This window comes from Carya illinoinensis, chromosome 2 (assembly GCF_018687715.1).
Source record: "Carya illinoinensis cultivar Pawnee chromosome 2, C.illinoinensisPawnee_v1, whole genome shotgun sequence".
NCBI classification, from domain to species: Eukaryota; Viridiplantae; Streptophyta; class Magnoliopsida; order Fagales; family Juglandaceae; genus Carya; species Carya illinoinensis.
This window is the reverse complement of record NC_056753.1, coordinates 35,253,494-35,375,429: the sequence shown is the minus strand read 5'-3', so window position 1 is coordinate 35,375,429 and position 121,936 is coordinate 35,253,494. Positions and strand designations below refer to the sequence as shown.

The 121,936-nt window shown below is 35.1% G+C and overlaps 12 protein-coding genes, 1 long non-coding RNA gene and 1 pseudogene across 19 annotated transcripts; 9 read left to right on the top strand and 5 right to left on the bottom strand.

Moving 5' to 3' along the window:
- Nucleotides 1–3,315: 3,315 nt before the first annotated feature.
- Nucleotides 3,316–7,145, top strand: LOC122301347 (probable protein phosphatase 2C 38). Of its 2 annotated transcripts, none has more exons than XM_043112626.1 (6): nucleotides 3,316–3,580; nucleotides 3,946–4,028; nucleotides 4,125–4,616; nucleotides 5,045–5,412; nucleotides 6,184–6,420; nucleotides 6,801–7,145. In XM_043112626.1, the coding sequence occupies exons 3-6, from the start codon at nucleotides 4,292–4,294 to the stop codon at nucleotides 7,023–7,025; spliced, it is 1,155 nt and encodes a 384-aa protein (XP_042968560.1). In that variant the 5' UTR covers nucleotides 3,316–3,580; nucleotides 3,946–4,028; nucleotides 4,125–4,291; the 3' UTR covers nucleotides 7,026–7,145. The 2 variants fall into 2 exon arrangements, with proteins under 2 accessions (XP_042968560.1, XP_042968559.1); XM_043112625.1 differs by having other exon boundaries at nucleotides 3,317–3,580; nucleotides 5,030–5,412.
- A 1,028-nt stretch (nucleotides 7,146–8,173) lies between these two features.
- Nucleotides 8,174–12,244, bottom strand: LOC122301348 (CDP-diacylglycerol--glycerol-3-phosphate 3-phosphatidyltransferase 2-like). The gene is made up of 7 exons (XM_043112627.1): nucleotides 11,470–12,244; nucleotides 10,632–10,729; nucleotides 10,459–10,509; nucleotides 9,883–9,996; nucleotides 9,076–9,132; nucleotides 8,899–8,984; nucleotides 8,174–8,734 (listed from the first exon to the last, which is right to left on the bottom strand). Exons 1-7 carry the CDS (start codon nucleotides 12,035–12,037, stop codon nucleotides 8,614–8,616), a joined length of 1,095 nt encoding a protein of 364 aa, XP_042968561.1. The 5' UTR covers nucleotides 12,038–12,244; the 3' UTR covers nucleotides 8,174–8,613.
- A 2,072-nt stretch (nucleotides 12,245–14,316) lies between these two features.
- Nucleotides 14,317–23,167, top strand: LOC122301343 (ecotropic viral integration site 5 protein homolog). Of its 2 annotated transcripts, XM_043112619.1 has the most exons (19): nucleotides 14,317–14,597; nucleotides 15,338–15,407; nucleotides 15,674–16,300; nucleotides 16,390–16,575; nucleotides 16,695–16,808; nucleotides 17,491–17,549; nucleotides 17,742–17,808; nucleotides 17,925–17,976; nucleotides 18,074–18,166; nucleotides 18,361–18,444; nucleotides 18,532–18,956; nucleotides 19,197–19,258; nucleotides 20,047–20,116; nucleotides 20,229–20,309; nucleotides 20,394–20,495; nucleotides 21,246–21,323; nucleotides 22,008–22,132; nucleotides 22,465–22,585; nucleotides 22,785–23,167. In XM_043112619.1, the coding sequence occupies exons 1-19, from the start codon at nucleotides 14,545–14,547 to the stop codon at nucleotides 22,872–22,874; spliced, it is 2,559 nt and encodes an 852-aa protein (XP_042968553.1). In that variant the 5' UTR covers nucleotides 14,317–14,544; the 3' UTR covers nucleotides 22,875–23,167. The 2 variants fall into 2 exon arrangements, with proteins under 2 accessions (XP_042968553.1, XP_042968554.1); XM_043112620.1 differs by lacking the exon at nucleotides 21,246–21,323.
- Nucleotides 23,168–24,085: 918 nt separating this feature from the next.
- On the bottom strand, nucleotides 24,086–27,838 carry LOC122301344 (probable serine/threonine-protein kinase PBL7). The gene is made up of 5 exons (XM_043112621.1): nucleotides 27,631–27,838; nucleotides 26,928–27,118; nucleotides 25,774–25,963; nucleotides 24,941–25,332; nucleotides 24,086–24,792 (listed from the first exon to the last, which is right to left on the bottom strand). The coding sequence occupies exons 1-5, from the start codon at nucleotides 27,707–27,709 to the stop codon at nucleotides 24,529–24,531; spliced, it is 1,116 nt and encodes a 371-aa protein (XP_042968555.1). The 5' UTR covers nucleotides 27,710–27,838; the 3' UTR covers nucleotides 24,086–24,528.
- Nucleotides 27,839–28,189: 351 nt separating this feature from the next.
- Nucleotides 28,190–31,188, top strand: LOC122301346 (elongator complex protein 6). Its single transcript, XM_043112624.1, has 5 exons — nucleotides 28,190–28,523; nucleotides 29,172–29,244; nucleotides 29,756–29,946; nucleotides 30,024–30,170; nucleotides 30,908–31,188. Exons 1-5 carry the CDS (start codon nucleotides 28,287–28,289, stop codon nucleotides 31,028–31,030), a joined length of 771 nt encoding a protein of 256 aa, XP_042968558.1. The 5' UTR covers nucleotides 28,190–28,286; the 3' UTR covers nucleotides 31,031–31,188.
- Nucleotides 31,189–31,800: 612 nt separating this feature from the next.
- On the bottom strand, nucleotides 31,801–35,807 carry LOC122301345 (probable adenylate kinase 6, chloroplastic). The gene is made up of 4 exons (XM_043112623.1): nucleotides 35,265–35,807; nucleotides 34,297–34,437; nucleotides 33,245–33,517; nucleotides 31,801–32,216 (listed from the first exon to the last, which is right to left on the bottom strand). The coding sequence occupies exons 1-4, from the start codon at nucleotides 35,583–35,585 to the stop codon at nucleotides 32,076–32,078; spliced, it is 876 nt and encodes a 291-aa protein (XP_042968557.1). The 5' UTR covers nucleotides 35,586–35,807; the 3' UTR covers nucleotides 31,801–32,075.
- Nucleotides 35,808–49,265: 13,458 nt separating this feature from the next.
- Nucleotides 49,266–52,751, bottom strand: LOC122301341 (protein TONNEAU 1a-like). The gene is made up of 8 exons (XM_043112618.1): nucleotides 52,555–52,751; nucleotides 51,749–51,881; nucleotides 51,081–51,169; nucleotides 50,845–50,967; nucleotides 50,342–50,475; nucleotides 50,205–50,230; nucleotides 49,964–50,123; nucleotides 49,266–49,486 (listed from the first exon to the last, which is right to left on the bottom strand). Exons 1-8 carry the CDS (start codon nucleotides 52,639–52,641, stop codon nucleotides 49,435–49,437), a joined length of 804 nt encoding a protein of 267 aa, XP_042968552.1. The 5' UTR covers nucleotides 52,642–52,751; the 3' UTR covers nucleotides 49,266–49,434.
- Nucleotides 52,752–55,521: 2,770 nt separating this feature from the next.
- LOC122301340 (50S ribosomal protein L10, chloroplastic) lies at nucleotides 55,522–56,389 on the bottom strand. The gene has a single exon (XM_043112617.1). It carries the CDS (start codon nucleotides 56,320–56,322, stop codon nucleotides 55,633–55,635), a length of 690 nt encoding a protein of 229 aa, XP_042968551.1. The 5' UTR covers nucleotides 56,323–56,389; the 3' UTR covers nucleotides 55,522–55,632.
- Nucleotides 56,390–56,516: 127 nt separating this feature from the next.
- Nucleotides 56,517–64,565, top strand: LOC122301339 (zinc finger CCCH domain-containing protein 11-like). Of its 5 annotated transcripts, XR_006240173.1 has the most exons (10): nucleotides 56,801–56,942; nucleotides 57,030–57,124; nucleotides 57,402–57,486; nucleotides 57,639–57,741; nucleotides 57,875–57,963; nucleotides 58,723–58,911; nucleotides 59,125–59,255; nucleotides 59,332–59,434; nucleotides 60,823–62,696; nucleotides 64,244–64,298. XR_006240173.1 is itself a non-coding variant. In XM_043112616.1 (8 exons), exons 1-8 carry the CDS (start codon nucleotides 56,772–56,774, stop codon nucleotides 64,400–64,402), a joined length of 1,068 nt encoding a protein of 355 aa, XP_042968550.1. In that variant the 5' UTR covers nucleotides 56,517–56,771; the 3' UTR covers nucleotides 64,403–64,565. The 5 variants fall into 5 exon arrangements, 1 of the variants encoding a protein (XP_042968550.1); XR_006240171.1 differs by lacking the exon at nucleotides 57,030–57,124 and having other exon boundaries at nucleotides 56,517–56,942; nucleotides 57,601–57,741; XR_006240172.1 differs by lacking the exon at nucleotides 57,030–57,124 and having other exon boundaries at nucleotides 56,803–56,942.
- Nucleotides 64,566–92,403: 27,838 nt separating this feature from the next.
- Nucleotides 92,404–95,949, top strand: LOC122301338 (AP2-like ethylene-responsive transcription factor TOE3). Its single transcript, XM_043112615.1, has 8 exons — nucleotides 92,404–93,520; nucleotides 93,708–93,733; nucleotides 93,836–93,866; nucleotides 93,950–94,037; nucleotides 94,128–94,273; nucleotides 94,577–94,683; nucleotides 94,795–94,901; nucleotides 95,537–95,949. Exons 1-8 carry the CDS (start codon nucleotides 92,982–92,984, stop codon nucleotides 95,783–95,785), a joined length of 1,293 nt encoding a protein of 430 aa, XP_042968549.1. The 5' UTR covers nucleotides 92,404–92,981; the 3' UTR covers nucleotides 95,786–95,949.
- Nucleotides 95,950–98,757: 2,808 nt separating this feature from the next.
- On the top strand, nucleotides 98,758–104,380 carry LOC122301337. Its single transcript, XR_006240170.1, has 3 exons — nucleotides 98,758–99,262; nucleotides 99,628–99,884; nucleotides 103,883–104,380. It is a non-coding gene; the product is annotated as an uncharacterized LOC122301337 (long non-coding RNA).
- Nucleotides 104,381–104,529: 149 nt separating this feature from the next.
- Nucleotides 104,530–108,346, top strand: LOC122301336 (annotated as a pseudogene).
- A 2,735-nt stretch (nucleotides 108,347–111,081) lies between these two features.
- On the top strand, nucleotides 111,082–115,086 carry LOC122301335 (protein NRT1/ PTR FAMILY 2.3-like). The gene is made up of 4 exons (XM_043112613.1): nucleotides 111,082–111,261; nucleotides 111,460–111,572; nucleotides 111,666–112,213; nucleotides 114,141–115,086. Exons 3-4 carry the CDS (start codon nucleotides 111,669–111,671, stop codon nucleotides 114,337–114,339), a joined length of 744 nt encoding a protein of 247 aa, XP_042968547.1. The 5' UTR covers nucleotides 111,082–111,261; nucleotides 111,460–111,572; nucleotides 111,666–111,668; the 3' UTR covers nucleotides 114,340–115,086.
- On the top strand, nucleotides 114,342–114,977 carry LOC122301919 (protein NRT1/ PTR FAMILY 2.6-like). The gene has a single exon (XM_043113270.1). The coding sequence runs from the start codon at nucleotides 114,342–114,344 to the stop codon at nucleotides 114,975–114,977; it is 636 nt and encodes a 211-aa protein (XP_042969204.1).
- Nucleotides 115,087–121,936: the final 6,850 nt, after the last annotated feature.

The window sequence follows — 121,936 nt, the reverse complement described above, 5'->3', positions numbered from 1 at the left end:
ATTCTCTGAAGATGTAAAGAAGAGACTATTGAAGAAAGTTGTGTGGATACCGTAATCTGAAAAAATAAATGCGACTTTGAGACTTGTAGAACATTATCTTTAAGGTGATAATTGCCCTCACTAGAAAGAATTTGTTATCGGGTTACAAGCAATTCACCTCCAGGATACAACAAAGTCACGAACTGCAAATAGTAATTCTGAAGTCTTTTTTTCAGAGTTTCTCTACAAAATTGTGTAAGTGACTGAAAAAATAATAGAATGGAATTAATAAATGGGTAATGCTACATACAGTCGTGTAATTGCAAACGTCGCGCAATTGCTTTGAAAAAGAGTAGGGTCCACGATTAAAAAATTAATTAATTTTTTTCATGTGGGTCCTATATTAATTCATTTTTTTCAAAGCGACTGCACGCCACTTGCACAACCACGACTGCAAATATCATTTCTCTTCGACCCATGCATGGTGCCTCTTCGGCCCGCCCCAAACATTGTTTTTGTTCGGCTCATGCATGGTACTTCTTCGGCCCAATCAGTTCAGCCCATACGTGGTGTCTCTTTAGCCCAAGCAATATGTCTCTTCAGCCTAAGCTGTTCAGCCAAGCATTGTGCCTATCCAATACTTCACTTATTCCACAAAATAAATAAAAGTGCACTTGTAAAGATTTGAACTCTTACTCTTTCATTTGAAACAATACATTACTACCACTAAACCAATACATTTCTTTGAGAGAATGGTTTACTAAAATATATAATAACCCACATTAAATAAATTCACATATTTAATATCACAATCTATAATAAATATAACAATCCCCCAGTTAGATTGCGATATTAAATTTTCAATCAAATACTGATATAGTCATGCATACAAGAAGGTATCTCTCGACTTAAACCTTCAATTAGTGTAAGTATCTCAAATTCTTAACAAAGTCAATGGTGGCCTAAGCTTAAACCAAGACTTTATACGTTAAGAACGGAAATACCACACACATGATTCCATCCAATTTTAACGAGATAACTCACCAATTATTTGCACTAATACACGTGCTCCAAGCTGGTATTCATGAACATTTACAGAAGTAAACCTTAAACTCTTGCTAGAAGTTATCCCTACCTCTTATGTTCACATAGGTAAAGTTTCTTTCACGTCTCTGTTACTTTAGACACTAAATCAAGTATTAAACTTTATTAAGAGCATAATACTCATCCTACATTTAGCGTAACAGCTAGTACTGACCATCCTGGAAGGGTTTCTTACATTAAATTAAATTTTAATGCTATTCCAGCTACTTAACTGTAACTTGTTATTACCCATTAAACCTTAGACTATTTATTAATAGTGTAAGGTTGGGTTCCTATTACATGTGACTTTTTAAAAAAAAAGGTTTCAAACTCATTCCACTAAATGTACTATTCATCAAATCTCTCGATAGTACAGAACATGAAGATGCAACAGTACTGCTGAAATAGACCAATATGCATAATTGGATTTAATTTTTTTTTTACATTAGATGGAGAGGATGTTTCGAACTCCATACCTCCATTTAGAAGCTCGGGTAATCCCAATCAAGACAAGGGATATAGCATACGTAATTGGATTTTCAAGACAGTCTTCTAATGTAAAAATTAAACCCCGTCTGGAGACTCCTCCAGATTATTGCGCTTATCTTTGGGTCTCTCAGACTATTGAATTGTTTCCGGCAGTCTTTGCAGCAGCTTACAAGCACGTGGATTTCCATTACTGCTTACCACTAACTTCGGCACCCCATGTGAGTTTGAGCTTTTATCTGAGGGTAATATATCCTTACGTGCGTGGGTAAGACATCGAAGATAAACTCAAATGCTTGAGGGCGAAAAGGAAGACGTAAAAGGTGGGGCTGGAGATTAAAGGCAACACTAACGACATCAGAAGGCACTGACCAATCCTTCTTTTTTCCTCCAAGCAATCATGCTTAGTATTATAATAAAAAGGTCTGAAATACATCAAATGTTGAAGGTTGATAATTTCCACTATCAATATACAAAATGCATATATAAAGATTATTTAAGGATATGCAGCAAAATTCTAAATTGACTGCTGCCTATTGCGTCAGCGAGTGCGCACATCCTTATCAATTCACTTGCAAAAATATTCTCCTGTAGCCGGAAATAAATGTTGAACTCAATTCTCATAAAAATATATTGGCATTATTAATAAGATCAAAATAATAATAAAATAGTAGAAAGAAACTTGCTCTGTTTGGCTCCCATGATACAACCAACCAAATTGAACTCAATAATTATTTAAAAGGTGATTAAGAAAAATAACAGACCTTATCAATCAATTGTGATTGTGACACCTAATTCAAAAACTGTTAAGATTTCCTTGATTTGAGTATTGCAATTCTACCCAATTATTTCCAAATTTGTAAAACAGTCGTACGTCTATCAAAGCAAGAAGTCTTAATTCCTACTTTTTATTTGATTTTTGTTAGGAATGTTGGATCACTCCCTAGAGTGGAAATTAAGTGAGACTGATGCTCTCTTAGAATAGGAATTAAACATCATCTTATATTATGGTAGATGCAGAATAGGGTGACGTTGAAGCCATGACTGGCTAATCAGATATAGAACCTCTTTAATTAATTTACGAAAACTTCTACGTGGAAGTCTTAATCTACACCCATCCACTTATTAATGTGATTTATCGTTTTTATTTTTATATCTTAATACTTAAATACACGTATATTTAAATAGAATAACAAGAATGATAAATCACATAACTGACAATAATGAAGTGTGTTATGTAAAACTTCATTGTAGCATTTCTTTTAATCCAAACTCGTGATAAGTAGATTGCGAGTCACACTCATCATGTTGCTAGAACCATATAGCAACTTGATAAGTGTTGTTGAATGGATTGGTTTCACAAATCTTTTTACCTATTTCATCTTATATCAACATTCATACAATATTTTAATATAGATACTTTTAAATTTTTTATTTAATTATTATATAATTATTACAACTTTTCTAAACTTCTAAATAAATCATAAAAAATAATTTAACATTTTAAAATTGTAAAACAAAAAGAATATTATAAAATTATAATTTTGTTATTTTCAAACAAAATTGTTCATAAAAGGGAGATTTTTCTATTTAAAGGAGAAAGGGCAGATGAGCAAAGGTTGCCCTGGTTTATTGCACGTCAAAGTCAAAAGTCAAATCATAATTAGATAATAAAAAGAAAAAAGTTAATTAAAAAAAAAAAAAGAGGAAAAAAATTAAACCGTGCTGTATAAAGAAAGAAAAATAAATAAAAATAAATGAGAAACAAGCGCCAACGACAACTCCATAACATCTCTCCTTCCCTTCCCCCACCCCCCTTCTCTCTCTCTCTCTCTCTCTATCTCTCGCTCTCTCTCCAGATCTACCCCTTCAAACGTTCTGGCAAATCGTTTTTATTTTGTCAGAACGTTCCAATCTCCGATATTGATGATCTGTTTAATCCATCGGCTACATGGGTTATTTCCAGCTAAGGTTATAATTCCGAAACTGTACACTCTCAGGGGTAGAATATTTGTCATAACATAGATTCAAGGTACGTTCAGAGGTTCCTGTATTGTTAATTATGTGCCATAATTGTTCTATTTTCTCTTGTAATTTATTTGATTTAATCTCATCATATACCCATAAATTTGTATGATCGTTAATCGCTGGCAAATCAGTGGTGCACGTTTCGATCTTGTGTTATGCTCCAATAATTTCGTAGAATACCCATTTCTTTGTTTGATCTTGAATAGATGCCATACTGATGTCAGTTATATTTGGTTTTCTCTTGTAAATTTATGCTTTACATTTTCTATTCGTACCCATCAAAAACGTTTTCGGGATATTCTACTGCACGCGTATATATTTACGATTCCTGTATTTATTTTTTATTATTGTTCTTTCACAACCGTGCAGGCTGTTGGTGTCCGCAATTTGGTCTTTGTCTCAAAATCGTGTCGTGCACCCATAAAATTCTTGTTATCTTGAATACGTGCGCGGTATGATGTTGTCTACTATTCTTGTCTTTTTTTCTTTCCTTTTTTTCACTTTCTGCATATATCCATTAACGTATATGATGTTTTACACGTTTACAGATTAATGGTGTCTGTATTCATCAATGAGTATTGATTTCCGGGATAGATTACTTATCTTTTGGTAATTGAGGATAAATTAGTGCAGAAACTAGGGTTTGATCTTGGTATTCATAAACATTTGATGAATAATTTGATTGCCGGGTCATTTGGGTGAGAACATGTAAGGTATGGTATCAGCTGCATTATTGAGGATTGTGTCGCCCTGTTGGAAACCTTCTGTTGAGGGTGAAAATTCCAGGGATCGCAGTGATGTAAGTGGTCGGGTTGATGGATTGTTGTGGTCCAAGGATTCAGGACAGCATGTGAATGGAGAATTTTCGATGGCAATAATTCAAGCAAACAATCTGTTGGAAGACCATAGCCAACTTGAATCAGGGTCAATGAGTTTGCTTGAATCAGGTCCCCATGGAACATTTGTTGGAATTTATGATGGGCATGGAGGACCTGAAGCTGCCCAATTCATAAATGATCACCTGTTTAACAATATCAAGAGTAAGTTGTTCTTCCACCAATATCAAGAGAAGTGAATTCATTTGCATTTGTGAAATTAGTTAATATATTTGTGTGATGGCTTCTCATTTTTGGGCTCCTCTATTCTCAAAGTGGCTAATTATTTGTTGAATTGTCGTTTTCACTATTTGCACTTCGAAAATTCCTTCAATTGAGAGTTGACACGAAGTTATCTTACTATTTAGTGATAATGCGAGTGACTATTAGAAATAATATTTCATGGATGATATCGCCTGGAAAATGATACTTTTTTTACATGTTAAGATTTGGAAAATAATTTAATTTTGAGATCCTTACTTTCTCTCTCTGATTTTTCTATTTATTTATTTATTGGTTTTTACCCCATCTTAAGATCTTTTTAATTAAAGCTAATGCATATTTTACTGACTTGACAGCTATTGGTGCTGCAGAGTTCACGTCAGAGAATCAGGGAATGTCAGCAGATATTATCAACAAAGCATTTTTGGCAACTGAAGAGGAATTCCTCTCTCTAGTAAAGAATCAGTGGCTAAGCAAGCCACAAATTGCTTCTGTTGGTTCATGTTGTTTGGTAGGCATAATATGTAGCGGATTGCTTTACATTGCCAATGCAGGAGATTCTCGGGTGGTGTTAGCAAGACAGGAGAAGGCTGTTAAAGTGTTTAAAGCTGTTCAATTATCATGTGAGCACAATGCAAGTATGGAATCTGTGAGGGAGGAGTTGCATTCGCTGCATCCCAATGATCCACAGATTGTCGTTTTAAAGCACGAGGTGTGGCGTGTGAAGGGTATTATACAGGTGATTTCTTGGGAGCTTTGTTTTCTATAAGTTTTTTCTTTCAGTTTCCTTCTTTATCTTTTACTAAATTGTCTTTTGTTTTACCTATCAAATAAAAACTAAACAGTCTGTCATTTTATATCCTTTGTTAAGTAATTGCATCAAAGCCCTCTGATTGTACGTGACTCTATTAATCAAGGATACGCTGTTGGGTTGAACAGAAGATATGAATTAGTTATAATGGATAGTTTTGAGATTTCTGTTTATATCCTTGGTCAGGGCAAACTTGAACCTGTAGGGTTTGGTTTGGGATGCCATGTCTGAAACCTGCTCCTCTGGCCATCCATAGTCTCAACTCTATCATTTTCCCCTTATTTAACTAATATAAATTTTTACCGAGGGCTGAACCAGTAGATGCTTCCTATTTGTTTCTCGAATGGCTCTCTATATTCAATGGCCTCTCCACATGGACGCATACAGTACACCCATTATCTAATCCTCAATTATAGCTTGCTCCAGGTTTCTATCAGAATTTTCCTTCTGTCTCACCAAGCAAGTTTAGGCATTGAATTTTAAGAATTTATTTTTATTGGTATTAGTTTGAAATACTTCAAGTTTTTGGGTTTTTAAGAGAATGCACTATTAGCATTTTGCATATCCAAAATCAGAAAGCTGAGCATGGTTCATGACTTATGGAAGATTTCTCCTCGGGAAATCAGCATGGTGCTTACACAAGGATGAAATGACTGGATAGACAATCACTCTGTTGACGGATCTTTGGTACTCTTGCAGGTTTCAAGATCCATAGGCGATGCCTATTTGAAGAAGGCAGAGTTCAACAGAGAGCCTTTATTGTCGAAGTTTAGACTGCCTAAACCCTTCCATGAGCCAATTCTTAAAGCTGAGCCAACGATATTGGTGCAGAAACTCTACCCTGGAGATCAATTTCTTATATTTGCATCGGATGGCCTATGGGAGAACCTAAGCAATCAGGAGGCAGTTGACATTGTTCAGAGCTGTCCACGGAGTGTAGGATTCCTATTTCTAGTTTTGAGTTTCGTTCATATTTATGCTGGATATTGTTGCCATGCGTTTATTTCTGACTGTCTTTGGGAAAAGGATGATATCAATGCTGCCTTAGTGGTACCTTAATTCCTTCATTAACTTAAGACTAGAAGCCTGTTGCCTTTTTTCCCCCTCCTTTCAGTAAGTTGAAGGTGATAGCATAATCTTCTTCATGTGGGAAAGGTAGATACTTTCTGTGAAAATCACAAATAACTAGAGATTCTCTTGTAACCCACTAGAAAATGGTTTGTTCTGTGAAGCAGGTGCTAACATGAGTTCCTTGTAAGTCATTATTCGTTGATTTTTGCTGCAGGAGGTATTTAAATATTTCCTATATTTTGCAGGGCATTGCACGAAAACTTGTCAAAGCTGCGCTTTGTGAAGCAGCCAAAAAAAGAGAAATGAGGTACTCAGACTTGAAAAAGATTGACAGAGGGGTGAGAAGACATTTTCATGACGATATTACAGTTATTGTTTTGTTTCTCGACTCCCATCTGATCAGTCGCAGCTCCTGGCATGGACCCTTAATTTCAATCAGAGGAGGTGGCGGTATCTTTCCCAACACCTAGTTTAAGAGGTTATGAATGTCTATCCTTGAATCTTACTTTCTTCAATTTGTATTGAGAAACATTATTTTTTCTTTCACCCTCAGAGGGAGAAGTTAAAGTAACATCTTTTCTATTTTCAAACACTTTTTTTTTTTTCTTTTGAATGTGTAGTGCCGATTCTTGGAAACATTTTTCCCACATAGTCATGGTAGGGTCAAATGGGATTTTAGTCGGGACTTTGTCTGGACACGCCGTGCCAATAAATAAATAAATAAATGATAGGATCAAACAGCTAGACAGGGAAATGTATTTTTTTATTTTTATTTTAAAGTTTTGTGAGGGTAGATAGGATTACACTGTTTTGCTTACAAAATAAAAAATGTTACCGTGGACATGTGGATAATAGTCAGTTTCACTTTGACTTGTTGCCTTTATATGGTAGCTGTTGACAGGTTCTCAGTAATATTCGAAGGCAACGCAACAAGGTCAACGTGTTTATTGTTGTTGTGATTCCATTATATTCGAAGCAATACTATATTTATTGTATATGAAAATGAAATATGATTTAACCCTTTAAGTCCTGACTTGTTCACGATTTTAACTCAGTGAGCGCAAAGTTGTAACTGAATTAAACAGGTTCCAAAAAAAAAAAAAATTTGAAATGATATTATTATTTTTTTCACAAGATTTTTTTACTCGAATAAATAAAACTCATTAATCATTATAATTATTCTCCACGAACTTTAAATATTAATAATGTTTCAATATCAGGTGCCCAATCTCTGGATCCCATTCGAATAAGAGAATCCAGGAATAACCTTCAATTTGCTCATGTAAGCACTGAGCATTATTTCATGCTTTGTTAAGTAGTTGATCTACACCAAGAAAGAAACCTATTAATTCAATGGCAGGGGTCCTGTTTTTAGGACTGTTCAACCGGTTCTGGATCGGGTATCTGGGTATACTTAGATGCTGTCTTCGGCTTGTAACAATCTATTGAACTTGCAATTACCTACAATCCGCGTTGAACCTTTTTAAACTTTTTTGGGCATAATCGCGACACTGCAGTTTACCATAATGTAAACAGTTGATACAGCATGGGACCTCTGTAAAATACCAAAAGCTGTATACCTTTTAACGGTTTGTAATTCATGTTCTACACTTCAAAATAGGACAAGAAAACTATTTCGACTTCAAGAAATTAATAACAACCAAATTACTTATAAATCCTCCAATCTATCCACCATTTTCCAAGCCAAAACAAGCATGGCTCCAACAAAAAATAATGAAGATTGAAGATGGAGAAAAAATTGTTCAAACATCTACATCAAACTATTTCCCTGCAGATATGCCAACATGGTAATTTTGTGATCTTTAAGACCTTGGATACAGCCATAAACAAAGTGATACTGACCCCTTTAAAACAATTCAACCTAAATTCACTTTAAAAAGTGGGAAGCTTTTATGAAAAATCTTTGCTCTTCGTCTACTTGAAGATAATCATCTTAAGGGGTTGTGTGTGAAGAACTTCAAGTACTGTTCCCGCATCCAAACAATCCCTCAGTGAGGAGTATATATATTAGTATCACCACCGGCAAAGCTGGCAAATCTACTTTGGCAGTGCTTTCCAAATCTTCCTCATATACACAACTAATGACCATACAGAGAGTCCAGCTGAGATGTACAACAACCCAACTCCAGAAGCTACAAAAACCCCCGGCCCTCCAAGACTACACAATGAGGGGACAAATCGAAAGAGAAAAAAATAAGACAAACAGTCAGATACTTCCAAAAATATTCACCGAGTTTTATTTCAAGGAAACATATAATCATTCTGAATCCTGATTAACCAAGAACAACAATAACCCAATAGGCAAGAGAAATAAGAATGAACCTGCTATCTCTGGTAGCCAAAAGGATGGTTAGTGCGGTCATCTGTGTGGCTGTTTTCCACTTCCCCAAGTTATTTACAGCAACAGCCTAAAAAATTCGTTCTTACAATGTATTTCCATGAAAAAGTTCCAATGTCTTTGGAAACAAAAGTATAAGTGTAGGAAAGAGAAAAACAAACCTCTAAAAGCTTACTATTCTGGGAAGCAGCCCATTCTCTAACTGCAGACATAGTTATCTAAATAAAAGTTGCAGAATAATCTGTAAGAGATCTGCTATCAACTCTAACTTCTTTTTTTTGATGAATAATCAACTCAAACATAAACCAATATTAGCAAACAAGATATAAGCATAATACTTTTTACTGGGGGTTAACACAAATATGCACGCACACCGTTCACGCATGCAGGAACAAAAGATCCTGCTCAACCAAAGTAACAAGGATTCCATTGAATTATCCTAAAGCTTTGCTACTGGTGGTGATCCAAGGAAGTGGTGCACTAGACACTAGTGGCAAAGGGAAGAAGGAAAATTTTTGAGGAAGATAAACAAAAAGATGTAAGAAATGCCAAATGCAAGGACAACTGGGTTCACCATGATGGGCTCCACCTGTGCTCAAAGACAACACCAAAATATTGTAAAAATGAATGAAGGCCACAATGGAGTGAATTTTTCTAAACTGTGAACTGTGAAGTAGTATACCATAGCCATGAGAGAAAAACCCACCCAAACAGTGCTTTAATGCTGGACCATAAAGCCCTGAAGGTAGAGGAGCTGTAAATATAGAAAATATTTCACCTAAAAAAAAGCATGTTTTGTCCCGATCTTGTAGCCAAAATTGAAATGAATTACTTTTGGGAGCTCATTTGCAACTTGTGTATAGCATCCAAAGCTTACATGCCAACAATCCCCACATGAGTGTGGGTGCATATGTGTATAAATATAATGGCTAAGAAGGATTAAAACAATTAATGGTAAAACATATTACCTCCCTACCAATTATGGCAATTGAAGGTACAGCGAATAGCCATGGTACTTGTCCAAACATGGCAACTTCCACTGGTTGGGTACACAACAAGACCAATGTGGCAGCAACCATAAGCTGCATTTGGTAGGCATGACAATAAAAAGATAACTCGTCAATGTTTCTTGGTAGTTTTTTTATCAATAAAGAAGAACTTAATTAATGAGAAAAGTCGACATAGACCAAGTACACGAGAAAACCTACAAGTCTTGCCAGTTAATTAAAGCACATTTATGGTATCAACTAACTAAAAGCAAAAGGCTGTAAAGTTCCAATCAAAAACCCCTAGGGGTTGGCTCAAGTGGTAAAGACCTTGGTCTTGATGGTATGCTCACTTCCGGTCTAAGGTTCAAATTCTCTTGGGCGCAAACAAATTTTAGGGGTCATCGGACTAGACCTCCCCTTGAATTACCCGAGGTGCACAGGCCTTCGCAAGGAGTTTCCCACAAGTGCACCCCGGATTAGTTGGGACTTTGTTCTCAGACACCCAGTGCAAATAAATAAATAAAAAGAGTTCCGATCAAAGATGAAAGACTATACCTTGTCAGCTACTGGGTCTAGAAATGCACCAAATGCAGATCCTAGTCTCATCTGAAATTATTCAAGGATTTAGCCCATATAAGATGTCATAAAATTAAAAACATTTTCAGAACAATTGTTTTATTTTATTTTGTTTGCTCCCAATACAGTTTGAAAGAAAAGTACTAGAATACCTTCCGAGCAAGATAGCCGTCAAGCCAATCAGTAACTGCAGCAGAGATGAAAATACTTGTCGTAGCAGTTGGTCCCCACCAACTATCTACGTAGAAGGCTGATGAATGATATGATAATGTTAATCTCGTGAAATGCAAGGATTTCATGCTATGACCACTAAAACATATAACCAACTCAATAATCCTCTGCAATTCCAAACTAAGCAATCTCTACAGGAACACATATAAGAAATGACAAGGGCAATCTCCATAGCAGCTCAGAATACCAGGGCACACCACCATAATAAAAATCAGGAAATCGATCAACCATATATATCATCAACACATATTTCAATCGACCAAATTTCCTTCATATCTTGCAGGCATGAATTACACAAACAAAAATCTGAAATTCAAAGGTTTACTGGATTGATTAAAAGATAAACTCAATTCGCAATCTAACCAAAGTCGAGATGAACAAAAATACAGAAATTTGACGAACAAAAAAACCCGAAATCCCAACATCATAAAGATCCAAACAGAGATCGAATTCACAAAAAAAAAAACAATTTATTATCTAAAGCTTTAGGAATAAACAATCTATATTTGTTCTCGCTGCCAAACTCAATCATTACCGAAAGTTCAATCCATAATTGTCAGCGAAAAAAAATCGCATACATTTCAAAATTCACAAAAGAAAAAAAAAATTCGCACCCGGGACATCCAATTACAATAAGTTTCAAACTTTTCAACCAAATTGCGACTGGATCATGAAAACTAACACGCCCCATTCCTCAAACAACGCATTGGTTTCGTAAAAAAGATTAACAGGAAAAAAGAAGCAAAAATATGGATATACCGCTTACGAGAAGCGGTACAGAGGCGACGCGACCGAGCGTTAAGATGGTGGGTAATGTGAGCAATTTCGAAGTATGTTGCTGTTGTTCTTTCTGTTGCTGCTGGTTCTGCATTGACGGCGGCGATTGGAATAAATCGTGGCGGTCCTGGCTTTCTGTACCCATATCTGCCACGAGACCTGACTCGGAAGACCCAGAGCCAGAGGCGGAAAATCCTCCTTTCTCTTCGGAGCTATTGCTGCGTAAAGAGAGAGCGGGGGAGTGCTTTTGGTGGACGCCACGAAACCCTATTGCTTTAGGGGCAAGTTTATCGTGCGCCGAGGGTGTGAATGGTGCGCACGGGGCTATCCTCCACCCACATTTATAAATAGCGGGTATTTGCTCCCTGTTCCTGTTGCAATACAGGGCTTCGAAGGGTATGGGTTTGAGCTTTAGTTTGGCGACAGAGTTGTTGCCCGCGGCCGCGGCCGCAGCTGTAGTGCGGACCCATTGGGTGAGGTTGAGGTGGCAGCCGCAGGGCTTGTGGGTGTAAAAGGAAGCTGCTGCCGTGGGCAATTTCAGGCATGACATGGGGTTCGCGGTATTAATTTACGACGCGGTAGTTGCACTGACTCTGTTGGGTTCGACTTTTGGTTCAGAAGTCCAGAGATTCTCTCTTATTAGAAAAAGAAACAAATGCGTATCCTTATTTTTTGCGCAATCTCCAGCTCTACTAGCTTCCCCGATGGATTCGTGAATCGTTTCCCTTTTGCTTGCAACGTTCTTCAGCTTTTCGCCTAGTCTATGTAAATTGAAATATTTTAAATATTATACGAAAATAAATTATAAATTGAGATGATTTAATATATAAGTTAAATTCTAAAATTATATTTATTATAAAATATATCAAACAAATCTATAATATTATGTCAATTGTCAGTTTATTTTTATGTATTTTCTTAATATTTTATAAATATAAATTGAGAAATAGTCGCCGCGATAGCCAATTTGTGGGGAGGTTTTATTTCAATTATTATTTGACGCTTCTCGACGTGTTAAGCCGACGATGTAATTCATATTCCTTGATTTGTGCGCCCACCTCGCCATTTTTCGTAAGGTTGGTCCCAAAATTTTGACTTGTCAAAATGATCTCTCGACGATGTCGACGTGATAGCTAATTCCTATGCGAAATGCATTCGGTGTTACCAAAATAACTAATTGTAAATACATACAATGCGCGAAAAAAAAAAGAATTTAAAACTCATTAATTTATATTTATATGTAAATAAAATATGAACCTATGATTTTATCCACGATTACAAATGGATGTTATAAGTACGTGTAGTCAGAAACGATACTTGTTTGATTTTAAGAACTTCAAAGTTTTCAGAATTGTGTATGAATGGAGTTTTGCAAGGGACCCTACCATTCCCCAAGTCCAGCTCTAGTAATTCGGACCAATGGGGTTCTGTTTGGGAGCCGTACCATGCAAAGAAATAACATGGCTTTTGCATTTGGATCCATTATTTTGACTCTCTAATCCCGGAGCAAGCGCCCTGGTGAGATGAGAAATTCTACATTAAATTTTTACACCACGCACCTCTATTTAATTTACGATTTATTATTTTTATTCTTATATTTTAATACTTAAATATATGTATATATAAATAAAATGACAAAAATGATTAATTACGTTTCGACTAGATAAAGACGCAGGTATAATAATTATTTGTAGCATTTATCTAATAGAAATTGATTTTGAGTAACCTTTTTAAAATAAATTATATACATTATATTATCGTTTTATTTTTATTTCATTATATAAGATGCGTCGCATTTGTTATTATTAAATAATAAAAAATTATTTAATAATAAATATGTCACATCTTATATAATAAGATAAAAATAAAATAAAAATATGATATATAACATTACCTTTTTTTTTTTTTTTTTTAAAGAAACATTACCCAATTTTTAATCACATGCATAGGGCGCTCGGCTTGGGGTCGCACATATTAGCCATTTCATGCGCTCCAAAGGTGCAAAAACATACGTGCATCATGACTCTGAGTCGCCCATGCTTTTCCTAATTTATCTAAATAAAATCGACTTATTGCAATGTCCACCTCAAGACAATCTTGACAAGCTCTTTTAGTTAACAATTTTTATTTTTAACATGTTAATTATAAATAAAATTAATAATTCGGATACAAATTAAAATAATATTAAAAATTAATAATTTGGATATTGAGAATTTAGAATGAAAATCATTTTTATTGATTGGTTGATAGGTAAGAAAGATTTAGAAATTGTCTGAATAGAGAGATAAGATAAGATGTTTTAGATAAAAATAAATAAAATATTATTAAAATATTATTTTTTAATATTATTATTATTTTAAGATTTGAAAAAATTGAATTAAAATTTTAAAAAATTAAATTATTTATTATATCTCATGGAAAAATATAGTTGCAAGCATAATTGTGTACTAATATGTGCATCAATATGATGTGATTGATCAAAAAGTAGATTTTATTGAAAACAGTGTTAATTTAAATTTTAAGTATGAATAAATCAATATTGATACACAGATTAATGCGCGACTATGTTTATATATAGTAAAACTAATATTTTATATAAAAATTTAATAAAATTATAATAATAAAATAAGATTAGAGTATTACTCATCTAAATGTCTCTTAGCAAAAGATAATTTAAAAAATACCAGAAATGGACCGAAAAGGCTAAATAATATCCAAGGGGCCAAAAGCAAAAAATGAGTCTTTTTTCTACTCCTGCGTTAAAAAATAAGAAACCAGTGGGGCCCAGCACATATAATTAATAATATTAACGTGAGCGGTAATAGCGCACAATCGGCCGGCCTTTTGCATCTCTGTCTCTCTCTCTCTCTCTCAGACACAGCTTGGAAGTTTCCACCTCCGCCATATCGATACGGGAGACGCTCTCTCTCTCTCGATGTTCAGTTGGAGAAAAACAAAAAAATCAAGAAGCAGGACTCCGAGATTTCCCACAAAATCCAACGAAGAACTGAATCACAGCCTCTCCAGTCACCACTCAAACCGATCAAGTTCTCGTTAATGAAGGCCACCAAAGCCCTCAACCCCTCTGTCATCACCTTCGACCACAAGAGGTACGATTCCTTCTTTCCCCCTTCATCTCTTCTGTCTCCACGTGTCCTTCCCTTCCCCGCCTCCGTGGCATTTAACTCTCACTTCCTTGGGTTTCCCCAGTCTCTATCTGATCCAACAAGTTCCGGTTTATATAGTTATATACTTCTTTTTTGGCAGGTTCCCCCTGGTTTTTATAGTTATATAATTGTCGATGTTTCGCGGAAAATTTATCCGATCGGATTCGATTCTGATGAGTGAGACTTGCATTTTAGTTTTCATACTTTTACATATTCATATGTATTTCAATACCGAAAGTTCTTTATAGATTAGTGGTTTATCAGTGATCTTGCTTTCAATTGTGTGAAAAGTTGCATGGATTTAGTTTAGGATTTACTTAGTGTGTGTTCCACGATGCGATGTTAGACGGAGTGTGTGAAATGCGTTGTTTTCAAGTTAGTATGGGTTGCGCCGAGGCAATGCCGACCGCCATGGGAAGTATAATCGAGTTTTCAAGTGGAATATGGAACTCTTTAGTCTGAGCTGCAAACTCTTGAGGCCGATTCAACATTCCAGATAATTTGAGTTGCGGTCGTGCTCAGAATTTAATTGACCCTTGTTTGTGACCGAGTATACTGCAATGGACTTGGTTTTGGGCCATTTGGCTTTGGCTGTGACCTAGAATTTGCCTGGTGTTTGATAATGGAGTGTAATCAATGAAAGATTTATTGAATTTGGAAGCTAATAGTATCGGTGTGAACAGGGACGCCTATGGGTTTGCTGTGAGACCTCAGCATGTACAAAGATACCGTGAATATGCTAGTATCTACAAGGTTTAATTCTCTTTTAGTTCTTCTTCCTAGTATTAAGTATTCACACTCTTTGTTTGGTTGCTGAGAAAAACAATGAGCAAAATAAAAAAATACAGAGAAGAAATATGGCATAGTCAAGTTTTAACTTTTGGCTGGTCTAAGTTAATGAAAAACTCAAGATTTAGTTTTTATTCTTCCTCTCACATCTTTCAGCAACCAAATGGAGATTGAAGAGAGGCAATAGCAGAGAATGGTGTGCTTTTATTTAATCAAATTAATTGTTTCAGGAGGAAGAGGAAGAAAGATCAGATAGGTGGAGGTCTTTTCTGGAAAGGCAAGCAGAGGCAGCTCAACTACCTGAAAATGGATTATCAACCGAAGAAGACAAAAAAACCAAAGATGCTGGAGCGTCAGAACAAGAAGCAGACACCAGCTCGGGGAAGGTAGTTGAAGGAGATGACTTAAGTAGCCAGAAGCTTGGTTCAAATGATTTGGCTGAAAATGGTGCCAGAAAGGAGGAGTTGCCTTCAGCTAAGGAGACAAAAATTCACAAGGCCCATATTTGGACTGAGATTAGACCCTCTCTTTGTGCCATTGAAGACATGATGAGCATTCGTGTAAAGAAGAAAACCAATTTATTAAAATATGAACAATGCACTGGAAGTGGAAAGCCACTTGCTTCTCCCATTGAGGAGGCTAGATCCTCTAAAGGAGCATCTGAGGAGGATTCTGAGGATGAGTTTTATGACGCAGAGAGGTCTGATCCTATTCAAGATGTTCCTCAGAGTGATACTGTCAGTGCTCCTGCTACTGTTGCTGCTACTGATGTGATCCCTCCAGACTTATTGTTTCCTTGGAAAGAAGAGTTAGAAGTTCTTGTTCGCGGTGGAGTGCCTATGGCTCTCAGGGGGGAGGTACAAAAATGCTATAAGGGTGTTTTTTATGTAGTTAAGTATATTTCTTGGTGAATGAGCTTAGCAATTGCATATGCTCAAAATCTCAGCTTTGGCAAGCTTTTGCGGGTGTGAAGTCACGTCATGTCGAGAAGTATTACCAGGATCTTCTAGCTCCAGAAAGTTATTCTGGCAATAGCACGGAACACAATGGCAAGCAGTTGGACAATAACAGTGAAGGATTAACTACAGATGCTGTATGCATTCCAGAGAAATGGAAAGGGCAAATTGAGAAGGTCATTATATCCCATTATCATTCAACTTTAATGTCCAATAGCTTCATTTTGTGGTGCTAATTTTATTGTGTGTAATTAATTCTAGTTTCTTAACTTGTTGATAGTGGTTTTATGTGCAGGATTTGCCTCGAACATTCCCGGGCCATCCTGCTCTTGATGTGAATGGTAGAAATGCTTTGAGGCGCTTACTTACAGCATATGCTAGACATAATCCCTCTGTTGGGTACTGCCAGGTATTTGTACTTAAAACACTCAGTCCAAAATTCATACAGTTCTGTACGCAAGGCAGCAACCAACAACTAACATGGTTCTGTGACTTCTAGACCCTTGATTCTAGAGTTCATGCAACTGCTTCTTGACTAAAAAGATGTGGTTAGGTAGTTTGTGTCTTAATCAAAGAGAAGTACAAGAGCAAAGTGGTCAACCTCCAAAAATAAAACACCAATAACATGGAAAGAAACTCGGTTGAGCTGAGATAACATAACTAGTACTACCCTCAAGCTTAAATACAATAAGAAACAGAAAAAGAAGAGGCAAACCTTTTACTAACCATTTCTACTTTTGAAACACGAGCGAAGCGCCCAAAACCTCTGTAGCCACAATTTCTGATCAATTCTGGGAAAATTCCAAATAAGGAATGGCAATAATGAGAAAGTAGATTCATCTATTAAATGTTGAGAAATTCTAGCTCCCTTTACACTAGATTTCATGGCAAATTGGAGCTGGATTTATTGAGCTGGATTTTTCCCAACTTAGCTTCAAAGATTTATGGTGGATTGCTGGGTGACGAGTCTTTTGCATGCTGCTCCTTACAGAAATTCTGTTTTGGTTCTGCTGCTAAATTCATTCTGTGTTATAGAACTCAAGATAACTATCTTGCTGACTTTTAGTTTATTGGATACAATCTGCATGCAGGCCATGAATTTCTTTGCTGGCTTATTACTTCTTTTGATGCCTGAAGAAAATGCTTTTTGGTAGGTCGGAAATATCTAACACAATCCTTCCCAGAATATATACTTCCTGACTTGCATGGAGGAAAGTTTATAGATGCATTCTTTCCTGGAAGAATACATGAATAAATATATTATGTTTGTGCAGCATATTTGTGTTGCATTGTTTCCTTTTTCAACTCAAATGACCTTATTAATAGAGGTTAAAAAAATCAGGACCTTGCTGGCACTAATTGATGACTATTTTGATGGCTATTACTCAGAGGAAATGATAGAGTCTCAGGTATGCTATTCCTCCCCCCTTCTCTTGGTTTGTGTGGTTTTGCTCCTCACACTATCTATAGTATAACCGTACAGATTGGTGGTGCTTTTTACTGATAGTCGGTTGCGTCTTTTCAGGTTGACCAACTTGTTTTTGAGGAGTTGGTGCGAGAGAGATTTCCAAAATTGGGTTAGTATATCATTGGTATATGCTATTATCTTTGCAGTTTGCAATTTGTACAAAGCTTTTTGGGTAGTTTTTTATGCCACCTTTACATCTGTTGCAGTCAATCATCTAGATTACCAGGGAGTGCAGGTGGCTTGGGTTACTGGACCGTGGTTCCTTTCCATTTTTATGAACATGCTTCCATGGGAAAGTGGTCAGGTTTTATTGATATTATTATTTTTTTTATTAAAGATAGCTTATCTGTGTCTGAGTGCATCTTAAATTTATCGGCATATTTTCTAACACTCGGGTATCATACCGACCTTTGCGTTCTCATTGTCAGAATTAGCATTGGATAGATTCTTTTTGCAGCTGACAAATAATCTAATGGATTTCTCCTTACTCCAGTTCTTCGAATCTGGGATGTGCTTCTTTTTGAAGGAAACCGGGTCATGCTATTTAGGACGGCACTTGCTTTGATGGAGTTATATGGTAATGGTTAATAGATTGGGTCTTTTTTTTTAAAAAAAAAAATTCTGTTTTATGATATGAAACTTAATTTAGCTCTGTTTCATGCAGGCCCTTCTTTAGTTGCAACGAAGGATGCTGGAGATGCAGTTAGTTTGCTGCAATCACTGGCTGGCTCAACATTTGATAGCAGTCAACTTGTGCTGACTGCTTGCATGGGTTACCAAAATGTAAATGAAACTCGATTGCAAGTCTTGAGAAATAAACATCGACCAGCAGTAACAACTGCACTTGCAGAAAGATCAAAGGGGCTTCAAGTTTGGAGGAATTCTCAGGGTTTGGCATCTAAGTTGTATGGGTTTAAGCATGATCCTAAATCAATGATAATAGAAGCCAATAAAACAGAAAAATCGCTTGATGCACAAACAAATGGTAGTTTATCTCGTTCAGAGTCTGGGTCCACTAATGCAGATGAAATCATTATTAGCCTTACTGGGGGTGAAGAGATCGATTCTGCCAAAGACCTTCAAGAGCAGGTATTTGTGTCTTCTTTTTGCATAATGATTTGGGTAACCTTGAAACAATGAAGTTAATTGATCATTTTGTGTCTGGATGCTCATGTATGGTTGTTCAGCCAATAAAATACCCAATTACCGAACGTATTAATTCTTTTATTTCATAATATAGACAGTAGTTGAAGTGATTTGACCTTTTTGAATTGTTAGCAGAGGGTACATTAGAGTTATTTTTCTCACAAGTATATGAACTTCATGCAGGTGGGGTGGTTGAAGGTTGAATTGTGTAAGTTGCTGGACGAGAAAAGATCAGCTGTACTCAGGTTAATGTTTTATTTGGATGTACAGTTTCTAACTGATATCAGGACTCTTTTTTCTTTTCCTTTCTGGGTTGCCAACTTCATGGTGCATGTTCTCCCATGTCTCTGCTTTGTGATGATAGTGACTTGATTACCTATGAAACCTGCATACTGCATACCCATGCATACTTTAAGCATGAAAAGTCAAGGTTACTTGGAATAGAGTCGACAATTGCTTATTTAGTCATTGATTTTAGGCTCCGGTGGTGCATATTCCCCATTGAATTCCTAACAGTCATCTCAAATTAAACGTTGATGGTTTCCATTTTTTTGTGTGGGCTGGGGTTTTTGTCATTGTAGTACTTCTTGGTCTTGTTCATTTGTTTGTCTCCCATTGTGCTGCAGTTGTTTTATAATTGTTTCTTCTTCTTCCTGGACCTTATTCTATCCCCATTCAATCCATCAGACAGTCTGTGCCACTCCCTGTGGTTACATGAAATCCTCGTTGAGATTGAGTGGGGGATTCCTCCATGTATATGTAATATAATTTGCTATTTCAAGGCCACAACCCTTTTCGGGCTATCTTTTCTTTATATTTTTGCCTTTTATTTTTTCCCTTTATCCTCCAAGTTCCACATTGGTGGCAGTCTTATAGAAACGTGGCAAGTTCCTTGATGCAATCTAGTCTGCAAAGTATGATTTAGCAGTTACCACAAATTCAGTCGTGCAATACTTTAGTTCTTTAGTGAGCCATATTTTCTGCTTTTCATTAATTCAGAATTGATATTCTGGCTTCTTCCTACTTTTTCCAGAGCCGAGGAATTGGAGACGGCTTTGATGGAAATGGTCAAGCAGGACAATCGGCGGCAATTGAGTGCCAGGGTATACGGGATGTAAAATATTTCTGTTTAGAGAGATGCTTAGTTGTGTAGCTGAGTTTCTATTCATTCTTTGAAAACTTTAGTTAGAAGGGAATTCCACATTCAATTTGCAGGTTGAGCAGTTAGAGCATGAGGTTTCTGAACTTCGCAGTTCCCTTGCAGATAAGCAGGAACAAGAAAATGCTATGCTTCAGGTTTCATCTCTCCTCCATGTTCTCTAACTGCCTACTTTGAGAAGACCATATATTCTCATAACTTGCTGGCAAATAATCATATAGGTCTTAATGCGGGTAGAGCAAGAGCAAAGGGTAACAGAAGATGCCCGCAGGTTTGCTGAGCAAGATTCAGCAGCACAAAGATTTGCTGCTCAAGTGCTTCAGGTTTAACCTCTGATTTTTTTAGCATTTGGTTTGATCTTGTTTTGTTGTGGTGGGTGTTTATTAAATCACGCACCACCTTTATTGAATTATATTATGAAAATTTTAAAAGTATTGAAGCAAGAGGGTTCTATTCAACCATTATAAAATTTGGAGCAGTATCCTATGGTGTGAAGTTTGGTTGCCTGTATATCACTTGACTCTTTACAGCTTCTGTAGCATGTCAAAGCCGTGCAAAAGCCTGTTAATGGACTATCCTTTTGAAATATTTGTAAAGCTAAGTAACTTATCAAAAAAATATATATATTATAAAGCCAAGCAATGCCACAATCTCAATATATGGCCAAGTGACTGTCTTGACCAAGCTGATTATTTAAAACATGCTTTTGCTTCTCCATTTTCTTCTTTTTAGGCCTTCGCTGTCTGAAAAGTTAAATATCATTTAGGAGAACCTATAAAAAAATATTCATTTAGAAGATGTTGACATGTTATTACTCAAGTAATGTCTATGCAATTCTGTTTCATTTCTGTTATACATCTTGTAATGCCCTGCGACATGTACCATGTCGTACTGATAAAAAATGCCTAAAGGGAAAAGAAGGGAGGGGTTGTTCTGATGGGATGGGATGAATCAAATTACTCATAACTACGGTTGCTATTATCTCAGATCATAGTATACTCTCTTTCTGTTCCTTCAACAGATTGATTTTAGTAATCAATCACTTTCTCTTTACTAATCCTTTAGCTTCTTAGGCACCTACGTGGATTTCAAGACAGAGATATGAGGTGTGGCAAGCAAATCCATTAGTATCAGACTACCGGTTGCAAAAAGTACATTAACTTTTTTGGTTTTAGCTGCCTTTTCTTTCTTCAATTGGCTCTAAACAGTAATAGCCTTAGGCGTTACTATTTGGAATCAAGTTCTTGGATATTCGACACTGCCCAACCTGTCATACTTCTTTTTACTTTTTTAGTATGTACTAAATTCTTAAAGATGTGAAAGGCAGTGTGGGGTGTAGGGGTGTATGCCTCTTACAATAAAAAGAAGAAATGGGAGATAAGAACTGCTATGAATATGTTAATCAAATTCTCAACTTTGGGCGAATAAATACTATGAAGTGGAAGAATGTGGCAAAATATGGAGGATGGACCTTGGCACATACACAAAAGCATTTAACCAGCCTGGCTGGATCTTCCATTAAAAAGAAGATAAGGACTCCATCTGCATTTCTTGAATTCAAAACCAGACACTGCCCCTCAGACCTGTTCAGTTTATCTATAAATCAAAGTTGTTAGTTTGGCACATCCTGCTGCAATATCTTTTATTCCTTTGTGTCATGCATTTGTATATTCATGTGCTAAAGTCTGTATCAGTCAATGATATAATTAGGCCCGATGGTTTTGCTAGATGGAATGGCTCTACTTTATTCTGGCTTTTCAATATTTCAGAGCTGGATATGATGTTATGCTCCTTTTTGATAAAATACCCTCCACTACACAACTATATGTATGCAGGAAAAGTATGAAGAGGCCACTGTTTCACTTTCTGAAATGGAGAAGAGAGTGGTTATGGCAGAATCAATGCTGGAGGCTACCTTGCAGTACCAATGTGGCCAAGTTAAAGCACAACCCTCTCCACGGTGTGAATCCAATTGTTTTCTCTTTTTTTCCAGTGCGTGCAGATATTTTTGATAAGTTTTTCTTGGGCAGAATTATTCCCCATTTGATTAGAGTTGATCATTATTTTCTTTGTACTGATTTTAACATTTTCTTTCTAATTTTTATGTTTCTTTTTTCTTTGTTTTTCTAATTTCTCTGTTGCCTCAGTCTCTGTTTTCTTCATTAGCTCTGCTTATTTACAGTCCCATCTTCTCCCCTCACCCTCAGCATAGCAATTTTATCTGGATTGCTTGCATTTTATGCCCCTATGAATGAGAGTCGTGTCAAATCTAAGTGCAATCTTTCTCTGTAGATCTTCACACCCAGATTCTTTAACAGTAGGAAGCAATCAAGAGTCTACGCAAGATCTGCCTGCAAGAAAAACTGGCTTGCTAGCTCGCCCTTTTGGACTTGGCTGGCGAGATCGGAACAAGGTTAGTTTCTATCCATATTCTCATATGGTGAAGGATGATTGGCTATGAGCACAAACACTTCAAAATCCGCCTTATGTCTTTTATAGTAGCATGCAGGGTAGGCATCATTTTGTTCAATGAGACATGAGTTTACAGTATCACTTTTGCTATGCTTCAAAAGTTGTAAGATTTCTTATCATTTTTCGACTGAATGCAACAGGGGAAACAAACTAACATTGAGGAGCCAATTGATGGTGGAAAATCTACCAGTGAGGGACAGAGTCCCAGTCCACAATGTCAGTTCAGGTAGCAGCAGATAGATTTTAGTTTTCTTATCTTTAAATTTGATTAGACACCTTCATTGAGCACATAGCCATTCATTATTTGTTTGTCCATTAAATAGTTGTAATAATAGGACAGTGAAGTAAGAAAAAACATCAGATCGGTGGTAACGTAATTGTATAATCTTTGCAAATTTGCAATAGTATCTTGTGTTGCTTGCTTCGACCAAGCTTGAAGTTTCTAGGAACATGTTTTCCTGCACTCTCTGCATATTAGTTGGCAACCGTATAATATTTATATCCAGTGTCTTGTATTGCTTCATCCTTTGTTTAAAATATGTCGTTCTCAGAAGAATTCCAGTTAGTTGCTGCACATCTCTCTCTCTCTCTCTCTCTCTCTGCTCCTTTCTCTCCCTCTCCCCAATGCGCACCTGGCCAGTCGGTCGAATGATATATGATATGGAAAAGTTGCCGGCTTAGAATTGTTTTCTTATACGGTACATATTTTCTACAAGAAGGTTAAAAAACAAAATCAAAAGAAAATATGCAGTGTAAGAAACTGGAATGGTTTAAATCTCTAAAGCGCGGCGTACAAGGAAATATGCTAGTTTGATATTTGATCTCTTTAGTGAAGGTCTCTTGATGTGAGGGAAAAAAGAGGGCACTGCTTACAAAAGAATGGCTTTCTACTGCCAGCATCAATGCTGTTTTCACAAACACAAACGATAAAACACCAACTTATCTAGAACTTCTAAACAACCACTTGATAAAGTAATAATTTTTTTCAAATTTCTATCTACTTTTGCTTTAATTAGATATCAATATTTAAAAAAAAAAAATTGTATTAAGAAATTGTAATTTAGTTTTAGATGAGTTGGTGTTCCATCACTTCTCAACACACAAATTTACTGCTATGGGGTCAGATTTCTCTTGTTCCTTATATCCAGTGAACACTGGAGTTGATGCGCGCTGCTGAGTAAACGTGTCCGTTATTTAAAGTCGGAAATTTGCAAGGGATGCGGGAGATTGTTCTATGGTGCCCACGCGTTCAAATTTCACAGTCCAAAGGTATTGCAACACCTTCGCTGAACACAAATCATAACAGGCAGTGGGCTTGGTTTTGGGGGCTCCTCAGCGCAGACCTCTGTAAACGAGCTGTTTAAAAGGCGTGCCATACCATCGACAGATGCCGGCAACTCAAGATATACATGCAAATTCACACATGCACACTCGTAGGGCGGGATCGGTTGAAAGGCATAAGGTGAATTATTTACCAAAACTCTTGAAAACTCAACGGAGAAATAAGGATACTAAGGGGGACCTCTTTCTCTATAGATACAAAAACCCCAAGCTCAATCTTTCGTTAAAGAATCTTGTAGCTTTGAAGAGAGTGAGGAAAGGGGGGGAAAAAGAGAATATACTTCCTGTTACAAGACGGTAGTGGGACTGGCCATCGCACCCGCTATCTGGATTTATGCAAAATTGAGAAACCGGCACACACCATCTGTGCCACCAATAGCAAACAACTAAGCTCCAATCCACTGACCTCTGTATCACAACTACAAACCCATTTCATTACCATCCCCATGTCTTCAGCTATCAGGCGGCAGCAAAACCCATCTTGGGCTTCTGATGATGGAACTGCTTAGATAAGCTTCAGGCTTGATCAGTTGCTGATCTACTTCATTGCTCCCTTCTGGTTCTAGGAGTGGAAGAACCCATCCGTGAGCCCGGGACTGGCTGGGATTCGGGATCAAATTTTTGGCAAGCAAGATATGTAAGTGCCGTAACTACATCCGTTATGAGAGGTCGCATATTGGGTTGTTCCTGAACACACATTGCAGCAACAGCAAGGGCTTGATACAAGCCCCTCGCTGGATATTGGCCTTGGAGCATTGGGTCAGCCATCTGTGGAAACGTTTTTCGTTCTTTGAACAAGGGCCGAGCCTGCAGTATGGAGTAAATATATACATTAGAGTGAAACAAAAATATCCACGTTTGTGTTATGTACTGGGAAAAAAAAAACTATGTAATACCATTATTTTTAATCTAATTTCCAACAAAGATCATATTGGAGAAGACAATAGTCTCTTACCCATGCAACCAGATTGTGTTCCCCAGCGGCCCTTGAGTTGTCAATTGCTTTTCTGCCAGTGATAATTTCCAGAAGAACAACCCCAAAGCTATAAACATCAGATTTCAATGTAAGCTGACCAGTCATTGCATATTCAGGTGCACAATATCCATAGGTTCCCATCACTCTGGTGGATACATGGGTCTTATCCCCAACAGGACCTAATTTGGCCAAGCCAAAATCAGATAGCTTGGGATGATAGTCTTCACCAAGCAAAATGTTTGAGCATTTCAAATCACGATAAATCACAGGGGGGTTAGCTTTGTCATGTAAGTACTCCAAGCCCTTGGCAGCACCCGCAGCTATTTTCATCCTCGTATTCCAGTCAAGTCTTTTTTTATCAGGTGGGAGGTCTGGCATGCACAAGCATGTAAGGTGAATAATTACTGACCAATTTCTATATTTAATCGTTATTTTTTATTTTATTTTGGATAACAACAAAGTTGAAAGCTGCACACGAAAGGTAGATGAACCAACCAAATAACACTCCTGAAGTTTATGAAATATAAGGGAGAAAAGTATCGGCAGGCATGGTAATCTGATAATACAAAATGATTCCAAAAACTTTTTTTTTGATAAGTAAAATAAAAATTAAAAAAAAAAAAAGATTCCAAAAAGCTTGGTGATTCACTTAACCTTGTATTCTCTTTTCAGTGGCCTCTTACTTCTTATGTCTTGTTATCTTACTAGTATACCAAAATCTCAAGAAAAAAGGGCATATAAGATGCCTGGCACTAGAGAAAATTATTTAAATTTTCAATGAAGAAATGAAATAGTAATGGTGCTGTATATACCATGTAGATGGTCTTCCAAAGATCCTAATGCCATGTATTCATAAACCAGAAGTCTCTGATCTCCATCAGCACAATAGCCAATTAAGTTAACAAGATTTGGGTGGTGAAGTAGGCTTAGCATCAGTACTTCAACGAGGAATTCCCTGTTCCCTTGCAGCCCATTACGATCAAGTTGCTTGATAGCAACAACCTACACCAAACCAAAAATAATATGTTCCAAGTCTTACAACAAGCCTAAATATAAGTTCAAATCTCAATGTTTGATGAAAGATGGTGCTAAAACTACTGATGGAATATTCCCTCCTGAAAAAGAACCAAATGCCCTTGTTCTAATGGCATTTCTTTACCATAAACAAGGATTGAAGGATCCCAAAGAACTCTTAACTCAAGTAGCACCTCCTACCCTATAAATGCAAGGTGGAGGATATAGTCACATGCTTAGCACCCATCAGGTGTGTGTGTGTGTGTTGCTGGTGCTTATGCTTTTCTTTCTACCCTCATGTCTTAAAGAAGAAAAAATTATGATAACTGCTGTCTTGGCAATTTCATATAGAGGTGAGATGGATGAGGGATATAGAGGAAGACAGGATTTCTTTTTGCGTTCAATAAACTTCTTCTGTTTTTGAGCCTTGTTTTACTAGATAATAGATCCAAGAAATGTCCCAAACGTGCAGCCAAATAGGACCACCTAAAATGCCTCGATAAACAGAGCTTACATCTTCATTATTGTTTGGTTTTCTATATGGGAAGTGCGTAGCTCATCCAGGCCATTGAAGTTAATCACTTCAACAATAGAAAAAAAATTAAAAAGTGTAGTCAAGAAATTCAACTCATCACTAGCATCTCACAGGATTCTTATACACAACCAAAGCCCAAAGGAGGATGACCATTTTGTTGTCTCTTTGATTGCAAATGTTTGAACTTTTTGGTCAGCAACTATGTAATTTGTCCACTTATCCTCAGGTCCTCTGCATGACTATTCTAATCAGGGAAATCTAAGTTAAAATAACTAATATTTGGTTCTTCTACGTTTTTAAAAAAAAATATGTATCCAAAGCTCCAGATAATGATAAGCATATACAGCAAGTGTTGAAGATGAAAATTTATCCCAAACTTTCAGGTTATAACAGTTCAATCTGACAAATTCAACAAACCTGACTGCAACTCTCCAATCTCCCTTTATATACACGGCCGAAACCTCCTTCACCCAAAAGACAATCAGCCCTGAAATTCTTTGTTGCAGCAGCCAAATCACGAAATACAAATGTTTGTGCGGAAATGCGATCAGATCCTCCATCATTAGACTTCTCATTTACAACCAGCGGTGAATTCAACTTCGATTTTTCTGAGGCGACAAATTTGAAAGAAAATGCAATTAAAAAGAAAAAAGAAAAACACACACACAGAGTAAACGACTAGTACAATGCCATCAAAACACGAGGTGGATTTTAATTCAAGTTTTAGACATTACTCTGACAACCAAGGGAGAAAAAATAATCCCAATAACCCAAACTAAAATCCCAATTGTAAGAGCTTATAACGCCCACGCAATCTCAATCTCGTTGGAAACAGGTCATACGAACCCATTTCAGACTGAGGCAAAAAAGCACGCACATTCATCAGCTGAAATCATTTTCTCAGATAACAAGCCCCGCTGAAACCAAAGCAGATCACGAAACTATCAAAGACCCACAATAATGATCCAAACGATAAGGCAAAGGGCGTGTGCCCATCAATCTTAGGCAATTATCTATTGGTGCCTATACATATTAAGATGCAATACAATACGACACTGGCTATCAGAGTGAAAATTAAGCCTAGAGGAAATTTAGTCAGGTTCTTTTCTCACAGAAGTACCTGAGGATGATGAGATCGGATAGTTGGGCTTCTGGTTCTGCTTCTTCTTTGATTTTCTAGGACACAGGAAACAACCCATGACTATTGTTTCTTAACAGCATCAGAGAAAGTGCGTCTGTGTACGCAGCTATTCTCTTCTAGTATATACCTTTTCCTTCAGTGACCTCGTTGCAAATATGTCCTCGTGTCTTCCCAAATTGTACGTCAGTTCTCAAAAGTCCGTAGTTTTTCCATTTAAAGCAGGTTAATTAGGGAAAACCACTATTTATGTCCTCCCAAATTGTACGTCAGTTCTCCAAACTCCGTAGTTTTCCCGTTAAAAAATCATAAACTTACTGCTTGTTAACAATTTATTTACAATTATGAATTAAAAATACTAAAAATTCTTTACAATTTGTTTCACAACAACACAAAATATTAAAAATAAAAAAATATTTTAAAAAACGAAATAGCTAAAATTACAATTAAAAAAGAAAAAATATATTTCTCTAAATAAAAAACCACGAGTGGCCACTTTGAAGTTTGAACGGCCAGGATTATAAATAAATAAAGCTTGTCCTCTCTCTCTCTCTCTCTCTCTCTCCAAACTGAACTGCGGCACCGTAGCTTCTCGTTCGGTCTCCTCAAAATCCAGTAGGAAAAAAAAAAAAAACGCAATGAATCAGCGAGCTTCGAACTTACTGGACGAAGCCCTAGGGCTCGTGGACGAGGGGACTAACCCTTGGACGCTAAGCGGCCGAGTGCTTCTGATTGAGGACTGCGTCGAGACTAGCGCCGCTTTCCTTCTCCACCACCTTCTCAAACGCGCTCTCTCCACTCTCTCCTCTAACGTCGTCGTCTTCCTCGCTCTTTCTCAGCCCTTCTCTCACTATGATCGCGTTCTCCGGAAACTCGTACTCCCTCTCTCTCTTTTTCTCTCAATTTCATTTTGTCTTGCACGAAGCAAAGTTATCCAGCACCTATTCTTTGGTTTTGGGGGATTTCATGTTGTTATTTTAATTTACTGTCGTGGGTTTATAAAGGGTCATTGAAACTATTTTATAAAGGGTCATTGAAACTATTTTTCAAAGTACAAACAGTCAGAATGTACTGGATATTTTCTCTCGAAGACCAATTTGCACTTGTGAAATTGAAATCCACCGTCATCCTCACTATTGCATGTTTTATTTAGTGTCTGGCATTGCTTAGTTTCGTAAGAGTTTCCAAAGTATTTTACCATGTATTATATAAAAATAGGCTGAAATACACTTTTAGTTCCCGAAATTTTGCTTAGGTTCGTTCTATCCCTGTCTTGGAAACTTTACGAGTTGTGATTTTATCAATAATTGGACAGGTAGCAATATTGGTCTCCCATTTATCAGCTATGAATTGAATTACATACATGGCTGAAGGACGGTTGGTCGGGCACGGTTGTAATTTGACGGCAAAATTTCAGAGTCTTAAAAGTGTATTTCAACCTAAAAGTGATGAACAATATATATACGTCTTGTTATTTATTTAAGGCTGTTACTTGAGATATTCGGATGGTGTTGTTTAAACAGGGTTGTAACTTAGCTGCTCAAAAGGAGAATAAGAGATTATTGTTCCTCGACATGCTTACGTCAGAATTTCCAGGTAAGAGAATTAGGATATAAATGGTACTTGCTATTTCTTAGCTTAAATTATAATTGAATTTTTTTCGACAAAGCTTGTGAATTCAGCCTCTCTAACAAGGATGGAATGGTGTACTTTGTTTGAAATCACTATCTAAATCTTATCTCAAGATCTGTTCATCAACTGCTTTTGTTCATCGTGGACTTGCCACTCATTAAGAGTGGTCAAGAAATTATTCTCCGTGCAAAATTTTCGCTTAAAATGAACGTGTGCAATGAACTTTATGTGTTTAGTGAAATTTTTAAATATGTAAATAGAATTTTGTGTGCTCAAGAGAAGTTGTCTACTTTATTCCTTTCCTTTAATTACTATGTTGGAAACATTCTATACCACATACTTGGTCCAGTTGTATGACTTGTTCTTTTATGTGGACAACAAATTTATTGCTTAAATGAATCATGATGGGTGACATTTGAATGATAATTGATAGATTCATCTTGACAAGAATTTTCTTTGATTAATTGATGACTAGATGGAGGTGAAAGTGGGCTTGTAGCTTTGTATGGGAAAATTGAAAAAGTGGTCAGTGCCTTAATTGAAGAAAACAAGAAGTCTATTACCATCATTATAGATGATCTTTCTCTTTTGGAGGTGGCAGCTAATGGTGCTTCAAATCATGTCTTAGACTTTCTGCATTACTGCCACACATTAACATCAGTATTTGTAAGATGATGAAGCAACTCTTAGTTTTTTTTTTTTTTTCCTACTTTATTTACCTTCTCATACCGTTCTTCTATCAGGGTTGTACATTAGTTGCCCTTAACCATGAGGATATCTATTCAAGCATGGAGAAGCCTGCCCTTATTTTACATCTGGAGTACCTGGCAGACATTCTGATGAAGACTGAACCATTGGCCACTGGTTTGGCAACAGATGTGCATGGACAGGTAGCATTGTTTTATTTCTAGCTAGTCATTCTTTTATACTGTATCGACCAAGTTGTTCTTGTATGTTATATATATACATGTGTGTGTGTGTGTGTGTTTCTCTGTGGGTGTGTGTGTAGGGGCGTGTAATGGAATAATGAAAAGGTACAACTACCTCATCCATGGTCATAGTTATGCTTTTGTCTCATTACTGGATACAGTGCTTGCACGGGAAAAATCTCATATTGATCTCATTCTTCATTGATATTGAACGAAATTATTCTTGCTTGTATGTTTTTATATGGTCATGGATTGTCTCGTACTTTCTGGTTGCTCGCTGACTACATAATCTAACATTTTTTTGTAAGTGACTACATAATATAACTTTCATCGGGCACTTAATGTACATCCTGTATACAGTTGCAAGGAAAATGTGTATGCTATGTCGATTCTCCAGATGGTGCATAGTGACCATCTTTGTAAATAATGTCAGACGATGTTATTGCTGGTTTTTTTTTTACTCTCTCTCTCTCATTTATTGAGAAAAATCAACACCAACCTGCTTCTGAACCGTGGCTGGTTACCTGCCAGCGTTACCTAAAGGTACAGCAGTAATGCTGCTTCAACTGAATAACATTCAGGAAGAGTGCACGCTAATATCCATGGAGTTTTTTTAATAGCGAGCCATACCAGAAATAGAATGTGTCATTTTTGTTTGTCTACTAAATATGATTGATCATTGAATTTCTTTGTGGCAGTTGACAGTTTTGAACAAAGAAACATGGGATGGGCAGGGGAGATCAAGAAACAGGATATTTAATTTTCACTTCCGAATCAAAGAAAATGGTGTCGAATATTTTTCTCCGGGGAGCAGGGCTTGATGAGGCACCATATGATGAGGAAATTTAATTTGCAGAATGGATGTATTAATGAGGGCTCCTTTAGATGGGAGGCTTTTTTTTATTTCTTCTCCCTAATGGATTTAAGTTTAAACTAATTTGAAAGGTCATGGTAATTTTAAATTTTAAATATTTGATGAGTTTTGCTATGTACAATCAAAATTACGTATTAATATGAGTATTAATATTGATTTTTTCATATATAAAATTTAAATTAGTACTGCTTTTAATCAAATTTATTTTTTAACCAATCATATTAAATTAGTATATATATTAATATGTAGTTGTGCTTACAATTAAATTTTTCCTGACTTGTAACTCTAGCTTTAAGATGAACTAGGGCCAAATTGAATGGTTTTCAGTGTCGAAAAGAATGGTGGGTTTGTATTAAGATGGGAAAGGGAATCTTAAGATACATTGAGCATTTGATAGAGAATCCCGCTAAGCATCATGTGAGACGATGTGACCCTAAACCCTCAACCCCAACAATTTTTAATCGAAGCCAACCCGAAACGATCGGTTTTCATCAGAATAGTTTGAACATAGACTGAATGACCGATCTTATTTTTGCTTGATCCATCAGTGGTCGGTAACAAAATTCGGCTTCCAATAGGTGATCAAATCGACTGCCAAATCTAGCAACGCTCTAGCTTCAAGGTTCCAGATCCCACATCCGAATGTGCTTTTTTTATTTTTTTTTTCATTACTTGCAAGTTTAGAGACTTCTAAATGCCATTACATGATTACACATATTACCTACAATTATAATAAATTATAATCAACGCAAGCTAAACATATGCGTCGACCAAATAACATTGTCGACAATAACATAATTCCTCTGTGCCCTCTGAACATCTTATCAATTGCACACGTCTCCAAAACCCCAATAGAAAGCTTTCTAAATGTGTAGGCATGTTTCCAGTTCTTATTGGACATCGTTGTATTGAAATTGATATGCATTCACATATCTTCAACATGCAAAGAATGGTCTAACTTACGTTCTGGATATTGAAGAGTATTAAAAAGTTCATGCTGCTGCAGACTTTTTGTCATAATGTTCAAGATTCAGAGCCTGAAGCAGTTTTGGCCAGGATTCTGGGATTCCTCCTGGTAGATCAAACTCCAACAACTTCCCACGGCTGCGGTAGAACTCTTCCACAGGTTGAGTCTGCAAAAGTGAGTTAATGTTGAACAAAAATTGAATACTTATCCTTGCTATCGTTTTTTTTACAAGTACTCTTGTTGTTATTGTTTATTAAGTTAAAACTTAGAACTAAACATTGTCACGTCAACATATTTTATTAATTGGAGAAACATCTTTTTCTATTCAGCGTGAGGTCCTGCAACCCACCCCAAACAGCTAAGGCTGTTAATGTGTCAAATCTAGCAGGCTACTCCAGCCAACATGACGGGGGCATACTCCTCTAAAGCAGCTTTTGGATTAAGCATGTCTTTGAAATTTACCACTTGGGGCAAACTAAGGCCTCAGTAACTCTTAAATAAGACATTAATTATAAAACCACACACTAGGTGTCAATATAACAGAAAAATCCCTTGGTACTTTATCATGAAATCGAATATCTCAATGATGATAATAATGACAATCAACCACAAAAATAAAAAAATAAAATAAAATAAAAATCTATATCAATTAGGAATCACAGTATTATCTAAAAAAATCTATATCTATAAGGAACAGTATTATCTTTATTAGTTCAATATTTCACATTCGCATAAAGAGGCTCCACAAATTATGTTGACAGACAAGAGCGAGAAATATGGTAAAGGGCAGAGGTCAAAACAATTCCCAAAGATCTATAATAAAACTAGATATCATTTTGAGAGTGAAGGAAGAAGTGGAGAAACAGTGTCAAGCCTTTTTCTCAGAAATAATCAAGTATGAAGGCACAACATCTGTGTTTATTTGGTATATATGCATTGAACTAGAATTATGATATTGCAACCTTACCTTGTGAACAATTTCGTAATAAATATAGGTGCACACTTTTTCATTATCACAACAGGTGCCAAACATAAACTTTTCTAGTGGAGCTAAGTGTACAGCACATTAATCCTTAATAGTTAACTGGCTTTGGTCTTACACAAATTTTGAAATATAAAATATTGTAAATTATTTTATCGAAGCGTCTATTGAAAATTTTGAACAGAAAACACAAATAGGCTATGGAGCAATACCATTTCCTTGTACACCCGAAGCCGTTCCTTAACAACTTCTTCCGTATCATCAGATCGAGTAATAAGTTTTGATGCACAGTGTGGAGGGGGAAGAAGTGGAGCCATGTATATTCCAGGGCTTCCATTCTCACCCTTTATATTGATACAGGCAATATTGTAGTTTCCTCCGCACTCGCTACATATCCTTCTTCCAAGGCACTTTGCAAGCAATGCATCTTCCCGAAGCTTCAGGTTGATAACCAAATCAATATTCATTACCCCCTCTAGAATTTCCTGGAAAACAGCCAAAACATAATGCAAACTAAAGAAATGAAAATCAGAGCACCAGACACAAAGAACACCAGGAATGATATAAATAGGCAGGGGAAGAGAATAGGACAGAGAATTCCAATTGGATTTTTAAAATCTTCTTACATTGCTAACATTTTCACCTTAGGAACCAAAATGATAGCCACAAAAAGGTACATACTTGCAACTATTGAACTATTACATTAAAGTAACTAAACAAGAAGCTAGAAGTCCCAGTGTACCAGCAAAAAGTCGCTCACAGATCAGATATATGACTAAATCCTGGGAAATACCTCACAACCATTAGACATTTGCCATTAAAAACGATCAGCACAGAGCTACTCTGGCTGTCTCAGTTGGAATAGCCTCGAAAACCATGATAATAGGTATCAAAATTGATAAGAAGAAAAGAATATAAACACACATATTGTTCATAGATTTGTAATTTACTAGCCTCTTCATATTTTTCTAGTTCAATATTGTAACACTCCAATGGAAGGCCCAAACCACATGGCCTATACTCCAAAAAGACTAGTCAATAATACAATTGGAGTCACATTAGAACCTTATAAAGAGCAAAAACTTCTCATTCCCAAGCAATGTGAGATCCCATATACCACCTACCCTCAATCTTATATGGGATTGACTAGTCTTTTTGGAATATTGGCCATGTGGTCTGGGCCTTTTGGACCTTCCATTGGGGCGTTACAAAAATACAAATATCACTTTCATCAACAAAGCCATTCATCAGAAGAAAAACTCACCGCCTGTCTTATGGTTCGAGGGAAACCATCAAGAATGAAGCCAGCTTCACCCTTAGCTTCACCAGCTTCAAGGCGCTTGGACAACAAATTTATTATAATTTCATCTGAAACAAGTTTTCCTTGGTTAACAATCTCCGCAAGCTGAAAAATAAATAAAATGAATATGATCAGAATATACACATAGAAACCAAGCAAAAAAAGATCAAACATAAAATTTAATGTTTCAGTTCTTTCAGACCATGCCTATGGTGGATTGACCAAAAGTTCTTGCTCACCCACAATCAAGAAGAAATTTTGAATTCTATCTAAAATCTGCTAAAATTTGCAATAACTAAAGGTAAATTGCTCGAATCTGTACTCTTTTTTTTTTTTTTTTTAGTTTAATAAGAATTTTATTACCATGAAAAGGCATAGCCGGATTACACAGGAAGTATACAAGAGGAGATACCCACACACAGCGACTAAAAAGATAGAAAAAACTAGATTAACTCCAACACATCATCACCGTTCATTACATTAGCCTTTGTCGACAGTTTGTACTCTTTTTACACTGTTTCTATGTATCTATGCTCGGAAGGCACATCTCCAACTGCTAAATTCAAACCGTAGCCAGGGGATAAACCAGGCCAGCCCAACCCCTTGCACATATTGCCAGGTTCAGATAAATAGGTTGGCGGGTTTTCTGTTCACAAGGCCAAAGCAGTTGGATCATGAATACATTTCAGAGACCGCACAATAAACTCTCTTTAGTAAGTTCTCAGCAAAGTAGAACCACCCATATGGAATTATCTATCGTATAGTTAACTACTTACAGAATTGGAAGTGCAGCACTAATAGTTGGGTTACGAGCATATTCTAACCATAATAACTTCCAAAGAAATTTCCTTTAGTTGCTATTTGAGGCTGAATACCATACGCTCATTTAGCTGACTTGAGCTGTATTTAACTGAAATTGAAATTAAGGGGACCTGGGAAGCGAGGGGGCCGGAGGAGGAGAGCTCTTCGCGGACGAGATCGCCGGTGGCGATGTGAGGGACGCTGAGTAGGTTGGAGAGTCGAGAAGCGTAGGTGCCTTTTCCGACACCAGGGCAGCCGAGGAAAACCCACTGAATGGTTCTATCCTGGCGATCGTGGCGCAGAGGGAGGGGCTTCTGGGCGAGCAGAGACGGTGGTTTGAGGTCATTTCCGAAATTCGTTGTAGAGCACGAAGAGAACGCCCGGATTATAGAAGCCATGGAGGAAATCGTCGTTGAGCCTCTCGCTCTTAGCAACCGGCCCAAAACCGCCATGGGAAAAGTCAAATTTTCTGTGAGAGAGAGAGAGAGAGAGATCGGCCTCGAAATTTGGCCTGGAGAAGTAGGAAGTAAAGCGGTATAGACTCCAGTTATGAGGCGTAATTCCTGGAAGCGAGGAGGGTTTTGACGTTTGAAAAAGCCACGACGTGTGCACTTGCAGTGCGATCTGTTGGAGGAGGATACGTGTGGGGCTCGAGCGGGTCTTTTTCTGCTTTCCGCTTTCATTTCACGTGCTTCCACAATATAAAGGAAAAAAAAAAAAAAAAAGAAGAAGATATTTTCAGGAGACTACTGTATCATATGACACAACACAACAGAACTGACATTACCATGCGTTTGAATTGAACTGAAAGTACGGATGAAAACCAAAAATATTGACGTGGTTTTGGTTCAAGAGGAAGGGTTTGGCTTGCATCCTTAGTAAAAAAAAGGACATTTCCTGTTAAAGAATTAATGGTCATGATTATTTATTAGTAATCCAGCTATTTAATAACTTTTATCTCTTATATATCCAACACATTTCATTTTTTCTAAATATTTATTCATTAAATATAATAGTTTGTATCAAATATATTTATATTTTTTAATTTTATAATATTTATAATAAATAATATATATTATATACCAGTACGTAATAAATAACCTAATAAATGCAAGTGCATTTTTATTGGTATCTTTAAACTTATTTTTAAGAAGATTTTAACAAAATATTTATATGAGTAATGCTAGGTATATTTTAAAGTGTATAAATTTTACATATTTTAAAAAAAAAAAACGAGTTTTAAAATTAAAACTATAATTTTTTTAAATAAATCTCAAATTTATCTTTTTTTTAAAAAAAGAAAATGCAAGATTTACACATCCCAAAATTAATATCGCAAATATCATTTTTAAAATTAGAGGGGATGAAATATGTTGGGCACTTTCTATATGAAAGTTATTAAATGACAATATGGAAGTTTTTTTTCTTTTTCTTTTTTTTTTCTTTTTTTAATGAAAGATTTTGGTTTGACCGAAATGAATGCAAATTGCCAAATGCACACATTGAGAGAGAAGAAGATAGGAAAGAATTTGAAGGACTATGATTGCTTATTGGTAGCCAGTCATGGCCATTAATTCTTTAACAGAAGATTTCCTGTTCTTTTTGCACAGGAGGCAAGCCAGACCCCAAAATGAAAACGCACCGTCAAGAAAAAAAATGTGTAGATCTTGACCGAAATCAGTTGACGAAGGAAGAGAAAACCGTCAACGTCTGTCTCAACATAAATCCAATCATTCATTGGTGCCTTTGGTGGTACGATAAAAGAGAGAATTGAGAGAAGTGATCGTCAATGACATTGCTGTGTCCACATTGTGATGAGAGAGGGAGGTGTGATGACACCATAATGAGAGAAAGAGAGTGTGTGTGTGGGTGAGAGAGAGAGAGAGAGAGAGAGAGAGAGAGAGAGAGAGAGAGAGGGTGGGAAGTATATTGTGATGGAGTCTGAAAGGAAGTCGATGGAGAGAAGAGGGGGAGGGTGTTTAAACCTTAGGTCGAAAAATGTTGTTTATTGTGCTGTTTCATTTATATTGTTTTTGAAACTAAAGGTTTAAAACAACATCGTTATATATATATAATATTAAAAATATAGATAATTATTGTTGAATCCAAGATTTCAAATTTTGTGTAATTATATATTTACACATAGATTTTGATGATAACAAATGAATTCAAAGAATAAAGAAGTCTCAAGCTCAAGTTGTCTGCACAATGGAGTCAAGCACATCAAAGAAACAAGCATGAGTAAGAAGGGAACAAATTCACATTAAAATTATAGAGTAATGTTGTAAATCTCTTCAAAATTCGAAATTAGGATTAATGCTCAAAATTAATATTTTATCATAAAGCATTAAAATACATTTTCCACATGTGCATGAATATTTTTTAAAATTTTGAAAGATGATTGATTGTCATCTTTTGCATGTGCATGCCTTGATTAAAGGGTTGAACTTTGAAAATATTAAAGATGATTGATTGTCATCTTTCACATATGCATGTTTTATTTGAATATTTTCAAAAGTGATTTATGCTTTTTTAGACTTATACAAAAGGTAGATGATTTTGTTTGAAAAATTTGAAAAGTAAAGTGTGCTCATTTTGTCATATGCAAAAAGTAAAAAATTAGGTTTGAATTTTTTGAAAATGAAAATGTGCTCATTTTGTCATATGCCAAAAGTAAAAGATTAGGTTTGATTTTTTTGAAAAAGTGAATGATGTTGTCTTTGATAATTGAAAAAGAAGAAACTTTTATTTGAATTTTTTGAAAAAGTGAATGATGTTGTCTTTGACATGTGAATCTTTTTAAATTTGAATATGAAGTCTCATATGCCTATAAATAGATCATTTGAGAGCTTCACATTTACAACACCAAGAGTATACAACATTTATTCAAAGCTTTCATTCTCTCTTCTCTAAGCATTGAGCCTTAATCCTTGTTCATTTTTAGAGATATAGTTTACGTTGTATTATTCTTATTTCACTCATTGAGGAGTGTTTTCTGATAACCTACCCACTATCAGCTCTTGTATCAGAAAAATGGTGTGTATAATTCTTGTGTGTGTAGAAAGTATTCTACACGGGAAATAGTTGAATCACCACGTGTAAGGTGATTGCAAGTGTAGAGGGTGTTCTACACGGATCCTTTGTAGCGGTGTTGTTCAAAGGTGTAATAGGTTTCTATCTCCACCTGAAGGAGGTTGAATAGTGAATTTGGGAATTCTCAAGGGGTAGCTTGAGGTGAGGACGTAGACAGTGGGGCTGAACCTCGTTAACATACTGAGTTTGCTTCTCTCTTACCCTTACTCTTTATATTTATTGTTATTTCATATTTTGTTTATATTTTATATTATATATTTGATTTATAATTGTTAATTTTTTTTATACAACTCAATTCACCCCCCCTCTTGTGTTAATAATCTGGGCAACAATTAGTATCAGAGCTAAGAGGTCTATTATAAGACTAACTATCTTTTGAGTTAAGATCTTATGGCTAACGTTTCAGCTTCGTTTGGTGAAAGTCAATCTAGCAGTCGGCCTCCACTCTTTTATGGAGATAATTACTCATTCTGGAAAGTTAGAATGAGAATATTCCTTCAAGCTCAAGGTCGAGGAATCTGGAAATGTATTGTAAATGGACCTTATATTCCAACAAAAGTGGTTGATGGAGTAAAGGTCAAAAAGAAAGAAGAAGAGTTTGATCGTGAAGACGATAGACTTTATACTTTGAATTTAACTGCTATGAATTTATTATTTAATGCTCTCAATGGAAATGAGTTTAATAGAATAATGACTTGTGCTACGGCAAAAGAAATTTGGGATAACTTGGAAGTTACTTATGAAGGAACTTCGCAAGTCAAGAAATCAAAAATTTATATTCTTACTCATGAATATGAAATGTTTAAGATGAATGATGATGAATCTATTTCTAGTATGCACACTCATTTTACTAATATCATAAACAGCTTGACAACTCTTGGCAAAGTTTATTCCAAGGTGGAGATAGTAAGAAAAATTCTCAACTCTCTACCAAAACGTTGGGAATCAAAAGTAACAGCGATTCTTGAAGCTAGAGACCTCAATAAGCTCGAAGTCAATGAACTCATCGGGTCACTTATCACCCATGAGTACACATTGGAAAGAGGAGAAGAAAAAAGAAAGCCAAAGAAGAGCTTAGCACTTAAAGATGTTCCTCATGAAAGTGAAAGTGATGAAGATGAGGAAAATGAAGATAAAGATGAAGAAGTTGCGATGATAACAAGAAGAATTCAGAGGTTCTTGAAGAAAAATAGAATTTCTCCAAGGAAATCTTTCAAAAAGTTTTCCAAGAAAGATTCAGGTAAAAATGACACTTGAATTTGTTATAAATGCAATAAACATGGTCATATCAAACCAGATTGTCCTCTGTTAAAGAAAGATCGAAACAAGGGCAAGAAAGCAATGAAAGCTACATGGGATGATGATTCAAGTAGTTCAGATAGTGAAGCAAGCAATGGAGAATCAGCAAATCTTTGTCTTATGGCTAAAGATAACATTGAGGTAACAAATCTTGATAATATTGAAGATACTTCATATGAAGAGTTGCAAAATGTTTTAGAAGAGGTATATGAGGAATTTGAAAAATTGGGTATCAAGTATACTGTTTTGAAAAAGAAAAATTCTTCTTTAACAAACGAAATTGAAATTTTAAGAAAAGAAAGTATCATTTTAAAAGATGAAAATCTTGAATTAAATAAGAAGAAAACCGATTTAGAAAATATTGTTGAAAACTTTACGAATGGAAAAAGAAATTTTGAAAAACTTCTTGGTAGTCAAAGATATGTTTTTGACAATGCAGGTTTAGGATATATGCCAAAACAAAAATATAAACCTTATAAAAATTTCTTTGATAATCATTCTACATCAAAAACTAATATTCAAAATTCTTTTCATAAAAATAATTTTGTCAAAAAAGGATATTATTATAATCATTCAAGTTTTTCATATATGTCACATGCTATTTACAATTTTTGTAATATAAATGGTCATAATTATCATACTTGTCCTATTAGAAGAAATCATAGAATGACTATTAGAGTCATATGGGTACCTAAAAATCTTGTTTTTTCTAATACTAATAAATAAAGGACCCAAAGAACTTGGGTACCAAGAAAAATCATTTTAATTGTTTTTATAGGTATGCATGAAGTCTTCCACAAGCAAAAACAAATGGTTTTTAGATAGTGGATGTTCAAGACACATGACGGGAGACAAGACTAAGTTCTTTGATCTTAGATCTAAAGAAGAAGGACACGTGACATTTGGAGACAATTCGAAAGGGAAAATCGTGGGAATAGATAAAATTGGTAATGAATCTTCTCTCATAATTGAAGATGTTCTACTTGTTGAAGGTCTAAAACATAATCTTTTGAGCATAAGTCAATTATGTGATAAAGGATTTACAGTTACTTTCAAAATGGATAAGTGCATTATTTTGAATGATCATAATTGTAATATTTGTTTTATTAGTTTTAGAAACAATAATGTTTATACAATTGATTTTGAAGAAATTATCTCACAAGATGCTATTTGTTTTTCAGTTCAAAATGAAACTAGTTGGTTATGACATAGAAGATTAGGTCATGCCAACATGGAACTTATTTCTAAACTTTCAAAAAATGATCTTGTGAGAGGTTTACCAAAAACATATTTTCTTAAAGACAAAATTTGTGATGCATGTCAATTTGGTAAACAAACAAAAACTTCTTTTAAAACTAAGAAACATATTTCCACTACTAGACTATTGCAACTGATACACATGGATCTTTTTGAACCAAATAGAGTTGCAAGTCTAGGAGGAAAATATTATGCATTTGTTATTGTTGATGATTTCTCTAGATATACTTGGGTCATCTTTCTTACTCATAAAGATGAGGCACATAATGCATTTACCAAGTTATGCAAGAGAATTCAAAATGAAAAGGGCTATACTATTTCAAGTATCCGAAGTGATAGGGGAAAAGAGTTTGGTAATAAAAATATTGAAACTTTTTGTGATGAAAACGGTTTTGTGCATAATTTTTCTGCTCCTCGAACTCCTCAACAAAATGGGGTAGTAGAGAGGAAAAATAGATCTCTTCAAGAGATGGCAAGAACAATGCTCAATGAGAACAACTTGCCTAGTTATTTTTGGGCCGAAGCGGTAAGTACTGCATGTTATGTTATAAATAGAGTTATGCTAAGGTCTAAGTTAGATAAAAACCTTCTATGAGCTTTGGAATGAGAAAAAGCTCAACATTGGTTACTTTCATGTATTTGGATGCAAATGTTTTATTTTGAATGACAGGGATAATTTAGGCAAATTTGATGCAAAATCTGATGAAGGTATCTTTCTCGGGTATTTTACTAATAGTAAAGCTTATAGAGTATTCAATAAAAAGACTTTGACTGTACAAGAATCTATGCATGTAGTATTTGATGAATCTAATTCTTCACTCTCCAAGAAATCTATTGATGAAGAAACAGGAGGTATAAATAATACGGAAAGTCTCAATCTCAACAAAGAGAAAACAATAGAGGAAGTTCAACATGGAGCCATCATGAAAGATCATCAAAATTTAATACAAGATGCAACCAAACAGTGAAAATTTGTGAAAGATCATCCAGTGGAACAAATTTTGGGAGAACCTTCACAAGGTGTAAGTACTCGATCATCTCTTAGAAATATTTACAATCATACTGCTTTTCTATCTCAAATTGAACCCAAAAATATTGATGACGCACTTCTTGATGAATCTTGAATTCTAGCTATACAAGAAGAGTTAAATCAATTTGAAAGAAATGATGTTTGGACACTTGTTCCTAGATCCAAAAATCATACTATTAATGGAACAAAATAGGTTTTTAGAAACAAGAAAGATGAGTCCGGAGTCATTACTAGAAATAAGACTCGACTTGTAGCCCAAGGTTTTAATCAAGAAGAAGGAATCGATTATGATGAGACATATGCACCTGTCGTAAGATTAGAAACTATTCGAATGCTACTTGCAAATGCTTGTTATAAAGATTTCAAACTTTTTCAAATGGATGTTAAAAGTGCTTTCTTAAATGGTTTTATAAATGAAGAGGTATATGTTGAGCAACCTCCAGGTTTTGAAAATCATATTTCCTTAAATCATATTTTCAAACTTACAAAAGCACTATATGGACTTAAACAAGCTCCTAGAGTTTGGTACGAAAAACTTAGTGATTTTTTTATTGAAAAAGGTTTTTCAAGAGGAAAAATCGACACAATTCTTTTCATTAAATATGAAAATGATGATATCCTTTTGATTCAGATTTATGTTGATGATATAATATTCGGTGCTACTAATGAAAATATGTGTCAAGTTTTTGCTAAGACTATGCAAGAAGAATTTGAGATGAGCATGATGGGAGAACTTACATTCTTTCTCGGATTGCAAATTAAGCAAGAAAAAAGTGGGACATTCATCAATCAATCAAAATATATTAAGGAATTACTGAAGAAGTTTGGGATGGAAAATGCTAAAGAAATTGGAACACCAATGAGCCCATCAACTAAACTTGATAAAGATGAATCCGGTAAGCCAGTTGACTCGAAGATATATCGAGGTATGATTGGTAGCTTATTATATTTAACAGCCGGTAGACCAGATATTATGTTTAGTGTGTGCTTATGTGCACGCTTTCAATCATCTCCAAAAGAATCACATTTAATTGCAGTTAAGTGCATTCTTAGATATCTTAGTGGTACAATTAACCTAGGGTTATGGTACCCTAAGCACACATCTTTCGATCTAATCAGCTACACAGATGCAGATTATGCTGGCTGTAAAATAGATCGAAAAAGCACTAGTGGAGCATGTCATTTCTTAGGTCATGCATTAGTTTCCTGGTTTAGTAAAAAATAAAATTCTGTTGCACTATCTACTGCTGAGGCAGAATATGTTGCTGCGGATAGTTGTTGTGCTCAAGTTCTCTACATGAAGCAACAACTTGAAGATTTTAAATTCAAGTATAATCACATTCCAATCAAATGTGATAATACAAGTGCTATAAATCTTTCAAAGAACCCAATACAACATTCTAGAACTAAGCATATTGAAATAAAGTATCATTTTCTTCGAGATCATGTGCAGAAAGGCGATATAATATTAGAGTTCACAAACACACACGATTAGTTAGCAGATATTTTCACAAAACCTTTACCAGAAGATAGATTATGTATGATCAGAAGAGAAATAGGTATGATGCATGCTATGAATATCTCTTAAAAGATAGACTAGAGTCAATAAAAATAGCGATAGATTTTTTAAATACTTTTACATAAACTTGAGATTCTTAGCCTCATGTTTGAGACGCTCATTCTCTTCATACAATATCATGTCATTCTTATCCACGAGAACCGACAAGCGGAATGAAGAATCTAATAAAGATTTCAACTGTTTATTCTTCTGCTGAATGATTCATTCCCTTGTGTGAGACTCTTGAACAATTCGTTGAAGTACAACAATTTGTTCTTTGAGTTTTTCAACTTCATGATTTTTGGCTTGTAACCGCTGAGAAAAAGCAACAATAGAGGAAGAGTAGCGAGTCCCAAGACTCACCAAGTCATAAATAGCATCAGAATCTGACTTATTAGTCAGATTATTATTTTCTTGCTGCAACATGGCACCAATGGCAGCTGCAGAAAGGATAGGAGGTTGAGATGCAGAATGCCTCATGGATGGATCTAGAGAAATGTTAGAAGAATGAGCCATTGAGAAAAGAATAGAAGACTTAAAACGAGAATGCTGAAGGAATGCAGATGAGTTATAGAGATGAGATGAAAACTTGATGCAGATTGGATGAACTTCATGACTGATTTTATAGAGATAGCATAAAGAATCAGACAAACTATTTTCTCTTTAAATCTTATTTAGTCAAAAGAAATACAAGATATGCTAGACACACATTGTCAAAAGTTTTCTTACTAAACCAGCGAGATTAACAGTAGATTGTCCCTATTTTTCTAGTAAACGATGAACCTTGGCTGTTATCTGCCGATATTGACCTTGTATCTGAACCCTTTCTCGTTCCAGCTCCTCTATTCGTGGTTGCAGATCATGAGCATACCAATCTGTAAATTTTTTCAACTATTGGTTTTCTTGCTTTAACCTTTTATTCTCACTATCCTTATTAGCAAGCTTCTGTCGTAACTCAAATATTTGCATGTTAAGATGATCAATCTCACTCACCCTCGCCATTAACCTCCGAGACATGATCGTAACAGAGGCAGCATATTGACTACTGAGCATTCTTGATTCTGCAATAATTTCAGAATCAGCCTTACTAGAAAAACGGTTCACTGCTCCTATCATGGTATTGACGGCCTCAGGAGAGAAGATTGATGATTGATGCGTCAAGGGTTCCTGATTCAAGTCTGGAACATTAGTGGAAGAGAATTGCTCAGTCATTCTATCGTTGTGGAAAAACAGAACTCAGGTCAAGAAGCGATTATTTTTTTGGCATCCGATAGATGAAAATGATCATTTTTTATAGAAACTCGGAGCCTTCAATCCCGTTTGTCAACAACATCAGGCGATTGTTTAAATCTTCAGCCGTATTAAATTCATAGAGTTAGGCCTCGAGGCTTTGCAGCACTTGTCGGGTCACGGACGGCTCCATTTTTCAACTATCTATAGTGTCTACTTATGCACCGTTTTCTTCAGTCTATTTACTTGTTGCGGATCCTTTTTAGTGATGCCAAAAGGGGGAGAAGTGTTAGACTAGAACATTAACACTGTTTAAATTGCTAAACTTGTTATATATGCTTGGAATTATATTTATACTTTTGTTTGAAAAACTAACGCACATTCTCAGGGGGAGCTTAAGTATTAATACAGGTTTCAGGTTCTATCAAGTATTTGTCATCATCAAAAAGGGGGAGATTGTTGAACCCAAGATTTCAAGTTTTGTGTAATTATATATTTACACATAGATTTTGATGATAACAAATGAATTCAAAGAATAAAGAAGTCTCAAACTCAAGTTGTCTACACAATGGAGTCAAGCACATTAAGGAAACAAGCATGAGCAAGAAGGGAACAAATTCACATTAAAATTATAGAGTAATGTTGTAAATCTCTTCAAAATTTGAAATTAGGATTAATGCTCAAAATTAATATTTTATCATAAAACATTAAAATACATTTTCCACATGTGCATGAATATTTTTGAAAATTTTGAAAGATGATTGATTGTCATCTTTTGCATGTGCATGCCTTGATTAAAGGGTTGAACTTTGAAAATATTAAAGATGATTGATTGTCATATTTCACATGTGCATGTTTTATTTGAATATTTTCAAAAGTGATTGATGCTTTTTTAGACTTATACAAAAGGTAGATGATTTTGTTTGAGAAATTTGAAAAGTAAAGTGTGCTCATTTTGTCATATGCAAAAAATAAAAGATTAGGTTTAAATTTTTTAAAAAGGAAAATGTGCTCATTTTGTCATATGCCAAAAGTAAAAGATTAGGTTTGATTTTTTTGAAAAAGTGAATGATGTTGTCTTTGACAATTGAAAAAGAATAACCTTTTATTTGAATTTTTTGAAAAAGTGAATGATGATGTTTTTGACATGTGAATCTTTTTAAATTTGAATATGAAGTCTCATATGCCTATAAATAGATCATTTGAGAGCTTCACATTTACAACACCAAGAGTATACAACATTCATTCAAAGTTTTCATTATCTCTTCTCTAAGTATTGAGCCTTAATCCTTGTTCATTTTTAGAGATATAGTTTGCGTTGTATTATTCTTATTTCACTCATTGAGGAGTGTTTTCTGATAATCTACCCACTATCAGCTTTTGTATCAGAAAAATGGTGTGTATAACCCTTGTGTGTGTAGAAAGTATTCTACACGGGGAATAGTTGAATCACCACGTGTAAGGTGATTGCAAGTGTAGAGGGTGTTCTACACAGATCCTTTGTAGCGGTGTTGTTCAAAGGTGTAATAGGTTTCTATCTCCATCTGAATGAGGTTGAATAGTGAATTTGGGAATCCTCAAGGGGTAGCTTGAGGCGAGGACGTAGGCAGTGGGGCCGAACCTCGTTAACATACTGAGTTTGCTTCTCTCTTACCCTTACTCTTTATATTTATTGTTATTTCATATTTTGTTTATATTTTATATTATATATTTGATTTATAATTGTTAATTTTTTTTATACAACTCAATTCACATCCCTCTTGTGTTAGTCATCTGGGCAATAATTATATAATCAGTCAATTTAATAGTCTGGTCCAGCATCAAATTAGGATTGAATCGATCGACAGTGGTTTTGACATAATTCTACCACTGTCTGATCGATTCTACCCTGGTTTCGTACTTCGATAGCTAGTTTAAGGCTGTTACAATAGGTTTGGCTGATTTTTGTACAGCCCTAATGACAAGGCTTGTATGTATAGGTTATTTGTATTAAAGAGTCGTAAGCACGAAAGATGTCACCGATAAGGCTAAGACCTTGGATATTTAAAATATTTTATCTTATCCCATTTTTTCCATTATTATGATTTTTTTAATTATCACTTAAAATATAATAAATAATTCAAAAATTTTAAAATTTCAAAACAATAATAATATTAAAAAATAATATTTTATTCAATTTTTTATTTTCATATTAATTTATCTCATCTTAACTCATTATCCAAACTGTACCTAAATGACATTTTTTCATCATTTTTTTTATACTCAACATTTTTTAAAAATTCACATTATCATTAAAAAATATTTAATTAATTATTAAGTAAAAAAAAAAAAAGGCAATAACTGACCATCCTAGGACATTTGATCAGTGGCTTTAGCATTATTTTTCCTTTGAGATCAAATTTTATCAAGGCTGTGTTTGGATAGTCTACTATTCAATATTTTATAATAGAAAACACTATAGACACAAAGAGATATTATACACTAACATGACACACTCTTTCCCTTTTCTTTTTTCTCCCACTTCCTTTCTCTCCCCCCCAATTTTGTTATTTCTCCATCTCCCCCCTTGCCCTATCTCCCGTGCCGGCTATGAAGCCCACTGTTGCCTGCCATGCGCCATAGTGCTCAGGGGCATTGCTTCGAGAATAGAAAACATCAGCGGTCCACATGGTGGCCATCGGCACCCTTGATGCGCTTTAACGTGACTGGGCAGAGGAGTTAACGGCCACTGTTGTGCCTGTGCATCATCCTGTGGCCAGGCGGTAGAGGACCGTCTCCGCCATAGCTAGGCAATTTCGCTGTCGCATGCTCGTCGTCCCAAGCTCCATAGCTCCATCGTGTCTTGCTCTGTTGCCTCTCTCCAGTCTCTCTCTCTCTCATCACTCTCTCTCTCTCACTCCCGTGCTCAGTCGCTTAGATCAACAATAGTGTCGCTGCACCACTGCAATCTGCTATCACACGCTCGTCGTAGTCAATCCATAGCTCCCTCGTGCCCTGCTTTTGCTGCATGGTCCATGTTTTGAGTGTCACTCCCATGCTCAGCCGCTTAGATCAATAATAGTGTCACCGCACCACTGCAATCTGTTGTCACACGCTCGTCATAGTCAATCCACAATTCAGTCGTGCCCTGCTTTGCTTCATGGTTTTTGAGTGTGGTGGCTAGTAGAGAGAGTGAGTGAGTGAGAAAGACGTGGTACACTGTTAGTTTGCCACATTAATATGTAGAATCATTTTGTATCTTTAGCAGCTCCCAATAATAAAATATTAAATAATTTTTCATTTACTTTTTACTACTATTTAATATTTTATTATTATTTTTTTACCACTATTTACAGATCATCTGAATCAACTCACTGGCCAAGAATCCTAAATGATTACTACCTCCAGGATACAAGGAATACGAATCTTTCATCAACGGGCGGAATTTTTTTACCTTTTGAATTGTTATGTCCAGTTTCTTTTGGAACTGAACTTTTAGGCCCAAAACACCCCTCTTTCCAACGGATAAACTTTGCATCTCAAGCAATAACTAAAGACTTTAAAATCCAAAAATAATCCCGTCGCCAAGACCCTGGCATTGTTGCGTTGTTTTCACAAAAGGGTCTCACTGTCAGTGCTTCCAAAGAAAAGGAGAAAAATGAAATATTCAAAGAGGAGCCACAGTTACAAACATTCCTCCAGAAAAATGCATGCGAATATAATTCGAACCAATCTATTTCTTCGTTACCACTGTTCTAATACAGTTTTTCTCGGCGAAAACACGCACAAGCCCGAACTTGAGATGCATGTTCTATAGGGGTGAGCATCGGCCGGTCCGGACCGGCAAAACCGACCGGACCGGCACTATTTGGACCGGACCGGACCGGACCGAATTGGGTCCGGTCCGGTCCGGTCCCATTTTTAAGGGACCGAAAAGATTCGGTCCGGTCCCGGTCCGGGAGTTTTTCACCCCGGACCGGACCGGACCGGACCGAATAGAAAAAAAAAAAAAAAAATTATTTATATATATTATTTATATAATAGTATTAGCATATTACTAATATATATAATAGTATACTATATGTATATATATTAAATATATTACAATATAATTACATAAATATTAAAAAAAATGTCATTAAATATTAGCATATTATATAAATATATAGTTATCACTATTACTATTATTACATATAGTTATTAGTTATAGTATAGTTATTATTACATATATTTATTAGTTATAGTATTATTACTAATAGACTAATAGTATTAGCATATTACTAATATATATATAATACTATATGTATATATATTAAATATATTACAATATAATTACATAAATATTAAAAAAAATGTCATTAGATAAAAAAATAAAAAATAAAAAAATAAAAAAAATCAACCTTGGACCGAATGGACCGACCGGACCGGACCGGACCGAATAGGACCGGACCGGACCGGTCCTGATGGAGTTCGGTCCGGTCCAGGGTTGGAAAACCCTGGACCGAATAGGTCCGGTCCGGTCCACAAAACCTCCCCGGACCGGACCGGACCGGACCGAACTCACCCCTAATGTTCTAACCAAAAGGAAGGCTTTCTGCCTTCGGGCCAGTTTTCCCAGATAGTCACTAGCTACTCCCTTTTTGATGATTCCCACAACATCACTAACATGACTTTCACATACCAACAGAAAATAAAAAGATAAAATACAATAAAACTCAATCAAAGCACTGAATCACATCCCGAAACACTTCAGTTTACATGATATCACAACCCTCATTTGATGGTCTTCATTGAAGGTTGAAAAAATAAAAATACATTAAGATTCACCCGCAGTCATACCAACGATGTCATTCAGCTACATATGGTCAGCCCGGCCATCATCCTCACTGATTCCATCCCCAGCATGCCTGCAACCGAATTCATCAAATAAGCTACGAAAATGATACATATTGCTTTTATTCAGCCTCATCATTAGGTTTTTGGACTGCAATAGAAGATGAACATAATAGTGGTGCTCAACTTGTCCAGATGCACAATTTGCATTTCCATACGTATATGTAGTGTCATTTGTTCGTTCATTTTTTGGCCAAGTACAACTTGTTGAAAATTGAATGCCAACCACGTATATATAAAAGTTTAAAGATCCCATCCTTGTTAGTTCAATTCTAAACTTGAGTCTTAGAGATGAATACCTTGCTATCAGCAATTATATGATGATGTTTTTTAATGGTAAGTTAAGCATACATGCAGTGGGTCTGGGACTCTAATGACATCACCGCAACCATGTTGGATGTTTCTAGAACCCCTATCCTTGAGTTCTTTTTCATTGATAACAAATGGAAAATAGAATAAAATTTTGTTTTGATTGGGCTATTAAAACAAACCGCCAAGATGTAGTCAGATTTCGAGCTTTTCTATCCAACTGAAGGTTCTCCAAGGCAGCTGATGCACGAATTACATCCTCTGGGAGCTCGTCACTGTCATATCTCCAATTATAGTCATCCTTCCTGTATCCAGACATCGAGGACCCTCCTCCTCTACGATCTGAGGGCTAGACAGTATCAGATAAAGAGACTCATGAAAAGCAGATAGTTGAAGGACATAGTAAATAGCTTTGTTACTCACCAGATGCCTGGGAAGCAGGAACATGCCTGCATTAACATGCCAACAAGCTTACATGTCAATTGGAAAAAAGAAAAAGAAAGGAATAGAGAGAAATTAAATAAGTTATAAAAAATGAAACAGTGAGGCAGGTGCAGAACCTTCCCAGTGGGGGTAGGCCCCCAGCAACAGATGATGAGGAAGGCCTCCGAGTGCTCCTGGACTCTAAATTGGATAAGGATTCAGCTTCAGGAGCAGTTAATCTTCTTCCTGTGCTCCTTGCTTGGGATAGATTCTACAAAAACAAGATCCAAAAGAAGAATAATTTGTTAATTAAAAAAGTTAATAGCAGTATGAGAAGAAGTTTCTCTTAAAAGAAGGAAGTTTTAAAATGCATGCATTTAGGTTGTTTCAGATTTCCCTCATAGATATCTAATTCTTAGACCTTCAAATTATCATCGTAAGATATTAATCATACATGCATATATACATCCATCCTCAACGTAGACACTTCAACTTACATACAAACATACACACACACATACATACAATCTTTGTATTCCCTCAACCTAGACACTTCAACTTTACCACTATAATGTCAAACAGAATTCCCATGCATGTTTTGAATTGAACGATTGATGTCTGAATGAGATATGTATCAAACCTCAAACTTCAAGAATCCTTCAAGCACGTCTAAAAGCAAAGGACCACTATCACCATTTCTGTTGAGATCGTATCCATTTTTGCTACTAAAGTCTTTCAATTCAGTTTTCCAGGAATCCTTTTGCTGCACAATAACCCCCCTATAGGTTAGAAGATAATTGAACTAACTAGTTCAAAAATAATTGCATCAAAATCAGTAATACTTGAAAGCAGTAGAAGAAAAAATTACTTGATTACCAAATTACACTCTGGCAAATATACTTTTAGTGTATGATTTAGTTGTGCCCAGTCCAAGTATTCGCATATAAGAGCAGAAAGTAGCCTTCCTGCATTTAAAAGAGTGCAACAAAGAGGAGAAAATTAGAAAGACAGCCATATATGACTTCACATAAAAACTGCCAATGCATCATGTTCTGCAGCAAAACTTCATCATCTTGGTGTATTCCTGGGCTAGGAAACTAGACCAAACTATACAGGTCCATTTGCTCATATTGTAAGACACCATTTAATATGCAGGATTCAAACTAGGATAAGGAGGAAATTTAGATCGTGTCTGTGACAATTAAATGAGTAAATAACTTAGTTGTGGCAGAAAGAGTAATCCCATAATTTTGGGACTCTTGAATCCCTGGCTGGGGTAGGGATTAGGATAGACTAGGAATATTGGTCTTATGGATTTAAAGGCCCAAGATAGTCCCAAGCACTCTCTCTCTGTCTCTCTTTCTCAAACCAGTTTGCAGGTGAAACCCTTGCTGGTTAAAATTTGAATGTTTCCTTATTTCTTTGATCTAGAGATATAACAGAGACTGAAACTTTTAACCTTAATTGGCTAACATGTGACTCAAGTAAGCTATAACAAATAAATGAAACGCATAGAAGGACAGACAATGGATGTGTAGAGGCACCTGAGGAAGAAGCATGAAGTTGTTTTGCACGATCGTTGCAGCTACCTAGTAATGCAGGAGGCAAACCTTCTTCCTTTTCAATTACGTGATCCTCCTCTTCAATTGCCTCAAACACACTTGCTCTGAGTTCAGCCTAGCAAAAACCAGAAAGATTAATCAATTAGCATGCAACTCAACTAAGCTTAAAGCACAACTTATTGGAGTCAGCTAAACACATCATTTATCACTAAATTTAACAATTCAAGGCCAAAATATCTAACTCCCCATTCAATTCGCACCTATATATAACTAGAAATATGAAGATAACAATACACATAATAGATAGCTAATTAATGGGAGAAAGGATAACATTTTTGCTCGCTCATTCTAAACCAGGAAAGTTCCAAATGAAGGACTGACATATGTCCTTAACATAGGAGAGTATGCACCCGCAGGCAGATCATATTCCACGTCTAATTCCTCACAGACCCTCTTCACTTAACCTAATTCCAGACGAGCTTGTGTTCTCTAAAATCCGTCTCCAAAATCACGCCACGAGAAAGTCCGTTAGTTTACAAAAAATTAGGCACATCTCGTTGAACCAAGATAACAGATGATCTTGCGAGAAACTAAAGCCAACCGACATCAACTCAGTGTTAGCATCATCACGCAATTAGCAAGGAAGGAGTGGAAATTAGCAACTGGAATAACGGATATAAGCAGTGGGCCATATAAGACGATAAAAAGCACAAGAAAACTACAGAAAACAAATGAAATTGAAAGCGAAAAATGAAGGAAGGCTGGAAGGGTAATGTGGGGAATTTTACCCGGATCTTGGCGAGGACGCCCTTCTTCTCAAGGGTCCGAGTGACGAGGGTCTTGAGGTCCATCATCTCCCTCGTATAGTCGTCCATTTGAGTTTGAGCGGAGTTTCTCGTCTTCTGCTCACTCGCTGTCGCAGGTTTCCGACGCTTTGCTTCGAAGGGGAGAGAGACAGAGAGAGAGAGAGAGAGAGTAAACCAGCAGGGAAGGTGGGTATGATGATGGGTTTACTTTGGTACATGTGGGCTCTACTGGAGCCTGGAGGTGGGTACAAGGTCGTTCAGAGTAATGAGCCCATAATATAAAGGGCCCCACCTTGGTAAGCCCCACCCCAAGGACTAATTTAAGAGAGCCCACAACTAATAGTTCTTGCTATTCGGCCCAATGTAGCTCCGATTGATGAGGCTCGTGCCCCGACTCCGTTTGTAGTCGTTCATAGTAAGATTCCATTGTTAAAATTTTTTTGGGTGTTTGGATTGAAAAATCATCTTATTTTATAATTATGATTTTTTTAAATTTGTACATAAAATATAATAAATAATTTAACTTTTTCAAATCTCAAAATAATAATAATATTAAAAAAATAATATTCTAACAATAATTTATTCAACTTTCCACTTTCATCTAAAGTTATCTCATCTCATCTCACTATTTAAATAATCTCTTAAATTCTATGCTTCACGACATCAATGTAATATGTTTAGTTTCATCTCAAGCGAAATGCATACAATCCATGTAATATTGTAATCATCGTATTTTTAAAAATAATTAGGTTAATAAATAAAATAATTATAATACAACTCATATTTTATATCAAATGAATATTATTCAATTTGAAATGGATATTACACCATTCCTTCTCGAATGCCTCTAGAATAGAACGAACTTCTGTACTTCTTTCCTTCTTGTAAGGTAGAGTGAATTTTGCTTCTGGTCTTTGTTTTTTTGCTCAAAGGTTACTCCATTTATTTATTTGATAAACTAAGCGAGTAATTCAGCTGAAGAAAAGGAGAAATGGCTCGAGATTATCTGTTTTTGACTGACTTCATATTTTCTCAGCATTCTGGGAATACCTAGCTATGACATAGCCCAAAAGCTTCTCAGGTCAGATATAAACAATACTCTTTTTTTCGCAAAAGTCAAGCGTGTCAAAGATGCATGAGAGCTATAAATTTTCACAATTCCATCTAAGACATCAGAGGATAGTTGCGTGTTGTACAATGCCATAGGGACGAGATATTGGCGAATTCATATTTTTACCTGGTGGAGCTTGATATCAAGTGTCATGCTGTGTAAAGCATTTTCAGTCCAATATCCCATTGCGATTCATTCAGGTCATTATATGTGAGGATGTTTATGAGCTGTAGCATTCAATTCCTGGAAAAAGGTTTTGATGATGTTATCTGCTCCAGTATTTCAGTTATAAACGGAGATTTTGCAAAAGCTTTAGATGCTTCCATTGTGGTTCAGCCTGAGAATGTTCAATGAATTGCCTTAATGGTTATATGAAAACGACCAGCAAGTTTGATGAATTAATTGCATTGTGATGAGAATTATAATAGGCATGCATTTTGAAAGCAGCCAACAGTTCTGATGTCTGCTACTGGTAAGATTCATGAGCTCGGATAGACTTTAGCTTGTCTAGGATGTCTACTGGTAAAAATGCACCCTGTCTGTCTTGCATTTTTTTTGTTCTCTTCTATTTATTTCCAATTTCTGAAATTTCCTCAGATCAAATATAAGAGCTAACTAGCTTCCTGAAACAGTTCCAATAAAGGTGGTAATAAATCCAAACCAGTGATTTGCCCAGGGTATCCACCTTTTCACTAATGTATGATGGGATGATATGAAGTTCCAAAACAGGGAAAAAATAGAGAAACGTTACAGAATGATATAGGGATCCATATCAAGCATTAGTTTAAACAAAGCATCTCCTAGCTAGTGTATGAGTATTCTGTTGCCATTTTCTTCAGAACAACCTTAGCCTCTTCTTCTTCACAAAACAGAGCCAGGGGCATGAGCCTCCAGCTTAGGAGTTAACATTCATCAGTTAAGCTACTGAGGGCATCAAGATCAACTACTTTTTTTTTTTAATTAAATTAAATTTATTTATTTATTATTTATTTTTATTTTTATTGGCATTGGGTGCTTTAGAAGATTGTTCCGACTAATCTTGGAGGCGCACAAGTCCTTGGCAAGGAGATTTGAACTTTAGACATAGGAGTAGCATAACTCCAATCCCAAGTTCTTTACCACTTGAGTCAACCCGAGTCAACCCTTAGGGGTTAAAGACCAACTACTTTATTGATTCACTATTATTAGACGTCACAAAATGGTGGTGTCACCCGAGAAAAAAGGAGCTTCGCATGCTTGCATTTAGTAACAGTTCCAAATTTAAATCCGAAGTAAAAACTGGCCTTTTCATTTTCATTTCAACGCTCACACTACCAGGAGGGAGCAACACCAACACCTCAGTCCAACCAATCCAAATGAACAAATTAGTAGAACTCGAGTTCACCCAAGAAATAGTCTATGACAAGGGCAATCCCACTTACTCGATACCTGAACTAAGAATTCCAAAACCTCCTCTCTCCCTTCCACCCACACACACACCCCGCGCACGCGCACACGGCAGAACTCTCAAGAGTATGCTCCTGCATGCCCCCTTAAGAACCAGCAGTCTTCCCACCCACTCACCAGTCTTTCTCCCTCCAAGACATAACTTATAGTCTTCTCCTAGTAGTCGACCATTCTCACGGATGGGATGCAACTAAACACCTGAACATCACTCTGCATGATTTTATCTAGACCACAACGACCTAATGTCAACGATTTACAATCACCTTATTGTAATACTATCACTAATAAAACTAAGCTCCACTCCAAAACAACTCTACAATTTCCATTTCCTTCAGTTCGCTTTTCGTTTAACGGAATCCTCAAATTCCCCAATAACAAATGCCACAAACAACTACGATAACAAGATTGCCATAAGAAGTAAATGAACGAAAAAGGGGTTGGTTCCAATTACACTTACAATTACAAGAACAGTTCAATCTCAAATGGTAGCTTATCCTTGGACACTATTGCCCACCACCTTCCTCTTCCAACTTCTTGACGTAGGCCTTCAAAACCATCACCAACTCCCTTGCCGGAGCCTGTATCGTGCCGACCACGCTCGATGCGGGACCCTTCAAAGACCCAAGAAGCTGGGCATAAATCTCAGCTCTCGTAGGCATATTCTCGAGCGCCTTAAAGTCCCCGGGCCCATAAAACTTGCCCTCGAAAACGGCGCCGGTGAAGTCGTTGTCCTCGAGCTTCTTCTCCTTCTGGAAGCTCCTGTACGGCTTGATGGCGGCGGGGATCTCCTCGCTGTGGACGAAGAGCCAGGCGTTCATGCCCTTCATGCAAGGCTTGAGGGCCTCCCAGGGGGTGCCCTCAATGGCCTTGTAAACAAGGGTGTTTTTGGCAACTAGCAGTTTAGTGGACTCCGGTAAGGATCTCCGGAGATCCTGGAACTGTTTGACAGTGAGGCCCTTGTACTTTATAGCGGCGACGAGGTGACAATTGTCGAGCTGGGTTTTGACGGTCTCGACGGTTTCTTCTTTCTTGGTGCGGGAAATGGCAGAGCGGATAGAGAGATTGGGTTTGGGTTTGGGGGAGACGAATGGCGGGTTTGAAAGGAAACGGTGGGTCTGCGTTTGGGTTCTGGTAAGGTTGAGAGAATGGGAAGAAGGGGTTTTGGAGGGGAAGCTGAGGAGTGCGACTTCCATTGGTAGATGCTGGTGGTGAGGTCGAGCGGAAGAAAGAGAGTGGGAGGGGGCGTTTATTCATTGTTGGCTTATCTTTATCAGTTTTTGAGGACAGGAGTTTCTGTCACGCAATGAACGACATCGTTGAATCAACGACTGTGCTCGCTCTCTTTCTCTCTCTCTCTAGAATAAAACGCGGCTTTAACGACATGGCTATTTGTGTCGTTTCCTGAGAAATCACGGTCCTGCAAACAAAATAAGATCCTCCTAAGTTCCCAACCCTCGTTCTCAACTCGTCCTCCTCAGCCGATTGCAGAAAACTCCGAGAAAATCCGGTTTAAAACCATAATCACTCTCTTGTTCAAACAAATCTACCTCCAAATAGTTTCTTCCCCTTTTGTTTTCTTTTCGATTTTCTTATTTTCTAAAGAAAGGAATTCCAGATTTTCTTTTTATATAAAAGTTTAAGCATGCCGCCGAAGCAGCAATCGAAGACCGACTTGGCGAAGAAGCAGAAGGTCGTGGAGGACAAGACCTTCGGGCTTAAGAATAAGAACAAGAGCAAGAATGTACAGAAGTATGTCCAAAACCTCCAGCAATCGGCCCAGCCCAAACCCGACCAGACCAAAGCCGCCGCGAAGGTGCTCGTTTCTTTCATCCCCCCGCCCCAAAATTTTCTTTTATTGTAATTATAAGTTATTTTCTGTTGGTTGCTGCTGCTTGTTTAGAGAGCATTGGAATTTGTTCGTATAGAGAAACCGATCACTAGTGCAAGCTGTGCAGATTGCGTTAGACATAGTGAAACCAGGGGAGAGTTTATTAAGTAAGAATCTTTTGGCTTTCTGTATGTTTGGCCTGGAAATGCCATCGAGGAACCTTCTTTTTTTCTCTATAGGTGATCACTTTTAATCGGTGTAGTTTCTACACAACAAGATATTGTGATCTATATTATCAGTATAGAAAAACATTACAATATCTTTTAATAAAAATAGATATTGCAATACTGCTTAGGAAATACATGTTTCCCCCAAAAATCACTTTTTCCGGTAAGATAATCTGGCAAAACAAGTGGAGGATGAGTGAATTGCTTTGCTAAGCAGAAAAAGAAGGAGGAAGAGAAAGCAAAAGAGAAAGAGCTGAATGATCTGTTCAAGGTTGCGGTCAGCCAGCCAAAAGTTCCAGTCGGTATGTGCCTTATTACGAATTTTGAATATTAGTTATTCTCATTTCTATTGCTGTTAGCTGTTATGTTTTCGAATAGAATGGTATGTTTGTGATAGAAATGGGTAATTTGAATAGGTGTTGATCCGAAGTCTATATTATGCGAATTTTTCAAGGTGGGACAGTGTACCAAGGGTTTCAAATGCAAGTTCTCACACGATCTCAATGTCCAGAGGAAGGGTGAGAAGATTGATATTTACAGTGATAAGCGTGATCAAGGTGATTGAATAGACCTTCGGTTATTGTGTTACAAAGTCACATGTTACCCCCGCCCCCAAAAAAAAAAAAAAACAAACAACACACAAAAGGATTTTGACTGTTTGTGCTTATTTGTTGATTTGTGTATATTAAGAAACAATGGAGGATTGGGATCAAGAGATGTTGGAGAAGGTGGTGGAGTCAAAGAAGACCGAGTATAACCAGAATAAACCAACTGATATTGTAGGTTCATGTAACTCCTTTTTTATTTTTAAATTATTGTAAGTTCATTTAACTCTTGAGTTCTTTATTCCAATACAATGTTAGCAGCAGATACTTCTCATACAAACATGTATAAGTGTATGCATGAATGTAGGAGACTGTAGACTAATCTAGTAGTTATAGTTTTAGTCGTATCTGTGACAAGTTCCCTAATTTTGGGCGGGATATTGATTCTTAACGTTACGCTAGTTAACCAACTGCGATTATGAAGTGAGAATATTCCAAAGTCTGTTAGCTGTTTGATAATTTTGGAGTAATGTGATTCCTCGAAGTCTGTGTAATAAATGGCAAGCATTCAAATAGAGAGATACTAACTTTCTTGTATTTCTGTGACTTTCTCCTACACTACAATGTAAGGGCAATACATTGGCTCTTGTAGATGAGCTTGACCTCTATGTGCTCCTCAAGAGAGATGAAGCTTTGGGGTGAGAAATCACCCCCTGTATGTAGATTTGATGGCTGCAGTTTAGGTAATGCAAGTCAGCATGAGATTCTACTCATCATTCTTGGTCGACCAGTGTTGTCTGAATTCTACATATACCATGTTAGTTTTTTATATATGTTTGCATTTTAATAGAAGTATGAAGAAAAATTGTTTGACCTAAATGTGTTCCTCATCATGGGGATTTACTTATTTTTTCTTTCAAAGTTTTTATGCACCGGATCTTTCTGTGCAAAACATGAACCATCTTGTTTGATTTTTAATAAATTCACTTGCAGGTTTGTAAGTACTTTTTGGAAGCAGTGGAAAAGAGACAGTACGGTTGGTTTTGGGCTTGCCCAAATGGTGGCAAAGACTGTCACTACAGACATGCTCTACCTCCTGGATATGTTTTAAAATCTCAAATGAAGGCACTTCTAGAGGAAGAGACTGAAAAAATTACAATTGAAGAAGAGATTGAAAATCAGGTGATAGTTGTATTTCTATTCATTGACTTTTTTTATTTTTATTATTTACATTCTTCTTATTGCAGTGGGAATATTTTTGTTCTTTTTTGCCTTCATATATTTCAATCCAGATTATTTATTACCGATAAAAAAGTATTTCAATCCAGATTATTTCATTGTTTCCTTTGCCCTATTTTATGCTTCTCATAATTGTTTGTCTGCTCTTTTTCTCAGCGTGCTAAAGTAGCAACCACTACTCCAATGACTACTGAGCTGTTCCTTCAATGGAAGAAGAAAAAGATAGAAGAAAGAGATGCTGGCTTGGCTGAACAGCAAGCAGATAGGGCTAAGAATGATCGCATGAGGTATTGTTTTCTTATGCTGCATGAAGTTTATGATATTTGATATCATGCTATTAAATTAAATTTCTGCATGTTTTAGTGGTCGGGAGTTGTTCCTTTCGGATGCTAGCTTGTTTGTGGATGATGCTGAGGCATATGAAAAGTACCAAAGAGAAGAAGAACGAGAGGCTGTTGAACAGAAGGTAATCCTGCTTCTATTTAATTTTATAAGACAAATAGTGATCTGAAACATATGGCACTAGAAAGTCAGGGTCAATGAACTCTTCACTGTCTCCCCATTTCTCTCCCACTCTCAGTCCCAACATCTTCATGGTGCATGGTAAAAACATTCAACAGCTTATTTTAAATCCTTGATTCCATACCGGATGTTCTTTTGGCAGTATCATACATTTATGAACATGGAATTAATTTTTTACCTATTTTCTTCTAGCAGCTTTTACAGCTATTTTTTGGTGTCTTCATTCTTTATTTGGGAAGCATGTGTTTTTTAATTAAGGCAGAAGAATATTATTGGTTTACAAAATTCTAGAATGCAAATATCTTGCATACAGCGTGTGTACTAGAGCTGCTACCTTTTCCTTTTTTATTATATTAAGTAATTAAAACTAAAATATTAGGAAGCAAATGTCTTATATTTCTTATTTCACAACTTAGTGAGATATGTTCAAAATTTTATCATACACTGTCTTCCAAGGAGCAGTGCAAGAAAAAAAAAAAATCTTAGCGATTGGCACTTTTGGTATTGAGAACAAGTACTTACAGAGAAATATTTAGGACCTCCATTATTCAAGGTAGACATAAACATTTTTTTTTTATAAGTAATCAAAATATATTAATGAAAGAATAGGCAAAGTCATGGGCTACAAAGAATGCCCTAAACTACATAGAGACAAAAGATAGAAGGAATTCATGAAAGGCTTGACCATTAAAATTAACGGCAATGGCCCAAGTACAAAGAGTTCTAAAAAAGAAAGTTTTTAGTTCCTCCATCGATCTCTCTTTGTCCTCAAAAGTCCGTTCATTACGCTCCTGCCATACACACCACATGATGCAAATAGGAATCATCTTCCATACAACCTTGATCTGTTGATTGTCTCTTAAATCTGTCCAGCTAGCCAATGCCGCCACAACTGTCTCAGACATAACCCAACCCAAATCTAGTCTACTAAAAACCTCGTGCCATAACCCACGAGTTACATCATAGTGTAGTAAGAGATGGTCCACCAATTCCCCCCCATTTTTGCACATGCAACACCAATCTGCGATCCAAACGAGAGAAATCCATGTGTTGGAAAGGTTACAAGAGTCTAGGACTTTAACACAAGAGGAATTAGCTCAAAAGCTAGTGCTGGTTGCCAATCTTGAGAGGATCGTTCTATTAGAAGAAACTTTGTGGTGGCAAAAGTCTAGAGCATTATGGTTGAAAGAAGGAGACCGAAGTACTAAGTTTTTTCACAGGATAGCCAACTCGTCCAAGAGATCTAATAATATTGAGACGCTGAAGATTGATGGGGTCTATTGTAAGGATGAGAATGTGATTAATTCTTATGTATTTGGTTTTTTTGAGCAGCTACTATCTGAGCAGGTGGGCTGGAGGCCTGAGCCTGGTGGGTTGGTTTTAGATTCTACTGGGCCCATGGATGGTAACCATTTGGAGAGGCCTTTCGAGGAGGTTGAGATTTTTGATGTGTTAAGGAAAATTGCTAAAGACAAGGTTCCGGGTCCTGATGGGTTTTTTATGGATTTCTTTCAAATATGCTGGGATGTGTTAAAGGATGATCTCATGAAGTTATTCCTGGAGTTCCATTCGGTTGGAAAATTTGAGAGAAGCCTTAATGCCACTTTTCTTGCTTTGATACCGAAGAAGGTTGGGGTTGAGGAGATTAAGGTGTTTTGACCCATTAGTCTAGCAAATGGGGTATACAAGATCATTTCTAAGGTACTTGTTAATCACCTTAGTGAGGTTGTGGGAAAGATAATCTCAATGCCCCAAAATGTTTTTATGAAAGATAGACATATTTTAGATGTGGTGCTTATTGCAAATGAAGTCTGGATAGTAGACTGAAAGCTGGCAAGGAATGGATTATTTGCAAGTTAGATATGGAGAAGGCGTACAACCATGTTAATTGGGACTTTCTACTCGACCTTCTTAGGAGGTGTGGTTTTGGAGAGAATTGGCGATCATGGATCTGTTGGTGTATATCTACAATGAAATACTCAGTTATGATAAATGGAAGTCCAATAGGTTTCTTTGATAGCACACGAAGTCTAAGACAAGGAGATCCGTTGTCCCCTCTACTCTTTGTTATTGATCGCCTTGGCCCTATTTAAGGAGAATGACCTCAGCCCTTGTCCTCAATGGGCGTGTGTCAAGTTACTCGATCGGATCCCTGGAAGGGGGTTCTATTAATATTTCACATTTATTGTTTGCAGATGACACTCTTATCTTCTGTGAGGCAAACCGTAACCAGGTTCAAGTATTGAAGGCCCTCCTACTTTGTTTTGAAGCATCTTTGGGGTTGAAAGTGAATTTGGACAAATCAGAAATGGTGCCTATTGGATGTGTTCTGCATCTAAGACAGTTGGCTAATACTCTGGGTGTAAGACTGCCTCACTTCCTATCACATACCTTGGCCTACAGTTGGGGGTCGCCTCAAGAGCGGCTTCTGTTTGGGATACAATGATTGAGAAAGTAGAGCGTCTCTTAGCAAGTTGGAAGAGAATGTATCTGTCAAAAGGTGGTAGGATTACTTTGATGAAGAGTACACTATCTAACCTACCAACCTATTTCTTGTCCTTGTTTCCTGTTCCAGCAAGTGTGGCGCTTCGCATTGAGAAACTACAACGAGATTTTTTGTGGGGTGGAATAGGCGAGGAATTTAAATTCCACCTAGTCAGGTGGGAGAAGGTATGCAGTCCTACATCTAATGGAGGTTTGGCTATTAGAAATCTGAGAATTTTTAATCGGTTGTTATTTGGAAAATGGTTGTGGAGATACCATAAAGAACCAGAAGCCCTATGGAAGTTGGTGATTGAGAGTAAATATGGTGGTTTATGAGGACGATGGTGTTCCAATGAAGTGAGAGGGGCTTTTGGAGTGGGTTTATGGAAACACATATGAAGAGGATGGAGGGTTTTCTCTCGCCATTCAAGACTATGCCTAGGAGATGGAGTTAGAATTAAATTCTGGCATGACACTTGGTGTGGTAATGGTGCTCTAAAGGACCTATTTCCTGCACTCTTCAGGATTGCTAATGCAAAAGATACTTCAGTGGTGGACGTTAGGGAGATAGCAGGGGGGACAAATCCAGTGGAACATCAATTTTAGCTGGGTGGCAAATGATTGGGAAATAGACAGTATTGCAGCTCTTTTCAGCCTTCTGTACTCCCTCCAAAATAGCAATCAGCAGGCTGACTCATTGTGGTGGTTACCTACATGTAAAGGTATGTTCTCGGTTCACTTGTTCTATAAGTCTCTATCACAAGAACCTTCTATTCAGTTCCCGTGGAAAGGTTGTATTTGATTTAGTTCGACATATAAGGTTGGATGGTAAAGACCCTATAGTTAGCTGGGTTTCTAATACCATATTCAAGAATACTAGAAATAGTAAAGCTTCAATAGTTTTTGTTTATGGGTAAGATAAAAATTTTAATAATGATGCAAAAGTGCAAAAGGGTGTTGCCCCTATATATAGGAAGTATACATGAGATCTCCTAACAAGCAAAAGGATAGAGAAAAATGTGTTAAGTAAAACTTTAATAACACATATAAGGCCATGTTTGGTTACCAAAAATTTTTGGAAATATTTGAAAATTTTGGGAATTTATTTGAGATTAGGCTTTGAGAAATGAGAGGGAAATTTTTGAATAAAAATATTTTTTAAAAATACGTATTGTATTGGAGTTTGTGAAAGTGGATAGATAAAGTTGAAAGGTTGTTTGAATATAATTTAATTTTTTTTTTCTTTGAGTTTATAAAAGTTGTATTTATTTTTGTGTTTGAGCAATGATTAGATGAAAAATTGAAATATAAAAGCTTTTTGTGTTTGTTGAGAAATGTTAACAAATTCTGAAAAATACATGGTTGCAAAGCAAGGCCGCATCGTATCAACAGTGCCAGAAATGGAGTTGGTTTGCGTTAATGACATTATCATCGCAGGAAGATTGAAAAAGAAAGGTTGCCGTTTATTAAGTTTAAAAATTCTTTGGTGTCTGCCTGGTTGTCGTAACAGAAGAAATGGGTTCATTCATATCTGGTTAGGTTTTGAATGCAAAATATACCATCTTGAATATGAACATTTGTTGCCAGAGTTGCAGCATAGGAAAAAGCAAATTGGTTTTATTATTATGATGTCATACAATGAGATCGTTTAAGTTATTCCATTAGGTGGATCAAAATCTGTCATTTTAGAATTTGCCACATCCACGATAATTTTGCACTTGGATTCTTTGTAAAATGAGAGGTACAATTTAACTTTCATGGCACATCTGCCATTGACAAAATGCTATTTCCTAACTTTTGTCTTAACTGCCAGCATTTTTTTTTTCCGATTCAAATAGCGACAGTCACAGTACTTAACAAAAATAATAATGTCAAACACACCATGGAATACATCGCTTCGTTCTGTGCACGACAAAGACTGAAACGTGGATGAAAAAAAAGCTGCTTTGGCTATTTGTTTGATTTGTGTTATTTATTAGCTGATGTTTGCTAAACTGAAGTTAGAAATTTGCGTATCATGATTTAGTGAGATCGTATACCTCTCTTCATTCTCTGCAATGTTTTCTTGAGCTTCTGTAACTTCTCAAGAAAGTCACTTTTGAAATTTGTTGTTTCTTGATTATATGAACTTTCAATAAGTTAATTTGTGAGATGTTGACCTGGACATTTGCATTAGTTTCGGTATCGAAAAGCACCAATTATGGAAAAATGTACGTGTTTAATTGTGTTGTACATAGAGCATTTTCATTAGTTAAATTTTCGATTTCAGGTTAAAGATTACTCAGCAGCAGGGAAACCAAGTACCTCAACCAATACTGTTGCTGATCCTGAAGAGGACAGTACTCTTGATGATGATGATGAGCTGGACATGGATGAGTTGAATGAACTTGAAGCAAGTTTGTCAAGAACATCTATTCAAATTCGTTAGCCAGGTATTGAGACATAATCTAGAGAGAGTGTGTGTGCCCGCGCGTGTTGGCGACCTGCCATAGCTTTTAGTGAGAGATTTTGTACTTGGTGTGTATGATTTAACCGTGATCTGGGGAAATAAGCTATTTTTATAAGCAGCAGGGATAAAGGCATGTTCTGCATCTTTTATTGCTTGGTATGTGCAAGCAGTGGTATTGAGTGGAATTCAAATTTTGGGGTAGCTTATGCCCCCTTGATAAAAAAAAAAACTCGGGGTCCACAAATCCCACCAATTTGGAAAAACACACTGCACCACCTCTAGCAGACAAGAGAGGTGGGGGAATTAGAAAGATGGTGCCGTTTAAGCAGGACATAAGTACCTATGAAACTGTTTAAAGTCTTTTCAAACAGATGTGATGTTTATAAGAAAAATAATAAGAAAACTAGTTTACGGCCGTAAATATTCTGAAAAAAAAAAAAAAAAAAAAAGGATGACCGAGCGTGAGTAGACTCAGCCGGTGAGTTTGCTCTCTCAAATTTATACCAATGTAACATATATATATATATATTTAAAATATCTTTAAGCATTTGGTAAGAATATAAATAAAAGTACACAATTTTATTAATAGCCACTTAACTATTAAAAATAAATTAAATATCTGAGCAGTAATTATAATGTAATAAACTCATGGAGTCAAGTATCATTTTCCTTACCTTGATTATGCAGAAATCTCATTCTTCTTTTTTTCTTCTCTAGTCAATAAAACCTATTTGTTAAAAATATGTAATTATTTAATTTGCTAACTATTAATGAATATTAGATTATCCACTTTTGCCCATATGTTAAGTTCGTCGTTTAATATCTCAAAATCAATTTATTATATATATATATATATATATATTGTGAAGACGATGAAAATAACCAAATATATCTTCAAGTTAATTTGTTACTCGCTGTGAACATGTCATGATCAGTGGTTCTCACATTAATGCGTGCTAAACATTATGTATTCATGTTCACAGTCCTGATTAATTAATATATAGATCGAACCAGAATGAAACCTAGCTTATATATACATATGGTATGGTTTATGCATGCATGGTCGATTAATAGCCAAGGAATTAAGAGGATCCACTTAATGGCTAGCTAGCTGTCGTGTGGGACCTTCCTTTTGCTTGGGACATTTTGATCACGATTTGCGTGTATATCCTAGCTAGTACCATTCAACCTTTTGACTTTGATCTATCACTGAAGTTCTGAACATTCAAAAAGTACGTTGCATTCAAAGCCCCATGTACCGTGAGTGTGACTCCTATCAGATAATGAAATACATTACGTTTATATAAGAGAATCATAATTAACATGGCCACTAGGGTGGAGATATTTTACAAATCTTAAAAAAAAATTAACAAATTCTCTTGCAAAAACATCTAAAAATAAAGTAATCTAGATAAAAAGTCATGTTCATTATAAAAAGACTGTTTATTTCTTGCTAGTTATTTAGTATTTATTACTAAAATGGTTATTTCGTGTTAAAATAAATCTATTTTTATCACAAATAATCATTTTCATCATCAATAACTCGTTGCAAATGTTTCATTTTTTATTTTTTTTGGTTTGAGACTCTTATTTACTCTACTAATTATTATAGTGGACAATTTTTTATTTTTTATTTTTTTCAGTTTTTCAAACTTTTGTTATAAGTTTGATCCTTTAACGTAACTAATGTAAAGGGGCATATATATGCTATGATCTCTAGTTGTGGATTATAAGGAAAAAGAAGGAGATGAAGATAAGACGGGAATAACGATGCAAAGCCGGCCCGTACGTACGTGGTCTCACTCTCATATATAGTCCACTGCTCAGTACTCAATTCCAATGGTCGAATATAGTCCAACGATGCCACGTGATAGCATAGATCGAAGATGCATGCGTACTGCGCTTTAATTGATGTGAACTAGTGTGAACGCCGGCCCGGCTGGCTGACAACCAGTACTTCTGTTTGCAAGTTAGATATTATACTGCTCCTCTTCTTAATTTATCTTCAATCTTTGACTTGCTTACGAGAGAAACTGCATTATTTTATTTTTGGATTCATTGTATATATATATATATATATATACACGCGACCATTATGGGACGTTGTTTTCCATATTAATACCAAGCACCCCATAAAAAGGATATACGTGCGTCATGTCCACCTTTAAGTGGATTATTTTTTCTTTAAAAACAGAGGCAGGTCATCGAATGACATGTACGACGTTGGCAACACATATATCCACGATGATGATGATGTAGATCTTGATGGGCGAGCCCCACCAGCTAGATTTGTATCCGGAACTCGCATGCAAATTGCAATGGCTTTGAATTCATTCAACGGTCATCCCCAGCTAAACCTACTTTTGAGAGTCTTGACTGGATAAAGCAATGTCTCACTCTCATAAAAATCAAACGCAGTTGTAGGGCTTTATAATCTACTACTGAATGTCCCATGGCAAAAGAAAAACCATCAAACAGAACAGCCAGAACCAAAGGATCAAAATTCAACTGCTTTGTGTACTTTATCATTGGAGTTCTGAAAAACAATCATTAACAGCATGAATTAGTTTTTTTTCCCCGTTTCTTGATACTTTGTCTCCCACTTATCTAATAATTAGATTCAGTTTTCTTGCACTTTAATTAAGTTCCAGATGATTTTCACATTTGCGCTCTCCCGCTTTGTCAATCTATAAAAAGAAATCAATGCGGTCTCCCAAACCAACAAGAAATTACCAAATGAAGCCTACTTCCTTACAACATAACAACGCCAGCAGACATTTCAAAGAAATACTTTTATGTATCTTTTCATTAACATTCTCTGCAACCAAAATGGAAACTCGGTAAACAGAAAGAATGTTACTATCGGCAGAGAGACGGAGAGATTACCCGTGGACGAACCCCAGGCACTAGACGGAGCGCCCTCATAGTCTCCAGCTTTCCAGAACTGCTTGCATGAGCTCTGCCCACTCGCAGCGCGCACTCCAAAACAAACGTCCAATGTCGGACTCGCAAGCGCCGAGGCCGCTTCGTGTCGGAGCGAATTCACAAATAGTGAATTTTTGGCCCGCTCAGTTTACGTGGACCTAGCTATATCATCGAATTACGTTAAATTTCATTGTCAATTTTTATTATTACTTTATAAAGTTTTATATGAAATTTTATTTTTTATTTATTTTTGATTATTTCGCATAATTCATCGATAAACGTTTCATGACACAATGCAACTCTCTCTCTCTCTGTGGCATATTATTGAAACATAATGATGACAGACGTACCCAAAAGATCGATCCACTAAACTTTTCTTATCATGTTGTCATTGTTGAATTGCATGTAACCCACGAAAATAGAAGGATCTCACATATCTGGATAATCATCATCCTCTGGCATCAAATTTTGTTCGCAAGGTTTGATGCTTTGCGTGAACAAGAAGTTTATGAATATATAAATGGATGTAGTGTGATGGGGCCGCTTTCTGTCTCCAAAGGTGTCAATGGGACAAATCTGAGAAGGCATCGGAGATGTTTTATTCAACTCTCTCTTCTTCTACATATCTGAGAAGGCATCAGCTTTTTGTGCCCAGATCTCTCTGTACGTCTCTCTGACAAGTGACACATCTTTGAATGCGTGAAAATGGACAAAGAATGGGGTTGGCAAGGGAGACTTTTTCATTTTCTTCCTCGACAAAAAGCTGGGTTGACAGATTTAACACGATTTTTTCCATTAAATTAATCATTAAACTGACCAATAAAAGCATGCTCTTGGAATAGACTGCAACCTGCCTTGGAAGTTTGTTGGAAAAGAAGGCTGATGCTGGAGTGCCGACTAGAGTATAAATTTTATTTTTTAATATTTTTTAACATATTTAAATAATTTTAAAAAATAAAAAATTATACCAGTACTTTAAAAATTATTTATTTAATCATCAAATAAAAAAAATTAAATATATAATCTAGCAAAATAAAGAGACTGGCATTTTTTTGAGAAAAAAAAAAAAACAAAAAAAGCAATGAGATTAGTGGCAATATTTTTTACTAGCTGGCTAGGTAACTCTTAGTTCTTGACGCCGTTCCACTTTTGCCGGCGCCCTAATTTGTAAGAAGAAACAAAAAGAAAGAAAGCCGCTATTTGTTTATCTTAATAGCAACAACACATGATAAAAGGTCTCCCTATGATTTTCAGCCGTAACCGTCAAGTTTACAACTTTAGTAGTCTAATGCTACCAAACTATGTAATGCTAAAAGTCAGCCTTTTGCACACGTACGTATGAACATATTTAATATTATCAAAAATGATATTCATTAATTCTCATACACAATATATAACTTTTTTTGTTTTTTTTTTTTTTAATTTTTTTCTTTTATTAAATGTGCAGTATATAAATGATGAGTATAAAAATTTAATTATTTAAAAAAATTAAAATTAAAAAAATTAATTTTAAAAAAATAATTAATATATAATGTATGAAACTTATAAATAACAAAGTTAATATTATTAGTACTTATGTAGCAGTACTTGTGATCCTAAATTCATGTCTGCTAACGGCTACATTCGTACGCAACGCCGGGAAGAAAAATAGCACAAATATATGATCAGGAGTATTCCAATCACAATAATTGTTCCTCGTAACGATCGAGGAAAACGAATCTTACTAGGATCTGCAAGCTGCTGAGCCACTTTGAACAGGCAACCGTCTCCCAGTACTCCAGAAACAGCAATCAAGTCTCACTGGCCTAAAAGTGCAAAGAGCCCCCTAATTCCTCTCTCTCTCTCTCTCTCTCTCTCTCTCTCTCTCTGTGATAAAGCACTATAGAAACAGTTCGTCAATGATATGGTGCCGCATGATGAAAAGGGGGTTTCTATAAATCGCTGTCTCCTATTTAGATAAAGAAAACAACAGTTCCGATGGGTTTGAGAAAGAGAAGGGGGTTATGTCTCGCGGAAATTTATGTCGAGTAACGATGCTTTCATTGCCACTCACTTACAAAATATGCAATTTATATTTACCAAGTACTGTAAGTAGATCAAGTATTAAAAGGTTCATCGGTGCCTTTGTTTAACTTTTCACTCTGCATCATCAAAACCCAGCTAGCCCAGAATAAAAGGACGAAACTGGAAACGAATTTTGAACTGGAAAATAAAATCCAACGAGAATTCTTAGCTTCCTTCGTAGGTACCCATGACCAAGAATACGACTGTTATAATGAGGGATGGGTTTTAATATTATATTATAACGATCGAGTTGCAGCAATACATATGTCTGCGATATGTTTTGTTCTCCAGAGAAAAGCAACGGGAAACCCAATTGGCAAGAATACAACCTAGAGTATTATACAGAATACATATTTATCGTAACTGATAGTGACATGACCCATACGTAAAAATAGTACCTCTCTTCTCATCACCCCTACTCGCCTGTGTAGAGAGACATACTGTCACACCTCCACTGGCAATTAATATCATAGTTAAACTGCTTCAACTTCCAAACCCATTTTTATAAAAACCAATCGAACGATGCTAAACAGAAAACTCTACTCTAGACTCGTACAGGGAGGGAAAAAACAAGGGAAACATGATATATGATGGATAAGGAAATGGTGCATATTAAGGACACGAGCGGATGTCACTGCGCCATCGATCTGAGTCAGGTATCTGATCAGTGCCCCTCTGAATTGTCGGAGCTTGGTTGTGGGGCAGTGGGAGCCGAGTTTTCGATGCAGCCTACTTTCTTTGCAGCCACCGTTGCTGCAGCCTTTACTCCCTTTGCCAGGGTTTTGCACATCTGGGCCTTAACGTTACCCCTCCTTGGAGAGTTTTTTGCTTCGGGATTCTCTCTTTCCATGTATAGGAGGTAAAAGAAGCTCAGAAAGTTCTGTTCGGAAGCAGAGTAAGAACAGAGAAGAGTGCAGACTCTGCTTCTGATACAAGGAGAGAAGAAATAAGAAAATTTCAAAGAGTTAAGAAAGAACTTGGTGGGGGAAGAGTCTTTGGTGGGGTGCATTTATATAAAAATGAACATGAACAACATGGGTCAGAGGGTTTCATACTTTGTTCAGGAATTGATAAACCATACGGCTAGCCACATTGTGTGAACACCCGGCACACAGTCAAAAGTCAAAACTGAAGTTTGAATTAAAAAAACACGAGTACTATCGAAAGCATCCTTCATAAAGCTATTTTTTTTTTTTTTTTTAATTAAGGTTCTAGCTTCCAGGTTCATTTGCTGGCATCGACATGGTTCAAATGTGCTTGCATGATTTTGGATTATTATGGCAATGTCACTCCTGCCAGCAAAGTTTTGGTCAAATATTCACCACCATGAATGGAATGCAGTCAAGGTTCTGCGATATCAAATACTTTAGCTGGCCAAAGGGGCCACATTCTACCCCTTGATTGGAATCTTTTCATTGCCAAAAAATTAAAAAAAAATTTTAAAAAAAAAGGTACAGAGAAAATCAGCTTTGGTATCTTGAGGATATTGATGAAACCGAGAGCCTTCTTTCTATCTACTACATTAATATCACACATGTTCATCTATGCACACATCTATATTCAGTACCATTCATGAAACGTTGACTAATTAGAAAGGGAGAGAATTTGAACCCTCCTGTTACCCCAAACGCACAAAAAGCTAGGGCATTTCATCTAAATTTAATGGGAATGTGATTTATCGGTTGGGGAAGCTGTAGGGAGTGTCTTTATATGACAGGGATCGATGCAACAGAGAAGGACAGTTCTAAAGTTTGAACACATTTTTGAGTTGAGACCCTGATCAAGACCTGGGGCTAACCCTTTTTTTATTAAAAGCGTGATTGCACAGATCAGTACCCTGCAAAGCACATAAAGAGGAATGTTCGTAAAAATATATCTAGAAAGATATATAGTAAGATAAACTACTTTTCTTGTTTCAGTGAAGTGCAATAGCCGAAAGAGAGTCAAAGAGACAGTCCCTTTCCTTGGACTACCGGATTAATCATTCATGCATAGATTATATATTACCAGAAGGAATGATTCTTTGCCTCAAAAGTTCAACAACTCCATTTGAAGACCCACAGAGCTTAAGTAATAAATGAATGTGATTGTGTGAAAGACAATGGACGAGTCCTCTGAACATTATGTGATAAGAAGTTGGCCAGTATTCTTGTGTCATTATTCTCAATTAATAGCCAGTGATGGCCGAGAGAAGGTGAAAACAATAAGCGTTTTTAACAAAATGTGATAAAAAAGAGCCTCAAGTTTTTAACCACCTATGTATGATGGGCCAATGACATTGATGGTTGATATTGAAATTAATAAGCTAGCCGCCTTCAAATCGGAGGAAAAAAGAAAACATTGACCAACCACACCAGTGAGGACCCAAATCACTCTCACTCTTACTAGATTGACCTATTATATATAGAACATGCAAATTCAATGTCATGGCATGGCAATTATATATATTGTAGCCTAAATAAATTCCATCTTAAAATACCATATATGCACTTGAATTTTCTTGCTTCAAACACCCCATCGCCATGAGGAAATGGTCAAAATTCATCATATCATATGAACCATTAGATGTTTCCTGACATGACGTCAATATATATATATATATATAATTTTGTTTTCTGATTTTATTAAAAAAAAAATGGCGTAGGGGCAGCAGCCCCTGGCCCCCTAGATCTCCACCCTGCCTTTCTTCACGTGTCCAAACCCACTTTGCACGTATCAAAGGCATTGATTATAATATGGCTAGCTAGCTATGGAAGTGCATGCACCCGTACCATCTACGACCGCACAATTTACGGAGACTTAAAACACACCGGATTTTTGTCTTCAAACCCTACATAACTACCGGAAATAATATTCCAACCTCCAAAATCTGTCCCGTGGACCTCACCAATATCCAATCCAAAGGCTTACGCAGAATATACCCACCCCATATATATTTTCAATGGTCTACCTGCTTTTTCTTTTTTCACATTGAGTACTAATAATGATAGCCTATTTTACTTGTTCAAATGGATGCTGGAAAGTCAGTGATGAATATGACATTTTTGGTTATTTAGTTCAATACAATTTGCAGATTGTTGGGTATCAAGACATGACCAGGCTGGTCTTAGAATGTTGGAAGAATCGTGGTACAATTAGGCTGTTTTGGCTATGTTTTTAGCTAATGATCTCCAAAACTAAGAAAAAATCACATATGCTTTTAGATATTGGATTCTAAGTTTTTCAACGAATTATAGTCGTTTTGTTTTTGGAACATCAAGGAATAAAAAATTAATATGGAGACCAAAATTCTTGAGGTTAAAGCGAAAAAATCTCTTGCTAAATAGGTTCAATTCCACCAAACGTGTTCAGTCGAGTCCGATTCACCGCAACTTCATATATTCGGCCAAACTCATTTCCTCGTTTGGGCTAAGAAGCCAGGCCTGATATTGCAAACCTGAAATAGATTAACTTGTGCTTAAACACTATACATTTGAATTTGACTCGGTTTTTCTTTTAGATTTTGCAATTGCATTTAGCCACACATGCCCACAACTCAATCCCAACCTTCGGCTCCCTTCTTCTGTGCAGGCGAGACCTCAATTGCGAATGTCATGTCCGTACATGGGCTTCTTCTTCTTCCATGTGCTTCCCTCGGGATAGCTTACTCGTGCAAACCACAAACAGAAAGAAGCAGCTGAGCTTGAAGAGAAACAAGACATCAAGAGGTTGGTTTTGGAGTATAATGATGGAGAAGAAAGAGGAGCTTAATGGATTGGGTACCCAAACAATAATGAACTGGTCACAAAAGTGGGGACAACAGAGGTTTCAATTCAGCCGTGGCAACACTAGGGAATGAACTGGTGGTAGGGCAAGTGGGTCACGTCATCGGTGTCATAAAAATTTCTCGGGCATTGGAGTTGATCTATTACGTCTGGAAAAAAAAAAAAAAAAGTGAATTATTTTATTATCACAATACTAGAAAGTCGGCACTCTTTGCCATGAATTTGTAAGAATTCTACAAATGTCGTCCATCAATCACAAATATCATTCAATACACCCAAGCAATGGTGAAGAACTATGTAGTTCTGCACTACGTTTGCCTCGATTCTCGACTTATGAAGCAGACTTTTTATCATAAGGCAGTAGTTACAGGGACTGCACTGAAGGGGCAGTAGTTACAGGGGCTGCACTGAAGGAGGGAAAATTCCCTAATGGGATAGAAATACCAAAGTAAGGTTATTAGGTATGATTGTGAAGTGGACATCTGAAAATAATTAACTTTGGAATTGTTGTGTAATTTGTTAAGATATCACTTTTCTTTTGGTTCAGACATCGCCTGGAAAGCCTTTACTAAAAACACACAGGAAAATAATGACTAGTGACTAGATAACCCCAACCCAAAACCACTTTTATTATTTTCTTCAACTATTTCTAGATAAACGAACGACCATGCCTAGCCTTTTTACTCGAATATGAAAAGGAAATAGAAAAAGAAAGAAATATAATAAAGAAATAAGAGTAATACTATAAATTATATTCTAATTCCACTTTTATTGTATTATGTAAAATGTGATATTTTCATTATTTTAAATTATTATTTATTTATAAAAAAATTTAAAAATTGATAAGTAATTTTATTTTTAGATTTGTCCTTTTAAAATTTTACAAGTCAAAATTGTGTGTCGTAGATGGAACACGTGGGACCAGCATTTCCATTTATGTTAGAGAATTGTGTGTGACACCTGGATTAGGGCAATTAAGCTTATTAAGGCGATCATTCTTTATCTTTTTCGTCATGCGATCCATCGGGGGGTGAAAGTAATTTCTCACGTGTTCTATTTCAAGTGCCTTGATTTTGGTCTCCACTTCTGTTCTGGCCTGCAAATTTCAAGCCTGCTCTTTTCTCTCACCCTCGGCCTCCAGGGTTTTTTCTACATGTTTTGAGCTTCAGCTTTCAAGATTTCACTCGAAAGAGAGTTCCAAAATGCAAGAGATTAGGCTCATGGTGTCATCCATGAAAATTTTGGAAATATTTGAAAATTTTGAGAATTTGTTTCAGCTTAGGCTTAGAGAAATGAGAGAGAAAATTTTGAATAAAAATATTTTTTTAAAATACGTATTGTATTGGAATTTATGAAAGTGGATAGATAAAGTTGAAAAATTATTTGAATATAATTATTTTTTATTTTTGAATTTATAAAAATTATATTAATTTTTGTATTTGAGTAATAATTAGGTAATGATTATATGAAAGCTAAAATATAAAACCTTTTTCATGTGCATGTTGAGAAATGTAAACAAATTCTGAAAAATACATGGTTGCAAAGCAAGGCCACATCATATCAACAGTGCCAGAAATGGAGTTGGTTTGTGTTAATGACGTTATCATCGCAGGAAGATTGAAAGAAAATAAAGGTTGTCGTTTATTAAGTTTAAAGATTCTTTGGTGTCTGCCTGGTTGTCGTAACAGATGAAATGGGTTCATTCATATCTGGTTAGGTTTTGAATGCAAAATATACCATCTTGAATATGAACATTTGTTGCCAGAGTTGCAGCATAGGGAAAAGCAAATTGATTTTAGCATTATGATGTCATACAATGAGATCATTTAAGTTACTCCATTAGGTGGATCAAAATCTGTCATTTTAGAATTTGCCACATCCACGATAATTTTGCACTTAGATTCTTTGTAAAATGAGAGGTACAATTTAACTTTCATGGCACATCTGCCATTGATAAAATGCTATTTCCTAACTTTTGTCTTAACTGCCAGCATTTTTTGGGGGGGAAAATGGCTATTCGTAGATGCGGATTTGTGAGTTATCCGATTCAAATAGCGACAGTCACAGTACTTAACAAAAATAATAATGTCAGACACACCATGGAATACATCGCTTTGTTCTGTGCACGACAAAGACTGAAACGTGGATGAAAAAAAAGCTGCTTTGGCCATTTGTTTCATTTGTTTTATTTGTTAGCTGATGTTTGCTAAACTGAAGTTAGAAATTTTCGTATCATGATTTAGTGAGATCGTATACCTCGCTTCATTCTCTGCAATGTTTTCTTGAGCTTCTGTAACTTCTCAAGAAAGTCACTTCTGAAATTTGTTGTTTCTTGATTATATGAACTTTCATTAAGTTCATTTGTGAGATGTTGACCTGGACATTTGCATTAGTTTCGGTATGGAAAAGCACTAGTTATGGAAAAATGTACGTGTTTAAGTGTGTTGTGCATAGAGCATTTTCATTAGTTAAATGTTCGATTTCAGGTTAAAGATTACTCAGCAGCAGGGGAACCAAGCACCTCAACCAATACTGTTGCTGATCCTGAAGAGGACAGTACTCTTGATGGACATGGATGAGTTGAATGAACTTGAAACAAGTTTGTCAAGAACATCTATTCAAATTCGTTAGCCAGGTATTGAGACATAATCTAGAGAGTGTGCGCGCGCGCGCGCTCATATATAGTCCACTACTCAATTCCAATGGTCGTATATATAGTCCAAGAGAAACTGCATTGTTTTATTTTTGGTTCATTATATATATATACACACACACGACCATTATTGGACGTTGTTTTCCTTATTAATACCAAGCACCCCATGAAAAGGATATACGTACGTCATGGCCACGTTTAATTGGATTATTTTTTCTATACAAATAGAGGCAGGGCATCGAATGACACGTACGACGTGGGTGACGCATATAAATCCATGATGATGTAAATTGTAAGCCCCCAAACTCAACCAAAGATCGTGATGGGCGAGCCCCACTAGCTAGATTCGTCTTCCGAAACTCACATGCAAATTGCAATGGGTTTGAATTCATTCAACGGTCATCCCCAGCTAAGCCTACTCTTGAGAGTCTTGACAAGATAAAGCAATGTATCACTCTCATAAAAATCAAACGCAGTTGTAGGGAATCTACTACTGAATTCCCCATGCCAAAAGAAAAACCATCAAATAGAACAGCCAGAACCAGAGGATCAAAACTCAACTGCTTTGGGTACTTTATCATTGGAGTTCTGAAAACAATCATTAACAGCAGAAATTAGTTTTTTTTCCCCCTGTTTCTTGTTGATTTGTCTCCCACTTATCCAACAATTAGCAGATACAGTTTTCTTGCACTTTAATTAAGTTTAGATTCAGGTGATCAGTATCGATGAAAAAAATAGATCAGCGATTTTAATCGTGTCTACTTATGTACGTTTGTCTGTCGTTTTGCATTATATAGATACATGAGTGTATTGAGTTAATTCGCATTATTTTCATGAATCTATAGGATTTCTTTTATTATTTATCCTCCTATTTTGCAAATCATATATAGTTTTTTAAATGTTTTAATCTTGTTTTTATTTCATTTGTTAATTCGTTTATTGTAATTATTTTAAAATAAAGTTAGGGATCTTGTTAGGGGCTTCCGCTCCCAATTTCTTTTTCTTTTCTTAGTTATTAAGAAAATGTTATCTAATATTATTGGTGAATTTTTTATTTTTTAGTATTTAAAAATATTAAAAAATGATGTGAAAATAAAAACAAAATAATTTTTTTTTTTTTTTGACCTCGCAAAACCTACCAGCGATGGCTCTAAATCACCCATTATTTTAATTCATTCAACATCCAATATTCCTTAATTTCTTTTTGTTACATGTAACCAATGCAATGATCTCTCTCTGTGGCATATTATCGAAACATAATGATGACAGACGTAGCCAAAAGATCGATCCACTAAACTTTTCTCATCATGTTGTTATTGTTGAATTGAATGTAACCCACGAAAATAGAACGATCTGACATATCTGGATAATCAGTATCCTCTGTGATCAATATTTAGTTCGCCAAGTTTGACGCTTTGCGTGAACACGAAGTATATGAACATATAAATGGATGTAGTGTGGTGGGCCGTACTTTTTCTGTCTCCAAAGGCGTCAATGAGACAAATATGAAAGAGTAATCTTAATATAGTTATTTTTATATATTTTTTATAATTTTTATTGATATAATTAATTACATTAATTTTTTTAATTTATAATTAATTATATTAATAAAATATATAAAAAAAATACATAAAAATAACTATTAATAAAATTTTAAAATCTAAAAAGATTTCGCTATATTCACCAAAAAACGTAACTTGGAAACCTAAAACCTAGGTTAGTTTTTTTTTTTCATTTTTTTTATATTTTTAAAATTTTTTTTAAATAAAAAAATTCACAACATCATTCAAAAGATACTTAATGACTAAGGTGTAAAAAAAAAAAAATATCATTCGAGACACACTTTAAAGCGTTTCCCAATCCGAAAAGGCATCAGAGATGTTTTATTCAGCTCCCTCTCTCTCTCTTCTTGAGACATATCTGAGAAGGCATCAGATGTTTGTACTCAAATCTCTCTGTACATCTCTCAGGCACATCTTTGAATGCGTGAAAATGGACCAAGAATGGGGTTGGCCATGGAGTCTTTTCATTTTTTTGCTCGACAAAAAGCTGGGTTGACAGATTTACACGGTTTTTTCCATTAAATTAATCATTAAACTAACCAATAAAAGCATGCTCTTGGAATAGACTGCAACCTACTTTGGAAGTTACAGAGCAGCATGTTGCAGAAAAATTATAAGACTTAATTATTATATACCTCTCACTCTTTTATTACTATTATTATTTTTTAATTAATATTTATAAATAATTATCAGTGAAATTTTATTTTTTTAATGATAAAATATGTAAAAAAAATACTTACAAAAATAATTAAAAAATCAAAATTTTAAATACATTAAAATAATAAAAAATAGTAAATATATCATCATTCCAAAAAAATAAGCCATGCAAGTGGCCGTATATACTAGCTAGCTAGGTAACTTTAGTTCTTACCACTTACCATCCGACTTTAGCTAGCGCTATTTACGTAGAAGTCAATTCATGTAATTTAGGTATTAATATTGTTGTTTTTATATTTAAAATTTAAATTAATATTATTTTTATTAAAATTTAACTTTTGAATAATTATATTAAATAAATATACATATTAATACGTATAATCATTTACAATTAAAATTTTCTTTTATAAAAAGATAAAAAGAAAGAAAGCCGCTATTTAATAACAAAAACACATGAAATTTAAAAGGTCCCTGTGATTTTCTGCCGTAACCGTCAAGTTTACAACTTTAGGCCCTTCTGCTGACATAGTACTGCTACCCAAACTATATACAGCTAAAAGTCAGCCTTTTTGCGCACGTACGTACAAAGATATTTACGCTGTATTTAGATCTTAAGTTAAGGCGAGCTGTATTTAGATGTTAAATTAAGTTGAATTGACTTGAAATAAAAATTAAAAGTTAAAAATTATTTTATTTTATTTTTATTATTTTAAGATTTAAAAAAATTATAATAATTTAATAATATGATTTGACATGAATTTAGATCCAAATTGGCTTATTTAATTAAGCAGTACTCGTGATAATTCAAGTCTGCTAATGTCTACATTCGTACGTACAGTTACATTATAATTCTGATCGAGTAGATTTTGTACTTAGAACCTGTTTCTTCCGTCAGACTATAAAGAAAAAATATAGTTATAAGTATAATTATATATTAATTTATATATTAATGTGATGTGATTAGTCAAAAAGTAAATTTTATTAAAAATAATATTAATTTAAATTTTAAATATAAATAAATCAATATTAACATATAGATTAGCGTACGGCTATATTTATATGTAGCAAAACTTAACACGTATAAATAGTCTAATATTAGTCACGAATTTGGGTTTAAATTAGTAAGGATATTGGTTTTTAGTTGTAACTTCTATTCTCAGTAGCTAGACCAAAAGAATCCATGCCTTTTTTTTTTTTTTTAATTTTTTCCCTTAAAAAAGAATCCATGCCTAGCTTGTCGTCGACTCACCAATGCCGTGAAGGAAAAAAACACAAATATATGATAGAAGTATTCCAATCACAAAAATTGTTCCTCGTAACGATCGAGGAAAACGAATCTTACTAGGATCTGCAAGCTGCTGAGCCTCCTCGAACAGGCAACCGTCTCCCAGTGCTCCCAAAAACAGCCGTCAATTCTCACTGGCCTAAAAGTGCAAAGAGGCCCCTAATTCCATCTCTCTCTCTCTCTCTCTCTCTCTCTGATAAAGCACTGCAGAAACAGTTCGACAATGGTTTCTATAAATCGCTGTCTCCTATTTAGATAAAGAAAACAGCAGTTCCCGATGGGTTTGAGAAAGAGAAGGGGGTTATGTCTCGCAGAAATTTATGTCCAGTGACGATGCTTTCATTGCCACTCACTCACAAAATATACAATTTATATTTACCAAGTACTGTTAGTAGATCAAGTATTAAAAGGTTCATCGGTGCCTTCGTTTAACTTTTCACTCAGCATCATCAAAACCCAGGTATCCCAGAAAAAAAGGACGAAACTGGAAACGAATTTTGAACTGGAAAATAAAATCCAACGAGAATTCTTAGCTTCTTTCGTACGTACCCACGACCAAGAGGAGGACTGTAATGAGGGATGGGTTTTAATGTTATATTATAAAGATCGAGTTGCAGCTATATGTATGTTTGCAATTCGAAGGAAAAGCGCTTGCCCACGTTCTAAAACTTCAGGAAATGAAGAAATGACGTTGCAATATGTTCTGTTTTCCAGAGAAAAGCAACAGGAAACCCAACTGGCAACAATACAACCTAGAATATACAGAATACATATTTATCATAACTGATAGTGACATGACACATGCGTAAAAGTAGTACCTCTCTTCTCATCCCCCCTACTCGACAGTGTGGAGAGACATATCATAGTTAAGCTGCTTCAACTTCCAACCAACCATTATTATAAAAAGCAATCGAACGATGTTAAACAGTAAACAGGGGGGGTAGTGTGGGGGAACAAGGGGAACATGGCGAAACTTGTATCTGCTGGATAATAAATGGTGCAAAGGACACGAGTGGATGTCACTGCCATCGATCTGATCAGTCAGGTATCTGATCAATGCGCCTCTGAATTGTCGGAGCTTGGTTGCGGGGCAGTGGGAGCCGAGTTTTCGATGCAGCCTACTTTCTTTGCAACCACTGTTGCTGCAGTCTTTACTCCCTTTAACAGGGTTCTGCCCATCTGGGCCTTAACGTTACCTCTCCTTGAAGAGTTGCTTGCTTCGGGATTCCCTCTTTCCATTGCCTCGAATTGTATAGGAGGTAAAAGAAGCTCAGAAAGTTCTGTTCGGAAGCAGAGTAAGAACAGAAGAGTGCCGACTCTGCTTCTGATACAAGGAGAGAAGAAATAAGAGAATTTCAAAGAGTTCAGAAAGAACTTGGGTGGGGGAAGAGTCTCTGGTGGGGTGCATTTATACAAGGATGAACATGAGTAACATGGGTCTGAGAGTTTCACACTTTGTTCAGGAAGTGATGAGTCATACGGCTAGCGCACAGTCAAAACTGAAGTTCGAATTCAAAAAACGTAAAAGAAAAATGCAATGTCGAGTAGACTGAGTACTATCGAAAGCATCCATCATACAGCTAATTTTTTTTTTCTTTTAATTAAGAATCCAGGCTCATTTGCTGACATCGACATGGTTCAAATGTGCCTGTGTGATTTTGGATTCTTACGGCAATGTCATTCCTGCCATCAAAGTTTTGGTCAAATATTCACCACCATGAATGGAATGCAGTCATTTAGGTTCTGCGATGTAATATACTTTAGCTGGCCAAAGGGTCCACATTCTACCCCTTGGCACTGCCAAAAAATTAAGAAATTAAAAAAAAGAACCGAGAAAATCAGCTTTGGTAACTTGAGGATATTGACGAAACCAAGAGCCTTCTTTATATCTACTACATTAAGATCACACGTGTTCATCTATGCACAAATATCTATATTCAGTACCATTCATGAAACTTTGACTAATTAGAAAGGGAGAGAATTTGGACCCTCCTGTTACCCCAAACACACAAAAAGCTAAATTTAATGGGAATGTCATTTATCGATTGGGGAAGCTGTAGGGAGTGTCTTTATATGACAGGGATCGATGCAACAGGGAAGGGCAGTTCTAAATTTTGAACACATTTTTGAGTTGAGACCCTGATCAGGACCTGGGCTACCCTTTATTTTTTTTAAACAAAAGCGTGATTGCATAGATCAGTACCCTGCAAAGCACATAAAGTGGAATGTTTGTAAAAATGTATCTAGAAGGATTAGATGGTAAGATAAACTACTTTTCTTGTTTCAGTGAAGCAACATAGCCGAAAGAGAGTCAAAGAGACAATCCCTTTCCTTGGACTACCGGATTAATCATTCATGCATGGATTATATATTACCAGAAGGAATGATTCTTTGCCTCAAAAGTTCAACAACTCCATTTGAAGCCCCCACAGAGCTTAAGTAATAAATGAATGCTATTGTGTGAAAGACATGGGACGAGTCCTCTGACCATTATGGCATAAGAAGTTTGCCGGTATTCTTCTGTCATTATTCTCAATTAATGGATAGTGATGGCCGAAATAAAGTGAAAATAATAAGCGTTTTTAACAAAAGGTGATAAAAAGAGCCTCAAGTTTTTAACCATCTACATATGATGGGTCAATGACATTGATGGTTTGATATTGAAATTAAAAAAGCCACCTTCAAATAGGAGGAAAACGGAACATTGACCAACCACACCAGTGAGGACCCAGATCACTCTCACTCTTACTAGATTGCCCTATTATATATAGAACATGCAAATTCAATATCATGGCATGGCAATTATATATATTGTAGCCTAAATAAAATTTTCGATCTTCAAATACCACATATGCACTTGGATTTTCTTGCTTCAAATTTGGGCCGGCTCTTCATTAAGGCGAATTAGGCAATAGCCTAAGGCTTGAGTGAAAGAAGAGGCATTATTTCAAAAAAGTCTAAAGTATAATTGTTTTAAAAGAAAAAATATTTAATTAAAAAATTAATTAATTTAATAAGATAACATCAAAAGTATTAAATAGATGTTATGTTATTATCAGTTTTAAAAATATCCCACATAATAATTATTTCTTGTATTATTCTTCTAAGAATACACTTCTCTTTTATCATTATTAGTTTAATATATAATGTAAAAATTATAAATAGCAAAATCTAATTTTTGAGTGTTGATAAAAAATTTAGTATGATCTTTGAAAAGGCAATGACCTACTTTTTTTAAAAAAATGTGTAGGTTATTTATAGAACTTTATTGACAATTATAATTACTTTTATGGCTTGTTTATATCAATGTTTTAAAAACCGTTCCGTTCCGGCCGGAATGGCCCGAATTTTTCGTGCTGGAACAGTGACCGGAATGGGATAGGTATCTATTCCGTTCCGGGTCAAATTCCGGCCGTTCCTGTCAATTCCGGCCAGAATTCTGGTATTCCGGCCGGAATAGTAATTCCGGTCTAAAAAAAAAAAAAAAAAGATAGCTCTTTTGTAAATACGTTGAAAAATAATGAATAAAATTGTACTTTTAAAATTTAAATACCCCTTTCCGTGCACTAGAAGTATTGTTACTTTTAATAATCTGTCTATTCTTTAATTTTTTTCCTTTATTTTTGTGTCTTAACTCAAGTTTGTGATTTTTTTCAATATATATTCATTTTATAAATCTTTAATTCTTCTATATATATACACATATACATATCACACACTTACATATATATATATATATATATATATATATATTTATTTATTTTATTAATTGTTAGCTTATCTATACATATAAATATTTATATATAATATATAATTAATCCCGAAATGGTACACCGAAACGTACCGGTACTGAAATATTCCATTCCAGTGCCTCAACCGGAATGGTCTCCGGAACGGATTTCAAAACTTTAGTTTATATACTAAACTTAAGGAGTAACTCAATTGGTTAGGGTTTAGGTTTGCTCCCCAGTTGTTACTAGTTCGAGTTCCCTTAAGATCACAGGAGGTTTACCCGGCTGTTAACTTCAGGGCTCCGTGGAATTAGTCGAGGTGCGCGTAAACTGGTTCGGACACCCAAAAATATAAAAAAATGACTTGTTTATATATTAAGAATATATGTGAATAGTAGTGAAATAGTTTGAATTAAAATATTTTATTTAGTTTTGATAAATGAGAGAAAAATTTGAATTTGAAAATACGTAAGAGTAGTTATATTTCCGAACGACCCCTAAAAATCTAAAACATGTTTTGTTAAATTAGATTTGATAAAATCATGTCTAATTTTTAATAAAAATTAAGTTATAAGTTGAAAAGGTAATATAAAATCTTAAATAGTAATTTTACTTGACAAATTATTAAAATTATTTATAAATAAAAATATAATATTAAAATTAAAATAATTTTTTACTTTTTAAAATTTAAAAAAAAAATCCTATAAAAATTTTGGCCTTAGTCCATTGTTATTGAGCCGCCCTGCTCCAAACATCCCATCACCAAGAAGTTTACTGACATGACGTCTAGCAGCCTTAGCGTGAACCATGTGATGAAAAGCAACTGATTTGGCCCTAGAGAACAGTGCTGATCAGTTTATACGAGATTAAGGTACATCGTCAATGTAAAAATATTTTCATCTATTATATCTTATTTTATTAATATAATTTTTTTAAATTTTTATATAAAATGTAATAAATAATTAATTTTTTTAATTTTTAAAATAATAATAATATAATATTAAAAAATAACATTTTAATAATATTTTATTCAACTTTTAATTTTTATCTTAACTTATTATTTAAACAATATTTAAATCTTATTTATTTTTATAATCATTCTCATCTTATTTAATTGTTATAATTTTTTAAAATTTTTATATAAAATAAAATAATTAATTTAATTTTTAAAATTTTAAAATTAAAATAATATTAATAATATATTTTAATCATATTTTTTTTTTAATTTTTAATTTTTTATTTTATTTTTTCATCTCATCTCATGTAGAATTTTGAGGCCAGGTAAAACCAACTGTTTCAGTTCACGTCTTTAGTCCTATCGATTTAGAATCAACGGTTATATATATATATATATGAAAAAATATAGTTGTAAGTATAATTGTATATTAATTTGTACACTAATATAATGTGATTAGTCAAAAAATAAATTTGATTAAAAATAATATTAATTTAAATTTTAAATATAAATAAATTATTATTAATATATAGATTAATACGTGACTGTACCTATATATAACAAAATTCTATATATATACACACACCCACACATGCACGTATATATATATATATAATTTTGTTTTCTGCTTTTATTAAAAAAAAATATATGGGGTAGGGGCAGCAGCCCCTAGATCTCCTCCACCCTGCCTTGGATCAGAATTTCTTCACGTGTCCAAACCCACTTTGCACATATCAAAGGCATTGATTATATAACATGGCTAGCTAGCTATGGAAGTGCATGCATCCGTACCATCTACGTCCGCACAATTTACGGAGACTTAAAACGCACCGGATTTTGCTTAGAAAAAAAAAAAAACACACCGGATTTTTGTCTTCAAACCCTACATAAATACCGGCAATAATATTCCAACCTCCAAAATCTGTCCGTGGACCTCATCAATTAACATCCAATCCAAAGGCTCATGCAGGATATACCCACCATATATATATTTTCAATGGTCTACATGCTTTTTCTTTTTTCACATTAAGGAGTGATAATGATAGCCTATTTCACTTGTTCAAATGGATGTTGGAAAGTCAGTGATGAATATGATATTTTTGGTTATTTAGGTCAACACAATTTGGAGATTGTTGGGTATCAAGACATGACCAGGCTGGTCTTAAGAATGTTGGAAGAATCGTGGTATAATTTGGCTGTTTTAGCTATGTGTTTAGCTAATGATTTTGAGGATTAAGGAAAAATCACATATACTTTTGGATATTGGATTTTAAGTTTTTCAACGAATTATAGTCGTTTTGTTTTTGGAACATCAAGGAATAAAAAACTAATATGGAGACCAAAATTCTTGAGGGTAAAGCAGAAAAATCTCTTGCTACATAGGTTCAATTCCACTTAACATGGTCAGTCCAGTCCGATTCATTGCAACTTCACATATTGGGCCAAATTTATTCCCTCTTTTGGGCTAAGAAGCCGGGCCTGATATTGCAAACCTAAAACGGATTAACCTGTGCTTAATTAAACACTATACATTTGAATTCGACTCGGTTTTTCTTTTGGGTTTTGCAATTGCATTTAGCCACAAGTCCACAATTCACTCCCAAACTTCGGCTCCCTTCTTTATGCGGGCGAGATCTGAGTTGCAAATGTCATATTCGTACATGGGCTTCTTCTTCTTCTGTGTGCGTACCTCGAGATTGCTCACTCGTGCAAACCACAGACAAAAGGAGTAGTTGAGCTTGAAGAGAAACAAGACATCAATAAGCTAGTTTTGGAGTATAATGATACATAAGAAAGTAATGGATTGGGTACCCAAATAATAATGTACTGGTCACAAAAGTAGGGACAACAGAAGTTTCAATTCGGCAGTGGCAACACTGGGGAATGAACTGGTGGTAAGTCAAGTGGGTCACATCATCGGCATCATAAAAATTTCTCGAGCAATGTAGTCTATTACGTCTGAAAAAAAAAAAGAAAAAAAGAGTGAATTACTTTCAGCACTCTTTGCCATGAATTTGTAAGAATTCTGCAAATGTGATCCATCAACCGCAAATATCATTCAATAATCCCAAGCAATGGTGAAGAACCATGTAGTTTTGCATTGCCCTTTGCCTCGATTCTCAACTTATGAATTAGACTTTTTACCGTAAGGTAGTAGTTACAGGGACTGAATTGAAGGAGCGAAAAATCCGGGATAGATATACCAAGGTAAGGTTGTCAGGTATGATTGTGAAGTGGACATTTGAAAATAATTAACTTTGGAACTGTTGTGTAATTTGTTAAGATATCACTTTTGACTAGATAAACTCAACCCCCTCCCCCCCAACAACACAACGAAAAATAAAAAAGTACTTTCATTATTTTCTTCCACTATTTCTGAATAAACGAACGTTCATATCTAGCCTTTTTACTCGAATATGAAAATGAAATAGAAAAAGAAAGAAATACAATAAGGAAATGAGAGTAATACTATAAATTATAAATTATATTCTAATTCCACTTTTATTCTATTATGTAAAATGTGATATTTTTATTATTTTTAAATAATTATTTATTTATGAAAAAATTTAAAAATTGATAAGTAATTTTATTTTTATATTTATCCTTTTAAAATATTACAAGTCAAAATTGTGTGCCATAGATGGAACACGTGGGACCAACATTTCCATCTATGTTAGAGAATTGCGCGTGACACCTGAATTAGGGCAATTAAGCTTATTAAGGCGGCCATTCTTGATCTTTTTCGTCATGTAATCCATCGGGGGGTTAAAGTAATTTCTCACGTGTTCTTATTCAAGTGCCTTGATTTTGGTCTCCACTTCTTCTTTTCTGGCCTGCTCTTTTCTCTCACCCTCTAGGGTTTTTTCTTCATATTTCGATTTTCAGCTTTCAAGATTTCACTCGAGAGTTCCAAAATGCAAGAGATTAGGCTCATGGTGTCATCCAACTACCCTTTTCCTAATACTTAACCCAAAAACGCAAAAGTTCAAAACCAAACCTGTTGACTTTAAAAAACATTTATTTATTTATTTTAACGTTTGGAGACGACAGTTTCGTAAATTTTTAAATTCATCTTTTTCTCTCTTTAGGGAAAAACTGGGTACTGAGTGAAAGGAGAGGAAGAGGCCACGTCAGTGCATGAAGTTTAAAAACCTTTGTGTTTTGCCGACAACTACCTAAAGAAACATAAAAAAATCTCTCGTCTTTGCTTTCCCAGCTAATTTTTTACGATTTCGTTACGATTACAAAAGTCTGCCGTGGGTCACACGTCTAATCAAGTTTCAATACATTCAACAATAACGTGGAAGGAAATCTGAGCCCTGATCTAGTACAGAGTTTCCATTTTAGAACATATATGATGACACGTTCGTTAAATTTGAAGTTTTATGTTCTTAAAATCGATGGGTTTGTCGGATTAATATCATCTTAATTTTTGTTTGAATTAAATAGTTCAATTCGGGTAAAGTAGATATAATATTAAATATTTTATACAATCTATAACTTTTTTATAAAAATAGATCTGTAAATTAATATTTTAAATTATCATATGAAATTATGTTAATTTTTAAATTTAATTTCATGAAATTTCTTTATATTTATAGAACTTCTTAATTTTGTACACCTTACGGACTAATATTAAAATGCGTATAATTTCATTTTACTTCGAATTAATTAGAGTATCAATTTTAAACAGATAATTAGATGGGGCATCACAATTGAAATTTAGAGACGTATTGAGCATCACATTTTACAAATGTCTTGTTTTTTTAGCTGTCTTTATTAAATTTGGTCAGCCATTTTTTTATTGGTGAATGCCAACATTCTTGTAAAAATTTCTGCAAAATGCATTGTTTTTAACAAAGGGAAGTCTTTAGATGTTCGATGTCATGTTCATGACTGTAATATAATAACAAATTTCTCATGTTTCTTTACGAAATCGATGTAACTTGTGACGGTCATGATATAAAGATAGACTTTGAAAAAAGAAACATTTTCTCTTGAACTCACGTGCTAATTAAGGAGTCATATTAATGAGAGAAATGTTTGTTATTTTATTTTATTTATTTATTTTGTTAACGAAGGTTGGATTTAGATAGTGATATGATCTCAATTATTTTGGGAATATTATTAAAAATATAATGAAAAAAATAATTATAAAATATTAAATAATAATAAATAGTATTAAAAATTAATAACAAATAATAATAAAATAATATTATAATATTATAATATTCTTAAGATATTTTAATACTCAAACTACACAAAGGGTAAGTGCTCGTGCGTTTTCACGCTCATAACGTCAGGTCAAACCTCCAACTTCCAACTGTAGACTTTAAAAAATAAAAATAAAAAATCGAAGACGCGTGGTTCCTCCTAGCTGGTGGATCTCAACGACCCAATGAATTAGCTTTGTCAACGGCCCACCCTTAATTAGCTTTGTCATTATTGGTTTCGTATATATTTGGAATTATCTTATTTTATTCTATTATAAATAATTTTATACGTTATTTTAAAAAAAAGAAACTGTTCAAAAAATAATTTAAAATATCTTATAGGAGCTAATATGATCGAAAATGATGACTAGTATGAAAAATTGCATTTATGAATAAAAGTTTTCAATTTGAGAAGTGTTTTAATCATAAATCGATCTCATAAAAATAAATTTATAAATTAACGTGACTTGATATAATATATTAGATTATAAAATAGATATAATATATTATATGAAGCCATTGTCAATATGTTAATTTAATTTTGTACAAATTCATTATGGATGTAACATTTTTTTTTTCAATTTATAAGTGAAACAAAATTGATGACATGCACAAGTTTTTTGCAAAAAGAAATGTTTTAGCAACAAAGAGTTTAAAAAAATAAAAACTGACGTAATTTAATATGATACTTTAGATTATAAAATTATTTTTATTGTAAAATAAATATAACGTATCATATAAAATCTTATCAATTTGTAACTTTATTTTTATATGATTTTTCTTGTGGATGTAAGATTTCTCTTTTGTAAATAGAATATGACACAAGTTTTATAGAAAAATATCTAATTTGTTCCATATTTTATGTTTTGAATGGCTATAAATATTCTTATACTTTATATCAAGTGGAAAAAGAATAGTGATAGGCTAACAATCTACTCACAACTTGTAGATAATTTTAAATATAATAATATTTTTTATTAAATTCAAATACATCAAATAAAAAAAAGTAAAAATAAAAGTAGGTAATGATACACTTATTATCCTCTTACCACTCATCTACTGCTTTATAGTGTATTAGAAGTTTTTGTTTTGTTATTAATTTCTTTTAAGTATTTTTTTAACATCCTCAATCATTGAAAAATAAAAATAAAAAAAATAAAATAGTATAATAGTAATAGTAAGATAATAAGTCTATCATTATTCATTTTACAATAAGAGAAAAGGTGGGTCTATGCCCACCGCTTGCTAGGAGCTATTGTTTGTTCTAATTATGTATTTTTCATTTTTCTTACATGTATTTTTAAATACTTTTAAATTGTTTTAAAAATAAAAAGTACAATATTATAAAAAGAATTTAATCATTAAGTAAAAAGAAAAAAATAAAAATAAAAATTTGAACAATAATATCCAGATAAGTTGAATAATATTAACCTTATTATCTTTCTACTATTCTTTTATTATTTATTTTTTAAAAATTTTTTTTATTTAATAGTTAAGAAAGTGACTATTAGTGAAATTATATATTATTTTAATTTTTTTTCTTATTGATTGAAAATATTAAAAAAATAATTTAAAAAAATAAAAATAATTAATTAATTAAAATAATAAAATAGTAAGAAGCGGATAATAACGCAATCGTCGACGTAAGTTTGAGCGGTGATGGTAAAATTTTTGAAGTAAAATTTTTCAAAAGCAAAGGTTCCATGTGCATCATATGAAAGATTCTTGCGTCCTTTATCTGATCTCCCACCAATCGTACGCTTGTCGTATCCTACTATGTTTCCCAATTGGGAAAGTTAGACGGTCCAGATTTGACGTTGATATTACTGTTTTTGGCTGGAATCAGTTAATTGGATTGGATTGTGTCAGTGACACGTCTTGTCTCCATTAAGGTCTCTCTCTCTCCACTCAATGTGGGGTTGGTTTGGTTCATTCGCTCTGTCCTTACTTTGCTGAAATGTCCTTGTTCTTCAATTATTTCTGAAAGCTACTTTGTTTTTTTTTTCTTATATTTGTTTTTTTATATCACGTAATTAATTTAAAGAAATGGTTTTAACCATAAAAATATTTTATAAAATTAAATTTAAAAACTTATTTGATTAGATAATTTAAATTAAAAAATTATTATTATTATAAAATAGATATAATTTATTATATAAAATCACCTAAATTTTCATATTTATTTTTATAAAATATTTATGTAATTATAACACTTATCGTTAATTATTCTCAAATTACTAAATAAAATTTAACCCTTTGAAACGTAACATTGATATGAGGAGATCTATTGTATTATTTATATTTATTATCTAATACTGATAAATATGCTACATGTTACATAATGAGATGACAGTAAGACGAAAGTTTGGTGTATAGTATTTATTCTTTTGAAATTATTGTTCATGTTTCTATTTTTATTTTTTATTTTTTGTCTAATTCACCTTTGTTTCTACTGGTTGTGGAGTTCTTAAATAGTGGTTAAGAAAGCGATTAAAAGCTGACCAAATAATGATTAAAAGACAAATAATTAACTCTCCTACTTTTTGAGTACGTAGATTCCGATCGAACAGTTAAATGATAGTAGACACTAAAGAAATTAGAAGAAAGATCATAACATGCCAAAGTCAATAAATTTTTTTTAATATAAAATCCGATGATGATTTGTAATTAACTACTACGTACTCTTGTAAGAAAATTGAAGTACACTAGACCTTTTATTCGTCCTAATACTTTTATTAATTTGGATTCTAGAGCTTAAAGTAAATGGAATGTTGACATTGATATTTAAAAATTGACAAACTTTCCTTTCAGTAAATCGATATTGAAAAACAAACAAGATAAGTGATCACTGATAATAATAAGATAAATTGGTCAAATGAACAACACAAAAACGTGGGGACTTATGAAAAACGTAGAAAACATGAGTTTTTAGCATTTTTAAAGATAAGAAGCTGGATGCTTTTTATATTATGAACGTGACAATTGAAGAGAATCTCGAGAACGGTACATAATAATATAGTTTTATGGTATATAAGTTCTGTATATTCCGTTTAAGAAATTAAACTGGGATCCATCATTTTAAAAATAATTTGTTATGTGTAGAGTTTACGCATCCTAAAATTATGAATATAATTCCTAGCTTCCAAATTACACGATGCAAAATGTTTCTTACAACGTTAGTAAATAAATACAAAACTTCCGGAGTCCTATAAATTCATAGATTGGTCAGTTCCGAGCGCCCCAGCCCGGCCACTGTTTGTATTTAATTGCATCTATGTAGAAGGGGACCAGCACTCATACAATAGTTAAGATATTTAACATAATTTAAGATGGGGTGGTCCTAATTTATCAGAGATCCACGTTTGGCACAGTCAATGTTGTCCAGCAAGGTGGACGTTTGAGCTTGTACGCCTATGATCAGTACGTAGCCGCCGCCACTTAGAGTAGTAGCACATGAATAAGGAGATGAAAACTGAATGCATGCCCAGCTTCATTTTCGTATTCGTTGGAATTAAAAACCTACGGCTTTACCATTTAGGGAAATGCTGGTCCTGCATGCCATCCAATTTTAGGCCCAAAATCGTCAATATATAATAATGGATCGAATTGGGAGTTTCATAAATTTTGCCTCGAACGTGCATGTCTGTAATAATTGATGAAAAGGGACGTCATGTCATTGTAGAGGCCATCCCAAATTTAAGTTACCAACTACTCATCCTTCTAAGCACGTAGATGGATTTAATGATCAATAACCAAATTGGGCAAGATTTCTCATTAATTTTTGTAACCATTTTGGGATGAAACATGAATGCATGCATTAATCGGCATAAAAAGTGTATATGTACCATTTTGGTCCCAAATAACTTGGGATCAATTTAGTTTGATCAAGTTCTTCTAGATTTTCACTCAAACTTCAAAGGTCTGGAGGAGAAATCAACACAGAGAAAAGTTTCAAAAGATTTATTGTCGTTGTGACTTGGCATTTAACAAAATTATATATATTTCATGATCTACACGTCATTTCTCTTATCGCTTCTTCAAATTAGTTTTTAATTGGTTCTTTTAATATATATATATATATTTGTTTGGTCGTTAAGAACGATGAGATTAGAGGACTGTGGCTGCTAGGCGGCTATAGGTAGTGATAATGCTGGGGTAGAAATAGGTTTAGAAGGGAGGTGAGAAACGAAGGTGAAAGGGGTGTAAAGTTGAAACACAACAACCCAAAAGTGCTGCAAGCGTGGAACCACGCTCTACTTCTACCTACAAAGTGAACATATCGATATCCCACCGCTTTGGCTCTTTCTTTCAAAGTACCAAGACTCCCCCAGCCTGTTTCTTTCTTGTGCCTCACAATCCTCTGATCATCTATTATTGCCTCTCTCTTACCGCCTCCTCTGATCCCTTTTCTCTCCACTCGTCCCCTCTCTCTCTCTCTCTCTCTCTCTCTGCCTGTGGACTGTTTACTTGCAGGCATTTATAAAGCCTCAAGACGGCTCTTTTTTGTTGTTATTAATAACTTAGGTGCAGCTCTCTCTCTCTCTGTGCCCAGTACCGTTGCAGAGAGGAAGCTATACTTTGCAATACCTCTCAAAAAAAGAATTTTTAGCTGCTATTGTTCGGTATTTGTTGAAGAAGATTTTGCCATGCATATGGGTTTTTCATGTCAAGCTTACAGTGCCATGTAAAACGGATTTTTTTTTCTTTGAATATTAAACAGCCAGGACAGAGTCGAAGAAAAAGAAAATATGTTGGATCTCAATGTTAAAATCCTCTCCAGTGCTTCACTTTGTGATGAAAAGGTGGAGACGTCAATGGAAGTGGAGAAACTCCCACCGGGATCAGGAACACAAATGGAAGACTCAGGGAGAAGTTCCACCTCCTCCGTTGTCGAAGAAGCTCCAAACAATACCCGAGATCATGAAGACTCTTCCAAAAACTCCTATGAATTCATCTTCGACATCTTGAGAAAAGAAAATTGCGGTACTGCCCGTCCCACCAAGGAGGTCAAGGGCGAAAATCCGACATCGGAATTCGTTACGCGACCCCTTTTCCCGGGTACCGGCGAAACAGGAGGCGAGGAGTCTGAGTTAGGGTCAGGGCTGTCGTCGAGGCCTCAATGGTTGAACTTGTCGTTTTCTGTAACGGGTGGTCAGGCCGAGCCGAGAATTTTGCAGCAGAAGCAACAGCAGGTGAGGAAAAGGAGGCGTGGGCCGAGGTCTCGGAGTTCGCAGTACCGGGGCGTTACGTTTTACCGGAGAACCGGGCGATGGGAATCACATATATGGTATTAATTTCCATCTATAAGGATATATGTATGTTTGTTCATAAATAAACCCTCGTATGTTTCAATGGTTAATGTTCTTTATTGATCTCGACTCTTATCACATGAGCTGTTACATAAATGGTTTCATTTTAAATACATTGAGTGAATTTTCTTCAGTGGTCTGAATTTATTCTCTCCTGATGTACAGGGATTGTGGGAAACAAGTATATTTAGGTAAGAAGATGATCTTTAATATCACTATTAGGAAACAAATTCGCTGAATAATTTTATGGTTTTTCGGATATTTTGACGAATTCGGGTGTTGGTATTTTTCAGGTGGGTTTGACACTGCTCATGCCGCTGCTAGGTGAGTTTGTTTAATATTTTGAATTAACATAATTTGCTTTATGATTGATTTGATAGTCCTGAGTTTGGACCTTGTGATTTCAGAGTATATGATCGAGCTGCGATTAAATTCCGTGGAGTTGACGCTGATATTAATTTTGACATAAACGATTATGAGGAAGATATGAAGCAGGTGGAAGTGGGATGTGTTTAACGGCTGATTGCTGCAATTTTGTGAATATCGGATTGCAAACTGACTGTAATTTGATTGATCCATGCGCAGATGATGAATCTGTCAAAGGAAGAATTTGTACATCTTCTTCGTCGCCACAGCACAGGATTCTCTCGTGGGTGCTCAAAATACAGAGACATGACCCTGCACAAATGTGGTCGATGGGAAGCTCGTATGGGACAATTCATGGGGAAGAAGTAAGAAACATTCCTTTAGCTAAAACTTCATTTCTGATGATTTTTAATCAGATGTGGACGTCAAAAGTTGGTATATATTGTACTTCTACTTCTATGCACCGTCTTGATTGTTCAGAACTTGTCATTTTGACCTTCCCATGGTAGGAATGAAATCTAATATTGTTATTCGACACTGAAGCAGAAGCAGCAAGGTCCTTGTGATCACGAATTTATTGGCCTTGGACACTAATCTGTGGTCTGAAATCTGATTTAGATGGGTTCAATCTACCAGAAATCTTTATTTTCCTTCTTTTTTCAATCCAGGGCCTACGATATTGCAGCGATCAAATCGAATGGAAAGGAAGCAGTGACCAACTTTGAGCCAAGCACCCATGAAGGGGAGATAATTGCAGATGACAATAATGATCAAGGTAATATATATAATAGATTCCTATCTTTTCATTTGACTTTATGGAAGGTAACTCCTTTTCGCACTTAGAAATAAAAAGAATGTTAATGAATTTCTAGTGCTATGAATTCAGGAAAGCCAATCCACAATCTGGATCTAAGCCTCGGGGTTTCTAACAGATCAAAGGGGAAGGACAGTGGGGTCGATTTTCATTTTCATTGCAACAGAGACAGATTAGTGGTATGATCACTCCATTTATATTCGGCCTTTAAGTGTTAAGACATGTTTTCTCCAAGTCATCTTTTAGAGATGTATGAAATGCATGTGGCCAGTAGCAGCACATTAGCATATATTCAGATTCCCATCAGACAGCTCTTACCTTCCCATACTGTCTGGTAGGGGGATCATTTACTTTACCTTGTGGGAAGCTTGTAAGTTACAATAGTGTGAGTACGACTGATATTGGCAATGGCAGGTTTTTCCATTCCTTTGCTCATTGTTTTAGGTCTCTTTAGTATAGCCATGTTATCCGAGTACATTTTGCAGTCGTTTTCGAGGTCTGATTTGTGGTAGTTGCCAACTCACCATAGCAACCTTCAAATCGCTACCTATCCTTCTCTTACTATCTGCCTCTTGGTTAAACGATTGCTGGCTTGTCATGCATGTTAGCATTTCTTAGAGACTTTGCAGAAAATCAGAACCAGAGTTGAAAAGGATTTGACATGGTTTAACTCAGTACTTATGTTTTAAGAATAATCAATAATCTGATATTATGATGTCTAAGCATTCTCTCAGATCATGCAAATGAATTTCTTCTTTTTGATCATTTCAGATTTATTAACTAGAACTTAAGTTGGGTTATCTTTTACTTGCAGGGCGTTAGGGCCACAGAGCAGACAGATGAAACTGTTTCTTCTCCAAGATTTGTAAACTGGGCATGGCAAATGCAGAGCAATGGGATTGTTAGTGCAATGCCAGTATTAGCAAGTGCAGCATCATCAGGATTCTCTTCTTCTACAGCTACTGTTCCATCAGCCATCCTCCAATCCAATCTCCAGAACCATCTTGGCCGTCCTTTACCTACCACATCCACCACCAACGTTTCCAACTACTTCAATTTCTAGGAGCTGAAAACAGGATGCAATGATTTTGCCTTATTATACCTTTAGAAGGGTAGGTAAGGTAGACAAAGTTAGTCAATTATAAGAATCAAATCACCACCAGTCTCTACTCTGTTGAGATATGCATGATATTATTACACGAAGCATATATTCCTACAGTTCTTTCTATTCCGAACACTTTTCTCCGATGTTGCATGGCCTTAAAAGGCTTTTATCAGCAGCACAAATCTCAATAAATTACTTGGAATTTTACCCTAAGAATTTGGCTAAATTCATGTGATTGATGACACATCACCAATATAATAAATATCGATTTTATTAAAATATAAATTAAATAATTAAATTTACGTATTATCCTCGGCTTAAACTATTGGACACGTGTGTTTTAATAGGTTTGACTTTTCTTACTATTTTAAGTTTTAGTATTAGTAGATGGCTTTTCTTTGGATGTAGCACAAAGCTCCGGAGTCTCACCAGCATTTGAGTGCCTTTCTTGCTTGTGAATACGTACCTTCTATCCATTATCTGCAACTCTACCTCTCATTTTTCTTCTGTTTAAAACAGTCCAATAATTCATTCTGGTATTAAAGTAGGGGACAAGTCTGAACCGTAATTTTATAATTTAAATGCAACTTTATTCTTTGACTCCATTTAAATTTAAAATTTTATGTATTGGGTATATTCACGAGGGAGAGTCAAGATGATAATTGATTGTGTTTGAATTTTTTTACAAATTTAAGAATGATATTAGATACAGTTTTGAAGTGTGTAAGTATTGTACGTGTAATTTTTTTTAAAAAAAGTAGAGTTTATTATTAAAAAATTAGTTTTTATTCATGTGGGTCTCATAGTCACTCACTCTTTAAAAAAAGATTATATATCACTCACGTATTTTATGATTGTAAATATTATTTCTCTATTTAAAAATGCCCAAATCAGCTTTAGAGTATTGTCAATGGCTTATGCATGTTTATATTTATCTTCATATTTACATAATATCTTTATAAATTGGTCTATATTAGATTATGCATATTTAAAATTTTACATAACTATGAATAATATTTCTTCAAGTTTGAAGAAGCACCATTTATTCTCCAAATATTATTTTACTGTTTTTTTTCTCTCTTAGTACTCATTAAAATCAACTTTATAAAATTTCTATTAAGATTATTTTAATATATGAAATTTGTATTAAGTTGATGATACAAAGTGTTTTTTAGTCTATTAATATTTATTGATAAAATTAGTCATTTTGATATATGAAATTTGTAATATTTAGATATATGAAATTTGTATTTTTGAACACATTGTATTAGTTGTAAAATATATAAAAATAATAATTTTAAGAAAAATATAAAAATATTTTTTTATTATTTGATTCAAAGATATATAATTTAATATGTGAGTTTTTTTTATATATAAAATTAAACTTCAAAAAATATAATTTTAAAGATGGAAATTAATGGCGGCAGTACTAGCGAAAAATTTTATACGAAAATGGATGGCCTGGGTTGAGTGAGTCCTGAAAAATCGTGTACCATATGACTTGCTGGTTGATTTGCGCTTAAGTCAACTTCAACTTCAACCCACGTAAGTTGCAATGAAAGCATACGCACATGACATTAATGGGTATTAATTGATTCTGTCCCTAAAAAAGAACATGGTGATTAATTAACAAGGTCATCTGACCTTCATTAGATGACTCTTCAAACATATTACTCAATTCTATGAATGGTTAGTAAGAGTATTTTCATCCAATTCTTTATTTTTATTCTTATAATTTAATTTAAAATTATATTTTTTCAATTTTTTTTTTTAAATTTTATTCATCTTTCAAAAATTTCTTACATCTCATTTTCTATTCCTATCTCTATTATATTAAATAATATTTTTTTATTATTTTTTTCTTTCAATTTTATTTATAAATTTAACTACGTATTCAATATTTTTTTTTTATTTTTTGAATTATTACTCTAGTGAATATTTTAAATTTAAATTATTTTTTGTGGGTATGATAATATTTTTATAATTAAATTTTTTATATTTTCGTAATTATTTAAATTATTTTAAAATTATTATTTAAAATTATAATAAATATGAGTAATAGAAAGTGTAGATGATTGAAAGTATATAAATATAATAAAAAGTCTAAATAATTAGAATAAAATATTAATAAAAAATAATATGGGGATGTATAGTAGTTTGAATCACTGTACATTTCACAAATACTTTTCTCAAAATGGAAATCCAAACGCAGACATCATTTTAAGCAAAATCTTAAAATTTCTATTAAATTATGGGGATAGGTATCCTTTACAGTACCGAATGGGGATGCTAACATCGCTTCTCTTTCTCTAGTAATCTCGTTTTTATTTCATTCAACAGCTTAGGTGCTGTTAAGAGACATATATATATATATATATATATTTTTTTTTTTCTCGAATTTGATCATTACATTCATATCGATTGATGTGTATGTTCAAAATTGCTTTTCATTCACATAGTTAATACTTGAAAATATTTAAATACCAATTCATAAAACTGAAATGTTAAAAGCAACCATGACCATTATTTGTTTTTTATAAAAAGGAATGATAGTTATAGTTATGAATATATATATATATATATCTCGTGTAATTATTTTAAAAGAAAGAAAGAAATAAATAAATAATTTTTTTTTATTTTAAAATAATTTTTTAATAATAAATTTTATTCTATTTTAAAATAAAGAAAATTCTTCTTATCATCCTCACATTTCACACACTACATTTATTTTAATTTTTTTTTCATTTTTTTTATAATAAATATATAGTGTGTAGATGATAAATAGAATAATTTAATTAGTTTAATAAGAATAAAATGAAATAAAAAATATTATTTTAATATATAAAATGTGTGGTGTGGGATGATGTGTAGCATTTCTCTTAAAATAATTGTATAATATTTACTTGATTTCTTCGGAGCGTGAGAGGTGATTGACAATCCTCGTCGTACGGCCCAATTACAACGTCTGTTTGGAATCAAAACCAGGCTCATAAACTCTCCGCAGGCGCACGCCCAGCAGTCTCTCGGTCTCGGATCTTGATCTGAAAGCAAAATGTGGCGAACCATTTCGACGCCCATCTCAGAGGACTAGGTCTCTTCACTTCCTCCACGCAATCTTTCCTTCTCGCTCAAAGCCCTGCCTACAATCCTCACTGTTTCCCCCGAGTCTCACACTCTATACGTCCACAAAGCCCTCATCTTCTGCACAATCGACGCACCCTCCGTCTCCTCGATCCCCGGCCTCGGAATCCGCGGTCTCGGTTCCAATTTCGGTTTGATCGTATGCGGTGCATTTCCTCGGACTCTCCGGCGCCCACATTGGATTGGAACGACCCGGTGTCGTGCTCGGTGGTCGGCAACGGAGACAATGGCAGCGTGGAGGTGGATACTTAAGCCCTCTATTCTTGTCAGAGACTATTTCTTCTTCTCTACCAGGTTTGCTTCTTTTTATTCATTTCCATTTTTTCCGAGAGTTGATATCAGTTTAGGTTTTCTATTTGTTTATCCATTTGTCAATTTCAAAGTGGAATTGTAAAGGCAACATGAAAACAGAGCGGGAAACGATTTCGAAGCTCGTTTATAATTACTTGATTAACCTATCAAAAAAATAATAATTACTTGATTACGTTCGAAAGCTGTATCCAGAGTGATTTGTTTACTCTATTTTTCTAGGAACATTTAGGAAAAAATACGCCTTTTTCCATTCTCTTTTACATTTATATCTGCTATTTAGTTACATCGAATTAGCATACATATATGCTTCTGAATTTTTTAGTTGCTTTTTTTTTTTTTTAATGTAGTGTGTGAGAAGGTTAACGGAACACCAATTTTATTCTGCCAACATTGCGAAAGACTGATTAGTCTGTTCTTAAGTTCGGCATCGGGGCTTGGCTTTGTGGTATGAGACTAATCAACTGGAAGAGCTTGCCAGGACGGCTTGGTAAGCAAGCAAGCAGGCGCCAACTCCCAGTTCCTTCTCTTCTCTATTTTTTGGGCCCCTGTGAACATAGGAATTGGATGGATGACTCACTCTCTCTTGGATCTTTGCGAGACCATTGTAAGTTTGTTTCTTTGGTTTGCATGCCATGAATATGCTCATCTTTTGTTTTACTTGTAAATAAAAAATAAAAAAAGGCTCATCTTTTATATCTTAACCATAAAGTGTTGTATATGCGCTTGTATTGTAATTAACCGTGTTAATTGGCACAGTTTTGTTTCGGGATTTGAGTGCTTTCTTAGGTGGAAGTAACTGCTGTACGTTGTAGTTTTTCAGTATGGGTCCATTGTCTTGTTTAATGCCCACGAAGATGACGTTGATGACTATTTGAAAGTAAGGGTGAATTCGGTCCGGTCCGGTGAGGTTTTACGGATCGGACCAGACCTATTCGGTCCAGGGTTTTTTCACTCTGGACCGAACCGAACTTCATATGGTCTGGTCCGGTCCGGTCCCATTCGGTCCGGTCCGGTCCTGTCAGTCCGTTCGGTCCACCCTATGACTTTTTTTTTTTTTCAATTACATTTTGTTTAATACTTATGTAATTATATTGTGACATATTTAATATATATACATATAGTATACTATTATATATATTAGTAATACACTACTACTATTAGTCTATTAGTAATAATACTATAACTAATAACTATATGTAATAATAGTAATAGTGATAACTATATATGTAACTATATCATGTAATAATAATAGTAATATATGTAACTATATGTAATACTAATAACTAATACTATTAGTCTATTAGTACTAATATTATAACTAATAAATATATGTAATGATAGTGATAATATATGTAATATTATATTAAATAATAGTAATACTCTTATTACTAATATTCTATGTAGTTATAGTGATTTAATACTAACATATTACATATTAAGTTAACTATACTAATACTATTATAAATTTACAAATATATGATATATTATAATTTATACTATAACTTTTATAATATGTTAATACATTAATATATATACTAGTACTATATATTTTTTTGATCGGTTATACTAGTACTATATATTATAGTTAATAGTTATATATTAAAGAATATAGTAATACATTGATACTAAATACATATATAATATAGTTATAGACTTACAATGATTTAGTTATTATGAATTTATAATTAGTATAACTATATAATTGTATTAGTATTAGACTATTAGTAATTCAATTTGACTATATTATATTAGTAATATTAGTTATGTTGAACTTGAATCAGTTAGTTAGTATAACTGTATTCTATATTATTAGTATTAATATAAATATTAGTATTAGTTGTAACTATATAGACTATATTAAAATTGAGAGTCTTAGACTATATAATAGACTAATAGTATTAGTACAACTATATAAGTATACTGTATAGCTATATATTAGTTTTAATTATAGTGATTAGTATAACTATATAATAGTAGACTATTAGTATAACTATATATTAGTATTAGTTATACTATTATAGTGATTTAGTATATTATAATTTATATATTATATTTATACTATAACTCTTATAATATATTAATATATACTAGTACTATATATTATAGTTATATATTAAAAAATATAATAATACATTCATACTAAATATATATAGTTATATTTCTAGTGATTTAGTTATTAACTTATTATGATTAGTATAACTATATAAATTATAATATAGTGATAACTATATTAATTAAATATAAGTATATTGATAATTAAATTATATTAATTATAGTGATAAATATACTATATAGCTATACATAGTATTAATTATAGTGATTAGTATAACTATATAAATCATATAATAGTATATTAGTATTAATAGTAAACTATTAGTATAGGTCACTATAGCTATTGTTGAAGTATTAGTTATAGTGATTTATATAACTATATTAGTATAAGTATAAGTATAATCTATATTAGACTATTAATATTTTTTTATACCATATATAATTATATAATTAATTATATACAACTATTATATAAATAATAATTTTTTTTTAATCCATTCGGTCCGGTCCGGAGTGAAAAACTCCCGAATTAGGACCGGACCGAATACCTTCAGTCCCTTTAAAATTGGACCGGGACCAGATCGGACTCATTCAGTCCGGTCCGGTCCGATCCGGTCCAAAAATAATCGATCCGATCGGTTTTTCCGGTCCGAACCATTCGACTTTCAACCCTATTTGAAAGTCGTAGAAAAATAAGCATTGCGATTACTGCCCACAATGAGAAAGGACGGTAAGGTCTAATGTTCATAATTCTTTTATTTCAATATAAGTTACTGTTTTCTCACTTACGAAAAAAGTTTACTGGACACCCCGGGATTAGACGTTGTACCTGACACCCGATGCCAATGACAAAAAAAAAAAATTAAAAGGGTTACTAGGTTGTCTCTTGTAAATATCTATAAATCATTTTATGAGGAAACTGTTTTGGAAAAAGAATATTCTACAGTAGCCAGCAGGAGTTTTGTTTTTTTTTTTTCACTCAGCCAGTAGACAGCAGGAGTTAGCATTTCAGTGTTTGTCCAGCATGCGAAAGTAGCACCAACGGTCAAAGCTGAACTTACTTTTAGTGACTGATACGGTAGAAAGTACAGTAGATGCCCTTATTTGCTTTAGATACTTATCCTTGTATTTGTTCCTCTCGATTTTGGCAAAATCATTTGCACTTATCTTTTGCCTGGAAAATATATTATGGACACAGCTAAGGTTTTTTTAAGTAGGGAGAAGGATAGGTTATTGGTAATAGGTTTTTCGAGGATTTTGATTGGTGAACCTTAAAAAGTTCATTTTGACGTTACGGTAGGTTGTTCTGTTTATCTTTTTTGGGGACAAGCTACCAATCGAAAAAATACATGTCCATTGTTTGTAAATAGCTATTTCAAATTTGTTTAATGATCATAAGACCATTCTACGAAATCCTATATAGGTATCTCATATTGACTTTAGAAATAATTGTGTCATCTTCATCTCATACTCGACATCTTTGCCTGGGATGTACTACACCATCTAGGGCTTTGTTTTGATAGAAGAAGCCTCTCTACCTATCTCATCTCATCTAATTATTACAATTTTCTTAAACTCCTACATAAAATAAAATAAATAATTCAACTTTTTTCAAATCTCAAAACAAAAATAATATTAAAAAATAATATTCTAATAATATTTTATCCAATTTTCAACTTTCATCTTATTATCTTATATCATCTCAACTCACTATTCAAACCTCCAATTCTTATAGGCATCTTGACATTTTTGACAAGTACAAATATCTAAGTAACAACGTCATCCGGAATCTATAAACAGGTCTTCCCACATCACTTAATTATCAGTTTTGGTGGACATATAATTTCAGCAGATGCATTAGACATTTTGATGAACTCTATATCAAAGATTGGAGCAGATTCATCTTGTTTGGATGACTCAGCATAATCCATACACAAGATAGAGTTTTTGGGAAAATTAGGGATAACAAGATCAAATGCATTATGTTTGGATGATGTTGGATTCTGAAAGCCATTGCAAATGAGTGATCTCCTTGAAAACATCACAAGGCTTTTTTCCTCTCTCTTTATTTATTTCATTCTCTCTCATTAGACTATTGCTTAAATAACAAAACGAGTTTGTGCATTTGTATGATTATCCCGCAATTTGGGTGATAGAGTTTTGGAATGTTTTTGGTGGGGGCTTTCCTTTCACTCTGATTGTAGGGACTCCTAAAAAGTTTGAGCATCTTTAGCTGCACTCTGTACACCCCATCATTTTCTTCTTTTCTTTTCTTTTCTTTTTTCTTTTATTATTATTATTATTATTATTATTATTATTTTTTTTTTATTTTGTCGTTTCGTTTTGGGCTGAACCTAAAGCTTATACTATCCCCATTCCCCACTTAAGCTTTTATAATTTGTAATATAAAGTGGGTTTGAAGCATGCTGTGTGTTAAGAAAGCACATCTCCAAGATTTCTGGTGTAATAAAATAGATCTAAAGACCTTAGCATATTAAGAGTTTATTCTTTCAGTACTAATAGTTAGATTTTCTGTTTTAAATCTCCAAGTCAAGGAGGAGCAAAGATCAAGAAGCAGGAGTAGCACTGTAACACAGCTTGGAGGCATCTCAAATCTGCTGCATGTCTTGGGCATCCAACAACATCATACTTATTACGACGACTCCCAGAGAGTCTTGAGTGACGAATCCACAAGCATGACACTGATACTGTCCACCACCATACATAGTCTTCTGACAGTGACTCTGGCATGCCTAAATGATCCATCATTCAGCCCACTCTGCAACTCCACAACTTCATTAGTCAAGTGGGTCCTCACCACAGACCTATATATATATATATATTAGGATCGATATTATATTTGATTCCACGAACTGTTTTTGAACCAGATCTTCCTTTAAATGTGTATCTATTCCCTATTTATTAACTCATACATGGCAAATCATGGGTCTCGTTTGTGAGAGCACTTCCTAAATTTTTATTGTTATGTTTACATTTTTGTATATCCCCTCATAATATATACTTGACCATTCTTTTTGTTTTTCTTAATCTATCTTGCTTACCAGGTAATAAATAATATAGTTCCTACCATGAACTATGAATAAACAATAAATAATGAATCCTAATAATATGAAAAAACGGACACAGAAATCCAAAACAAAAATAACACTAGAAAAATGCATGTTTCATTAAAAAAAAAAAAAAAACTCAAAACTTTTTATGTGTGAGTGATGTCCCTTAATTCCTATATATTTATCACGAACACCTAAGACCTCTACTGCAAGGCAACTAAACTAGCTAAAACCTAGCTCGCAAGTTCAGACACAGCGAATGGAAACCTTGGAAGCGAAGCTCTCCCCCAAGACGACAATACCCGAAGAAGATGATCGTCCACAAGCATATGAGAAATCCAAACGAGGAGGCTGGATTACCTTTCCCTTCATTACAGGTCTCTCTCTCTCTCTCTCTCTCTCTCTCCCTCTCTCGCGCCCGCACGCTATTTGTTACATGTAACATAAACTTGTCCTTATCATTCAGTTGGTGTAAACATGGCCGAAATTACTTAATTGCACTACTGTTTTGAACATGCAGGAAGCGTGATGGCCGGGTCTTTCCATAGCAGCCGCTGGGTGGGCGTCGAATCTGATAGTTTTGTAATAACAGAATTTAACGTGAAAAGCATAACCGCTATAAAAATATCCAACGTCGTTCTCGGTTGCAGCAGTGTCTTTCCCCTTGCCAGTGCCATCATCGCCGACTCTTTCTTCGGCTCTTTCCCTGTTGTCAGCTTCTTCGCCTTCGTTTCCTTATTGGTTATTAATCTTGCTTTTATTTTTCAAACTTTCTATATATTCGGGGTAATGAATTACTGGTAACGGAAGATCAAAACTAATTAAGAGCCCATCTTAGATGAAACCTAGCTAACGCAATTCCTTTTCATTTTATTTCCATTCTTGAGACTACAGGGTATGATCATGTTTGGATAGGAGTGAGAGAAATCTGTCAAAGAGGTTTGGATAGGATAGAAATAGAGATGGACTCCTTAATTATGGTAAATTGGGTGAGAAAGAAAAAATGCCCAATCTGGTACCTGGTAGACTTCTGGGAGAAATTGATGGCAGCACTAAGAGAAAAAACATTCTCAATCCAACATGTATTCAGACAAGCCAATGCACCAGCTGATTTCTTGGCCCAAAAAGCTTCGGAAAATAGTGCAGGTTTTTGGACAGAGTTGGCATCCATCCCCTGCCTCTTGAAGGGGTTATATAGGACAGATAAACTTGGCCTTCCTTATATTAGAAATGCTCTGTAAAGGGCCATCCTTGTGCTCTATAGAATGGTTTAGCTAGAGGTCTTTTTTCCCCTTTTTGTGTTGTATTGTCACTAAGCATATGGTTTCTCAGCCAAAAATGAGGTTATTTATATAAAAAAAAAAACTGACAAAAAAAAAAAAAAGGGTATGATCATGTTCACCCTAATGGCAACAATACACAACTTGAGGCCAGCGCGCAGCATGTGCAATTCGCTCCTACACGTGTGAAGCCCCATCAAATCTTCAATATGCAGTCCTCTACATGACCTTAACGCTTGCTTCACTAGGGCTTGGAGGCACGCCCTTCACAATTGCGTCAATGGGAGCTCAGCAATTTGACAAGAACAAAGATCAAGCAACATTCTTTGGCTGGTATTATCTCACTTTGTACTTTGCTAATATAATCAGCTTCACTGCAATTATCTATATCCAAGACAGCGTGAGCTGGGGATTTGGGTTCGCATTATGCGCCCTTGCAAATGCCATTGGCTTAGCCTCACTTGTACTGGGAAAGCGATTGTATCGCCAAGTTAAGCCAAAAGGAAGCCCTTTCATGAGCATAGCTCGTGTCCTAGTTGCAGCCATTAGGAAAAGGAAAGCATCAGGAGGTTTTGGAAGCCAGGATTATTATTATTCGGGAGCAACCCAGATGTTCAAAATGGAAGACAGTTCATCAAGTAAAAGGTTCAGGTATGATCAATTTTTTTAAATATGTCAATATTGTTTTTTAAAGATTTGTACCCATTCGTTTCATGTACTCATCATGAATTGAGTACTGCGTATATATAAAACTTATAATAAGGATGAATGTGATGCATGTGACAATTAATTAATGTACTATTTGTCCACAAGATAATCTTATATGTATATAAATTTAGAAATGTGTAAAACAAGAAATATTTTTATACATAATTACATATCCATCTGGGCTCGTGATTAGCGGCGACTGGCCATGATATATTGTTTATTAAAGAACGAGCAATGGGTGGCGTATGGGGTCTGTCCAATATATATATATAATTTTGAAATATGCAAAACAAGTCATGATACTGTTAATGTTCATCCGGGCTCATGATTAGTGGCGAGTACTGGCCATGATGTCTTGTTCATTAAAGGACAATGAGGAGTAGGTGAATGGCTTGTTAAAAATATTGAAAGCAATATTTTAAATTATTAGCACTTCAAATACAATTATAATTAATTTAGCTCGTTAAAATGATAAAAAGGGTGAGTTTAGGATTGTCATTTTAAACATTGAAGATTCCAAATGTTTTACACTTTACATCCTAAGATATTTAATTAATCGATGCTTATATTAAACCATTAAATTATCATGATATGATATCACCATTAATCAACCAAATTCGATCGTTAAGATGTTGTGTTATTAAGTCGGAGGTTTATGATATTTTCAAGTCACATAATTAACTTGATTTTCTCTCCCAAAAAATGAAAACTCTCCCAACCTACCTCGTGCATGGTTGGGTCTATCCGATATAGTTGATTCCTAACATGCATTATGATCTATACTTATAGTTTTCCTTAAAACTCCTGTTTTATTTATGTGTAGAGTAACTTAAATGCTACTCTTTCCATTCATGCACACATGCGTGGATGCAGCTTCTTGAATCGTGCAGCACTGAAAACTGAAAGCGACAGACAATCAGACGGCTCGTATGCAAGATCATGGAGGCTATGTATCATGGAAGAAGTGGCTGATCTCAAAAGCCTGCTCAAAATTATGCCACTTTGGTCCACTGGAATTTTATTAGGTACCGCAATAGGTATCTTTAGTAGCCTCACAATACTCCAAGCCTTAACCATGAATCGACACCTTGGGTCCCATTTCAAAATCCCAGCTGCATCATTCCTTGTCTTCAACCTATTAGGAACGGCCATCTCAATCTTCATCATTGACCATTTCCTCCTCCCCACGTGGCAAAATCTCACCCGTCAATCTTTGATACCCCTCCAACGTATCGGAGTTGGCCACATCATCAGTATCCTTTCCTTGGCAGGGTGTGCTCTAATTGAAACCAGACGACTGCATGTGATCGGAAGCCATCGACTCGATCGGGGGCCAACCCGGCCAGATTGTGCCCATGTCAGCCCTATGGCTTGCACTGCCACTTGTCATGATAGGCGTTGGCGAGGGATTCCATGTCCCGGGTTTATTTGCACTGTGTTATGAAGAATTTCCAGAATCTTTAAAAAAGTACATCTACAGCCATGGCATCCTTACTAATCGGAATTGGGTTTTATCTAAGCACGGCGATTATGGATTTGATAGAAAGAACCACGGGATGGTTACCGGATAATATTAATGATGGGAGATTGGATTATGTTTATTGGATATTGGTAGTGGGGACAGTCGTGAATTTTGGGTACTTTTTACTATGTGCCAAGTTGTTCTAGTACAAACATGACGAGGAACATGGTGATCATGGGCCTTCTGGGCTAGTTCACTGAGGTCAAGGTTTTAATCGCACGCAGGTAATACTTGGATAATATACATACATTGCAAAATCATGCTTGCATGTATGCAAAAATCAAAGGCTGTTTTTCTCTCGATCGATATTTGTGTGATGCTTTGAAGAAGTTAGTTACTTCTTTTCCCCTATTCTATGTATGAAAATTGTGTACTTTTTTGGATGCTACCGCAAGTTTAGTAGCATATATAAAAGAAGTGAAAAAAAATGATAATTTGCCAATAAAAAAGGAAAATAGAAAAATTCAATACAAAAGATCCCTTTCATTTGTTTGCTGGCAAGGTAGGTTTGAACACTGGCGTAGGTGATTTTAATCATCATTTTACCGACGACACAGCCAGGGTCTTTTATGTAGATCATACTTTTGAACCCTCATATGCGCGCTTCTCGTCGATGAAGAACTTAATTAGCTTGAGTTAAGCTTACTCTTGCTGTCAAGACTACTCAAGAACGTCCCCCTACTACAATGGAGAAAGTAATTAAACGAACATGATCAACAAGACGCTCATAAAAGCATTAATTAAGCAGTTGCTCGGAAGGCCGACTTCTTGCATGTAAAAAAATTGCTTCGATAAAACCTACAAATTCCCTTCTTCTTCTTTTTCAGTTACGGAATTCAATATTCTAGAATTGATCTAGACGAGCATGCATTTTCGTTTTTTCTTCCTAATGCAACAAGCTGCGCGCATGGGCAATGAAAATGTAACTAGCTGATGTTTATAATATTTGTCGGGACGTCATTATAATAATATCTTCATGATTTGTTGAAATCATCTTACGAGATCATGTAAGTGTAAAAAATGTAATATTTTTTCCTATATAGATATCAGACGGACTTAAATTATAATCCAACTCCCATCCTTTTAAAAAAACGATTATGATCTATTTCTAAGTAAGAAGGGAAGCATCGTCTTTTTGCTTTCAGATAAACAAACATTAACCTTGATAGTTTTGGATGGTAACGCCGAGGTAAAAGCTTACCGATCGAGGAGATCGAGACCCTAATTGAATCGACCATGCATTTCGGTTCTTACGTCCAAATGTTTTCTTTCTAAATACTCCATGTGGAATTTTGAAATCTATATTTTATAAAACCCTTTTCAGATTACTACGCTGTGGTACTCTTTCTATACGATAGCTGCCATTTATAGTAATTCAGTGCGAATGTGTCCGCGCTCCGCAGAGCAATGTCCTTGAGTCACCTCCAGGTACTCCTACGTACGCACTCCTTCTGCTTAATTAAGCTATTTCGTTTGCTTACGGATTAGCAACTTTCGAGCATGTAAAATCATAACTTATGTCAAAAATTTAAATTAATAAAAATAATTATTATTTATTTTATATCTTAATACTCATTCTAATGTATTGGTCAGATTTTTGTATGCCGGTAACTTTGCCAACGGGCGTGGGAATCGCGATCGGCAGTTCAGGTGCCGCTTGTGGAAGACACGATGAACAAAGTGTTGGATTTCGTAAGCAATATATTTGTCAATGAGTGATCTCCTTGGAAACAACACTAGTAATCTCCTTGTTTTTCTACCATTTCATAACCCTTTAGCTAAAAGTACTTCACTCTCACTAGCTAAGACTTTACTAGTCCTCTCTTTTTCTTATTCCATTCTCTCTCTTTTTACTCTATTAGATTGGGTGGTAGCTATATTATCAAAAAGAAAAAAAAAAAGGGTGGTAGCTAGAGATTTGGAATGTTTTTGGTGGTAGCAAGAGATGTAGCTAGCTAGGTACTCCTGATCAAAGGTTTAAGCATCTTTAACCGCATTGATCTCTATGGTACCTCCCAATTTCCCATAGTGTATTGCTCGAGTACATACACTACTAGATTTTCACGTACATCTACTAGATTTTTGATGTAATTGAACAGTTCTAAACGCCCTATCATGGCAATACATAGTGTATTGCTCGAGTATTTGTGGACATGCTACTTACAATTAGCATCATATATAGTATATGATATGCCACTTGTGGTAAGACTAATTATATTCATAAAAGAAAATTAAATTATCTACATATTCTTTTTTTTTTTTTAAGATAAGACGAGATGTGACGGACTTTCACATCAATAATGTGTATGGTGGATCGATTCTTTTAATTGGTGAAGCCGAGGTAGCACTGTATCACATAACTTGGTGGCCATAGCTCAAGATCATGAACATGAGTCTAAGGAATCCAACAACATCGTACTTATTACGGCGACTCCCCGATAGTCTTGATTGACGAATCCGTACGTCATACTGAGATACCATCCACCACCATATAATTATAAGTTGAGTGGCTGCTATCTCGATTCTCCCCGTTACGGACCTATATCTATTATTATATTAGTATCGATACTCTTGGATTTGATTCCGAGAACAGTTTTTCAAAATCACATTTCTTTAATAGTAATGTTACATACAGTCGTAGAATGTGTAAACGCTGCACAATCATTTTGAAAAATAGTGAAGTCTACAATTAAATAGTTAATTTTTTTTTTCGTGTGATCTTGTATTAATTATAGTTAATTTTTTTTTTCGTGTGATCTCGTATTAATTCATTTTTTTCAAAAAAATTACACGGCGCTTGCACAACTACAATTACAAATATCATTTCTATTCTTTTAAATTATGTGTATGATTGCTAATGTAATCACCCGGATATTGCAAATCATGGGAAGGTGATTGTGAGAACACTTCCTCGAATATTTTAATTATTTGTTTATGAGCACCTTAATTTGTTTTGCATGTTTACATTTTCGTACAGGTTTTCTTTTCATGTAGGAAAATGCTAGGGAGGTCGCTGGTAGCTCCCATTGGGGGTTATCGTTGAAAAATAACATTATAAAAAGGTATGTTTCTTAAAATTCTCATATATAAACTTTGAAAACTGAAAATTAACTCATAACTTTTTTGGGTGAGCTGTGATGCATGTCCCTTAATTAATTCCTATATATTTAGTACGAACACCCAAGACCTCTACTGCCTGGCAACTTATAACTAAAATCTAGCAACTATTGGAAGCCTTGGAAGGGAAGCTCTCCCCCAGGACGACAATATTACCCAAAGAAGAAGATCATCCACAAGCATATGAGGAATCCAAACGAGGAGGCTGGATTACCATCCCCTTCATTACAGGTAGATCTCCGTCTGATCTCTCTGTTCCTGGAATCATCTCTCTCTCTCTCTCTCTCTCTCTCTCTCTCTCTCTCTCTCTCTCTCTCTCTCTCTCTCTCTCTCTCTCTCTCGTTGTGCTGTAAGTTAAATTTATCCTGCTCATTCCATTTTAAGTTGGTGTAAACATGCATCGAAACTTGCTCTGTTTTGAACATGCAGGAAGCATGATGGGTCTTTCCATAGCAGCCGCTGGGTGGGCGTCGAATCTGATAGTTTAAAATAAAAAAAAAAAACAGAATTTAACGGGAAATGTTCGGGGTAATGAATTACCGGTAATGGAAGAAAACTTATAACTAAAAGCCTATCTTGGATGAAATTTAACGCAATTCCTTTTCATCATTTTATTTCAATTCTTGAGATTGCAGGGTATGATCATGTTCACCCTAATGGAGACAATACATATATATACCTTGAGGCCAGCACCATGTGCAATTGGCTCATACACGTGTGAAACCCCATCAAATCTTCAATATGCAGTCCTCTACATGACCTTAACGCTTGCTTCACTAGGGCTTGGAGGCACGCGCTTTACAATTGCGTCCATGGGAGCCCAGCAATTAGACAAGAACAAAGACCAAGCAACATTCGTTGACTGGTATTATCTCACCTTGTACGTTGCCAATATAATCAGTTTCACTGCAATTATCTATATACAGGACAGCGTGAGCTGGGGATTAGGGTTCGCATTATGCGCCCTTGTAAATGCCATTGGCTTAGCCTCACTTGTACTGGGAAAGCGATTGTATCGCCAAGTTAAGCCAAAAGGAAGCCCTTTCATGAGCATAGCTCGTGTCCTGGTTGCAGCCATTAGGAAAAGGAAGGCATCGGGAGGTTTTGGATGCCGGGATTATTATTATTCGGGAGCCACCCAGATGTTAAAAATGGAAGACAGTTCATCAACTAAAAGGTTCAGGTATGATCAGTTTTTTTAAATGAGAAGTGATACAACACAAATATTTAAAGGTTATAGAAAATAAACTTATAAATTGATATAGTTTGATTAAATCCGTTAAATCTACTTTATAAGAAAAATAACTTTACTAATATACTACATCAAGCCAAGTCAATTTATAATTTAATTTTGTAGAATCCATAAGTAGGTAAATTATTTTCTATCTTAATTATTTCAATGTTTTTTAAAGATTTGTACCCATTCGTTTGTACTCATCATGAATTAAGTACTGCGTGTGTATATATATATATATAAGGATAAATGTGAAGCATGTGACAATTAATGTAATATTTGTCCACCAGATAATTAATTACCTTAGCTTATCTGTGTATATATATATTATATGTATACGTATTTATGTATATGTATCTATATATGTATCTATATAGCAGTTGGTTACAAGTCACTAACCAATATTGCTTCGATAATAAGCCACGCATAAATTAGTATGTAAATATATATATATATATATTTAAAAATGCTTCAAACAAGGCATATTTTTATACACATCCATCTGTATATATGGGCTCATGATTAGTGGTAGGACTGTTCATAGACCCGACCCGTTAGCAAGGTATTTCGAACCGACCCGATAACAAGTACATTCCGTTCAACCGATGCCCGATACCGACTCGACAGCAAATTCGGAATTGAGTTCCGACCCCTTATACCGATTCTCTACTGCTAATGACTGTAATGACTCTAAAAGCAACCAAAACTAGAGTACCCATCACGCTTATCTCATCGAAACAAAGAATCATAGACGACAAACTTGATTAACTGCCAAAAACTTGACTAAAACTTTTAGATAGAAAAATCTACGAGCACTCTGTTTTATATTTCTCATTGAGATTTTCCATTTCTGGACTCTAGCTAGTATAAAAGATCTAGCAAGGAGAATATATATGTTCGCAACAATTTCATCTCGCTAGTTATATTCTCATTTCTCATGCTTTTCTTCATTTTCTTAGCTAGCATAAGCCAAAGGGAACCCAGACAAATGAAACTCAATAAATAATAACTTAAGCATAACTCATGCTGTACTGAATCTAACAAATTGAATTTATGTCCCAGAAAATCCAAAAAAATGAAGAGAAGACAAATAAATCCTGAAAATGATCGGCTAAAATCAAGAATTGAAAAGCAAAATCAAAACTGCGATTAACATGGCAAAGAGTAGAAAATAAAACAGGAAAAGTGAAAACGAAACCAGCGACTGGAACCCAAATCCCATACTATATATAAAATCGAATGGAACCCATACTTCCCATGAAACCCAAATCCCATCTTGACCCAAGATACCCATACTTCAACCGTCCAAGAAAATTACAATAACAAACCGAGAGAGAGAGAGAGAGAGAGAGAGAGAGAGAGAGAGAGAGAGAGAGAGAGAGTAATACCTTTAAATGATCTTGAAAATCAGGTGGATAAAGAAATGGAGAGAAGATTTGAGATTTGAGAATGATGAATCAGGTACTGAAACTTGGAGGAAGCATTTGTCGTGACAGAGAGCCTCTGGTTCTGTTGTGGTTTCTGATTTGTGGGTCTCAGATTTACAGGTATCGGGTAGTACCCGATAAGCAATGAAAACGGTAACGGGTTATATTCCACACCCAAACGAGTCGATATTTCGGGCCGGTCCGGGTCAATAGTTCGGGTCGGATCGGCCGCACGGCTTATTTGTACAATCCTAATTAGTGGCGAGTGGCTATGATATATTGTTTACCAAAGAACGAGGAGTAGGGGGCTTTATTATTAAAAATGAAAGCAAACCAAATATTATTATTTAATTTGCATTTAAATTAGAATTATATATATAGTTGGTTAACACGATTTCTTTTTCTTTCACGAGTAGTTGTTTAACTTAAGTGCTGGGATTTCCATGCAGATTCTTAAATCGTGCAGCATTGAAAACCGAAAGCGACAAACAATCGGACGGCTCATATGCAAGATCATGGAGGCTATGTCCAATGGAAGAAGTGGAAGTACTCAAAAGCCTACTCAAAATTATTCCAGTTTGGTCTGCTGGCCTTCCTTTATGTACCTCTGTAGGTACCCTAGTAGCCTCACAATACTCCAAGCCCTGAACATGGATCGACACCTTGGACCCCATTTCAAAGTCCCAGCTGCATCATTCCTCGTCTTCAACTTGTTAGGAACAACCATCTCAATCTTTCTCATTGACCATTTCCTCCTCCCCACGTGGCAAATTCTCACCCGCAGATCTATGACACCCCTCCAACGTATCGGAATTGGCCACGTCATCAATATCCTTGCCTTTGTAGGGTCGGCTCTGATTGAAACTAGACGGCTCCATGTGATCCGAGCCCATAAACTCGGAGGCCAACCCGGCATGATTGTGCCCATGTCGGCCCTATGGCTTGCGCTGCCACTCGTCATTGTAGGCGTTGGGGAGGGATTTTATGTCCCAGGATCAGTATTGTATTATCAAGAATTTCCCGAATCTTTGAAAAGTACATCCACGGCTATAGTATCTTTCCTACTTGGAATTGGGCTTTATCTAAGCACGGCGACTATGGATCTGATAGATAGAACCACTGGATGGTTACCGGATAATATTAATGATGGGAGATTGGATTATGTGTATTGGGTATTGGTGGCGTTGACGGTGGTGAATTTTGGCTACTTTCTAATATGTGCCAAGTTGTTCAAGTACAAAGGTGAGGAGGACCATGATCATGGGCCTTCTGGGCTGGCCCACTGATGACAGCCCAGAAGATGGAGATAGTGTGTGATGCTTTGAAAATGTTTACTTCTTTTTTCGATTTCCATGTACTACGAAGATTTTATTAATAAGTGGAAGATGAAGGGAAAAAATTTCAAAAACGTATAAAATACTCAATTCCTAGTCACCTACGAACCAACATTTCTAGTTTATATGAACAGAATATTATTTGGTTTTGATCGCTCAACCTCGATAGTAATCGGTTATATGTTGAGAATTTTCAAATAATCAACCAATTCGTGTCATTGATTAGCTTGGTGGTGGGTGTGCTGGATCCACGCCCTCACGATTCAAGACAAATATTAAGTTTACATAAAAAATTATCAAAAAAAAAAAAAAAACTTAGAGGTGTGGCTCCACTCATGTTTATAATTGAGTAATGTTTGATATCAAAATGGATTATATAAAAGGAAACTCACAAATTTACGTGATATACGTAATTCGTTAAATTTATTTTATAATAAAAATAATTTTATAATTTTACGTAATATGTCATGCCACGTCATTTTGTAAATTTATTCTTATATAATCTCTTTATGGTTAAAGTATTCTTTTTTATAATTAAAAATAAATTACACTCATTATTCATATACCATACACATGTTGAAAGAAAAATCGATAAAAAATAAATATCTACATCAGTAAGCGTGTAGTGTAAGGCTACTTAGTAGAAGAACTCAAAAAAAAATTATAGCAAAAATAATTCTAATTGAAGGCACACAATACACACAATTCAAGTGACATAATTTAATTTAAAAAATAAATATTAAAATTTAAATTTTACAAATCAAATTATTTAATGTAAATTGTATATGGTATACAGTTATTCAAATAATACTACACATTTTATTATGACATTACAGTAATAAGGAAAACTAACTACAAGCACGAAAACACGGGCACTGCACACGAATGCTCGCGTCAGATAAATGAAACGCTTCGTTTCGCATTTCACAATTCCTAGACGATACCAAGTTCATTATTTCCTCCAGAGTTGATTTTGAGATCATTTCCTTGGATGGGAAAGAACCATTTGAAACCCATGCTAAAATGTGAAGATGGAAAACTCCATGTTACTGTGAGAAGGGAATATCTTCGTGCAGGTCACGCAGGTCTCATTTGAAAAATGGCATCTAATAAAAACATGACACGTAGATACCTCATTTTCATACAATGTGACTGCAATACATACGAAACCAATCTGAAATTCCCAATTCCTTCCTGCGACCTCCCCTCTCCCCTCTCCCTCAAGAACTCATCCCTCGAGCCCTAACCCCTCACCCCTTCCTTCCCTCCCATTGATTCCTCTGCCTCAAGCCCTAACCCCCCACCCCTTCCTTCCCTCTCCCTCAGGAACCCATCAATTCCTCTCCGTCAAGCCCTAGCCCCCCACCCCTTCCTTCCCTCTCCCTCAGGAACCCATTAATTCCTCTCCGTCAAGCACTAGCCCCCCCACTCCTTCCTTCCCTCCCATCGAACCAGAGCCCTGCCCTAGCCCCATCATTGCCTCACAGCGAGCCCGAGACTGACCCCCTCCTTCCCTCCCATCAAAGCAAAGCCCCACCCATTCCTTCCCTCACCTCGAGATCGAGACCCACCCCTTCCTTCCCTCCCATCGAACCAGAGCCCCTGATACGAAATATCAATTGTTTTTCATTGTTGGGTTTGTGGATACTTCTGATTGTGAGCTCTTTTCCTTGCTGTTTTTGTTTTGTTGTTTCCATTTTCATTATTTTGTTTGCATTTTATTTATGCCATGGATGAATGTTGAACAACCATGTTCGTCCTTGTAGTTGTAGATTTTATATTTAGGTTTATGAATTTTGTTTTTAAGAGCCCAATAAATTATTTTATATGGATAGAATAGATGGTTCTAGTAATCTTTATCTCGAAAGGATTTCCCTCTTTTGGTAGTAGTTGTTGAACATAAATTTCGTTATTTTTTTAGCTTTTTCTGGTCCATGGATGTGGGTTATCTACATGCTTTGTTCACTGCCTTCCAAAACTTAGGTGCAAACACATTTAGGAATCCATTTATATGTTTGTGGAAAAGAAAGAATCCTGGGCCATGGCAAAAGAAATAAAATGTTATTTTCTGAGTCATTAATTATCTGAGAAATGTGTAAGTGAGCTAAGCTTGCGATCTCATGCACTGGATATTTGTCTGTAGCTACTGAGAGGTTGGTGTACAATGGTTTAAGACTACATTCCAACCATTTGGCCTGATTTTTGTGAAAGGTCTTAGAACTTGTCAATCTATTTTGAGTCTGAATCTTCTTCTGAAATATGTTTAAATCACTCATTATGTGTTAATTTTTTCTCACACTTTCAATTAGCAAGGTACTTATTATATTGCTGAAGGACAGTTGCTTCATTATGTTCTTTGAATTTTATGTACTAATTAAGGTAACTCGTGGTTTATGATATGGTTAGGAGTGGACACTTGTGCTTTACTTTATATATCCTAGCATGTTACCATATAGCAAAGAATTTTGAAATAGATAACATAGTATGGATTGCTTGCGGTAGTTGCAATTCTTTGCTTGCAATAGCTGCTAAATATCTTAGAATCTGCCGTATTCCTTAGAATCGATCTTCATTGCTTTTATTAATTTACTTGCAGTAGTTGCTAAATATCTTAGAATCTGCCCAGTTCCTCAACATCGATCTTAACTGCTTTTATTAATTTGCTTGCAGTAGTTGCTAAATATCTTAGAATCCGCCCAGTTCCTCAGTGCCATTCCTTCACTAGATTTATTACTTTGCTTGCAGTAGTCTCTAAATATCTTAAAACCTGCCTTGTTCCTCAAAATCGATCTGTACAACCTTTTATTAATTTGCTTGCAGTAGTTGCTTACTTTCTTAGTTAGAATATGCTTTGTTCCTCAAAATCAATCTGTATAACCTTTTATCAATTTGCTTGCAATAGTTGCTTGCTTTCTTAGTTAGAATCTGCCTTGTTCCTCAAAATCGATCTTCACTGCTTTCTTAATTTGCTTGCAGTAGTTGCAATACTTGTGCTTTACTTATGCTTTACTTGGGCTCCTAGTGATCCGGAATCAAGATAATATGAAATACGATGACAGTAGTGCCAGTGACAGTAGTGCTAGTTTCGAGGGTCCATTTTGCTACTGTGGGATTCCATCCAAGCCAAAGATTTCAGACAAGGCTACTAGTTTTGGCAGGCGGCTTTACAACTGTCCAAATTATAAGATCAACAAGCAATGTGAATTTTTTCAATTGATAAATCTTGAAATGGAACTAACCACATGTTGCAAGATGACGTTGGAGCTAGCTCAAAAAAGGAACATCATAATAATGAAAGAATGTGTAATGACTGAAGAAGCCAAATTTACCGCTATGGAGAAGAAGTATAAGGGAACTTTAAAAGCTTTATATTTGTCATGGTCTTATTTTGTTCTGATTTTGGCTGTAATCATTTTGTATCCTAGCAACAATTATGTACCTCGGCCTCTTGTTTCAACCTATGGGCACACCGGCTATTTGTGAATTTGATATTGTAATGTTGGGCTACTTTGAACATATGGAATGTAATGATACTTATTTTGGAAATGTAATGATACTTAGCTTGTAATGTAATGTTTCTTATTTTGGAAATGTAATCATGTACTTCTGAAAATACATGATGTTTCTTAATCTGAATTTTTTAATCTGAAAATGTTTCTTATATCTGAATTTCTGAATCTGAAAATCATTTCCATTACATATGATGAAAATAGCCTGAGTCTGAAATTAGTTCCATGACAGAATCCACTTATATTTTAGCATGTATTCCAGGATCTGAATTTGAATCACTCACAATTGATGAATCTGGGATCTGAATTTGAATCACTTACACTTGATGAATTTGAAAATACATGCTGAAAATCATTTCCTTCATCATTTCCATTACATGATACACATGCATAACAATCCAACAATCATTTCCATTACAATCCAACAAACATAATCTGTCCCTTAACAATTATTACAACATTTGAACATAACATTACCAAAACCTTCTAAAACTTGAAAATACACATACATAACAACTTTAAACATGCCACAGGCACAAAAATCTCAAAATACACATACAACCTTTGAACATAATATGATGAATATCATATTAACATCTCCAATATCTGAAAATAGCTCAGCTCATAAATAACAATTCCAATATCATTTCCATTACATGATGAACATAATATGTACACTCCATTGACATGCTCCATTAATTGCATCATCACCACAATCCTCCAACTTCATCCTCTGAGGCAACCAAGTGCTTCTTCACTCTTATCAACTGTAACATTAAAGAAAAATTAAATAAATAGATAAAACAATTATTTTGAATCACTCTTTTTTAAAAAAAACCATCCCATCACCTTCAATACTTGAAATAATTTAAAACACCAACTTGCACACCAACCTCATAGTTGAACCAATGGGTCCAAGCTTTTAGATATGTTACCGGTTGTATTTCCAAAATCCTTACATAAACGATAATAAACCATAAAAAAATTATTGATGTACTAATTAAAATTTTAAAACACAAATTTTCAAACTCCCTTACAACCTCATTGAAGGACAGTTGTTCTTAGCATGACCCTCAGTCTTGCAAATGCTACAACGCCTTTTCTTCGTGGCTTAAGTCTCTTTTAGATTTTTTGCTCTCAACGATTTTGGTCAGCCTTTAGTTGCCACTTGTGGAGGAACTTGTAAAATTTGTGAAAAATTTGATACAACTTGTGATTTAAACATTTGCGAATCATTCATTGACATATTTCCATCTGCTAAATTTTTTTCTCCTTCAAGTTGTTCCATCAACAGTAACTCCTTGTGGGCCTTGTCTAAGGCAAGAGAGAGGTGTTGACATTTTTGAATTGATTGTGAGCCAAGTTCGGCAATATCATAGAATTGCATCATCAATTTACTTTTTATCAATATTAGATCATCCTGTACCATTACATGCCCATTAGAACTTAGTATGTCAAGAAGAGCTCGGCTCTTAGCATTGATGGTCCATCTCTCTAGAATATAATAATGTAGCAACAAATCTAATTTCGATTTCTTCCCAAGGATATATAGGATATGCCGACAAAGAATCCCCACAAACTCAAACATATGATATGTACATATTGCCTTCACTTCTCCACTCTCCAAGGTCACATGATAAATAGGTTTTTCTTTTCAGCTCTGCTACAGGTACCCGGGATTGGGTACCTTTGGAGGAATCGGCTGCCACTATATATTAAAAAAAAAAAAAAGAGGCAAAAACCGAAAATATAAACGAAACCCAACCCAGAAAAACAACTAGCGTCTGGGGTGCTGCAGTATATGCATTTGGTTTGGTCGAAGAAATTATCAGCAGATCAAAACACTTAGAAAGAAATGTCTAAGAAATTGGTTTGAATTAATTTTAAAGATTTTTTTTATATGTTCTACTTATTGTTTTCAAGAGTTTTTGAGTTCAGCAAGTGGGGTTTCCCTCTGTTTTTAGGCTTACCGATTTAAATGTATTGAGGGGTACAGATCCTTCTTTCTTAGTGGGACCTAAGCATCCACACAGAAGGACACCCCAAGAGCTCATTGTAATTTAGAGCAAGGTTGAAGTTTTAAGCGATTTTCTCAACACTATTCCTTCACTCGTCCTTTCAATATTTTGCCGCCTCCACCATTAAAATGCTTTTTAACCTTCTCTGCAGCATGCTCTCAGCGTCCCACTACACCAACAACACGAGAGAACCACACTCCAACTTCTATTAATGAAACCCACTTTAGTACAAACAAGCAAGACCATGTATGAATGCCCCGTCAAACCCTCTGAGCCTGAGCCTTTCCTTCTCTTTCTTCTTCGTCAGTTACAAGGCCTGAAGAGATACGTCCTAGCTCTTCTCCTTTGTTTGCCCACTTCCCTTTTCACTCTTATTCTCCTTCTCCTCTTAATATACAATGGCTTCTCTATCTTCTACCTTCATCTCTTTTTTTTTTTGCCTTCTACAATGGTTGCGTTCTTCACCGTTTCTCTGTGGGGAAGATGCGAAGGAGTTGCAAAAAAAAAAAAAAAAAAAAAAAAAGAATGAAACACTCCGTTTTATTATAACACGTGGATCACGGTGGATGAACGTGTACGCGAGAGGTCCCCAATCCCGTGTGCAAATAGACTTTTTGTTTTCTTTTTCATTCAGTGTGACTCCATATATGTTATTTTCACAGTCTTTTCCAACTTTGGTTGGAATGTACCGTTGGCTATTGAATAGTTCATCCCGGAAGATCATGAAAGACTTCCTTGTATAGATTGAGACAACATCTTCTTCAATTTTTCATAACGTTTTCATAATCGCCCGTGTCAATTTTGTTCGCATGTCCTTTTCTTTTTCCTTGAAATAATGTGCATCTAAGGCTTTCTCGTATTGATGCACAAAATCACTCACCATTGTGCTCGAATGTACATAATCTTTAAAAAATTTATTCATAATCTTTAAAAAATTTATTCATACTCTCGCTCATTTTAGTTGTTAACATACCGGCACAAAACGTGGTTCGTACGTAAGTTGGAACCCATTTATCTCGTTGGTTGTAAAGATTTTGCAGCCAATCATTATCACTAGACCATACTTCGCTAGTATTGAACTTCATTCCTGCTCAAACTCATCAGACAATTGCTCAAACTCATCAATCGTTATTGTCTCATGGATACAATGACGGAACTCTTTTTAAAAGTCCGGAAACTTGTTATATACATGTGCCAAATGTTCTGAAAATTTCTGTAAAATATGCTACAGGCACAACCTATGGGTTGTATTTGGGAGTACCTATCTAATGGCCTTCGTCATCACATTTTCATCATCAGTAATTATGGTTGAAGGGGCACGCCCAAACATTGTCTCTTGCCATGTTCTCAATGGTCAAATATACGATTCAGCTGCTTCATTAAC

Coding starts and splice junctions, on each gene's coding strand:
- LOC122301919 (XM_043113270.1), top strand. CDS start 114,342: ATGGATCGACACCTTGGACCCCATTTCAAAGTCCCAGCTGCATCATTC.
- LOC122301343 (XM_043112619.1), top strand. CDS start 14,545: ATGAAGGCCACCAAAGCCCTCAACCCCTCTGTCATCACCTTCGACCAC. Junction 15,408..15,673: donor AATATGCTAGTATCTACAAG/GTTTAATTCTCT, acceptor TAATTGTTTCAG/GAGGAAGAGGAAGAAAGATC. Junction 16,301..16,389: donor CTATGGCTCTCAGGGGGGAG/GTACAAAAATGC, acceptor TCAAAATCTCAG/CTTTGGCAAGCTTTTGCGGG.
- LOC122301345 (XM_043112623.1), bottom strand. CDS start 35,585: ATGGCGGTTTTGGGCCGGTTGCTAAGAGCGAGAGGCTCAACGACGATT. Junction 34,438..35,264: donor CCGGCCCCCTCGCTTCCCAG/GTCCCCTTAATT, acceptor TTTATTTTTCAG/CTTGCGGAGATTGTTAACCA. Junction 33,518..34,296: donor CTCGAACCATAAGACAGGCG/GTGAGTTTTTCT, acceptor GCTGTTTTCCAG/GAAATTCTAGAGGGGGTAAT.
- LOC122301340 (XM_043112617.1), bottom strand. CDS start 56,322: ATGGAAGTCGCACTCCTCAGCTTCCCCTCCAAAACCCCTTCTTCCCAT.
- LOC122301346 (XM_043112624.1), top strand. CDS start 28,287: ATGAATCAGCGAGCTTCGAACTTACTGGACGAAGCCCTAGGGCTCGTG. Junction 29,245..29,755: donor GCTTACGTCAGAATTTCCAG/GTAAGAGAATTA, acceptor ATTGATGACTAG/ATGGAGGTGAAAGTGGGCTT. Junction 30,171..30,907: donor CAACAGATGTGCATGGACAG/GTAGCATTGTTT, acceptor TCTTTGTGGCAG/TTGACAGTTTTGAACAAAGA.
- LOC122301341 (XM_043112618.1), bottom strand. CDS start 52,641: ATGGACGACTATACGAGGGAGATGATGGACCTCAAGACCCTCGTCACT. Junction 50,231..50,341: donor GGCCTACCCCCACTGGGAAG/GTTCTGCACCTG, acceptor ATGTTAATGCAG/GCATGTTCCTGCTTCCCAGG. Junction 49,487..49,963: donor AATCTGACTACATCTTGGCG/GTTTGTTTTAAT, acceptor ATTCGGTTGCAG/GCATGCTGGGGATGGAATCA.
- LOC122301344 (XM_043112621.1), bottom strand. CDS start 27,709: ATGGGTTGTTTCCTGTGTCCTAGAAAATCAAAGAAGAAGCAGAACCAG. Junction 25,964..26,927: donor GATTGGAGAGTTGCAGTCAG/GTTTGTTGAATT, acceptor GGTTTGGTGTAG/GTTGTTGCTATCAAGCAACT. Junction 25,333..25,773: donor TTTGGAAGACCATCTACATG/GTATATACAGCA, acceptor TGTGCATGCCAG/ACCTCCCACCTGATAAAAAA.
- LOC122301347 (XM_043112625.1), top strand. CDS start 4,292: ATGGTATCAGCTGCATTATTGAGGATTGTGTCGCCCTGTTGGAAACCT. Junction 4,617..5,029: donor CCTGTTTAACAATATCAAGA/GTAAGTTGTTCT, acceptor CTGACTTGACAG/CTATTGGTGCTGCAGAGTTC. Junction 6,421..6,800: donor TTCAGAGCTGTCCACGGAGT/GTAGGATTCCTA, acceptor TATATTTTGCAG/GGCATTGCACGAAAACTTGT.
- LOC122301339 (XM_043112616.1), top strand. CDS start 56,772: ATGCCGCCGAAGCAGCAATCGAAGACCGACTTGGCGAAGAAGCAGAAG. Junction 57,487..57,600: donor CCAGCCAAAAGTTCCAGTCG/GTATGTGCCTTA, acceptor TAATTTGAATAG/GTGTTGATCCGAAGTCTATA. Junction 58,912..59,124: donor AAGAAGAGATTGAAAATCAG/GTGATAGTTGTA, acceptor TCTTTTTCTCAG/CGTGCTAAAGTAGCAACCAC.
- LOC122301338 (XM_043112615.1), top strand. CDS start 92,982: ATGTTGGATCTCAATGTTAAAATCCTCTCCAGTGCTTCACTTTGTGAT. Junction 94,038..94,127: donor ATGAGGAAGATATGAAGCAG/GTGGAAGTGGGA, acceptor ATCCATGCGCAG/ATGATGAATCTGTCAAAGGA. Junction 94,274..94,576: donor GGACAATTCATGGGGAAGAA/GTAAGAAACATT, acceptor TTTTCAATCCAG/GGCCTACGATATTGCAGCGA.
- LOC122301348 (XM_043112627.1), bottom strand. CDS start 12,037: ATGTCATGCCTGAAATTGCCCACGGCAGCAGCTTCCTTTTACACCCAC. Junction 10,730..11,469: donor TGTACCGCTTCTCGTAAGCG/GTATATCCATAT, acceptor ATCATTCATCAG/CCTTCTACGTAGATAGTTGG. Junction 10,510..10,631: donor ACGGCTATCTTGCTCGGAAG/GTATTCTAGTAC, acceptor GAATAATTTCAG/ATGAGACTAGGATCTGCATT.
- LOC122301335 (XM_043112613.1), top strand. CDS start 111,669: ATGATCATGTTCACCCTAATGGAGACAATACATATATATACCTTGAGG. Junction 112,214..114,140: donor TCATCAACTAAAAGGTTCAG/GTATGATCAGTT, acceptor ATTTCCATGCAG/ATTCTTAAATCGTGCAGCAT.